The 132,850-nt window shown below is 42.5% G+C and overlaps 2 protein-coding genes across 3 annotated transcripts; one reads left to right on the plus strand and one right to left on the minus strand.

Annotated features, from left to right (window-relative positions):
• Nucleotides 1-8,653: 8,653 nt before the first annotated feature.
• ENPP2 (ectonucleotide pyrophosphatase/phosphodiesterase 2) lies at nucleotides 8,654-78,691 on the plus strand. The gene is made up of 26 exons (XM_058176516.1): nucleotides 8,654-8,805; nucleotides 9,715-9,820; nucleotides 19,861-20,016; nucleotides 21,227-21,352; nucleotides 25,132-25,192; nucleotides 26,912-27,009; nucleotides 28,022-28,101; nucleotides 28,780-28,899; nucleotides 32,344-32,399; nucleotides 34,276-34,341; nucleotides 37,207-37,279; nucleotides 43,073-43,225; nucleotides 47,149-47,257; nucleotides 48,542-48,667; nucleotides 49,421-49,452; nucleotides 50,573-50,700; nucleotides 52,054-52,141; nucleotides 52,908-52,995; nucleotides 54,922-55,094; nucleotides 57,272-57,320; nucleotides 59,414-59,550; nucleotides 62,262-62,397; nucleotides 64,582-64,659; nucleotides 72,351-72,483; nucleotides 74,447-74,603; nucleotides 78,347-78,691. The coding sequence occupies exons 1-26, from the start codon at nucleotides 8,728-8,730 to the stop codon at nucleotides 78,518-78,520; spliced, it is 2,781 nt and encodes a 926-aa protein (XP_058032499.1). The 5' UTR covers nucleotides 8,654-8,727; the 3' UTR covers nucleotides 78,521-78,691.
• A 16,715-nt stretch (nucleotides 78,692-95,406) lies between these two features.
• On the minus strand, nucleotides 95,407-114,757 carry CCN3 (cellular communication network factor 3). Of its 2 annotated transcripts, XM_058176441.1 has the most exons (5): nucleotides 114,445-114,757; nucleotides 114,127-114,349; nucleotides 111,736-111,984; nucleotides 97,223-97,431; nucleotides 95,412-96,063 (listed from the first exon to the last, which is right to left on the minus strand). In XM_058176441.1, the coding sequence occupies exons 1-5, from the start codon at nucleotides 114,571-114,573 to the stop codon at nucleotides 95,791-95,793; spliced, it is 1,083 nt and encodes a 360-aa protein (XP_058032424.1). In that variant the 5' UTR covers nucleotides 114,574-114,757; the 3' UTR covers nucleotides 95,412-95,790. The 2 variants fall into 2 exon arrangements, with proteins under 2 accessions (XP_058032425.1, XP_058032424.1); XM_058176442.1 differs by lacking the exon at nucleotides 111,736-111,984 and having other exon boundaries at nucleotides 95,407-96,063.
• Nucleotides 114,758-132,850: the final 18,093 nt, after the last annotated feature.

Genomic DNA, 132,850 nt, shown 5'->3' on the forward strand with positions numbered 1-132,850 from the left:
TTATTATTGAAGGATCTAAAAAAAAATGTTACTTTTTAAAATAGGTTTTGGCAAATGGCGGCTGTTGGTAAATATTCAGTGAAAAGTGTTTTCATCAGACTGGGAAAAAAAAGTGTCCACCACCTTAGTAAATAATTTGCCTGAGCAAATAAATTTTAACCCTCAGTTTGTAACCATAACTCTCTCCACTATGATAATCTACTCTGTAAATAGGACAGTTTATCAAAGGTAGTCTCTGTCTCCCTTTTCCCCCCAAAGATTATGAGAGTGATTGATCGAAGGCTGGAATTTTTGTTTCTACGTATCACGAGCTAACCAGGGGCCAACCGGACATTAAAATAAACGGCCTGTTTTCAAGGTCCTTTGAGTGATAACACTCTATCAGAATGGGAATTCAAAGGGAATTTTTCCTTACAGACAGGAGTGGGCTTCAAAAATTTTAGCAAGGGGTTCTCTGCCTGGTTGCTGGGTGAGAGTGGCCATGGTGGGCGTGGCCTAGTTGTCCTCCTGCACTATGTGTGGGGGGGGACATTTTTGCCCTTCCTCAGCTCCAGAGTCTTTCCTTGAGCCTCTGGGAGGACGAAAACAGCCTCCCCAGGCTCCAGAGGCCAGAAACAGGCCCATTTCTGGCCTTCCCGACCTTCTGGCAGGCACAATTTTCACCCTCCCTGAGCCTCCACGCGCACCCTGCATTTACCTGCATCCAAAACGGGCTGCGCGGGGACTCCTGGGAGGGGCAGGGCAGGGTAGGTGGGGCCAGCCGGGGGTGGTATTTGGGGGTTCTCCGAACTGCACAGAATCTTAGCTAGCGGTCCAAACCGCTACGAACCCCCAGCAGCCCACCCCTGCTTAGAGACCCTTTTGAATGAACAGAGACCAAGATCTGTAGTCCAGAAGCACAAAAGGTGACAACCAATACCTTAAATTAGGCTGAGAAGTCAACCTGTAACCATTATAGTTCCCAAACTAGAGGTGCTATGATATCCAGGAAAAAATGAAACATGCCCTTTCAGCCCCTGCATTCTGGACTAACTATAGCTACCAAAGTGCAGGGCATCCTTAATTTAAGACCGTAACTGGGACTGGAAATTCCATCGCTAAGTGAGGTGGCTGTTTATTTTATTTATTTAATTTCTATGATGCCCATCTCACCGTCTAAAGCAACTGTGAGCAGCTTACAGTGAAAGCTGTATGGTCCAACTTTCACATTCATACATTGCAACTGGGAAAACCATAGCCCTGACTATATGATAAAATAAAAATTATAATAAAAATTATGTGAGTTAAATACAGACTAAAGTGTAGGGGCTTGAGTGGTGCAGTAATTAAGTGACTCTTGCCCCATTTTACAGTGAAAGCCTAAATATCAAAGCAAATAAAAATTGTTGTTGTTAGTCGTGAAGTCATGTCCGACCCATCGTGACCCCATGGACAATTGTTCTGTCTCCTTCCCCACTTCAGACCCATGAGCTGGCCTTCAGCCAGTGGATTCACAGCTCTTATCAGTCCTGGCAGAGAAATCGCAGCTGCCTGCCAAAGTTCAAACAAATGACTCACGTAGCAAGACTTTCAGCTCTTTTCAAATGGTTCAGCTAGACTTTTGCTTCCCGTGGAGTGAGAGCAGTCCCAAAGCTCCTTATATATCCTGTGGGGTGGGGCTCCTGCCCCACCCTTCCTTTTGATGCTGCTGCCTCTCTAATCTTCTGAAGCGCGGGTCAAGCCAAGCTTGATTATTATTATTATCAGCTGGGTTTGAAGGCGTAGCCTGGGGAAGGGAGGAATCGGGATGATGGCCTCATTATGTCCTCCAACTGGTCTGGTTCTGGCTCCTGGAGCCGAGCCAAAGGAATCGCTGCTCCCAAGGTAAGCCTTACAAGCCCTTCCCCCTCACTTTCAGAGTCACTTTCGGGCATGGGGCCAGGTTCAGGGGCTGGAGTCACAACAACAATATTCCTCCAGGTCTTTCTGTCCTCTACCATCCCCTGGAGTCCATTTAAGCTCACGCCAACTGCTTCAGTGACTCCATCCAGCCACCTCATTCTCTGTCATCCGCTTCTTCCTTTGCCCTCAATCTTTCCCAGCATTAGGCTCTTCTCCAGTGAGTCCTTCCTTCTCATTAGGTGGCCAAAGTTGTTGTGTCTTGTCCGCTCTCACCGCAGCCGGGGTCTGCTTATCTGCTCCCGAACACGGAGGAATGTATGCCTCCCGGCCCCAGTTCTGGCTCCATGCCCAGACAAGCTGCAGAGGAGGGGGCACCTCCCGGTCCCAGCCCTGGCTCCATGCCCAAGCAGGCTGCAGAGGAGGGAGCATCCCCCGGCCCCAGCCCTGGCTCCATGCCCAGGCAAACGGAGCAGCTAGACCCCTCCCCCTCCTCCACAGCATGTGAGCCTAAGGAAAGTTTACTTCCAACAACAGCTGATTGGAGTGACCCTGGCATCAGAAGACTGGATAGGCGGAGGCAACAGAAGGAAGGGAGGGGCAGGCCTTAATGAGTGCTGAGTCATGGAGCCACACCCCATGGCCTATATAAAGGATCTGCTTTCTGGCAGTCTCTGAGTCAGGCAAAGTCGAACTTATCTTGCTGAAGTCACTTACTGGTCTCCTGCCTGCTCTGAGGACTTTGCTAGGACTTTGGGCAGAGCTGCAGAGGCAAGCCTGATTCGGATTTCCCTGACCCGGCCGTCAGCGGAGGAGTGGGACACGACAAAAGTATTTCAGTTTCATCTTCAGGATCTGGCCTTCTAAAGAGCAGTCAGGGTTGATCTCCTCTAGGACTGACCGGTTTGATTGCCTTGCAGTCCAAGGGACTCGCAGGAGTTTTCTCCAGCACCATAGTTCAAAGGCCTCAATTCTTTGGTGCTCAGCCTTTTTTATGGTCCAACTTTCACATTCATACATTGCAACTGGGAAAACCATAGCCCTGACTATATATGATAAAATAAAAATTATAATAAAAATTATGTGAGTTAAATACAGACTAAAGTGTAGGGGCTTGAGTGGTGCAGTAATTAAGTGACTCTTGCCCCATTTTACAACTCCTGCCATGGTTGTTAAATGAACCACCATGTTCATTAAGTGAAGCATGGAGTCATTAAGCAAATCTGGCTTTCCCAATTGGTTTTGCTTGTCAGAAGCTGGCTGGGAAGGCTATAAGTAGCAATCATGTGACCCTGGGATATTGCAACTCTCATAAATCTGTGCCAGTTCCCAAGGGCTCAAATTTGGATTAGTGGCTCTAGGGACTCTATGACAACCATAAATCACGTTTTTTCAGTGAAGTGATTGAAAGTCAAGGACTATCTCTAGCGTTTAGTTCATAATCAAGACTGCCTTCCAAAGTACTCGGAGGGGGAACAACTATCCAATTACAATACAATACAAAATATTTATGGGACCGCCTGCTGCTACCGAATACCTCTCACCGACCCGTGCGCTCTCACAGAGAGGGACTCCTCAGGGTGCCATCAGCTAGGCAGTGCCGTCTGGCGACACCCAGGGGAACGGCCTTTTCTGTGGGGGCTCCCACCCTCTGGAACGAACTCCCCCCAGGACTTCGTCAACTTCCGGACCTCCGAACCTTCCGTCGCGAGCTTAAAACACATCTATTCATCTGCGCAGGACTGGATTAGATTTTAAATTTATATTGGTTTTAATGGGTTTTATTATTTATATTGTTCTTTTAAAAATTCGGCCATGTAGAATAAGTTTTTTAACTGTTATTTTATTCTGTATTTATATGTACTTTTTTACTTGCCTGTGAACCGCCCTGAGTCCCTAGGGAGATAGGGCGGTATACAAATGTGATAAATAAATAAATAAATAAAATAAATAAATAAAATTCTTCATTTTCATCCCATGTGGCCTTGCAAATCAGACTGGTGCAGGTAGCAATCAAATGTTTTGTTGGTACAGATGTTGTCCTTGATACAGAGTTCAGGAGGAGCCAGCAATTTCTAAAAATGACATCTCTGAATAGCAAACCGAGCCTGGACAATGAAACCTGCACCTTATCACAAATGCTAAGGATTAGTTTTCATCTTAGATCGTGCATGCTTAGTTGGGTTCAAAGCAGACTCTCTTGAACTGATGGATGCTTCAATTAGCCATTACAGACTTAAATCAGTGGTGAAATTCAAATTTTTTTTACTAACGATTCTGTGGGTGTGGCTTGGTGGGCGTGGCAGGGAAAGGATACTGCAAAATCTCCATTTCCACCCCACTCCGGGGGAAGGATACTGCAAAATCCCTATTCCCTCCCAACTCCTGGGGTAAGGATACTGCAAAATCCCCATTCCCTCCCCACTCCTGGGGGAAGAATATTGCAAAATCTCCATTCCCACCCCACTTCAGGGGAAGGATATTGCAAAATCTCCATTCCCACCCCACTCCAGGGGAAGGGTATTGCAAAATCTCCATTCTCATCCCACTTCTGGGGCCAGCCAGAGGTGGTATTTGCCGGTTCTCTTGACCTACTCAAAATTTCCGCTACCGGTTCTCCAGAACCTGTCAGAACCTGCTGGATTTCACTCCTAACTTAAATCCTATTGATTGCAGTGAGGTATGGTTGCATCCAGACCCAATATAGATCCCTATATTATATATTGTTTTGACCTTCATGGATGAAAGTGAATATATGTGGCCCAGTATTAATGTTGCAGGATCCAGTGTGAGCCGGTCACCGGGATCAGAGGTTTTGTCTTCTGAGCTTTTGGGCTCATGCGGGAGCCCATTTTTAGAGATCTTCTCTCTTAGAGAAGGTCTTGTTTTGACCTTTTTCTCTCTTGACCAAATGTAAAGCATTCGGCACTACACGTTGAACACTTAGGGAACTCAGTCCAGGTCAGCATCACAGACCCCCATCCTTCTCCCAAGGTCTCATTAAGTGTTTCACTTCTCAGCACAAACAACACACGGGCCATGGTGGCTCAGGCTGTAAGAAGTCTGTTATTAAAACACAGCAGCCTGCAATTACTGCAGGTTCAAGCCCCACCAGGCCCAAGGTTGACTCAGCCTTCCATCCTTTATAAGGTAGGTAAAATGAGGACCCAGATTGTTGGGGGGGCAATAAGTTGACTTTGTAAATAGAATAGAATAGAATTTTATTGGCCAAGTGTGATTGGACACACAAGGAATTTGTCTTGGTGCATATGCTCTCAGTGTACATAAAAGAAAAGATACGTTCATCAAGGTACAACATTTACAACACAATTGATGATCAATATATCAATATAAATCATAAGGATTGCCAGCAACAAGTTATAGTCATACAGTCATAAGTGGAAGGAGATTGGTGATGGGAGCTATGAAACGATTAATAGTAGTGCAGATTCAGTAAATAGTCTGACAGTGTTGAGGGAATTATTTGTTTAGCAGAGTGATGGCCTTCGGGAAAAAACTGTTCTTGTGTCTAGTTGTTCTGGTGTGCAGTGCTCTATAGCGTCGTTAGAATGAGACTATTGCCTTACACACTGTAAGCCGCCCTGAGTCTTCGGAGAAGGGCAGGATATAAATGTAAAAAAAAACAAAAACATATTAACCTTCCAGCTGTGTACCTTACAGAGGTTACATTTCAAAACAGGGACCTGCAAACCGGAGATGAGGAACTACAACTCCCAGCAGCACCCACAGCTACCCCGCTCAGTGAGGAGAGACATTGGGAGTTGTATCTATGGAGATTCTCTGTCATTTTTTTCCCCACAAAAGGCAAAAGTTGCCTTTTGAAAAGAAAGCACTTTTGGGACATTAGGAGTTGTAGTTAAAGCTGCTGAAGCTTCTTGGATGAGAAGCGAAATATCTTCTTCTTCCTCTTCAAATAATAAACCATCCAGTTGCCTTGCTTGGGAAGATGGGGCGGGAGCACCTTTGAGTCAACTATGACCTGGATGACTGAGAATCTCCATATAGACATTGGGCATTGTAGTTCAGGGACCTTTGCAAGGTCTCAGATTCGACCTCCGGGTCTTGTTGTCCAGCCCTTGTGTCAAAAGTGGTGTGTCGCTTCCTTAATCGGAAGGCAGCTGTCTTGCAACAGAGAATACCAATGTGTGTGTTCCCACATCTGGAAGGAGGGCTCGGTGGAAGAGTTGGGCATTGTTGTTCTGCCTTCAAGCTTTTCTTCTTTGTGGAAGCTCCTCAGATACCAGAAGACGGCTATCTTGCAATAGCAATGGTGGTGTTACTTAGTTTGGTTAATGAAACATCAGCTAGACAACGAGCAAGCTTAGAGAGCACCAAGGATCCCTCAGGTTTTGATTATGGTTAATAGTATATGAATTGTCATTGAATTGCAAATATATGATTGATTTTTATGTTTGATGTAGAAGATATAAAAGAATATAAATATTAAATGGGAATAAAGGGGTTTAATATAAACAGGAGTAGAAAAGGGGTGGGGAAAGAGGGAAAAATTGATAAAAGACTAAAATTTAGGGTGAAGGATAAGATTAGATTTACAAAGAGAAATGACAGAAGGAAAATAAAAATGAAAGAAAATATATCGATGAAAGCATGTAGGGTAACCATTTGTCTGAAATGGTGTAGGGTTTCCTGCCTGGGCAGGGGGTTGGACTAGAAGACCTTCAAGGTCCCTTCCAACTCTGTTATTATTATTATTATTATTATTATTATTAGATGTGTTGGAGGAGAACTAAATTTGGTATGAACATATAACCTGGCCGATATTCTGTTCAGAAAAAAAAATGCATTGTATAGTTGTTTGTGTGTAAAAAATAAAAATAAAAACTTTACTAAAAAAGAAATGTCAGAATTAGGGTTAGGGTTAGAAAATGAGCAACCTCAGAGAGCACCAAGGACCCCTCAGGTCAACCCTGGGCTACAAATATTCTCCTTTGCTAGTAAGACTGCTATAAGGATAGAGCTGGAAGGGACCCTGGAGGTCTTCTAGTCCAGCCCCCCTCCTGCTCAAGCAGGAGACCCTATCCCGTTTCAGACCACCGGCTGCCCAGTCTTTTCTTAAAAGGCTATCCAGTCTTTTCTATCATATCCTGGTGGGTCCCCCTCGTTAAGCCCACCGCTTGCTGCCTCGCTCGCTCGCTCGCTCTCTCTCGCCCGCCTTTCATCGGCGCCCGAGGAAACCATCCTCCCGCCGCTCGGAGGCAGCGATGGGAGTGCGCGCGCACAGCCCCGGCGCCCTCTCTCGCCATCCCGCTTAACGTTGGCACGAAGGATGCGGACGATCATGGCATCGGGAGCCCCCGCCAGGCCAGCCCTTGGCGGCGCGGGCCGGACGGGAGCCCCGAAACGGGTGCGTGAGCGTCGGAGGGAGGTGTGGTGGTGGTGAGGGGCGCGCGAGTGGGCGGGCGGGCGGGCAAGCGATGCCTGCGGCTTTGGGGCCCTGGCGCGCTGCGATTTGTGTAGCGGGACGTGATGAAACCTCCCCCTGGACAAATCACGGGGAAGCGCTCGACCTCCCCAGGTGGGATTAGTTTGTAGCCGATAGCCTGTGCAAACACGAGCGCCGCGCTCAGTTTCCTGCCCCAAGGAGGCTCTTGCGGCCAGGCAGCGGGAGGAGGATGGCCAAGGCAAACGGGTTGCGGCTCTATCAGGTACGGCAGGAGCCCCCCTTGGGCTTCGGGCGGGCGAGAGCGCCGCTGCCCCAAGGAGACGGGATCGGGATCCCTCCGGAACCGCCCCGATGCGAGGCAAGAAATAGCGTCCCGATCCTAGAACTCCCAAGGCTGGTGGTGGTGTCGGATGAATGGTGTCCCCGCTTAGTGAGTGTGGTTTGGGGTTTTTTTGTTTTTTGTTTTACTCTTTCGGCAAGGAGACAGGATGACCTGTCGGGACAACTGTTGTCCTATGCTGCAATATCGTAGAAATGTCCTTAATAAAAAGGAAGGAAAGAAGGAAAAAAGAAGGAAAAAGAGAAAGAACGAAAAAAAAGGAAGGAAGGAAACAAAAAAGAAAGGAAAAAAGAAGGAAGGAAGGAAAGAGAACGAAAGAAAGAAAAAGAAGGAAAGGAAGGAAGGAAGGAAAAAAGAAGGAAAGACAGAAGGAAAATAAAAATGAGAGAAAATATATCGATGAAAGCACGTAGGGTAACCATTTGTCTGAAATGGTGTAGGGTTTCCTGCCTGGGCAGGGGGTTGGACTAGAAGACCTTCAAGGTCCCTTCCAACTCTGTTATTATTATTATTATTATTAGATGTGTTGGAGGAGAACTAAATTTGGTATGAAGATATAACCTGGCCGATATTCTGTTCAGAAAAAAAAAATGCATTGTATAGTTGTTTATGTGTAAAAAATAAAAATAAAAACTTTACTAAAAAAGAAATGTCAGAATTAGGGTTAGGGTTAGGGTTAGAAAATGAGCAACCTCAGAGAGCACCAAGGACCCCTCAGGTCAACCCTGGGCTACAAATATTCTCCTTTGCTAGTAAGACTGCTATAAGGATAGAGCTGGAAGGGACCCTGGAGGTCTTCTAGTCCAGCCCCCCTCCTGCTCAAGCAGGAGACCCTATCCCGTTTCAGACCACCGGCTGCCCAGTCTTTTCTTAAAAGGCTATCCAGTCTTTTCTATCATATCCTGGTGGGTCCCCCTCGTTAAGCCCACCGCTTGCTGCCTCGCTCGCTCGCTCTCTCTCTCTCGCCCGCCTTTCATCGGCGCCCGAGGAAACCATCCTCCCGCCGCTCGGAGGCAGCGATGGGAGTGCGCGCGCACAGCCCCGGCGCCCTCTCTCGCCATCCCGCTTAACGTTGGCACGAAGGATGCGGACGATCATGGCATCGGGAGCCCCCGCCAGGCCAGCCCTTGGCGGCGCGGGCCGGACGGGAGCCCCGAAACGGGTGCGTGAGCGTCGGAGGGAGGTGTGGTGGTGGTGGGTGGGGGGCGCGCGAGTGGGCGGGCGGGCGAGCGATGCCTGCGGCTTTGGGGCCCTGGCGCGCTGCGATTTGTGTAGCGGGACGTGATGAAACCTCCCCCTGGACAAATCACGGGGAAGCGCTCGACCTCCCCAGGTGGGATTAGTTTGTAGCCGATAGCCTGTGCAAACACGAGCGCCGCGCTCAGTTTCCTGCCCCAAGGAGGCTCTTGCGGCCAGGCAGCTGGAGGAGGATGGCCAAGGCAAACGGGTTGCGGCTCTATCAGGTACGGCAGGAGCCCCCCTTGGGCTTCGGGCGGGCGAGAGCGCCGCTGCCCCAAGGAGACGGGATCGGGATCCCTCCGGAACCGCCCCGATGCGAGGCAAGAAATAGCGTCCCGATCCTAGAACTCCCAAGGCTGGTGGTGGTGTGGGATGAATGGTGTCCCCGCTTAGTGAGTGTGGTTTGGGGTTTTTTTGTTTTTTGTTTTACTCTTTCGGCAAGGAGACAGGATGACCTGTCGGGACAACTGTTGTCCTATGCTGCAATATCGTAGAAATGTCCTTAATAAAAAGGAAGGAAAGAAGGAAAAAAGAAGGAAAAAGAGAAAGAAAGAAAAAAGAGGAAGGAAGGAAAGAAAAAAGAAAGGAAAAAAGAAGGAAGGAAGGAAAGAGAAAGAAAGAAAGAAAAAGAAGGAAAGAAAGGAAGGAAGGAAGAAAGAAAAAGGAAAGAAAGAAAGAAAAAGGAAGGAAGGAAAGGAAGAAAGGAAAGAAAGAAAAAGAAGGAAGGAAGGAGAAGATTTGCTTCATTTTATTAACTTCTCTCTTTCCCCCCCCCCTCTCTTTTCTCTCTCTCTGGCTTTCTCTCTTTCTTCTTCTTCTTCTTTCTCTCCAGGTAACCTCCTTGCTCAGTTTGGTTTTGGGCATGAACGTCTGTGCTGGATTTACAGCTCATCGTGTCAGAAGATCTGGTGAATTTGGGGAAGAGGGTCCCGACTCAGGTACAATGAGGATTAAAGGGTCTGTTTCTGCAGCCATTTCGTGGGGGGGAACAGTGGGGGGGGGTCCTAAAATGTACCTTTTTGTCATCTTTTTCTTTCCGACTGCCCCCCAAATATATCAAAGGTTGTGTGAAAAAGCTTGTGTTGGTTGACCTTCAGAATGTGCTTATAGGTAACCTATTTACTTCTCTCTGTAGGAGAAAGATTGAGTCAGACATATTCCGTTTATGTGCTGGGGGCTGAGGAGATGTCCGTGTGCTTGTGATCATATTTAACAGATCATATTTGGGGGGCAGGCTGTTCCCCCCATCCCTGAAATAATATGAGCAGTTCTTTTTCTGTTGGATTAGTCTGTTTCCAGGTAGAGATTTCTTGTGATCTGCTTGAAAGTCCTGTTGCTTCTGCAAAGTAGAAACGAGCAAATATGAAAAGAGAGGAAGGAGAGAGTTAGAAGGACAGAGAAAAAGCAGGTGTTTCATGTTGGAAGTTGTGGGCAGCAGATGTTCTCCAGCGTGCACATTTTCTTTAAAGTTGGTTTCCTTTCATTTCAAGGTGAACAAAATGCAGGCTAGCCAAGCCTGCTGCACTCCCTCCTATTTCCTTGTCAAAATGTGCATTCAACATCTCTCTGATCTGTTTAAAAAAAAAAAAAAACAGAAGAAGGGAAGATCTGCAGTATGCAATATAACTTGTAATTTGTCCATGGAGTGACCTTCTATCCTTTCTGATGGAAAGTGTGCTCCTTTAAATAGCTTTTATAATCATGATGGAGTTATTATTTACGCCTTATAAATAAATACATTCATTTGTCATGTATTTATTTACCATTTATCGCTGGTGTTTGCACACAAGAAGCAAATGCACATCCCTTCACAGAAGCCTGAAATTGCATAAATTTGGCACCAAGCAGTGCAATAGCGATGCTGCTCTTGAAAATATATACAGATGTAACTTGGGCACGCCAAAGGCTCGTTTCATCTGTCATCTTCCCTTCCAATACAGTAATGCTGTTCTGATGCCTTTAGAACTTTCCATTTCTTCCCTCTTATTTGGCCCTAATTTTGAAAGATATTTCTGTGAGCTTGGCTAAAACACTCTTGGCAACTTGTCTCTTTGGTCTAAGAAAGAATCTCGTGGCACATTTCTGTTTCTACCGATCAGCGGTTTTTAGATGTGTTGGTATTCCTGACTCATAGGGTAGTTTTTGCTCTGATACAAAAGGAAGAGGAGGAGTTGGCTTTAATACAATCTTCTTCAAGTTGGAGCCCTCCAGATGTGTTTGGCTTCCAGCTCTGGGTTGTTGTTTTTTTCTTTCTTCTTCTTCTTCCCCAAGACGGCATGGCTAAGGCTGCACTAGCTGGTGGGGAAGTGATCGCCCAAGGCTTCGAAAGAGGCACCAATTGGGGAAATTGAGTTAAAATTTTGGAAACAAAGCATTTTGTCTACGGAATTAGTAACAGAACAGAATAACAGGGTTGGAAGGGACCCTGGAGGTCTTCTAATCCAACCCCCTGGCTCAAGCAGAACACCCATTTCAGACAGTAGGTATTCCTAAGAATTGAGAGCATCAAAAATTTTCGGGGGAAATTTAAAAGCCAAGTCTGGCTTCGTTTGGAACAACTTCTGAAGGCGCTCCTGGTAATGCAGTACAAACAGCTTGATCGGCTAAATATCAGCTGTTGACGCTCCTTAAGGATAGATGGGAGGGACCTGCAAATATGCCCTGCTTATGCCGTAGTATCTATCCTCTTTGTTTACAGTGAACAAAGCCTGTTTCCATTGGAAAAGTTAAACCATAGCCAATTTGCTGGTTCTTTTATAATGATCACAATCTCCCTCCCTCCCTCCCTCCCTCCCTCTCTCTCTCTCTGTGTGTGTGTATGCATTGTCCTTGCCAAAGTTGTTTCTACTGTATCAAAGCAATGGAAACAGGATGTACAGAATGTGAGATCAGAAAGCCTTGCGCTCCTTATCACAAAATGGGAGAGCTTGGACAATTGTCTGAGGAAAAGAAGGGAGAGCTGTTACAGTATGCGGGATAAGTTAGGTTTAACTAGTAACAAATGCCAGATCAAAGGAGCCTGTCTCGGGCTTTGATAAGCACACATGATTCCTATTATTAGTAATGGTGGTTGCAGATGGAGCAATGTCTGGGAGAAAGAAAGCTGCCTGGATGTTTGAGGCACAGAGGCCTTTTGACATTCGCTGTGGAGTTTGGCTTGTATGGGAAAGTACTTTGCATTGCTTTTTGAACACGTTCTGCTGTCTGACCCAGCTGCTTTCTGAGTAACGTGGAAAATGTTTTCTCCATCTGTTGCTGGAGATCGCTTGCAATATCCTTGCAGGTGCTGGTGGCGGTACTTGCAAATTCCAAACATATGGCTGGATTGATTAAAACAGCCCAGCTACCATTAAGGAATTATAACGGGCTTGAAAGTCTCTTCCGTGCTGACTTCTGAACTAAAACTCCCTTTTTGGAGAGATGCTGCTTTTAGATAAGCGATGGCTGCATTCAGCAGTGGGTTTCACATTATGTTTCTATCGATTTGTCCTGCGTGCGCATGCTCGCTTCGTGCATGCGCACACCCGGTTCGCGCTTGTGCCTGCCTTCTGTGCATGCGCCCAGACTTCCGTGCATGTGCTTTGCTTGTGCGTGCACCTTCTGCGCATGTGCACGGCCTCAAAAACGTGTCTAAATAGGATGGCATAGAGCCTGGACAGGTGGGTGACCCCACCCACAATTTACGTACCGGTTTGGGTGAACCGGTCTGAACCAGTTGAATACCACCTGCTGCATTGAATCACTATGTTTAGGATCTAGAGTGGCCTACCTCTTAGCTCAGTGTAAACCATGTGGTTTAAAGCTTGCACAAAGTACACTTAAGTTAGCCCTCTTCTGGTTTTAATTTGCTTTTATCTAGCATTTATCTGACTGAGCAATAGCACTTAGTCTTATATAGTGCTTCACAGTGCTTTGCAGCCCTCTCTAAGTGATTTACAGAGTCAGCATATGGCCCCTGAACAATCTGGGTCCTCATTTTACCAACCTCAGAAGGATGGAAGGCTGAGTCAACCTTGAGCTGGTCAGAATCGAACTCTGGCAGTTGGTAGAATTAGCCTGCAATACTGCATTCTCACCACTGTGCCACCACGACTTAGCTTGGTACTCTCTGAACTTGGTTTTAACAGAATAACAGAGTTGGAAGCGACCTTGGAGGTCTTGTCCAATTACCTGCTCAGGCAGGAAACCCTACACCACTTCAGACAAATGGTTGTCCAATCTCTTCTTCTTGCAGACATTTTGTTACCCAAACTAGCTAACAACATCAGGACTAGTGAGAGAACACCAAGACCCCTCATTTCAATCCTGAGCTATAAATATTCTCTTTATTGATTTAACATAACATAACATCAGAGTTGGAAGGGACCTTGGAGGCCTTCTAGTCCAACCCCCTGCCCAGGCAGGAAACCCTACACCATCTCAGTCAGATGGTTATCCAACATTTTCTTAAAAATTTCCAGTGTTGGAGCATTCACAACTTCTGAAGGCAAGTCGTTCCACTTATTAATTGTTCTAACTGTCAGGAAATTTCTCCTTAGTTCTAAGTTGCTTCTTTCTTTGATCAGTTTCCACCCATTGCTTATTGTTCTACCCTTAGGTGCTTTGGTTAACAGCCCGACTCCCTCTTCTTTGTGGCAGCCCCTGAGATATTGGAACACAGCTATCATGTCTCCCCTAGTCCTTCTTTTTGTTAAACTAGACATACCCAGTTCCTGCAACCATTCTTCATATGTTTTATCTTCCAGTCCCCTAATCATCTTTGTTGCTCTTCTCTGCACTCTTTCTAGAGTCTCAACATCTTTTTTACATCGTGGCGACCAAAACTGGATGCAATATTTCAAGTGTGGCCTTACTAAGGCATTATAAAGTGGCACTAACACTTCACGTGATCTTGATTCTATCCCCTCTGTTTATGCAGCCCAGAACTGTGTTGGCTTTTTTAACAGCTGCTGCACACTGCTGGCTCATATCTAAATGGTTATCCACTAGGACTCCAAGATCCCTCTCACAGGTACTACTATTGAGCAAGGTACCACATATACGGTACTGGTGCATTTTGTTTTTTTGGCCTAAATGTAGAACCTTACTTTTTTCACTGTTGAATTTCATTTTGTTAGATAGTGCCCAATGTTCAAGTCTGTCAAGATCTTTCTGTAACTTGAGCCTATCTTCTGGAGTGTTGGCTATTCCTGCCAGCTTGGTGTCATCTGCAAATTTGATGAGTTCCCCATCTATCCCCTCGTCCAAGTCATTGATGAAGATGTTGAAGAGTACTGGGCCTAAAACAGAGCCTTGGGGTACTCCACTGCATACTTCCCTCCATGTGGATGTAGTTCCGTTGAGGACTACACGTTGAGTGCGGTTGGTCAGCCAGTTACGAATCCATCTGGTGGTGGTGCTGTCTAACCCACATTTTTCTACTTTATCTAGTAGTAGGTTATGGTCTACTTTATCAAATGCTTTACTGAAGTCCAAATCTTTATCTGACTCCTTTTAACCTGACCATGAAAAGAATAGCTTCAAGGGCGGGCCTCAAATATTTTAGCAAGGGGTTTTCTGCCAGGTTGCTGGGCGGGCATGGCCATGGTAGGCATGGTCTAATCGGTCTCCTGCACCACTGCGGGGGAGGGCGTTTTTGCCCTCCCTGGGCACCAGTGGCATTTCTCGAGCCTCCAGGAGGGCAAAAACCTCCTCCTCAGGCTCTGGAGGCCAGAAATGGGCCCATTTCCGGCCTTCCTGAACTTCCGGTAAGCCCGTTTTTCACCCTCCCTGAGCCTCCGTGTGTGCCCTGCACTTACCTGCATCCAAAATGGGCCGCGTGGGGACTCCTGGGGGGGGCGGGGTGGGGTGGGCGGGGCCAGCCAGGAGTGGGATTTGGGGGTGTTCCGAATTGCTAGAGGTTCTCCTGAACCCGTGCAAATCCCCAGCAGCCCACCCTTAAATAGCTTCCATTGTGACCGTTTTGAAGCATAACCTTAAGGCTTACATTAACAGAATAGCTTCTCTTACATTTGGGAAATAAATCCTTTAGCTGCTTGGAGATACTCTGCTCACTGCAACATTGTATCGCCATTACTGATACTGAAGCTTTGCTTAGCAATGTCATGTATTGTGTCCTTGATGCGTTTTTCTAAAACACGAGATAGAAACTGCTGATCCATACTTCTGAAAAGCCACAGCCCAGTTCTGTCCTTGATTTCCCTCTGTCCTCTTACAGGACACCATTACTCAGCAGTATTCCTATTATAAAGATTTGTGTGACATTACACAAGTTGCTTCCTATTCAAGCAGAGCAAATAGTTAACACACAATTATCTGAGGCGGGTGATTTGAGGAAGTCTCAATTCAAATCAAATCTTTATTACGGTCATAGAAAAGCACAGGAGAACAAGTCTGTTGTTACACAAGATTAAATTATTCTACTGGTTTATATATTCTCAAGCAGGATTCTTTCTCAATTTTTTTTTTAAATTGAGAAAACCGTGGATCGAATCCAGAACCTTCCACATGTTGGTGGCCTGTCATTAACTGGGGCCTCTCTTGCCATCCTTAGTACTGTCATTAAAAGTTTTTTTTTAATTAAATCACATCTACTGCCATGGATGAAATTAGAAAGAATAACAGAATAAACACAATTGAAACATTCTGCTTTTTGATAGAACATGAATATCTGGGGCTTATGTTTATGGTCTAGAGCAGGGGTCTCCAACCTTGGCAACTTTAAGCCTGGAGGACTTCAACTCCCAGAATTCCCCAGGAATTCTGGGAGTTGAAGTCCACCAGGCTTAAAGTTGCCAAGGTTGGAGACCCCTGCTCTAGAGCAGGGGTGTCAAACTAATTTCATTAAGGGCCGCATCAGAATTGTGTTGGCCAGTGGGCATGACTGGGATGAGCATGGCCAGGGTGGGCATGCCCAGCTTAACATCTTGCAGCCCTCAGCCAGTGAAAATAGAGCCCAGGAGGGCCATCAGCCGTCCTCTGGGCTCTGTTTTCAGCTGTGACAGCCTCCTGCAACCTTCTGCCAGTGAAAATGCCCTCGGCCTTCTGCCAGTGAACATGGAGCCAGGGAAGGCCATGCGTGCGGCCCTCCCGGGCTCCATTTTCACTGGCAGAGGGCTGCAGGAGGCTGTCGCAGCCAAAAATGGAGCTCAGGAGGGCTCTGTTTTCGCTAGCAGAGGCATCGCAGGCCAGTCCTTCACTATTTCCAGGGTGGGCCGCATGGGCCAGATCTAAACACCCCGTGGGCCAGATTCTGCCCAAGGGTTTTGAGTTTGACACCCCGGTCTAGAGTGCTGGAGCAGCTAAGAACCTTTCCATTATAAATGAGTTAATTAAAAAGAGTACATCATTTTTAATGGGAATGCTGTTGCCTGCTCTAGCTGTCTGGAATATGAAAACAAGTCCATATCAAGGATAGCAATTATTGTGTGAATCTTACAGAGTAAACAAAATTCATATGCTTTTCCTCAAAGTCACAGCTCTATTCCACTCCCATGTTATACCAGCTGCAAACAGCTGCTTTGATTTCATAGGTTTCCTAGAGTTCATGGATCCATGCAGGATAGACTAACCATCTCAATATCTTGAGAAGTACCAATAGAATGACAACCAATAGCATGAAAGACAAGTAATCTTGTCCTAGATTGTCCTTATGCATCTCTTGCAAACCCATTTTATTTAGGATTGTTTTTAAAAAAAATTAAGCAGGTGATAAAAAAAAAAGTTACCTCTGCTGAACCATGCTCAGTTGTAATGCATAGTTAGTGACCCCAGCATTTGGAGAACATATAAACATGGTTTGCATAAATCTTAGAAGCAATCTCCAAAGGAAACAAAAAGAAAATTGCATTCTTTCCATCATACAGTAACTTTTCCTCTCATATGGTAAATTTACCCTCCAGCAAATGGGAACTAAAAGATGCAGTTATTTTTTTTTCATGAAGTTGGTTTTTTAACCTGAACTTGAACACAAGCATAACATTCCATACAGGGTCAGAGTAAGCAGAATACTGTGTCTTATATTTTAAAAAGTGGAAAGCTCTTTAAATAACTCCTTTCCCTTCCCTTCCCTTCCCTTCCCTTTCCCTTCCCTTCCCTTCCCTTCCCTTTCCCTCCCATTCTCCCCTTTTTCTTATATACAGTATTACATGCATTTTAATTTCAAACAATTACATATGGAATTGTTCAGGCTGCTTGTGCCCCAACAATTGTCATAATGTCCCCAACTATAATTGCAGTCTGGAATAGTTCAAAGCAGAAAAACTTCAGTTGTGCAAACTTTGTAAACGAGTTAAGCTAAATAAAACAGGTAAACAAAACCCTGAGAGAGGCTACAAGAGAAAAAGCATTGTCATCGTATGAAAAGTTAATTTTGATAGATGAATATAGGAGAAACTAAGAGTCAATGAGAATTAAAGGCGTTCAATGGCTTCTAGTTTTTAGAATTATTTTTAAATGTGTTTTAGACTTTAATGAGGTGTTAAGCCTAACATATTCTCCCAAGCACTGGATTGCTTCCTTTGACTAAACTAATAGTTCTAGAATTGTTAAACGGCCCTTTTGAAAACAGATTAACTCTTAAAAAAACAAGTTTATAAACTGTGTCTTTATACTTGTTAAACGTAATCCTTCTGTCCTCATGAAACTCTTAGATTAAGCCAGAGCACATGGAAAAAATAAAACAATAAACCGTATCACCATAATATCTTTATTACAAGCAACCAAACATACTTTAATGTTTATTCCATCATTCCTGGGAAAGAGTTCAAATTTCACACTTTGGCTTCAGATGTTTGCTCTGGTATCAGAATAACGAGCATTTTATACTAAAGAAATAATAAAAAAGGCTACCGCAACTATTTAATATTAGAAAATAGCCTATGGTGAAGGCCAACGGTGGACAGAAGAAATCATCTATATTTTGCAGAACAATTAAGGAGTATACCCAAGATTTTTTTAAAAAAGCTTTTAAGTTGTGACACTGTAGGAAGTTAGCACCTACCCCTCTCCTAGGAAAATGAGATATTTTAGGAAATATTAAAAAGGCAAAATATTTACCCTAAAAGGGAGGCAGAAACTCACCCCCCCCACCCCACACACCTTTGTCAATGGGCCATTAAGGCCTGGGCCAGTCTATTCTATATGACAAAGATCTACCTCCTTCAGGCAGAGACTTAATAGGAATTGCCCTTTCATTACATCATCACCCAGCAAGAGTCAACCAAGTCTGGGACACAGACAGCCTACAAAGTTACCCCTGCATGGCCCGATGGGAGTCTGACAACCAATCAGAGCACAAGCTCAAATTCAAAGCCCAACAGAGGGCATAACACTCAGGCACTCTCAGCATCTCTTCCCTTTTCACCCAGGATCTCAAGCCATATGATCCTGTTCATCCTAACCCTAACCCTAACCCTGTTCATCAATAAACATTCTTTCCAAGCAACTTCCATGAATCCAGTGTCTTTTTCCCCACTTGGAACTGAACCCAGATGGACATTCTTCCAACAACGATTAGGCAAAGATATGGGTGTCTTTTTTCAAAAAGAGTGTGTTTTGTCCTTTAAGTGATTGCTTTTTGGATAGCATCCTATTTCTTTGCTGAATCCTTGGGAACAAAATGAAAAGGACTCTTAGAAGCTGATCCTTACATGTAAAGAAAGAACATACATAACCTTTAAAAGATGGCATCCAGTGCTCAATATGCCAGGGAAAAAGTACACCTACTTTAACTACATCCTTGGGAAAGTGTCTTCTGTCTCATCACAGTAGGGTCAGCCTATTTTCCAAAGCACCAGAACGCAAGATGAGAAACAATTAACTAAGGAGTTAATTGCCTAGCAGTGAGATCAATTAACCAGTGGAATGGCTTGCCTTCAGAAGTTGTCTGCAATAGTATAGAGTCTCCTGCTAGAGGGTTAGACTAGAAGACCTCCAAGGTCCCTTCCAATTCTATTATTCTACTAAAGAACGGAATAACAACTTGGAATCCTCTTCATGCCTCTTGCATGTCTCTTCATGCAAGCACAGATTTGCCCTTTGATTTTACTGAAGACCAGGGGCGAAATGCTCCCGGTTCAGACCGGATTGCCCGATCCAGTAGCGATGGTGGCGGGTGATTCGGAGAACCGGTAGCAAAAATCCCTGCCCCTGCCCCCATGCCTAGCTGAGCCACGGGATCATCAGAGGGTTGTTGTTTTTTTTTACTTTTAAAAACATTTTTTCTTCGGCCGAAAAAATGCTTTTAAAAGTAAAAAAAAAAAAGCCTCTCATGAACAGCTCAGCTGGGATCGCCAGAACCTTTTAAAAGCATTTTTTCTACAACCTCTTCTGCCGAAAAGTTTGTAGAAAAAATGCTTTTAAAAGTAAAAAAAAAAAAAAGTTGGCCATACCTACCCAGTCACATTACACTCCCCCCACCAAGCCATGGCCACAGAACCGGTAGTAACAAATTTTACATTTCACCACTGTATTTTAGAATCATCTTTAATAACCCAGCTTGATGTGAACCTTTCCTCCAAGGCACCTACTTTCTGTAACATTCTGTCCTGTCTTTTCTCCTCTTTAGGCCAAATAGTGTTCAGTTCAGTTCAGTTCTCTTTGACAGTCTACTTATTTTATATCCAAGGTCCACAGTCTTTAATTTGGAGAACTTTGGTCAAAATGTGGGTTTTTCATGCAATATGTGGAATGTTATTTTGGCACAGAATATATGCAGCTTTGATTTATGGCAGGTTAATCCAGGATAAGAAAAGAGATTGGAGAGATATATCTACTCTTTATTTGATGATTATTTTTTCCTTGCATCTATCTCTTAGCTCTCTTTACCATATACTTTGATTTTTCTTGGATGAAGCAGTTGAGCGGTTGAGCGGTTAACCTCCTTCAAATAACCTTTGATCAACCAATAATGACTTAACTTATGGTGTGGTATTTCTTTCTCTCTCTCTCTCTCTCTCTTTCTTTCTCTCATATTCAGTCTTATCAGATTCCCCCTGGATCAGTACTTATGGCTCCTGCAAAAACCGATGCTTTGAACTTGATGAAGCAGAGCCTCCGGTGTGCCGTTGTGACAACCTGTGCAAGAGCTATAGCAGCTGTTGTGTTGACTTTGATGAACTATGTTTAAAGACAGGTAGGGTGCAACTTAAGTTTCTGCTCCATAGAAAGAACAATGCTAATGAAAACTTATCATGACTGTTTTTATCAAGCAGTGTTTTTAACTTTGTTTGCCTGACTATTGGTCATTTTCAAAGAGCATTGGGGAGAGTGAAAACAGTGCAATCTGCAATCATTTTGGCTAGACATTGCTTGGTGAGCATGAAACACAAATGCGAAAGCATTTCAAACAAGATATTTATTGGGGAATAACCGTGGCTTGTTCACACATATTTTACAGAGGCTTAGGGATGGCCCGATCCATTTATAATCTTCCTCCACTGTCCAGTGTTCCATCCATTTTTCACACAGGAGAAGATCTGTATGAAAAGTAGAGTCATCACACTAAAAGTGTAGATGAGTTTGTGATACTCTTCCATCCTTTCCTTAAAAGAGATGTGGCTTAAATAGTTTTATAATATTGACTTGGAAGATTTATAGCAATCAGAGGTTTGGACACGTACTAAACTATTAAATCTGAAATGGATCCAATAAGTTTTCATTCTCGTTACTACCTTGCATCTAAACATGGATTTATTTACAGGCATGAATATTTAAACATTTGTCAAATTCAGCTATATTTTTAAGTATCTTGTGGATCGAATTTGTCAGACTTTTGTCATAGAAGAAGAAAAAAAAAGACAGAACTATTATAGGTAGTCCTCAATTTATGACCAAAGTTGAGCCCAACATTTCTGTTGGTCTTAAGTCACTTTTTTCAGTATCATTTGTAACTACGGACGGTCACTAAACAAATGGTTATAAGTTGAGGATTACCTATGCTCACTTTTCTTCTCATGTTACTTTTCATAGATGTTGGCTAGGTATCAAGCATGTTCAACCATAAATCACAGACTCTAAATCACATAATGGCTAGCTGCAATGTTTGAATGTGGGGTGTGTTTTTTTCCAAATGTGGAGAATCAGTCTGGTAACTGAACTGCAGTTTGGAGCGCTGTAAAGAAAATATTTCAGCCAAGAATTATTTATCTATAGTTGTGAGGAAAGGGTGGTATATTTCAATGTTATGATATTCTAAGGAAGTAAACTTGGTAGATCTTCTGCGCTACCATTTTAGAAGGTTCACAACAGCTTCTGGGAACGTATCAGATGATACTGAGTGATTCAGTTGCCTCAAAATATGCTGCTTTGTTTTTAAAACATTTCTGCCCTTGTCATGACATCAGCTGGCGGTTGGGAATGTACCAAAGAGCGCTGTGGAGAGACCAGGAATGAAGATCATGCCTGCCACTGTTCAGAAGACTGTTTAGCAAGAGGAGACTGCTGTAGTAACTATCAAGTGGTTTGCAAAGGTATTTCTTCCCTTTTTTTTTCTTCCTATATATCAAGAAGCGTTTTGAAGTGTTGTAGCTATTAGTTTGGCAAGAATGATCATCCCCACCGTTGTGCAAATGGAGACAAATCAGACAAATCCCTGATAAAACCTGTAATATGATAATCGTAACAATTCTTAATTTGTGCATGGCAGTGTGAATGCAGTAAAAAGATGCCAACTTCTCAAGGAGTCGCTGTGGATTTTACTCTGCTAGTTGTTGCCATCTATAGGGGGCGTTGCTCATCACTGTTTCAAGAGCTGTTGAGCCAGCACTGTCCAAAGACGTTTCTGCGGTCATGTGGCCAGCATGATGTCATGGAGTGCTGTTTCCTCCCCATCAAAGTGGTACCTATTCATCTAATCACATTTGTATGCTTTCAAACAGCTAGGTTGGCAGGAGCTGTGGCGAGGATGGGAGCTCACCCCATCACATGATGCACAGGTCTCGAACCTGGGCTGTCAGCTTTCTAGCTGAAAAGCCCAGCATCTTAACCACTGAGCCATTGCACTGCCCCAAGGAGTCTGTAGTATCAGATTTTTTGCCACCAAAATAGCTTTTCTACTGCTACTTATGGGTTAACTTCCTCAATCTTGGTTAAGTTATTTATTTTTTTTGCCAAGGGTCTTTGCTGGGAAATGAATGGAGTAGAGCAGTGATGGCTAACTTTTTCTGGACTGAGTGCCCGAAGTGCGTGCGCATGAACCCCCAAAATGCAATGCGCGCATGGCCCCTGTGCATGTACCCCACCCCTGCATGCATGCACCCTATATGTGCCCCCTCGCATGTGTGCGCAGCCCTGTGCATGTGTGCATGGCCCCACACATGTGCACATGCCCCCTGCACACATGCATCCCCCGCACATGCACGTAGGCCCCCCACATGCACTCTTGGCCGCCCTGCATGCATTGTCCTCCCCTGCATATGTGTGGCAGAGTCTCAATGACCAGCTGGCTGACGGGAAGCGTGCTCACATGCATGACAGAGCTGAACTGGGGTGACGGCTTGTGTGCCCATAGAGAGGGCGCTGCCTGCCACCTGTGCACACATGCCATACATTCGCCATTATAGGAGTAGAGGAAGGATTCCATAACTTAACCCTAACCAAAAGGAAAGTGAGTGGCTCCATGCAATTTTCATGGTGACATTTTCAGAAATGTCTAGGGCCAAGAGAAACTGACTGGCCCCGAACAACCTTACTGTCCACCCTACTGGCTTCCATGTCTAAACCAGGATTAGAACTTTTCCTAATCCAGCACTTTAACCAATGGACCAAACTGGCTCTTCATAAAAGTAATACATTATTTCAGAAGAAAATATGTACTATCTCTTCACTTGTTTCTCCTATTCAAGGGCCACATGAAAAAGCCTTCAAACATTACTCTTTAAACATTGCCGGACCATTTTAGTTGCTTGTTCTGCAAGCCAAGCTCTTTCATTTTGAAATAGTCAATGTTCTACTACTGAATATCTTTTGAACTTTATCTCTTAAAAAAAAAACCAGTTGTAAATGCATTTGTTTTTGTCTCTTACTTGAATCCAGAAAGGTGCCTTTTTCCTAACCCCACTAATTCAAATTTCTGTTCTGCATCCTCTATCAGTGCAAAAACGGACTTCTGTTGCTCAAAACAAAACATGGCTGTGGCTCCATAAAAGCTAGTCCACGACAGCTTGTGTCATAACAAATCTGTCAGTCTGTAAAATGCCACAAGGCCTTCTCTGTCTTTGCTGCAACCAACAAACATAGCTACCATTTCAAAAGTTGTTTCCACTGGTAATATTAACTTTGGGAGTTTGTTCTGCATTTGTGCTTGCTATTAAGTGGAGGGAGGTTGAGGATTTTATTTTCCGTAATTGACGTCATCAAGGGCCAAGTCTGCATCTTGCAACACTGTTCTCTTCAGGCAAGGTATTGGAAGCTGTAGCATTAAAAGGCAAGGATGAGAGGGACATCAGGACAGCTATTCTGCTTCCAGAATTTGCTTCAGAGTAGCATTAATAGTGTGAATGCATATGATACATACTGTATTTTTCGGAGTATAAGACACTCCGGAGTATCAGAGGCATCTTAGTTTTTGGGGAGGAAAATAGGAAAAAAAAATTCTGCCTCTGCCTACCAGGTATTCATCTGGCTAGTGTCCTTAGCCTGGTTAGCTTCAGCACATTAGTTCGCTGGTTGTGAGCGCGTGCATTGGGGCTTGTTGGGGCTGATTAGCAGCTTCATAAGCACAGCTGATCATTGGAGGGAGCTCCAGTGAGTAAAGCAGGCGAAGTGCGGAAGTGGTAAGACAAGGCAGCTGTTCCAGGTTGCCATTTTGGGATCCGCACCTCGTGTTTTCAGCCTCCAAATGCTCCATTTGAGAGGCATTCAAGGCTGCGGGGATCGCCAAAGCACATTGCTGCTGATCGCTGCCTGAAAAACGTGATGCACAGAGGCCAAAAACGGGAAGTGCAGAGGCCTAAAATGTGATGCGCAGAGACCGAAAATGTGATGCACAGAGACCGAAAATGTGATGCGTGGAGGCGGCGATTGGCAACGATGTGCTTTGGTGATCCCCGCAGCCTTGAACGCTTCTGAAATGGAGTGTTTGGAGGCTGAAAACACAGGGTGCGGAGCCCAAAAACACAAGCCATTGTCTGTGGCAATCTCTGCAGCCAGGAAGAGAATGTGCAGAGGCCGAAGGGTGGGAGCTGGGGCAGGGCTACATTCAGAGTATAAGATGCACCCAAATTTTCAGCCTCTTTTAGTGGGGAAAAAGTGCGTGTTATACTCCGAAAAATATGGCATATGCCTGCAGACCTTGTTCACAAAATACCTATTTTTTAAGCAGCTCAGATTACTCGAAATTGAAGCTTGGGCCCGAGAGCAAAATTAGAGTGAGCATACATTAGAGAGAAGCTCAGCTCACATATCTCACTAAGTCAGAAAAATTTTACCTCATGATTTATTGAACAGGGCAGGGTCACCTGACTTGCAGATGCACTAAATTACAATTCATAGGATTTAAGTAACTCCCAAGCCAACAGAGTACTTAACAAATACAACGTGTCTTCCTTCTAGACATATCTGCATAGTTTCCAAATTTGGGGGGATTTAAGGGCACCTTTGGATTTATAAAATCATGTTGTGGTAGCTCTCAAAAGACAGTGGTTGTGACAGCTAAGGCCAGCCAGAAGTCAGCCTTCTACCAAAAGGCAAAATAAGTATAGGAGAAGGACAGGTGAGCCCGAGGGCAGACTCAAGAGAGTAATCAGCCTGGAATCAAAATAGTCTATGTCCAATGGCGCTTGAAATCCATTAACTTTTATTTAGTACCAACTAGATATTTGAGTGTATAGGCATGAGCAGTAAAACATCTTAACTGGTGCTTAATGTGTGGTCTTGATTCTTTTTTTGCCTGACATTAACTATCAGACTGCAATTTTTTGGAATCCAGAAGCATCGCTAGAAATGCCAGCTTGATTTGAAACTGGCGCTTCACTTTTTCGCATGCTTATTTCCAATTTTTTTTTAAAAAATGAAAATAAACTTTGAAAATTAGGTAGGGAGGAAACTTGTAGCAAAACATTTGCTGGTATGTACATGGCCACCTCCAGATACCACACTGGGACTTGAGCCAATATAGGGAATGCAGAGGAAGTCCTGCTGTTGCAATCCAATGTCTGTTTACTTGAGAATAAATCTAGGCAATCATAATGCACAGGATAGAATTTAGTTGAACCTAACCCAACTTCACATTACATGTGTTTTCTTTTAGGAGACACTCCCTGGGTCATGGATGATTGTGAGGATATTCGGACTCCAGAATGTCCAGCAGGGTAAGTTCTTCTCTTTATTTACTTACTTGAAATTTAAAAAAAAAACTGTTTTGGCTTCCCCTTGTTGCCAGATTAGTTCTGTGTTGTGTGACTTCTTTAACATTGGAATTGCCTGATCCACAGAAATCAACATGCACTCGTATATGTGAATGTGAGAAGATAGAATAGAATAGAATAGAATTTTTAATTGGCCACATGTGATTGGACACACAAGGAATTTGTCTTGGTGCATATGCTGTCAGTGTACATAAAAGAAAAGATACGTTCATCAAGAATCATAAGGTACAACACTTAATGATAGTCATAGAGTACAAATAAGCAATCAGGAAACAATATCAATATAAATCGTAAGAATATAAGCAACAAAGTTACAGTCATAAGTGGAAGGAGATGGGTGATGGGAACGATGAGAAGATTAATAGTAGTGTAGACTTAGTAAATAGATTGACAGTGTTGAGGAAATTATTTGTTTAGCAGAGTGATGGCGTTCAGGAAAAAACTGTTCTTGTGTCTAGTTGTTCTGGTATGCAATGCTCTATAGCGTGGTTCTGAGGGTAGGAGTTGAAACAGTTTATGTCCAGATTGTGAGGGGTCTGTAAAGATAAGATGGAAAAGGAAGGAAATGGTTAGCAAGCCCAGGTGTGTTGCAAATGAAAAGAATCATTGGACTCCCCATTAAATTACATGAACAATGCAACATAGCTGCACAATGGAAAATTTCTTCTGGGTGCTCCTTAGGAAAATATCCTGTCTATTTGGGTCATATTCTTCAATACAGTTTGAAAGCAGAACCATTAAAATGCCATCCATTAAGTTTGCTGTGGTTCCACTTTAAATCTTTACTCTGTCCTAATAATCTCACATTAATACCCATTAAAGCAGAACTAACTGGAAATTATTTAGACAGACAGGTCAAGAAATGGAAATGATTATATGGTTATTGATTCTAATTGAGTCCATGTTTTCGGATGCATTTTTAACAAAATATTTTCAAGTCTTTTTTTTTAAATGCTGCATCAAGCATTCATCTTTGTGATTTATGGCACTACAAATGTTAACAGTGGTTTCCACAATTAAATAACGAAGCATCAGAATAAATGCAGGTTCAAATGAAAATTTTACTGGCGATGCTTTAAAAAATCTCTTTGAAAAAATATTGAGCTCTGAAAAGACATTTATCAAGTATCTCTCTCTTATTTCAAGAATTTTATGCATTTTTATTTCATTGTTATTCCAAAACGGCCCTTTCTAATCTGCTTCTAATAAGATCTAATATAGTCTAAGATCTGACGTCTTATAATTTTCAAGCTAGCCTCCCTGAGTTTTTCATTTGTTTTGCTTATTTTATAGTGCCTGTAACCTTCCCCACTTTTTGGGCAGTGTACAACATAAACAAATAGAAAACAGACAAAAGTAACAAAGAGGTAAATTCAAACGATTTCAAAAACAAAAATAGCCAGAGAAAGAAATAGCTTGAGGTTATGCAATAAAACACTCCTTGAATGAGATGAGAAAAATCTGCCCTAAATGATGGAATAAGTGATTTTAGAGTGTCCATAACCATTTTACATATTTCTTGGGGACGTGTATAGCATCTGTATCCCAGATGAAAATACCTAGGAACCTTTTAAAAACTTTTGCTAAATTGGATATTGCATTTGTTCTCTCTTGCATGCTCTTACTGCTCTACTGGTTTACTAAATTATTTTTATTCTTTAGTTTTCTTCACCCTCCGCTGATCATTTTCTCTGTGGATGGCTTCCGTGCATCATACATGAAGAAAGGTGAAAAAGTGATGCGCAATATTGAGAAGCTAAGTAAGTGGGCATGTTTGAACAATATAATATCTCAGAATGGTGAAGCTCTTGTCTGGCCATGACTTCTGCCAGACAAGAGCTTCTGCTGGTATTGTCTGAACTCATGCAATAAAAAGGATTAGGGGTCCATTAGTATTTGGATGGAAACAGAAATCATCATCATCATCCTCACAAAATACAAAGACCTGCAAGTAGAAATGGAAAGACTATAGCAAAAAAAACCACAAACATAGAACACATAGTGATGGAAGTCTGGGGTGCAATTCCTAAATATCTGCAGCATCACTTCAGCACCATCAACAAATTGACAAAATCAGTCAATTGCAAAAAGCAGCTTTATTTGGAACAGCTTATATTCTGTGACAATATCTTTAACACCATCAAGACTTGACATAACTGCCTATTCCAGCTCCTTGGCAAGGACTTGATAGGAGATTAAAAATGCCAAATCCAATCTAAATGTCTGGCTGGCTGTGTGACCAACTGAATGGAAGAAATGTTCTGTTTTGCATACACATCAGGTTAGCATAAGATGAATATTTATAACAGCCTTTCTTGAAAGGTGTTTACTGAGAAGTAAATTAATAGATAAAATTCTATATTCACAGACACAGACATAGGTAGGTAGGTAGATAGATAGATAGATAGATAGATAGATAGATAGATAGATAGATAGATAGATAGATAGATAGATAGATAATAAATGGATAGATGGATAATTGTGCATATATGTATGTATGTATATATGTATATATAAACAATCCAACTATAACTCAAATTTTTGCATGGTCTTGTTTACTTCTTGTGAAAAATGTCATAATTCGTGTTCTGTGGTTCAAAGCAAACGGCGTCCATAAAACTGAATTTGTCAACAGTTCAATGTGCTGTTGACATCTTGTTGAGGAATGCCATAAAAGCTTTCCTCTGTTCAAAGCAAATGTAATACAACCAGCTTTATAGTGTATCCAAATATGTCTATGAGAATGTGTTCAATGTCCCATATTGTTTTCAGGATCCTGTGGAACCCATGCCCCCTACATGAGACCTGTCTATCCAACCAAAACCTTCCCAAATTTGTACACTCTGGCAACTGTAAGTTTTCTTTTTCTTCGTGCATACATAAAATATATATTTAAAAATACTTCTTAAGTATTAGCATGGCTGGGACAGTAAGATTCTTGAATATCTTACCATTTTTCCTCTTTTGAACTGGAGGAAAAGAGCTCATTAATTTGAGGATGGCCATTTATATTCATGGGGCAGTGAAATAAGCAAGATTATGTAATCTAGGAAGAGTTGAGAAAAGACAAACTGTAATCATTGAAATATATCTCAATTTCTGGCTTAAAGTTGCTCCATAGTGGTACCTCCAAGTATAATGTATCTTCAGCTCCATCCTATTTATGCTCGTTGCTGATTATGGATCTGAAATCCCAAATCTGGAGGGTATAGTCTTGGGGAATTTTGTCCAAATGATCTTTAGAAGAGAATGTTTGTAGCTCAAGATTGAACTGAGGGGTCCTTGGTGCTTTCTGAGCTTGCTGGTTTTCATGTCCAGTAGCACTGATGATGTTACCTAGTTTGGTAATGAAATGCCTGCAAGAAAACAACCAAAGCTCAAGGAGCAGAACAGAATTATCTTTGTAAGTGGAAGCTTCAGTAGCAAGTTTAGTCACAAAATGAAGACAGCAATAATATAAAATAGATGTTATGAATTCTAGGTAATAAAATGTGATCTGATCTGATTAACTAATTTAATTTTGCTCAAAGGGACTGTACCCTGAATCTCATGGAATAATTGGAAATTCAATGTATGACCCTGTGTTTGATGCTATTTTTAACCTTCGAGGAAGAGAGAAATTCAATCATCGATGGTGGGGAGGTCAACCGGTAAGTATCAGTTTTATTTGACTTTGGTCCATTATGGTTAAAACTCATTGCTAGTTGATGTCACTCTTTTACATGCAATTCGTTTCAGTCAGTAGTTAATTCAGTCAATACTAATTTTCTCTCTTTATTTTGTCTTGGCCTTGCTCCTTTTTGAAGCACAGCAGCTATGTATATATCGTGGGTTATGTAAAACCTGTGAATGATTAAAGCAGCCATGTCTTACTCTAGACCAGGGGTCAGCAACTTGCGGCTCTGGAGCAGCATGTGGCTCTTTCACCCCTCTGCTGTGGCTCCCTGACACTCAAAATATGCATAACAACCGCCAATGTGCGACACTGTCTGGCACGCAATTTATTGAGGTTTTCAACCCCTGATAGGTCAACCATGGATAAATCCAAGAAAAGAAAAGTTTCAGACGAAAACAGAATGTTTAGTTCAACTACATATGCTAGTTTTGTGCCTGCTCAAAGAAATAGTCAGGTAGAGGAAGGGTTTTGTGGCTCCTGGTGTTTTCTTTTCTGTAGGAAAAAAGGTCCAAATGGCTCTTTGAGTGTTTAAGGTTGCAGACCCCTGCTCTAGATTTATGAAACTACTTTGAAAACCGTCCTTGACTATTCATTAAAGGCATTCATTAAAATAACACATTTGCAAAGGGCATTTGTGTGGAAACTCCAGGATTGTCTTCAACTGGATTTGTCAATTCTGGACAGACTAAGTAGGGAAGCTGCATATTGAACAGGATTTTTTTTTACCTCATTTGTTCATATTTTCCTCTTTTGAACTGGAGGAAAAGAGCTCATTAATTTGAGGATGGCCATTTATATTCATGGGGCAGTGAAATAAGCAAGATTATGTAATCTAGGAAGAGTTGAGAAAAGACAAACTGTAATCATTGAAATATATCTCAATTTCTGGCTTAAAGTTGCTCCATAGTGGTACCTCCAAGTATAATGTATCTTCAGCTCCATCCTATTTATGCTCGTTGCTGATTATGGATCTGAAATCCCAAATCTGGAGGGTATAGTCTTGGGGAATTTTGTCCAAATGATCTTTAGAAGAGAATGTTTGTAGCTCAAGATTGAACTGAGGGGTCCTTGGTGCTTTCTGAGCTTGCTGGTTTTCATGTCCAGTAGCACTGATGATGTTACCTAGTTTGGTAATGAAATGCCTGCAAGAAAACAACCAAAGCTCAAGGAGCAGAACAGAATTATCTTTGTAAGTGGAAGCTTCAGTAGCAAGTTTAGTCACAAAATGAAGACAGCAATAATATAAAATAGATGTTATGAATTCTAGGTAATAAAATGTGATCTGATCTGATTAACTAATTTAATTTTGCTCAAAGGGACTGTACCCTGAATCTCATGGAATAATTGGAAATTCAATGTATGACCCTGTGTTTGATGCTATTTTTAACCTTCGAGGAAGAGAGAAATTCAATCATCGATGGTGGGGAGGTCAACCGGTAAGTATCAGTTTTATTTGACTTTGGTCCATTATGGTTAAAACTCATTGCTAGTTGATGTCACTCTTTTACATGCAATTCGTTTCAGTCAGTAGTTAATTCAGTCAATACTAATTTTCTCTCTTTATTTTGTCTTGGCCTTGCTCCTTTTTGAAGCACAGCAGCTATGTATATATCGTGGGTTATGTAAAACCTGTGAATGATTAAAGCAGCCATGTCTTACTCTAGACCAGGGGTCAGCAACTTGCGGCTCTGGAGCAGCATGTGGCTCTTTCACCCCTCTGCTGTGGCTCCCTGACACTCAAAATATGCATAACAACCGCCAATGTGCGACACTGTCTGGCACGCAATTTATTGAGGTTTTCAACCCCTGATAGGTCAACCATGGATAAATCCAAGAAAAGAAAAGTTTCAGACGAAAACAGAATGTTTAGTTCAACTACATATGCTAGTTTTGTGCCTGCTCAAAGAAATAGTCAGGTAGAGGAAGGGTTTTTGGCTCCTGGTGTTTTCTTTTCTGTAGGAAAAAAGGTCCAAATGGCTCTTTGAGTGTTTAAGGTTGCAGACCCCTGCTCTAGATTTATGAAACTACTTTGAAAACCGTCCTTGACTATTCATTAAAGGCATTCATTAAAATAACACATTTGCAAAGGGCATTTGTGTGGAAACTCCAGGATTGTCTTCAACTGGATTTGTCAATTCTGGACAGACTAAGTAGGGAAGCTGCATATTGAACAGGATTTTTTTTTTTTTACCTCATTTGTTCATATTTTTTCCCTCTTTTTTTTTTTTAATTCACATTTATATCCCGCCCTTCTCCGAAGACTCAGGGCGGCTTACATTGTGTAAGGCAATAGTCTAATTCTATTTGTATATTTGACGGTAATCGTAATCGTAAATAATCTTATTCACACCGTTTAATAAGTAGATATTATTAATATTGTTAAGAAGCCTATTAATGGAGGGTCATTTCAGAGCGCCTCCTGAACAGGCTGTTTGAACATTAAGGAGCCATGTCCTTTGAAGAGGCAACAAGTTTTTTGCTTGTCAAGTGATGTGGGTGTGTGTCAGTGGTGGGATTCAAATTTTTTTACTACTGGTTCTGTGGGCGTGGCTTGGTGGGTGTGGCCAGGGTGTGTGACAGGCAGCACCTTTTTGCCTGGTGGCAAAAATGGGCTGCAGGGGGAGGGGGGATGTATCACCACCTCTTGCCCCATTTTGGGCCTAGGAGGCCTCCCTGAAGCCTCCTAGGAGTGGAAACAGGCTGCGGGGGGGAAGGGGACTCCTGGAAGGGGGACGGGAAGGGGCGGGGCCAGCCAGCAATTTAGCTACCAGTTCACCCGAACTGGCTGAATCCTATCATTGGTGTGTGCTTGTGTATTTATCCATAAAAGACATTTATCCAGTGTATATGAACTGGTACACCTAGAGGAAAAGAGCTCACTTGGAAAGATCAATAGATTACTACCAACCAAAAGAATCCCTTCAGATAATGATTGAAATGTATCTCTACCACTTGTTAAATATTGTTTAGACAGACATAATTATCCTATCCATAATTATGGATAGCCACTTTAGATAGCCTTACTCAAACTATTGTAGCCATTGTGTTCTTATTATTTTTCTATTCAATCAGGTCTTTTCAGTAAGGATCCTTACTTAGTACCTCTTACTAAGAGGATCCTCTGATCCTCTCAGATTGAGAATAACTTGAGACTGCTTAAGCTTCTTTTTATATATTATATGTAGCTTTATTCATGGGCTTTATGTTCTATTTCTCTTCTGAACTACTTGTTCTAAACCCTTCTAGGAATTTGATCAATGCTACATAAGTCTTAGATTTAAATGCTTACATTCTTAGGGGCGGTCCTAGAAACCAACATTTTAGTTAGTTTTTAAAAATGTTTTTATTGTAGGAAAGTTTGTCCTTACAACACAGGACATTTTGAGCCATTGTAATCTGATTATATTTTCCTCATTAGATATGGATTACTGCTGCTAAGCAAGGAGTGAAAGCTGGAACATTCTTTTGGTCAAAGTAAGTGTTGATTTTTAGATAGTGAAAATTTATACATAAAAGAATTTTAGTAACAAAGCTACAATCTTAAAGGCAGATATTTGGAACCAAATATTCTTACATGAATAGGGCTTAATTCTCAGAGTTGAAATGGATTTCCTTGGCTTACCTGTTAATGGCTTTTTCAGCACATTTCCCACTCTTTTCTTTCTTCGTTAGAAGAGATTAAATTATATTTAGAACGTGATCCTTTTGTTACTTCGTAATACCTAGTTACCTACATGCAGTGTTTTTCTGCAATGCTTAATTCAGCATTCTTTCAGAAATCAATTGACCGAGGGATGAGAATCAGTGATCTGCAGTGGTGGTTGGAGTGAGGTAGTTTGTTTTTCTACAAGTTTGTAAAAGTATAACTTCCATCATGAAAATGTTATGTGTGTCTTCTGGTTGTAAAGATATTATCCAGCCTTCACTTACAAGTACTTTTTCACAGTACCTAATTTAACATACTCTGCTGTATCAACCAATACAGTCAACCAGCATTAGTGGTCAAGAGGCTGATAGGAAGACATGAATAAAAGGAAGACATGAATACAGTAGTCCCCGACTTACAACTTATATCCAGAATTATGTTTGTAACTCATGCCGGTCGTTAAGTGGGACATCCCACGGCTAACCCAATTTTACGATATTTTGCGGTGGTCTTTAACCAAGTCACCATGATAGTTAACTGAATGCTGCAGTTGTTAAGCAAACCATTTTCTGCCATTGGCATTTTTTTTTTATCCAAAACCAGAAGTAAAGGCCCGTTTCGGGGAAAACGATAAATGGTGGTCACATGACTACAGGATGCTGCAAAGAGCCATAAATGGATGCTGGTTGGCAAGCACTCAATATGAGATCATGTGACCCCTCCCAAAGGGTTGGGGAGGCCATTGGACTACAAATCCAGGTTGTAAGTCTATTTTGTGGGGTTCTGTTATAATTTTGACTCCAGTCAAAGTCAAGGAGTACCTGTATGTAAAACAGCATCCTGCTGTTGTGGCATGTTACTTAGCCACCAATATGTCAGGCTGAAGGGAGTATCTAGCCACAATCCCAATTAGACATTGATAGTTTTATTTGCTGTGAATGTGTGTTATTTCTCCTTTTAATTTTTTTTATTTCATTTTGTCACAACAGTATACACAAACATTGTCATAAATAAAATAACATATCATGAAGAAAATATATATATATAAGTAAAAAAATATGCATCAGCTATATTAATTTGATATAATGAAGGGAACAATAGGACAGGAACGGTAGGCACTTTTGTGCTCTTATGCACGCCCCTTTTTTAATTGAAGCTATTATGCTGACAACTGATAAAACATCATAGGGAAACGAAGTTCAGTCGTTGAGCTGCATTTCATTTGCTGAACTGCACATTCTTAAGAAAATGCTTTCATTTAATTTTTCATGAATTTCCCACCACTTGGCTTGACTAGTTGACCCCAGTTTTAGCGTTTCTGGTCTCTCTTGATTAAAACAAAAATCCTATTCTTTTTTCAACACAACACTTTAATAATCCCATCAAACTTCAGACAGTAGAGAAGAAAGTTTGCCAACTAGCAGGGACTATGGACATCCTCATTTAATTTTCTGAAGAAAAGTAAGAGATCTCTTTAAGCTGAGCATTTAGTAACCATGATTCCTGGGATTTGGTGTTGAGGAAGCAATTCAGCTAAGCTGGTTTGTAATAGACAGACATTTCTGAGGTAAATGTGGCTTCAAGAAGAGTCACCACGTGAAGCTCATAAATGGAACACCTGATCTTAATGAAGAACTGTGTAAAACCATAAGAAACTAATAATCTAGCTGCGGTTTCATGCTTTTTCTCTCTGTTTTGATTTAGCGTGATCCCTTACGAGCGTAGAATATTAACCATACTGCAGTGGTTAACTATGGCAGACAATGAAAGGTTGGTCATTTCGCTGTCCCCTCCCTTACTTTCATAGCAATGAATGCAATGATTGTGTTATTGATACCCTTGGTAGAAATTGAACTTTGATCAGACATATTTGTTTGCTTGATGAGCTAATGGTGTATACATTGTACTGGGGAAATTTTAATTACATGGGTTAAAGCTGTTGATATATTGGTTTTCCGTTGTTCCTATTTAGAGTAATAATTCAAGAATTGGGCATATATCAAGATTTTTTTAATTGGGTAATTGAGAATACATGGCATCATAGTTTGCTCTGAGGGAGAATCCAAGAAGGAACAATTGTAGCCTTTTCCCATTTCTTAAAGATAATCATTGAATGTTTTCCCAAGAGCTTGCCTCTTTTGGCATACTTTCTAATGTTTTAATGAAGGTTACAAAATAGAACACTAAATTGTTTCACCACTGGAAAATATATGAGATGGCAACTTTCTCCTTCTTTGTTTTTTGTTTTTTTTCCATAAACAAGAGTGTATACAAGGTCAGAACCCCGCTTGAACTTGCTCTCCATTCTGCCACTATAACCCAGCTTTGCTTTATCCCAGCTAAGTGAAAGTGAAAGGGAAAGTCCAGAATGCTCCTGGGTGTTGGGAAACTACCATCCAGGCAAGAAGGAGGGATCAAGTGGGGAGATAGCCTAGAGCAGTGGTTCCCAACCTTTTCTTGTTTGAGGCACAACCTTTTCTTGTTTGAGGCACCCTTGGAAAGCCTTTCAAAAGTTCCCGGCACCCTTATAAGGAAATAGATATTTAAAATCTCCGTAGCTCAAAAGTTCCCGGCACCCTTATAAGGAAATAGATATTTAAAATCTCCGTAGCTCAAAAGTTCCCGGCACCCTCAAAAGATCTCACGGCACCCCTTAGTGCCGCGGCACACTGGTTGGGAACCACTGGCCTAGAGTCTTTGCTCAGCCACAAGAGACCTAAAATTCCATGGAACTTTATCTGTTTGTTCCCAGGGAAGGGCAAGAAACTAGGGAGTTTCTTGTATTATCTGCAGAATACAATAAAATAGTCAACCTTCCATAGAAGACCTGCATACTGCGTTGGTCAGAAGGAGGCCCCTGCAGCCCCCTCACATCTTGGACATGAATAGTTTCAATTCCTCCCTCGGGACAGCACTATAGAGCATTATATGCCAAAACAACTAGGCACAGGGACAGTTTTTCCCTTATGCCATCACTCTGCTGAACTCCTAATTCTCATGGTGCTGACTAATGTCTATTTATACTTACCCATGTAGTGTGGCTGTAGTATTATTATTTATCCTACTTATTACCATTTTTTACTCCACCCTTTTATTGGCATTATTATTATTATTCTATTGCTTTGCTTACACTGAGAGTTTCTGTTCCAGAGACAAATTCCGTGTGTGTCTAATCACAATTGGCCAAATAAAATATTCAACTCAATTTGAACCCATCACGTGTGGATCTGGTTACTTGCATCTAACACCTGAGGAGAAATTACGGTCAGAAACTTCTCTGGCTCTGGCTCAGCAGGTTAACAGGAGGCTTCTCCAAGCAAAGCCTGGAGCAAGTATTTAGTGGGCTCCAGCTTTGCATGTACAAACCTCACAGTTTATATCCTAAAAGTTATTAGAATTCTGCCAGGGCAGACTGATAGTAGAATCAGGATTTCCTAGAGCAGTGGTTCTCAACCTTTATTGTGCTGCGACCGCTTTAATACAATTCCCCACAATGTGGCGACCCCAACCATAAAATTATTTTCGTTTTGAATTTATTGTGCCTGAAGTCGTATTGGCTAGCGATCTAAACTGCTTGCGATTGCCTTGAGGATGGAGGCATTAAAGCGGAGACTCCTCCCCTATTAAGTTTATCGCACCTGAAGCCAGATTAGGCTAGCGATTGGGAGTGATTGCAGATGGCTTGAGAGGGAGACATCAGAGCAAAGACTTCTCTCTTTTTTAATTCATCGTGCCTGAAGCCGAATTTGGCTAGTGATTTGAAGAGCCTGCAGCTGGCTTGTGGAGTCAACCATTGGAGCACGATTCTTCGACTCGCAAGTATACTTCCCATATTTCTGATGGTCTTAGGCGACCCCTGGCAAATCGTCATTCAACTCCCAATGGGGTCCCGACCCACAGGTTGAGAACCGCTGTCCTAGAGCACCTGCTACAGTGAATATTGATCCAGTAGAGCAGGGGTGTCAAACTCAAGGTCTGCAAGCCGGGTCTGGCCCGTGGGATGCTTAGATCGGGCCTGTGAGGCTGCCCAAGAAACAGCGAAGGACCAGCCCACAGTGCCTCTGCCAGTAAAAACGGAGCTCCATTTTCACTGGCAGAGAGTTTCAGGAGGCCAGTCTCAGCTGAAAACGGAGCTCGGGAGCCTGTTTTCGCTGGTAAAGCACTCAGGCCACCACAGGTACCCCTGACATGAGTGACACTGAGCTGGCCACGCCCACCCTGGCCATGCTCCCGGCCCTCCAGATCAAACACCACCCTGATGCGGCCCTCAATGAAATTGAGTTTGATACTCCTGCAGTAGAGAGTGGCTGTGTCTTAAACACCGCCAGATCTCATAAACACTGTCAGACACTCTCAGAGTTATGCAAAACCAAGCAAGCTTATCCTCATGGTTTGAACTGTTATTGCTAATTTCCAGTCAGCAGGCTTTGTTTACCTTTGTTGCAAGTTTCCAGCAATATTTTACTGGATAGATTGATTTTTTTTATTTCTTCATCATCTCTAAATACAATGAAACCATTCATTTTATTCAGAGGGACGGGGTGAATGAATTTGTAATTTTAGAGGGTTGCAGTATTGGAAAATGAGAATTGCATGCTGAAATTGAAACTTGCTGACATCTGCCTTTCTTTTCAGGCCTTACGCTTATGCATTCTACTCCGACCAACCAGATATGGCTGGCCACAGATATGGTCCATTTAGTTCTGAGGTTAGTACAGTTCATCTTTGCCCATAAATGGAATGCAAATCTGGTGCTCCATTTTGGTTCTGGTTTTGCCATTTTCACATGAACATGAATCGCTAGTCCTGAGCCAAATAGTTTAAAGCTCGTTAATTGTTCACTTCTATAAGCCTCCAAAGGAAATAGGGCCTTCTGAAAACTATAGACACTACATTTATAGAAAGGACTAAACTGTTAATAGCATTGTCCATCTGTTTAAAATTTCAGGGACTGGCGAACTATGTCTGTGTATGTGTGGGTGTGTATGTGTATGTGTTGACAGGGTTAAGATTTTCATCAAAAACTCACAGGCCTACTCTTGGATATAATCAAGGTTGACTAGTTTTTTGTGTTTTTTTTAAAGCATTGTGGTGTGAAAGGAGTATTTTTTTCATGTTTTGTAATAATTCAGCAATTTCACGTAAATTGTTTATGCCATGTTTGCTTTCTGCACAATGTGCTAAGTCAAGAGGCTTATTTAACTGCATCCTTAGTAAATGATGTTGGCCACTTGGGTAGAAATAGGGAGAATAAGAGATAGGCTTCAAAGCAGTGCTTCTCAGCTTCAGCAACTTAAAGACAGGCGAAATTCAACTCCCAGAATTCTCCATGCTGACTGAAGTCCACCTATCTTAATGTAGCTGAAATTGAGAAATGTTGCTTTAAAGCAGGGTTCTCCAACCTTGGCAACTTTAAGACTTGTGGACTTCAATTCCCAGAATTCCTCAGCCAGCTGAGGAAATGAAGTCCACAAGTCTTAAAGTTGCCAAGGTTGGAGAACCCTGCTTTAAAGCATAGAAGGTGGAGAGAAGATTGAATGCTCATTAAATGGGCTGCCTGGAATCTCCCTCCAGTTAAAATCCATAGATGCAGCCAAACCACTTGAGCGACTGAGGTCCAATTATACATTATGTTGATCTTAGGCTTTGGCCTTGAAATCCAGGGCAGAGACCTAATTCACACTGACCTCTGGCACTGGCATTTGGGGCAAGGAATTCTCTGAAACTGTAATACTGTCTTCCTTTTCCTCTCTGTGAATCCAGGGCCAATGTGAAGTTTGAGGGGAAAAAACTTTTCCAAGTCCCAAGCACAGAGGTTAATTATTCCTGTTACCTCAAGTCCTAATAAAGACCTTGTTCCACAGGGAAGATCTACACAGTTAACCGTTGATCATAGACTCTGAAGGGAATATTCTCCCAGCCATATAAGAACTGCTTAAACAAACAGTTCTAACAGGGTTGGGAGAACATGGAAAGAATTGATCAGTGTTGGGTTGCGGCTCCAGGCTGAGATTGCTAAACCGGTGGATTCCTGCCACCATTGAAAACAATTTTATGCCTCTTCTGATGGGCCTATTAAAAGTTAATCAGAGTGTGGCAGGCGTTTTATCCACAGTTTCACTCTTGGATAAAGAAATGGCTTTTAAGAAGTCTATATCTGAGGACAAGGAGAGGATTGATTTCTTCAGCAACGCGACTCAAAAATCTTAACGCAATTATATTATTTAAATCCAAGTTTCCTGATTTTATTCCAAAACTGTTGAACACTTGCTGTACAACACCCTTCTTCAGATCTGCACTCTGCAGATGTATTGGATGTCAGCTTATACTCTTTCCTGGCCAATACGGTTATTGATAGCCCTTTAGGGATCTATCTCTTATATCTTTGGCTCTTGGGAATCCCCAGCTGGTTATTGCAACACTCGGTTCTGCTGCTCTCAGTATATTTTGGGAGTCCAGGACCAAAATAATAGTGCTAAATTTAGAGTGGAATTGGCTATAGGTCTCATTCTTACTGTTGTGTGAAAGAGTCCTCTTGCTATGGAGGTCATCTCCACCCTTTTCAAGTGTCTGCCTTAGAGGTGGGGACAGTAAATTCTCCTCCCAAGGTGCAGATTTCCAAAAACAAGTTTTGGCTTTTGCAACTATTTTATTTGGCAGTGAAGTCCAGCTGCAGTTTATCAAACCCTGCTTTGATTAGTCCCAAATTAGATTATTCCCTGCAATTGGTATAGTAGTGACTGAAGGTCAGCTGAGAATCAGAAGCAACATGGAATAGTTGCAATTATTTATTTGGGGTTCAGAGATAAAGGTACATATTTCCCCTCCCTGACTGAAATTTTCAGCCTTCAACTCATAAAACTGCTGTTTCCCTTGAGATGAAATGGAGAAGAGACATCTTCATCTCATATCACCATAGGTTTGGCTTCAAGTTTCTTTATGAGCCTTTAGAGAAGTTAGCCTTTCTGTAGAAATTGCACAGATGTTCTGATTTATATCTGGACGGGACTCTTTGAAAGAATATAAGGAACTGATACATAAATATATCAGGAAACTCTTAGAAGGAAGACCTAGAGCAGGGGTGTCAAACTCGTGGCCTGTTGGCTGGATGAGTCATGCGCTGGCCACGGCTATGCCCGGTTTAGCGAAAGGGGGGGGAAAGTCGCGATGCGTCATGTGACAATGCCGTGACGCTAAATTTAGAGCTGGAATTGTCTATAGACCTCATCCTCACTGTTGTGAAAGTATCCTCCTGATCTGGAGATCATCTCCATCCTTTTCAAGCATCAGTAATATTGGCATTTGACAATCAAAGACAATTCTTTCCTCTTTCCTAACCCTATTCAACCCATTTGTTTTGAGTTGGAATTAATCTTAGAAGTTAAGATACTTAATCAATAGTACTGGGAAACAAATTATAGAAGACTCCAACTCGCAATTCCTTAAAATAATGATTTCCATACCCATTTTGGGTTCATATAAATTGATTACGACCCCTAAAATCTCTCCTGATGTGAAAAATCCCTCGTAGTGTGAAAGCAAGCTAAAATAGCATCTATATTAGGTGAAAGCTATAATTATGAAAGATTTTACAATTTTCAATGTGTTTTTATATTTTTATTACTTTAGGAGTGTTGCTACTGTATAACTAAGCATGTTGTGAACTCATAGTGTAGTCATATCCTAGTTAAGATGATTTTTTTTACTGCATTATTAAAGAGGTGAGGATTATGAATAGCCAGAGGAAAATATACACAAGGCATTAAAACTCCATTTATAGGTTAAATGGACATTGCTTTTGCCAACCTAGCAGTTCGAAAGCATGTAAAAAATGCAAGTAGAAAAATAGGGACCACCTTTGGTGAAAAAGTAACAGTGTTCCGTGTGCCTTTGGTGTTTAGTTATGCTGGCCACATGACTATGGAGACGTCTTCGGACAGCACTGGCTCTTTGGTTTTGAAATGGAGATGAGCACTGCCCTCTAGAGTCAGGAACAACTAGCACATATGTGTGAGGGGAACCTTTACCTTTACCTTTATCTCTCCCTTAATACAGAAGGACTCTAGGTAGTTTTCCTAGAGGTGCTTTATTGCTAAACTGAAAGTGGAGGTTGATGAAGTAAGGAACTTCCAGACCCATTTTTGATCTGTCAACTTGCAAGTTCAACCAGTCAATTGATTAAGCAGTAATCTGTATGAACCCCCATCCTGGGCCGCAGGCCACTACTAAGCCAAGGCCTATTCGGAACTGGGCCATGTGAGCAGTAAGCCGGTATGTGCACCTTGTGCAACTCAACTTGTGTGAGTGACAGGCCACCTTGCACTCGTGCACAAGTTGAGCTGCGTGTGTGTGCATTGTGCGCCAGTCCACTGCTTGTGTAAGTTGAGCTGCGGGCGCACATGCAGGCCTACTTGTGGTGACTGGTTCCTCTTTCCTTGCCCCAGCTGGGCTGCCAAGCTGCAAAGTTGGGGACCGCTGTGGTAGCGACTGGATCCCAATAATTTGACATGCTTGATAGCTAAGGCACAAAGATCTTTGCTTGCTCTTCCTTTTTTTTTTTTAAGTGACTCAACCAGTGCTACAGTGACCTTAAAAATAATTTAAGATATCTAATCATGGTTATCTGGTCTCACATCTACTTTTTGTTTTTGTGTGTTTAGCCTGGTCACTTGGGAAAATCCTGTCTGACAAACATTGCACGTTCACCCATTATATCTTGATGTATAATGTCTTAGGTTGAGACATTTTGTTTCAAGTACAAGTATTTGGCTAGTTCTTTCAATTCTAGGTGTGTCGTCATCCTCGGCTTAGATTGATCTCATCCTTCCAATGTTAAAGCTAAGATTTGGCTGATTAATACAGATTTGGCTTTCTTCCTAGCTTTAATTTCTTTAGAAAGAGAAGCTATCCCTTTTGTGAATGTTTGTACCGATGCTGTTTACCATGATCAGTGACTTGGACAACATCCGTACGCTTAAGGACTGCTCGGCTGCTCTTCTAACATGCTACCCTGGAATGGGGGTTTCTTATTATTAGACCCACTTGATGGCATAAGTTAAAACTCTGGCTGCGCTTCTCTTGGAAAGAGTGAGTAAACTCTTGAGAATCCTTCCTCCATCTGCTGCTGCTTTCATCAAGGCTGCACGAAGCTTGAACTCTTTTCTTCTCTTCTTTTTCTTTTTTTCCTCTCCTGTTTTGTTTTTTTTTAAAGAAAACTGAAGCTGCTTTCTGGAGAGAGAGATAAATGGAACTGGATTAGCATTTCCTTTCCAACTGTTTGTGCAAGAGCAAAAGAAACAGCATGGCAGATGGTAATACTGGTTTTTTTAAAAAAATTATTATTATCTTCCAAGAACATGGCTCTGCGATTGGAACAGCAAAGATGGAGAATGGCTATGCAGATAGAAAGCAAATGGGCTTGTAAAATCCTTGCCAATTTTCAACTTTCCTTCTCTTCGCTTCTTTCTTTCTCCATTTTAAAAAAAAATAATAATAAACAAAAATAAACAAGCTGCACTATCTTCCTATATATGTTATCTTTCTCTGTTCGGGGAATCTGATCCTAAAAGTTGCCAAGAACTCTCATTGTAGCTGTCAATTGGAGTTGCATGCGAAGTCGCTTCTTTTTAAGATCAGTTCGAATAGCATCTGGCATCTCTGCACTGCTTGGGACTGCAGCTCTGTTGTTTCCAGACGATTTCTCCTCCTCTTAATACGTGGTTCATTCGTATCTTCCCCTCCCCTAGTTTTTTTTTAAAAGCCTTTCCTCACACGTCACAGCCCAATAATCGTGGAAAGCATCTGTAGCTAAATCTAATGGTATGCTATTCCCTAATCGTAAGGATATCCTATAACACAGGGAGCAAATTCAGGGTGTGTTTGCCCAATGTTTCCTCACCCCTCCCATTAAAGATCAAAATGAATGACAGGTCAATACTTAATGCCTTCCTCATTATCCAGTTAATAGCACCATGCCTTCTGGAGGTCTTTTAAAAACTGGGCATTCCTCCAGCTGTGTGGAATTGATAGTGACCGGGAATTCGACAATATAAAAATATTATATGAACAATTTTAATTTATTCTCTTCAGCACAAGAGAATTGGGATCTTACTGTTATTTAAATAGTGGTGCACTGACTAGTTAGTACGATTTAAAACATAAGTCTGTTGAGCATACAGTAACAGCAATGGTTCCTGCTACTGATGCTTTCTTTCTCTTGATAAACATGAAAAGAGTATCCCCCCCCCCAACAAACAAGCAAACAAACAAACAAACAAACCAGACATCCTCTTCAGAATGTTTCCTGCAGACCCCAGGACTATTAATCACAAATAATTAAATTCTTCTTTTCAACCTTGATCTTGACTTGACCATAGACCCAGTATTAAATGGTTTGAACCAAGAGTTTTGGTGTGCTGTGTCCTAGAGATGGCTAGCTTTTAACAATCTGATGTTGAGATGAGTTTTTTCTGAGTCCAAGCATCTCTCTCCGTCAGTACAGGAGAGTAGTTTTGCATCTCCTCTTACTCCATCTAAAAGACCTAAAAGAAAAATCAATCCTAAGAGGATTCTGAAAAGACGTGTTGCTCCTTCCAAGAGAAGACGAAAAGTACCTAGAATGGAACATTTGTCTGCGGAATCCCGTCGGAACAAAGTAAGTTTTCAAACCTGGTACACTGAGACTCTTAAACAACTTGGTTTTGGGTTTTTTTTGCTTTTTTGTTTTTGTTTTTGTTTTTTTGGTCTTCCCAACTTTGGGATGAACTTCTTCCAAATCGAACTTTCGGTGCAGCCATCTTGAAAGGCAACAACCACAGATTGCCATCAAGCAGTTGGGTTCATTTGATGTTTATCTTGTCCTTCTTCCCACTCTTCTTTGGGTAGCATCCTCCGTCTCTTGATGCAATCTTTAAATCCTTCTTAACTATTGTATTTAAATATCACAGGATTCAGGTGCAAAAATCCATTTAAACTGTTCCACCCACAGGTAGATAATATTGGATTAGCCTGTAGCATCGTGCTTATTTTCACCCTTACAGTTATTCCCCCCCCCCCAGCCAAAATGAATTTCTTGGAACTGATTATTTGGACCTCTGGAAAGTTCTATTTGTAAAACTTGCAATGGATTGAAGAAATTTGTGAATGCTCCAACACTGGAAGTTTTTAAGAAAAGATTGGACAACCATTTGTCTGAAATGGTATAGGGTTTCCTGCCTGAGAGTTGGACTAGAAAACCTCCAAGGTCACTTCCAACTCTGTTATTCTGTTAAATTTTGCCAAGTTACTCCTGTTCACAACATGACTTGACACCACTGGTTTCCTTTAGCAGGGGACATCAAATAAAGCCTCGATCATAAGAATTGGTCTGTGATCCTTTCTTATTTCATGACCGATAACTGTATGGTATCAAATTTTTGCAATGCTGGAGGATGCTTGAAACTTTTATGAATATTTTGAGGCAATGAATATCAGTAACTTCAAAGGAAATTTATCTGAGGCTGCTATCTATTTGAACAATTACGCTCAGTGATCACGTTGAATGAAAATACGATTGTAAGGAAGTCCTGTATCCTTAAGTTGCCTTCATTCTATATATAGAATGTTGTGTCTTGCCCGCTCTCACCGCAGCCGGGGCCTTCTTATTTGCTTCCGAACGCTGAGGAATGTCCTAATATGCCTCCCGGCCCCAGCCCTGGCTCCATGCCCAGACAGGCTGAGGAGGAGGAAGCACCTCCCGGCCCCAGCCCTGGCTGCATGCCCAGGCAAACGGAGCAACTAGACCCCTCCCCTCCCCCACAGCATGTGAGCCTGAGGGAGGTCAATTACCAACAGCTGCCGACTGGAGTGACCCTCGCTTCAGAAGAATTGATAGGCAGCGGCGTCAGAAGGAAGGGAGGGGCAGGCCTGGATAAGTGCTGAGTCACGGAGCCACACCCCATGGCCTATATAAAGGATCTGCTTTCTGGCATTCTCTGAGTCAGGCAAAGTCGAACATATCTTGCTGAAGTCACTTTCTGGTCTCCTGCCTGCTCTGAGGACTTTGCTAGGACTTTGGCAGAGCTGCAGAGGCACGCCTGATTCGGATTTCCCTGACCCGGCCGTCAGCGGAGGAGTGGGACACGACATAGAATCTGTATAGGACCGTGATGGCGAACCTATGGCACGGATGCCAGAAGTAGCACGCAGAGCCATCTCTCTGGGCATGCCAGCCGTTGCCCATTGCTCTTCTGGGTTCCGGTACACATATGCATATGCGCACCGGCCAGCTGGTCTTTTCATGTGCAGAAGCACTGCAAACCAGAAGAGTAGCTCCCTGGCACTCACGTGCGTGCTGGGAAGCTGAACTTCTGGTTTCCGGCACACGTATGCATGCCGACCAGCATGCATGTGTGCCAGAAACTGGAAGACCAGGTGACTGGTGTGCATGTGCATGCTGGAAACAGGAAGCTCAGCTTCCCGATGCGCATATGTGCACCAAGAAACTGTCCTTCCAGTTTCTAGTGCTCCCGCGCATGTGCACCAGAAAGGTGCTCTTCCTGTTTCTAGTGGTTCCCCCTGCCCACGCCAGTGCGCACTCCTGTTTCGGCACTCATTGCCAAAAAGGTTCGCCAACACTGGTATAGGACATGGATATGGTTTAAACATAGATTAAGAACATTTATTTATTTGATTTGATTTTTTTATTTGATTTGAACATGAAAGGTTGATCATGTGAACCTATAGCAATGGATTCAAGTTGATGTTTGAGTGTGAAATGTCTCTTCAGACTTTCGTGATGAGTTTGGACATAGGATGCAAATCAGAGGTGGGTTTCAGCAGGTTCTGACCAGTTCTGGAGAACCGGTAGTGAAAATTTTGAGTAGTTCGGAGAACTGGTAGTAAAAATTCTGTCTGGCCCCACCCCCATCTATTCTCCGCCTCCCGAGTCCCAGCTGATCGGGAGGAAATGAGGATTTTGCAGTAACCTTTCCCTGGAGTGGGAAGAGATTTTACAGTATCCTTCCCCTGCTACGCCCATCAAGCCATGCCATGCCCACCAAGCCCACAGAACCAGTAGTAAAAATTTTTTGAATCCCACCACTGATGCAAATGAGATGCTATCCTTTTTATCTTGGCAATACCGTAATAATAGCATCAAAGACAAATCTTCCCTTAAAACAAATAAATGAGAGCTACTGAAATCACTCAGTTGGGATTCAGGAGTGTGCCTTGTAATGAACATTGGAGTTCTCACATTGAAAGGGAAGAGAGAACGCAAAGAAACTTTTTCTGTGTCATGCTTTATATACAAATCATGTCAAGCCGCGTTCTTTCTTAAATAAAAGAATGCTAAACTTTTCTTTAAAAAATCATTCATTGAGTGAGGTCCATGAAACCTGCAGGATACATGGATTCCCATCTTATAGCAATAGCACTTAGACTTATATACAGCTTCACAGTGCTTTTACAGCCCTCTCTAAGCAGTTTACAGAGTTAGCATATTGCCCCAAACAATTTGGGTCCTCATTTATCCACCTTGGAAGGGTAGAAGGCTGAGTCAACCTTGAGCCTGGTGAGATTCGAACTGCCAAATTGCAGGCAGCCGGCAGGCAGGAGAAGTAGCTCGCAGTATTGCACTCTAACCACTGCGCCACTGTGGCTCATGAAACCTGCAAGATACATGGATTCCCATCTTCTAGCTTGTTAAAATAAATGTACTGTTAAAAATTAAGGTTGGAAAAATATTATCCCAAGAATTTTATGAACTAAACTGACCCATTGCTCTGTTTTAAAATGATCTTGGTCCTATGCTTGATTCTTTATTTTAGAATGTGGCTTCTAGAGATGAGTTTACGCTTTTAGGGATTAAAAAAGGGTTGAAGAACCATAGCTCTTCACAAATTTTAATTTTTTTAAGCATAAGTATAATATTCTTTAACACCAACATCAGAAGACTATGGGTGCACATTACAATATAACTCTAAGCCTGCTAGAATTTCTTCGAGTTTGCTTAACTCTTTAAGATGAATGATTTCTCATCTCATGAGTTAGAGTGTACAAGTACATTGTAGGTTTTGCAGAAAATCTTAATCTGCTCTTTATTTCAGATATTATTAGTAGTGATCATGCTGTTTTGAATATAAGAGACTCCAAATATGTTAATATTCTCATAATTCTCATAATAAGAATATAGCGAAAGAGAATAAATACTTGAAAGATAAAAACTATCATCATTTCTAGACTTCAGCTACTCAGTGGGACGAGTCAGAATGTCTCTGAAAACAGTTGCTAAAGAATAATGTAAATGAAGTTAGAAAGTTATCGAGTTTTTTCTTTTTCCCCCCCAAAAACTTCTGGTTAGCCATTTGAGAACCATAATTCTGGACTATATTGGTTATTTGGTGTAAAGCAGTGCTTCAGAGAGATTAATATAATATAATACAGTATAGTATAATTGATGTAATATAATTGTGGCAGTTTATGCAAACATACCATCAGATGAAAACTTAGGGAGATGATAGTGTAAAACTTGTAATGATAGTTAAAAAAAAAGAAGGTTAATTCTCCCTCTTTGTGTAAATATGTGTGTATATATAGATGTTAGGTCCACTAAGAGATATTGACAAGATCCTTGGCCAACTAATGGATGGACTAAAGCAGCTGAACTTACACCGATGTGCCAACATTATCTTCGTGGGTGATCATGGTAATTAAAAAAATGTTTTCCTTGGTTTTGATGTAGGAAAGTCTTCATTTCTACTGGACGGCACTTTATTAACCTGTTAAGTCTCTTCCCATAATCCCAAAAGCTTTAACCAAAAGCTTTCTACTATTGACCTCACCCCATTCCTAAGAGGACCATAAGGGGCGTGCATAAGAGCACAAACGTGCCTACCGTTCCTCTCCTATTGTTTTTCTTTTTTCTTCTTCTTATATATATATATATGCTTATACTTCCTTATATTTACTCATATATGTGTTTATATACTATATAATCTTTTTGTGTGATGCTTATATATATTGTTGTGACAAATAAAATAAATAAAATAAGTTGAATGTCTATGGAGATTTTCAGCCATCCGGGTCATGATTGTCCCAAAATTGCTTTTTCAAGAGGCAACTGGACTTTCTTTGTTTTTCCTTAAAGACATTTCTTTGAAGATGGATGAGAACGAAACTTATTCGAGGAAAAACAAAGAAAATCCAGTTGCCTCTGGAAAAAATACCTTTGAGACAATCATGCTGAACTGTATTTGAATTGTATTTAGATGTAGACATTATTATGTGCCAGCACACAGTATGGGATCATCCTAAAATAAGGTACAAAGGTTTTAGAACAGATTGATTGTGCATGGATTTCTGAACAGCTAATTCATAATGCAATTCTGTGATTTAAAAAAAAATTAAAAAATAGTTTTAGCTGGTTATAAAGAGGCTTGATGATCTCATGTAATTTTATTCTCTAATTCACATTGGCTAACTTGATAAGACTTCCCACTTGAAGTTCTTGGCAAAACTTCAGGGATTAGAACCCCTCTTCTTATTGCTACTTAGACTATATTTGTGAGAATACTTTAATCTTTGAAACTTAATCCAGTGCATTAATGTTTTGTAATTGCTGAAATGGCAGTCATTTTCAGCATCATTTAAATTTGTGGAAATTATTTCTGGGTTAAACTTGTTGTTTAGACTAATATATGCATCCCCTGATTCCATTTTAAAGAATTTTTTCCTCCGATTTCTCACCATTAAAAAAATATAGTTATTATAAATTTGTAAAATCTAAAGGATCACACTCTTCTAACAAGAAAGGAAGTATCTTGGGAGAACTCAAAAATACTTTTGGTTGTATTGAGTGTAGACCAAAAACATGGGCAATTTGTCTTTTAAAGCTGAAAGAGACCTAAACGTACCTCATTAATTAATATTTGAATAGCAAATGTCTACACATACTTTTTTCAATAATGCGATGGTGCTGCTTATTCTGTAGGAATGGAAGATGTTACTTGTGAAAGAACTGAATATTTGAGCAACTATCTGTCCAACGTGGATGACATAACATTGATACCTGGAACTCTAGGGCGTATTCGTGCCAAAGCTAATAGTAATGTTAAATGTAAGTTTACCTTTCTACATTCATCCTCTAGCTTGAAATAGGTCCATTTTCCTTGTCTTCCAACAGGTATGGCAGTGGGGAAAATATTCATAAAGGTGCATCCATCTTCAGAGAGACACAGTTACTGTTTAGAAAGACAATTGTTATTTTACCTGATTGATAAATTGGGTAAATTTACCTAATTGATAAGGCTGATTATTAAATAGAGCCAGATATTTGGGGAAAAAAACCTTGAGATCTAAAAGATTTTACTTCACAATGAATTAAATCCCGAGAACCATGAGCAAAGAGAAATTAGCTGGTGTATTTCTACGAATGTTTGCAGAAAAATTGTGCAGTGGGCCAAGTTTGCTAGCTGTGGTTTATCTTGAGATCTGAACTTAACTTTTTTACTATCGTGTTCCTCTTTGAGCCCTACAGTGATTCTTCTGTGAGAAGTATCTATAAACAAACTTGTAGTTTAGTTTAATGCAGCAGTAATGGGTTTCAAATCCTGACGCTACCAGTTCACTGTCGGTAGCGCACGGGCCCTTGTGCGCATGCGCAGAGCGTTTTTGATGATGTCTGGGTGGATGGACGGAGCCTCCCACCACTGCCACTACAGGTTGGCCCAAACGGGGGCGAACTGGGAGTAACCCACCATTGTAATGCTGCTAATTACATATGAACATTCATGTGTTGAAAACTTAGCTATTGGCATATTGTTGACTTTTCTTTCTCTTTCTGCTTGAAATCTCCTCATCCATGTAACAGTTGACCCCAAAGCCATTGTGGCCAATCTCACAGTAAGTATCTCCTTAGTACTCTTCTTCTTAGAGCACCTTTTTAAAATAGTTCTGAATAGTTGGGTTTATTAGTTAGGAGTGGTGCAGTGGCCTAGAGGTGTGGCTTTAAATGAAGATTAAGAGTGTTATCAGAGGAATTCTCATAAGTATAGACTCCATGGAGAAAGTTGTATAATGGTTGTGGTGGGTCTAACCATATTTTGCAGAAGTGGGCTGTAGCACTTCAGAATATCCACAAACATTAAACTGTTTAATTCCGAACATTTTCATTGGAGAGAGGGAAACTAAATTAAATGATGGGTAAAAGCTATTTTGGAGCTGCTTTCGGACAGAAGAGAATCTGATGCTAGGATAGATCAATAAATCATTTGGTCTTGATCACACCTGGGCTTTGTATGGCCCCGGGGCTACCTCCAGTCTTTTCTATATCCCTGCCTAACCCACATGAGGTCAATTGGAAATTATAAATCAAACGTAAACAAGTATATGTAATGCATGCGATAGAACTGCATTGCTTTTAATTTTTTTCTCAATTTACCTATGTGTGTGCATGCTTGCTTTCAGAACCCTGTTGGTTTGACCCTCTCCATAACAATTCCAGTTTCTCATTTTCTCTTGGGAAAATTAATTGCCCTCCACTGGTCTTGATTGATTGATTATGGACTGCCAAATCTATGTCAGCTCTTCAGGACCACATAGATAGATTTTTCTCCAGGTGACAGTCTTACAGCTGGTCTTACAATAGCTACAAAACGGGCTGTTTATCAGCGGTGGGTTCCATATATGCTTATCACCGGTTCACCCCGCGTGCTTCACACATGCGCCTTCTGCTCATTCACCCGGCCTTCCTTGCATGCGCTTTGCTAGCACATGCTCCTTCTGCACATGCGCCCGGCCTCAAAAATGTGGCTAAATAGGATGGCATTATGTCTGGGTGGGTGGGCGGGTGTGGGCGGGCGGGCCCACCCGCAGTCACCGCTACTGGTTCTCCTGAACCGGTACAAACCAGCTGAATGCCACCTCTCTGCTTATCCTCACTAAACAGGGATTTTTCCAGTTAGCAGGTAAATTGGCCAATATCTTGCGCAGCCCTTTTTTGAACATGCTCCCTTTGTTTCAGTGCAAGAAGCCAGACCAGCATTTCAAACCTTACCTGAAGCAACATCTACCCAAGCGTTTGCATTATGCAAACAACCGAAGAATTGAAGATATTCATTTGTTGGTGGAAAGAAGATGGCATGTAGCCAAGTAAGTATGAATTTTCTTGTCCTTTTGACTTGCTGTAGATCTCCCATTTAACCAAATATGACATCTGCAAACTCTCTTAACTGATTAGTTCAGTGTGATTTTGGGCCACTGTTAAGAAATCAGTTGTGATATGACATTTCTTCACCTAATCTGTATGGATTTAAAAAAAATATTTTGGTAAGTCTTTGGCTCAAAAACATAGCAAGAGCAACATGGCTTCCTTATTTCATAGTGTCTTCTGAGTTAAGCAGCTATAACATTCTAACATAATTTAGGTGACCAGACTTCCTACTATTCAAAGCGTCTTTATTTTACAAATGCATTTTTTAGGTAGTAGACAATAGACAATAGCTAACCTGGAGGCCAGATTTAGCCCGTAAACAGTATTTTCCAGCCATTAAAAGCTCACTAGATTTAATTTAAGATGTACTAAAAATTCTTATTTTTTAAGAAAAAAATTAACATTGTTTTTAGAATTTCTATGAGAGATTTTTTTTCACTTTAATGCACCTTTTATATAATGCTCCTATGATATGCTTATCAACTGACACTAATGCTCTGACAGGATAGTGGGGAATGGAAGGATTTATATCCCTGATGCAGACAGCTGGTCATTTGAATCAGAGGGTCCTTGAAGGACTTGGAGGTTTATCTGTGTCCTCAGGGTCACCTGAGTAGTGCTCGTGGTGTGGGAGTAGGAATGGATTTCCAGAAGAAAAATTGCAGACTACAGGAGCCATGAGCACTACTCAGGTGACCCTGAGGACACAGATAAACTTCCAAGTGCTTCAACGACCCTCTAAAAGGATGCAAATGACCAGCTGTCTGCAAGGAATATAAATCCTTCCATTCTCCACTATCCTGTCAGAGCTGAATAAGCTTCTTGGATGAGAAGCAAAACGTCTTCAAAAGAAAAAAACAAGAAAGTCCAGTTGCCTCCTGAAAAAGCACCTTTGGGACAACCATGACTTGGAAGACTGAGAATCTCTATAGACTTTTAACTGATACTAATCTTATGACGGAAGTTGATGGGTTGAAAAATGGGTTGAAACATGTGAGACATGCATCATGACGCAATGGCATTAATCACATACTTTCCAGCTGCTGAGATGCAGCTACATAGAGGCACAATTTGTACAATGGCATTACTGTGTGTGTTGTTATTTTTGTGTCATTGTGGCTTGCTGAGAATGCTGCTCTCCTCAACCACCATTTGGGAAAGAAAACAAAAGTTCCTTGTTTCTTTAGAGATTTGTGGATCATCTATATTTTCTTCGGTCCACTGGAAGTAGAACCTTAATGTTTATAGAAATTAACTGCTGGTATATTCAAGAATCTTCTTAATGTTTTTAGGAGGCCTGGAGATGTGTTTAAGAAAATAACCGGGAAGTGCTATTTTCATGGAGATCATGGCTATGACAACAAAATCAACAGCATGCAGGTAGGGGCAATAAACTACCTGGAGTAGTCAGCAAGTAGTATTGTTGGTACATGTAACTTACAGTAACTTAACAAATGTATATTTTAATTAGAAGGCTCATTTCTTGAGTCTTCTTACTGTATCGTGGTAGGGAGAAAATACCTTAAAGATTTGTTATTGCAGCTTATTTGATTCATCTTTGGATATTCCCGGTGGTTTATGCCGAAATGTTTTAGAATAATAAAATGTTTTATTATAGAAACCATAATAAAATATAAAAACGGGAAAAATATAAAACAGGGGGGGGGGACACCTCAAAACAAAAACAAAATACCAAAAACAAAAGCAAGACCACAAGAAGAAGAAGAAGAGAATTGTTTGTAACTCAGGGTTGAACTGTGGAGTCCTTGGTACTGTCTGAGCTTGGATGGTTTCTTGCAGATGTTTCATTACCAAACTAGTGGACCTATGATGCTACCTAGTTTGGTAATGAAACAGCTGCAAGAAAACAACCAAGCTCAGAGAGTACCAGGGACCCCACAGGAAGATCACAATTTATATTTCAAAAGAACTCTTGACACAAAATTGCTCTCTTGACACAGAATTGGGAACAGTGAGCTGATTCAGCAAACCTTGTAAAAAGAGAGCCAAAAAGCATGTTTTGAACATAAAAAAAAGGCCTAATCCCTGGAGGGTCCTTACTTTAGTCTTGATTTATTTTATTTCAGCAACAGAGAAGCTCACATAGGAGCTGACAACATTAATATTACTGTTTTTTCTCTCTTAGACAGTCTTTCTAGGCTATGGCCCTTCATTTAAATACAAGACAAAAGTACCTCCATTTGAAAACATTGAACTGTACAACCTTATGTGCGGTAAGTAATTTGAAAAGAAAATAAACAATATATTTGATTTTTTTTCCTCCCACAACTTTCATTTGGGCCAATATCTTATGATTCATTTACCTTCCTTCTGTAGCAAGGTACCTTAATGGAAGGACCAAATCCTAAATTTATTTTCTGTCTATGTAATCCTTGTTTAGTGACCATAATTATGGTCAGCAACTCTGTTTGTGAAGCGAAGCAATCCCTAAGTAAAACCGTGACTGTGCTGATGATCTTATTTCAGCTTTCTTTTGCTTTACAACCTGCAAATATTGTAAATTGGCTATTAACTGCCCTGAGTTCTTCGGGAGAAGGACGGTATTTTTTTTTTTTTGTTTACATTTATATCCCGCCCTTCTCCGAAGACTCAGGGCGGCTTACAGTGTATAAGGCAATAGTCTCATTCTATTTGTATATTTTTTACAAAGTCAACTTATTGCCCCCCCAACAATCTGGGTCCTATAATCTGGGTCCAATCTGGTATAAAAATTAAAATATTATTATTATTATTACTATTATTATTAATTCAAGGATTGCTTATAAAGTTCCTTTTTCATCTCTTTGTCACTTCAAACAATTGTTAAATAAAGCAATTGCTAAACAATAGCAATAGCACTTAGACTTGTATTCTGCTCCACAGTGCTTTACATCCCTGTCTGAGTGGTTTACAGAGTCAGCATATTGCCCCTCAACAATCTGTTCTAGGTCCTCATTTTGCCAATCTTGGAAGGATGGAAGGCTGAGTCAACCTTGAGCGGTGAGATTCAAACTGCTGGCAGTTGGCAGTCAGCAGAATTAGCCTGCAATTCAGGACTACCTGAAGCTTCTGAGAGGAATTGAAAATAACAAATTAAATGCAGAAAATAATTTCTGCATTAATCTGCAGACATTAATTTCTCCATGGGAGAAATGGGGTCAGTCCAGTAATTTGAAGTGTTAGCAAAACATACCAAATTGGACATAATGAGCCTTATTTCAACTGTAAATTTGATTCTTACAAACGGTTTCATATTTTGGATGTCAAGGCAGAGTATATCAAAACTCTTGGGAATGGTAGTAAATCTAAACCTCCCTTCAAACTTACCATTAGCCATTAGCTACTTAAAATTGTCCTAAATAGCAAGATGGGCAGTTAATTAATTAATTAATTAGAAAGAGAGAGAAAGAAAGAAAGCGAGAGAAAGAGAGAGAGAGAGAAAGAAAGAAAGAGAAAGAAAGAAAGAAAGAAAGAAAGAAAGAAAAAGAAAGAAAGAAAGAAAGAAAGAAAGAAAGAAAGAAAGAAAGAAAGAAAGAAAAAGAAAGAAAGAAAGAAAGAAAGAAAGAAAGAAAGTTTTCTGGTCTAGGAAAGTTTTACCATCCTACTGCTTCAAGAGCTTTGACTGCTGTGAACCACAGAGACCTATTGGACAAACTCGTTTATATAAAATTTAAATTCTCTGCAGGGATTCAGAGTTTAGATATGTTAGGCAACTTTGCCTACCCCAGTGCTTCTCAATTATTTTCTGTCATGCCCCCCCTAGGAAGAAGAAAACATTTTTTGCGCGCCCCCGCGCAACTTTCTTTCAGGCGTTTTTCTCCTTGAAAGGGAGGAGCTTGCGCAGTCACATGTACTGGCAGTCCCACACTAAAGATGGCTCCGACAGGCTCGTGTCACAAGGGTTTTGGACAGCCAATCAGATGCTCCCGTTGTTCTCTGATTGGATACAGAGACATAAACACGGGGCTTAGCTTGTTTGCCGAGGTCAAACGCGCCCCCCTTTACGGAGCCTCGCGCCCCCCCTGGGGGGCGCGCCCCACTATTTGAGAAGCACTGGCCTACCCTCACCTCATATTCCTGTATTAGTGTTAACATATGCATAAAATTCTCCACTCATAATACAGTATATATAACAGACTCTATTTTTAATCCTGTTCCAGATCTCCTTGGTTTGAAGCCTGCTCCCAATAATGGGACACATGGAAGCTTAAATCACCTCCTCCGGAGCAGTACCTACAGACCCATCATGCCGGAGGAAGTGGCAAGGCCACTCCATCCAGTAGCTACAACACCTTCATCGGACTACGATTTGGGATGCAGCTGTGATGATAAGGTAAACTTAAGATATTCGTTGGAAGCAGGAAGCTCAGAAGGGGATTGTTTCTAAACCAGCTAGAAAAAAATGAATTACATCGATCCAGAGCCCTGTTTCTCATCCTTTAAGACGTGTTCAGCTACCAGAATTGGAGAAAAATACCCATCTTTCCTTGCTGATAGTAAGAATGAAGCATCATTTGAACACAACACCAAATTCAAAGCTGGCCTCTGAATGAATGTTTCTTAAGAGCGCATTATCGCTGATTATATGGTCCAAAATGAAGATGATTTCTGTGGGGTCTTTGATTGTTTTCTTGCAGATGTTTCATTACCAAACTAGGTAATACCATCAGTGCTAAACAATAGTGGAGTTTGCTGTAGATAAAAAATACAAGTGGCTTGCCCTGTCAATGTTGGTGGAAATGTTCTTTGTGATTCCTTGATTAGGTTGTTTACGGATAGCTTGTTTGTCTATGTTAGTAGTTCCTTGATTGGAATATTGTGTACTTCTTGATTTTTGGTTTAGTATTAATCCTGCGGTTAATCTCTGCTTGTCTGGGTATTGATTGCTGGTAGTTTTGGTCTTTTTTTTTCTTTTTTTCTTTTTGTTTTGATTGGGCCTTTCGAAGGGCATGTAAATGTTGATCTCTGCCTAGGGGTGCATGAGCTGAATGAATGAACAGAATCTGACTGTGTAAGCTACAATGAAAATAAGTAGATGTTTGTATTCCTGAGGTAAGTGAGGTAACTGGTCAAGTGTCAGTATCCATCATATGATGTCAGCATGCTGTGGATTTCTACCTGCCAATTCTGGCATAAGCTATATCAGGAGTGCCAAACTCGCGGTCTGCAAGCCAGATGCATCATGTGCTGGTCCCGCCTCCACCCGGTTTAGCAAAGGGAAAAAAAGTCCTGATGCGTCACGTGATGACGCCTGATGACGCGAGTTTGACACCCCTGAGCTATATTATATGATGTACTTATCTGAATAGGGCATGATGGCTCAGTGATTAAAGATGCTGAGCTTGTCGGCTGGAAAGCTGACAGCCTGGGTTCGAGATCCAAGTGCCATGTAACGGGGCAAACTCCCATTCTTTGCCTCAGCTCCTGACTACCTAGCAGTTCTAAAGCATGCAAATGTGAGTACATAAATAGGTACCACCGGTGGAAAGGTAACAACGTTCCATGCACTTTTGGCATATAGCAGGGGTGTCAAACTGGTGGCCCACAGGCCAAATGCCTCACGCACAGGCTATGCCCACTCCAGCTCCATGAAGGGAAAAAAAGTCACATGACAACAACATGACACGGCAAGTTTGACACCCGTGGCATATAGCCATTCTGGTGACATGGTCTCAGAAAATGTTTTTGGACAATACTGGCTTCCTCGGCCAAGAATGGAGATGAGCACTGTGCCTTAGAGTCAGACATGACTGGGAGGGAGACCTTTCTCTTTGCTTACCTGAGTATGTATAGCTGGATTTTTTTATTTATTTATTTTATTTCTATAGTCGCCCATCTTAACAAGTGACTGAGTAGAGGATGCTGGTGAACCATTTCCAAAGCCATTCAACCCAAACTTCCTTGGAGAGGTTGTGTGAAATAGCATGAACCCTTCTCTGAATAGAGGGACCGAGTGGTCATGAAAACCCGTTTTGATCTGGTTGATTGCAGAAGTTAGGCCTCAGCTGGTCAAGCATGCCTTTCAGTTAAAAAAAAAAGTTACCAGTAACTCTTTTAATAAGGGCTCAGGGGCTAGGAGGTAGAGCTTGTCAATCGAAAGGTCGGCAGCTCAGCGGTTCGAATCCCTAGTGCTGCCGTGTAATGGTTGAGCTCCCGTTACTTGTCCCAGCTTCTGCCAAACCAGCAGTTTCAAAAGCACGTAAAAATGCAAGTAGAAAAAATAGGGACCACCTTTGGTGGGAAGGTAACAGCATTCCGTGCACCTTTGGCATTGAGTCATGCCAGCCACATGACCACGGAGACGTCTTCGGACAGCGCTGGCTCCTCGGCTTTGAAACGGAGATTGCCACCTAGAGTCGGCAATGACTAGCACGTATGTGTGAGGGGAACCTTTACCTTTACCTTAACTCTTTTAATGGGACCCAATTGGCTTCATCAGATAATAGAAATAAGATAATAAGATAAACTTTTCTTGTGTTTTTTTGTGTGTGTGTTTTTTGTTTTAAATAGAATAGGTTGGATGAACTGAGTCGACGTCCTTATAGCAAAGGAACAGAAGGTAAGGATCCAATAGAAAGTCCAATAAAAGACTGGTTATTGGCAATCATATTACTGGTGTGTGGGACTCGCTCTATAATTACGCATTCTAAATCATAATACAATCAATCTGATTTTTTTTTTCTAATTTGTGCATTTCATTGGTGTGATGAGGTTTTAAGAGCTTTGGTAGCTAACTTTTGATGAACGGAATTGCAAAAGCAATTGGATGGTTTCCAGCAACCTGTGCAAATACATTTAAATCAGTGAATTGCTTTTGCAGGTTAATCCAATAATAAACTAACTCCTCTTTTCAACCAGCTGTTCTAACTATACTTACCTATGAGCTCTTTTCCATCCTGTCTTCCCATCTCTTGTTGAATTAGCTCAAAATTGACTTGGTGCAAATTCAGTGAGAGATCCACTATGCAGTCTTTATATTAAAGCTGGGCCTAAATTAAGATGTTATAATTTAAGATATTATTCAACAGCGAGAACCTACACAGGAGGAGAAGGATTTTATACCAACGACCCTGAGAATGTATTACCTGAGGATGGATGCGTCCCGCCACCAGGTAATCTTACTTGACTTGGCTTCTTTTTACCTCGTACAATATCTTAAATTATCTCTAGCTTCGTTAATCTAAAGACTGCCTAGTTGATCTTTCTTTTATTTTCCATTTACCAAGGATCCTGTATCCCATTCTGAAGAAAAAGCAGGTTTGGATTGTCCGAGTTCAAAAATGTGGAAATAGAGAATTCTTCCTCCCAGCAAGTTTTGGTGGAATGTGTCTAGCTGTTCTGGGTGTGATATGACTCATTTCTGTCAGTCCCCAAGAACCAAGAACAACATGTAAAGTTACTTCTGAGTAGTTTATTGTTGTTCGCCTACAGACAGAATCTTGACAGACTAAAGCAACTATCTGCATAACTATAGATAGATTCTGTGAACTGCTAGGGAGTGACCATCTTAGCTCTCTTCCTGCCTATCAGACATTCCAGGGTCCATGCTTTTCTGACCTCTAGGAGGTAACCCTGCCCTCATCAGACTCCAAACTATGTTCCACCACACTTACCAACAAAGCGAGGAGAACCGTGGCTTAGAGGTTAATACATCTACCTAATATGCAATATGGGGCTGAAAGGCAAAAACAGAAGCAGTATGCTCCTTCCCATAATTGGGTAGACCAGGTTGCCCTGATAGACAGGTCCCACCGGAGAAAAAACACATGATCCACCACAATTTCACATGTTTGCAGACTATAAACTGCTTCATATGTCACTCAAACATCAGTTACTTTCTTCTCCCCCCTTTTTTGCATTTTTACATCGATCGATTCTATTGTTTAGTTATATACTGCTGCTATCCACCTGCATTTATAGCAGTTATCATTAGTTAAAAGTCAAAAAAGAGAAAGACTATGCTTGATGGTATTCTCTGACAAAAGAATTCTTGGAAACTTCAATGTTTGCATGATAGTTTTTAAATGCTCAGTTCATAAAACTTGCCTCTATATAAATGTTAGATATACTTTTTTTCTCTTAAGAAAAAAAGTATATTTAACTCCTTTTCTCTTCCGCATCCCTGCTTCCGTCATTTTCTTAATGTTTATAATATTATGTAGATTTGGACACAAGTTATTTTTTATATTCTGTTATGAAAGTCACTAGTGGTTGACTCTAATTCTTTCTCATGGTTACCAATCTGAACTGCAGAAGCCTAGACAACCACAAGATGGAACCAAAGAGGCTCTTTGCAGCTCTTTGTCACCATCTAGTGGTTATGTAAATCTTGGCTGCGTTCAATACTCCTACTCTAGTAACGAACCCGTACTTCTTGTTGAATAACATTAAAAAGTCTCAAACTTTTGAATTTAAATCTAAATTTTAAAGGTAATTTAGTGAAAGCACGTCATCAGACTGATGGAGACTAAAGACTTCCCCATTTATTTTTACTTTCTGTAAATCTTTCTGCATTAAATCATCTTTGTGGTACAGTGTGGTGCAGGGAAAGAGCACACGGACCGGTTTTTATTGTAGAGTTTTGTAAAATGGCTTTGATAAAATTGCGTGTTGAAGCTTCATTGTTTCTCTCCTGTTACCTTTAATTTACAGAAAAGCATCTCCTTTATGGCCGCCCAGCGGTTCTTTTTCGTATAAAGTACAGCCTCTTGCATCATCATGACTTTGAAAGTGGCTACAGCGAAACATTCCAGATGCCTCTGTGGACATCTTACACTATTTCAAAACAGGTCAGTAAAATTGCCTTCTCTGTTTCAGTAGCAGGGGAGGAAGTGTTGGTAGCATCCTCAGCTTATCCAGCCTCTGTCCAGCACAGTCATCTTTCAATATATGTTGTTTGCAGCCATATATATTTGAGGAATGAGGAAGTGGGTTGAGTGAACCAGTAATTGTTAAGATGATAGACTAGGACTGGGGAGACCCTGGTCCAAGTCCATCTTGAGCCACTCACTCAAGATGGACTTGGACCAGCAACAGTCAAGAGGTTGTTTTGAACCGATCACTCTGCTTCACAAGGGAATTGTTTTTGAGAAAAATTGAAGGAGGGAGTTATTTTCCCTTTAACTCCTGGAAAGTAAAGGTTTTATATCTATCTATCTATCTATCTATCTATCTATCTATCTATCTATCTATCTATCTATCTATCTATCTATCTATCTATCTATCTATCTATCTATCTATCTATCTAAAAAGGATGATAGAGGACAGGAAGGAAGGCCTGGAGGAACATTGTCCATGGGGTCACGATGGGTCAGACATGACTTCGCAACTAACAACAAAAATATATATTTGCTTTAGTTTTTTTTTTTAATTTGCATTTATATCCCGCCCTTCTCCGAAGACTCAGGGCGGCTTACACTATGTCAAGCAATAGTCTTCATCCATTTGTATATTATATACAAAGTCAACTTATTGCCCCCAACAATCTGGGTCCTCATTTTATCTACGTTATAAAGGATGGAAGGCTGAGTCAACCTTGGGCCTGGTGGGGCTTGAACCTGCAGTAATTGCAAGCAGCTGCTGTTAATAACAGACTGTCTTATCAATCTGAGCCACAGAGGCCCAATTAGTTCAAATAGTTCAAATTAGTTCAAATTAGTTCAAATAGTTCAAATTAGTTCAAATAGTTCAAATTAGTTCAAATAGTTCAATTCAATGTGACCAGAATAAAAATTTAAACATCAAAGTAAAATAAAACAGAATAAGACATATACATGCATTGCAAATAATAGTGGAATCATTGAGGGGTGGCCAAAATCAGACAGTACAACAGAATTTAGCTACGTTCAGAAAACTGTTATCATGCTGATCTGATAGTAACATGAGTACATAGAAGAGATCAGAATTTTCTCGGTATTTTGTCGAGTTAGGAGTTATTATATGAGTTTGTAAGTCCTTATAGACCAGGGCTGTCAAACTCGCGGGCCAGTGCTGGCCACTCCCACACCCAGTTTAGCGAAGGGAAAAAAAGTCACAAAATGTGATGTGATTATGCCATGACAACGCAAGTTGGACATCCCTATTATAGATGATGCAGTATAATGGGATTTGAGCTGTGATTTCAATGGCCCCTTTGCCACAGGTAGTCTTTGTTTATTTATTTTATTTATTTATTTATTAAATTTTTATACCACCCTTCTCCCGAAGGACTCAGGGCGGTGTACAGCCAAAATAAAACACAATATATATACAATTAAAATCAAAATTTAAAATAAAGCATATTATAAAAAGGTCACATTTTTAATGTTTAAAAATTTAAATTTAAAATTTAAAACATTTAAAACCCCACAACAATAAAACCCAGTTTAAAATGTTAAAAAACCATTATGCCAGTCCCGCTTGAATAAATAAGTATGTTTTTAGCTCACGGCGAAAGGTCCGAAGATCAGGCACTTGGCGTAGGCCAGGGGGAAGTTCATTCCAGAGCGTCGATGCTCCCACAGAGAAGGCCCTACCCCTGGAGGCCGCCAGCCGACATTGTTTGGCGGACGGCACCCTGAGGAGACCCTCTCTGTGAGAGCGTACCGGTCGGTGGGAGGCATAAGGTAACAGCAGGCGGTCTCGTAAGTACCCGGGTCCTAAGCCACGGACGGTTTACCAACCGTCTTGTTTAGTGACACTCAAATTTATAATGATTGGGGGCAAAAAGCACCACTTGCAGTCAATCATGTGATTACCACTTGTGAGCTTCACAACTAACTTCCAATAAGCAGATTTCATGTAGAATGTGGAAGTAAAATAGCAAGATGTAGTCAAGTGATGTCTCTCTTAACAACTGCAGTGAGTCACTTAATGACATACCGTATTTTTCAGAGTATAAGGCGCACCTTAGTTTTTGGGGAGGAAAATAAGAAAAATGCTGATTGGCAGGTGGATTGGCCTCCCTGAATACCCCCAATCAGCTGTTCTCAGAGGTGAATTTTAGCAACAGATTCCTTGGTTGTGAGCTCTGTGCTTTGCTTTTTTTTTTCCTTTTTTTTTTCTGCCTCTGAAACTCCATTTCAGAAAAAACATTTTTCTGCCTCTGAAAGCCTCCAAAACAGTACTTCAGAAAAAAAGCCTCTGAAGCTGTGTTTGGGAGCTTCTTTTCTGAAGCTCTGATTGGGGGCTTCTTTTCTGAAGCTTCACTTCTAATGCTTTTTTCAGTCTCTGAAACCTCTGTTTGAGAAGCTGGCCAGGGCTACATTCGGAGTATAAGACCCACCCAGATTTTCATCCTCTTTTTTGGAGGGGAAAGGTGCATCTTATACTTTGAAAAATACGGTAAGCAGAAGAGATGTTGTAACCTTAATGACCATGGTGCTTAGTGATAGATTTCCCAGTCCCAATTGTGATTGTTAAGTGAAGACTACCAGTATAAAATACAAGTGTACTAGATGAACACCAAAAGAAAAATACATTATTTCATATGTCACCTGTCTACCTTCTCCTTTTGATGCAGGCAGAGACGTCTGGTGTCCCAGACCAGGTGATGAATTGCGTAAGACCTGATTTGCGCATTTCTCCAAGCAACAGTCAGAGTTGTACAGCATACAGAGTGGATAGACAAATGTCTTACGGATTCCTATTTCCTCCCCGTAAGCCGATGTGGGATGCCTGTCAGTTTTAATATTTCTGGGGTTGGCATAAATATCAAAGATAAAGAGAAATATCAAATCGGGAGCCAAGCCGCAAGCTCGGAGGACAACCCTCTGCCTAAATCTCCAACCCGAGCTACAAATGTCCTCCACAATTTCTAAAAAAATCGAGCTGCCAATGCAAAATAGACGTTGAACACAAAGAGAGCGTGTTCCTTTTGGTTGCACTGTTTCTGAGACTTCGAGAGGAATCCCCCTAATTCCATCTTTCCTTGGAGCAAAGAGGCAGGAAGTGGCTTCAGCCCAGTGTTGTGACCCAGGCTCAAGTAGGTAGTAATAAACTTAGTCCGTGGAAAAACAAACTTTATTCGAACAGCTGGGAATTACTTCACTCCCAGCGTCGTTCAACTCAAAAGTAAAACAAATGCCTCCCAACACAAATTCCTCAGTTATCTCACAAACCTTGGTTCAATTAGGTAAACTGCCAAAGGCCCTTCCTGGCAAACGTCCAGAAGTCACAAAAACAAAGACGTAGACGAAGCAGAACACGAAGCTACAACGTTGTTTTCTGGCAAAGCTCAAACGCCGGTGCTGGTCTGTTTTAAGCCTTATGGGAGGGGCCAATCATCTCTTGGCCCTACTCCTGAGTTGTCCTCTCTGCTTGAGCTGCTCTTGCCTTCTGGCAGCTCTTCTCATGTGTGCATTAGGAACAGGCTCTTCCTATTCCTCTGCCTCACTACTATCAGGCTCTGGAGGCTCTGGAGTCCACACTTCAATTTTCAATGGCCCTGACCTCACCTCAGCCTTGTTACTGTCTGACTCCGTTGCCAGCTCCGTAGGCTGCTGACGGACCACAACATCCAGATGGTTTCTTCACATATGCTGAAAACCTCTTATCAATGATGATAAGGGATCTGGAGGCAAAACCATTATGATGAACAATTGAGGGAATTAAGAATGTCTAGTCTAGCAGAGAATAGAACCAGAGGTGATATGACAGCAGTCTTCTAACACTTGAGGGGCTGTCAAAGAGAAGAGGGGGTCAGCCTATTCTCCAAAGCACCAGAGGGCAGGATAAGAAGTGGAAGATCCTTAAAGAGAGATCCAACCTAGAACTAAGGAGAAATGTCCTGAGATAATAATTAAGCCAGAAGTTTTCAGGAAGAGACTGCTCAGCCATTTCTCCAGAATGGTATAAGGTCTCCTGCTTGAACAGGGCATTAGACTAGATACAGCATTCACCAATTGGTGGTCTGTGGACCACTGGTGGTCCACAAGAAAATGTTGGTGGCCTGCAGAAAAATTATTTGCATGGTTTAAATTGCATTAAATCAGGAGTCCTCAAACGATGGCCTCTGGGCCGGATTCATGCAATGAACATTTGTGTTGCTGCAGAGAGTCTCCCCCTTCAGGGTCTTTTTGTGTGGGTTTGAGGGGGGCAGACATTCCAACTCAGGGTCTGCTTCAGCCTCGTGGTGCGGGGCTTTGGGCAAAGGCTGGAGGGAAGCACTGCTGGTGGCAAAGAGCCAGAGAGCCTTGTTCCAGTGGGACTGAATCATGGCCTGGAATTGGCTGACCATGTCAGCCCGCTGAGCCTCCAAGCGCTGGTACTTGGCCTTGCACTCCCGCAGGTCTTCCGTCTGCTTGGAAAGCCTATGCTCCGAGTCCTCAGTGAGGTGCTTCTGCTGAGCCTCTTTCTCAGCCAAATCCAATTTGAACTGAGCCAGCTGTTTTGCCAACTCTTTCTCTTGGTGGCTGCTTAGCTGCAACAACTGCTTCCTGTTAGGGCCCTAAGGAGCTCGGGCAAGCAGGCAAGGAGTGGCTGAGAGGGGAAGGGCAAGAGGAGGTCGGTGAGGCACCCTTTGACGTGAGTGACATTGATTGGCCACGCCCACTCAGTCACATGGCCACCTAGCCACGCCGACCCAGCCAGTCATTAGTCAGATCATATTAAAATTATGAATTTAGTGGGCCCTGAGGTCCGAAAGTTTGGTGACCCCTAGTCTAGAAGACCTCCAAGCGCTCTTCCAATCCAATTATTTTATGTTCTTCTAAGAATACAATCTCCACCAGTTCTTGGTTACTATCTAGAACTAGTCTTTGCATGAACCCTGAAGTTTACCAGTAAAATTAATTCTGGCATGCCATAAAAACATCTTTTATTTTATTTTTTTTAATTTTCAGAACTCAGTTCCTCGGTAGAAACAAAATATGATGCTTTCCTAATAACAAATGTCATTCCCATGTATCCTGCTTTCAAAAGTAAGTACATGGTTTTTGAATCTTTGAGGTAGAAGGGTGTACAAATGTTGATGAATAAATAAAAATAGTTTTAAATTTTGCTTTGGAGAACCCAAATACTCACTTTATACCTTGATGAAAGTTGAATTAGATTGAAAAAAATTAGTACAATTGCGGAGGCTGTGGCCTACGTGGAGGAACACAAAGCCCTCCTGGATTTAGATGACCCAGGAATTGAAGAAGGGGAGGTTATAGACCATGGGGCGGAGGCGGCTGCCGCTGTTGCGGCCCTGGAGTTGGGTCAGGCTGAACCCAGAGTTCTGAGATCCAAAACTAGGAAGTGACAAAGATATTTGGTATTGTGTTGGTTTTCCTTATTCTCTTTCGTATGATATTCTGATTATTCTTGACCCTTCCTTATTGTGTAAGATTGAAACTTAGCTACTTCGTATCACCTGCTTGCCATATGGCTGTTGTATGTGTTTAAAATTTTGAGTAAAATTCTTATCATGTATAAGAAAAATGAAAATTTACCATACCTGATATGTATTTGCATAAATTTTTTTTTGACCAATAAAAACTTTTTATAATAATAAAAAAAAAAAAAAAAAAAAAAAAGAAAGTTGAATTAGATTATTTTCAAGCAACAATGGAATCACAGAACGTGATAGCTAGCCAAACTAATATTCTATTAGAATATTTTAAACAGCTGGATGGGGAGGGTCTTTTTTAGCTTGGTCAGAAACATAGAATATTCTAGAACAGTGAGGGCGAATCTTTTAGGCACCGAGTGCCAAAAAGGTTGCATGGAAATGTCGTGCATGCTCCAGAAAAGGCAAACTTCAGAGTTCTAGTGCACATGCACACCGAACGATCAGCTGGCGAGAGAGCATGCGCAGGCCAGTTTTCTGCACTGCCGCCCACACGCGCGAAGGGATCATGCTCGGGAAAAGCCGAACTTCTGGGTTCTGGAGTGCATGCGCACCCGACAGTCAGCTGGCAGGTGCACATGTGTACAAAAGACAGCTGATTGTCTCACGCACATGCACGCCAGAAACCCGGAAGACAAACAGGCAAGGCTGTGCATCCCAGGCAACATGGCTTCGCATGCCACTTTGGGCACGCACGAATGCCATAGGTTCGCCATTACAGTTCTAGAAGCTTTGGTTTCAAGCTCTTTAGGGGTTTAAAAATCATAATCGGCATTTTGAATTGCAGACATGGGCAAAGCGCAGTTGGAATAACAGTGCCATTTGATGTGCTGGTCTTTTAAAGTTAGTTGAACTCTAGATACTCTACTTGGAGTCATATAGAGCTTCTGAAGAACAGTCCCATGTGGAACAGCTTCCAAACAAGAGATGAGAGGTAGTTTGGTGTAGTTGTTAAGGTATCAGGCCAGAAACTGGAAATTTTGAATTCTAGTCTTAGGCACAAAGCCAACTTTGTGGCTTAGGGCCTGGGTACTTACGGGACCGCCTGCTGTTACCACATGCCTCCCACCGACCCGTACGCTCTCACAGAGAGGGACTTCTCAGGGTGCCGTCCGCCAAACAATGTTGGCTGGCGGCCCCCGGGGGCCCCCTGGGGCTCCCACACTTTGGAACGAGCTTCCCCCAGGCTTACGTCAAATACCTGACCTTCGGACTTTCCGCCGCGAACTGAAGACATACCTTTTTATTCGCGCGGGGCTGGCTTAAATTTTTTAAATTTTAAATTTTAAATTATATAAATTTTATTGATTTTAAATTTTCTACTAATTTTATACCTTGATGAAAGTTGAATTAGATTGAAAAAATTAGTACAATTGCGGAGGCTGTGGCCTACGTGGAGGAACACAAAGCCCTCCTGGATTTAGATGACCCAGGAATTGAAGAAGGGGAGGTTATAGACCATGGGGCGGAGGCGGCTGCCGCTGTTGCGGCCCTGGAGTTGGGTCAGGCTGAACCCAGAGTTCTGAGATCCAAAACTAGGAAGTGACAAAGATATTTGGTATTGTGTTGGTTTTTCTTATTCTCTTTCGTATGATATTCTGATTATTTTTGACCCTTCCTTATTGTGTAAGATTGAAACTTAGCTACTTCGTATCACCTGCTTGCCATATGGCTGTTGTATGTGTTTAAAATTTTGAGTAAAATTCTTATCATGTATAAGAAAAATGAAAATTTACCATACCTGATATGTATTTGCATAAATTTTTTTTTGACCAATAAAAACTTTTTATAATAATAAAAAAAAAAAAAAAAGAAAGTTGAATTAGATTATTTTCAAGCAACAATGGAATCACAGAACGTGATAGCTAGCCAAACTAATATTCTATTAGAATATTTTAAACAGCTGGATGGGGAGGGTCTTTTTTAGCTTGGTCAGAAACATAGAATATTCTAGAACAGTGAGGGCGAATCTTTTAGGCACCGAGTGCCAAAAAGGTTGCATGGAAATGTGCATGCTCCAGAAAAGGCAAACTTCAGAGTTCTAGTGCACATGCACACCGAACGATCAGCTGGCGAGAGAGCATGCGCAGGCCAGTTTTCTGCACTGCCGCCCACACGCGCGAAGGGATCATGCTCGGGAAAAGCCGAACTTCTGGGTTCTGGAGTGCATGCGCACCCGACAGTCAGCTGGCAGGTGCACATGTGTACAAAAGACAGCTGATTGTCTCACGCACATGCACGCCAGAAACCCGGAAGACAAACAGGCAAGGCTGTGCATCCCAGGCAACATGGCTTCGCATGCCACTTTGGGCACGCACGAATGCCATAGGTTCGCCATTACAGTTCTAGAAGCTTTGGTTTCAAGCTCTTTAGGGGTTTAAAAATCATAATCGGCATTTTGAATTGCAGACATGGGCAAAGCGCAGTTGGAATAACAGTGCCATTTGATGTGCTGGTCTTTTAAAGTTAGTTGAACTCTAGATACTCTACTTGGAGTCATATAGAGCTTCTGAAGAACAGTCCCATGTGGAACAGCTTCCAAACAAGAGATGAGAGGTAGTTTGGTGTAGTTGTTAAGGTATCAGGCCAGAAACTGGAAATTTTGAATTCTAGTCTTAGGCACAAAGCCAACTTTGTGGCTTAGGGCCTGGGTACTTACGGGACCGCCTGCTGTTACCACATGCCTCCCACCGACCCGTACGCTCTCACAGAGAGGGACTTCTCAGGGTGCCGTCCGCCAAACAATGTTGGCTGGCGGCCCCCGGGGGCCCCCTGGGGCTCCCACACTTTGGAACGAGCTTCCCCCAGGCTTACGTCAAATACCTGACCTTCGGACTTTCCGCCGCGAACTGAAGACATACCTTTTTATTCGCGCGGGGCTGGCTTAAATTTTTTAAATTTTAAATTTTAAATTATATAAATTTTATTGATTTTAAATTTTCTACTAATTTTAAATGGGGTTTGGTTTTATAAATTTTAAAGTTCTAGGCTAATTAGAATAAGTTTTTTAACTTGCATTTTAAATTGTATATTGTGGTGTTTGTATTTTATTGTTGCCTGTACACCGCCCTGAGTCCTTCGGGAGAAGGGCGGTATAAAAATCAAATAAATAAATAAATAAATAAAAACTGGGTGACTTTGGGCCAGTCAGTTCCTCTTAGCCCTAAGAATGAGGCAATGGCAAACCACTTCCAAAGAAATTTGCCAAGAAAACTGCAGGAGCCATGTACTGCAGGCTATTTCTAGTGACTGCTGGCTACCGGCAGTTGGGCAGTTCGATTCTCAATGGCTCAAGGTTGACTCAGCCTTCCATCCTTCTGAGGTTGGTAAAATGAGCCCCCAAATTGTTGGGGGCAATATGGTGACTTTGTAAACTGCTTAGAGAGGACTATAAAGCACTGGGAAACAGTATATAAGTCTAAGTGCTGTTGCTATTTGTCCAGGCAGTTCTCTGAAAATTAGCTAGTTGTTCTTGGTGGTTAAGGTGCCATGCTAGAAAGCAGGAGGCTGTGAGTTCAAGTTCTACCTTAGCCATGAAAGCCAGCTGGCTGACTTTGGGCCAGTCACTCTCTTTCTCAGCTCAATCCACCTTACATGGTTGTTGTTGGGAGAGAAATAGGAGGAGGAAAGAGTATTGTGTGTGTCAACCTCCTTGAGTTTTTTGTAAGAATAATAAAGGCAAAATATAATAAATAAATAAATTGGACACATTGGAGGGAAACACCCCACCCCCGCCCCCAAGATAATAAGGGCCCAGAGTCACTCTGGAAGATCAAGGAGATACAGAAATGGTCACAGCTGGGTGTCTGTTGCTTCTATCCAGTCTTCAGTAACAAATTGAGTGCCTTCAATTATACCTGCCCTAAATCTGTTGCTCCACTTTGGGAGGCGGTTTCGAAGTATCTATAGCAGGATTACTAGATTCTGTTAACAGCTTTGTTCCTTATGCCACCCGTCTTGTAAATTCTCAGGATTCTTTTTTTTTTTTGCCATGTATACGTATATATTCGAACTAAACCAGTGATGTCAAACTCAAGGCCCGCAATGTGGTCAGATCTGCCCGCAGGCCTGGTCTTGGTGTACCCAATGCAAAGATGAAAGATCAGGCCAACGTAGCTTCGGCCTGGTCTACCCAGTGCAAAGAGGAAACATGCCAGCAGTTTGGGGAGTGGTGTCAAGCTGGCCACGCCCATTAAGTTGGCCCTGCCCCCCACTGCTTCCCGAAGTCAACCACAGCCCTGATGCAGAACTCAATGAAATTGAGTTTGACACCCCTAATCTAGACTGTGATGTTTCTCTGTGTTGTGTGTGTGTATGTGTGCATAATGGTTATCTTTTGAGATCCGAATACAACTATCAAAATTTTATTTTAATATATGCTGATTACTGTACATTTAAAGTGACAGTAAAGTCTCTCCTCTCCTCTCCTCGCCTCGCCTCGCCTCGCCTCACCTGTCCTCTCCTACCTCCTCGCTTCCCCACTCCTCTCCTCTCCTCTCTCTCTCCTCTCCTCTCTCTCCTCTCCTACCTCTCCTCCTCCCCTCCCCTCCCTTCTCCTCTCCTCTCTTCTCCTATTCATCATTGTGAAATTCCTTAAAATATGGGGAGGATGAAAAGCACCATCTACCTAACTTAAATGCCTGAATTTATAATCACAAAGAGACGCCAGTGGCATCATTGTTAGTATAGGTAGTGCCATAAGGAAAACAATGCTAGTCGAGCTCATCTTCTTTTGTAGGAGAAGAACAATGTGATGTTTGTCCAGTTCGCACAGCAGTACCAGCCACTGAAGGGCTCTTATTTCTTTTGTTCGTGCTTCTCTGTTTGTTGGGAGTAAATCCCTATCTTTAATATTAGGCCTAATTTAGAATGCATAGCTCATATTCTGATAGTCAGTTAAAATATTAATTTTTTCACCTTTGAATCCTACTAACATGCAGTTTAGATGCCCTTGCTTTCTTCCCACCTTCCCTTCTTTTTCTTTGTCTTTCCTCTTTCCCTTTCTCCTTTCCTGTCCCTTCTTGGATGTTCAAATGCCGAAGCGGAAACATTTCTCCTTTTGTTTTGTTTCGCTTTTAGTTTATTTTGCTAGCCCTCTGCCAGTAAAAACGGAGCCTGTTTTCGACCTGGACGGCTTCCTGCAGCCCTCTGCCAGCACTGTTTTCAGCCTGGACAAGCTCCTGCAGCCCTCTGCCAGCACAAAGGGAGTCCCCACACCCCGGGCTCCGTTTTCACTGCAGAGGGCTGCAGGAGGCTGTCCAGGCTGAAAACGCAGCTGACAGAGAGCCACACGCGGCCCTCCCAAGCTCCATTTTCACTGGCAGAGGCACCGCAGGCTGGTCCTTCACCGTTTCCATGGCTGCCCCGCGGGCCAGAATTGAGCAGCCCGTGGGCCAGATCCAGCTTGCGGGCTTTGAGTTTGACACCCCTGACTTAGAAGGTGGATGCCCAAAGGATTGAATAAATGACCCAATTCTTACAAGATGTTGACCATTTGACTTTTAAATGGCTCCTTTAGTGTTCTGTGGATGGGTCCTGATTATTGCGTTCTTAGGAATGAACTGATGTTTTTACTACACCTTGTGCTCACCTACCGAGACAACATTTGTGCTATATGAGCATGCTCTGCAAATTTTCATATTTCCCGACATCTAGTTTATAGATAGTCTTTGGATTTATGGCCAGTTGTTTAGTGGCCCTTCAAAGTTACAACAGATTCCCTCTGAAAGCTATCATGACCCAGTTCCAAAATTCTGACAGCCATCATCAACCCTGTGATCACATGACTGCATTTTGGACATTAAGCAACTGGCCCTGCACCTATAACCATTTGCAGCATCCGGCGGTCACGTAATCATGATTACTATTTTTTTTGCCCCCAAAAACCCAATCTTTACTTCTGGTTTTTGGCAACAAAATGCCCTATAGCAAACAATGGATGCACTTAAGAACTGTGACGTTTGCTTAACGACTGCTGCAAAAAAGGTCATAAAATTGGATCAGTTATGTAATGACGCAGTTTACAACTGTTACAACTATAATGGGCAAGCTCCACTACGGTCGTAAGTCAAGGATTGCCAATAAAGTCCCATGATGACTTGCTTTACAAACACACCAACTTACAGTAAAAATTCTGGTCTCAACTGTGAATCGAGGATTATCTGTAACAGAGTTTGTCCTTCATTCTATCCTAAAGGTGCTTTTCAAAAGGCAGCTGGACTTCCTTGGGTTTTTTTCCTTGAAAACGTTCGCTTCTCATCTAAGAAGCTTCTTCTCAAAAAGTATTGAAGAAGCTTCATGAATGAGAAGCGGTTCGCGGGAAAACCCCAAAAAAGCCCATCTGCCTTTTGAAAAGCACCTTTGGGGCAACAATGACCTTGAGAATCTCCATAGACATTCCGTCCTTCATTCTATCTTTGACAGAAGCTGGAGTCCTCGTTTTAATTCTAGCTACTTGATGGACTTTAGCTTCTTTCCATTCTGTAAGTGGAGACACAAATGACATGCTCTTGATTAAACATTGTCATCTGATAGGACTTGGGAAGTGAACCTTCCTCTGTCCGAGTCAGTGGTGAAATCCAAATTTTTTACTACCGGTTCTGTAGTGGGCATGGCTTGGTGGGCATGGCAAGGAGAAGGATACTGCAAAATCTCCATTCCCACCCCACTCCTGGGGGAAGGATATTGAAAACTCTCCATTCTCACCCCATTCTGTGGCCAGCCAGAGGTGGTATTTGCCGGTTCTCTGAACTACTCAAAATTTCTGCTACCGGTTCTCCAGAACCTGTCAGAACCTGCTGGATTTCACCCCTGGGCTGAGTGTCTGTCCTCTGGGAAAGCATCCCACCCCACTGCAGAGATCCCTATGATCCCTACCCTGACCTCATTGAAATGGTCTTGAAGGCATGGTGGTCTTGCTAGGTGGGTGGCAGGCCTTTTATGGACTATGTATATTAGGATGAATGTTTTATTGGACTTCCAGATGTTTGTTTTTGGTTTTCTTCCACAATGTTTTTATTGGTGTATGCTGCCTGGCATTCTTATGGCGTTATGGTGTTGGGGGGCGTGGGTGGGTTATAAATCTAATAAAATAAAATTGTGGCCTTATTACTAGTATTTCTATGTCCTTCTGCAGAACATCTCTGAGTGGCAACGTAAGGACTTTATGCAGAGAATAGTGCTTTCTGTTGTGATATAATGCTTATATATAATGCTTTCACTGGTGATTTTTAGGATAATCTTGCCTGCTTTTTTTTTTTTTTTTTTTTTGTACATCTACAGAGGTTTGGAATTATTTCCAGAGGATTTTGGTGAAGAGATACGCCATTGAACGGAATGGAGTCAATGTGATTAGCGGACCAATCTTTGATTATGACTTCGATGGTTTGCATGATACCCCAGACAAAATCAAACTGTAAGGATCCACTACTATTAAGCAAACATACATAAAATAAAAATGAACAATCAGGAAAGAGAAAATAAGTATATAAACAACAGCAAACACAGAAGGACAAGAAGCGACGGATGGGAACTAATCAAGGGGAGAAGCAACCTAGAACTGAGGAGAATTTGAAATGTCTTTGAATATTAGTAATTTGGATTGGTAGCGTTGGTTTGAGCTCCGAGCTTGGCGATTTGGTTGTAAATGTTTCGCCTACCCCCCCATTCGAAGTAACATATTCAGCGTGCTTTGGATTGATCCAAAGAATTGCTTTGGATTGATCCAAAATGCACTGAAGATGTCTCCTTTAATGGGGACGAAACATTTGCAACCAAATCGCCAAGCTTGGACCTCAAACCAATCACATAAGGAGAATTTTCCTGTCAGTTAGAACAATTAATCAGTGGAACGGCTTGCCTTCAGAAATTGTGGCTGAGCCAACACTGGAAGTTTTTAGGAAGAGATTGTCTGAAATGGTATAGAGTTTCCTTCCTGAGCAAGGGGTTGGACTAGAAGACCTCCAAGATCCCTTCCAACTCTGTTACTCTGTTAGAAAGAGAGAAATAAAGCAAAGAACCTGTAATTAGAACTATATCCCAAGTTCACCTGATTGTTATTCATTTATTTATTAAGAAAATTTATATAATCATCCAACTCACACTTGGATGATTTTGGGTGGCTTACGAAATTTTTAAAAATCCACTATATAGCAATCATTAAAAACTCCCACCCCACTTCCCATGAGGAAAATAACATTTTCAAAGTTCACCCAGCCTATTCAAGAATTATTTTTTCAAAAGGGAGAAATAATGTGTCATTTTCTGATTAACAGTACATATACTTTTCTCAAAATTGGCTAAATCAGGCATGTTTTAAATCCAGTCTTTTATATCTGGAATTACTGGCATTGGAAACAAGTTTTAACACAACCCAGATCTCTCATCTATTTGGCCCAACCTTGTGAGTACCAACTGGCAACTCCTCTCATGAGTTGTAAGCCATGCTACAGAAGGTTTGGCTAGGAGACTGCAATTTTTTTTGTATCTGTTCCTAAATCCTGTGATTTATTCAGCAAAGTTGCTGGAATTTGGCTAAATTCCCTCAAATCCTCAAACCAAGCCTTTTGGTAGGGTGGATAAATGAATCCAAAATCATTCTGCTTGATTTACCTGCCACTATAGAAAGGATATTGAAGTATTTTCTTACGATAGTTGGCTGTTAATATTTTACTTTTTTTTTCCTTGTAAAAATTTAAAAAGAAAGAAAGAAACCTTTATAGAGATTGAAGAGTAATTCATGCAGTGATGGGGCTATTTTGTCCCTCTCATTATGATCTTCTAGGTAAGGATTTATTTTGTCCAAAAGAGAGTTGAAATAATTGATTTCAGGGGTGTCCAAACTTGACTATTTTAAAATTTGCAGACTTCAACTCCCAAAATTCCCCAGGCAGCAATGCATTGCTCCCTGGAGAATTCTGATAGTCGAAATCCACAAGTCTTAAAGCATTTATTTATTTATTTATTTTGTCAATCATATATAAGATAACAGGTAAAAGTATAAACATAATTTGGATACGTGAAAAGAGTAAGTAAAAGAGGAACATTAGGACTGGGACGGTAGGCACGCAGGTGCACTTATGCACGCCCCTTACAGACCTCTTAGGAATGGGGTGAGGTCAACAGTAGACAGTTTAAGCTTAAAGTTTTGTGGGTTTGGGGAAGAAACTACAGAGTCAGTTAGTGCATTCCAGGCATTGACCTATTTTCTGCAATCAAGTTTGGCGCAGTTTACCTTGAGTTTGGATACCCAAGTTTGGATAACCCCTCATTGATTTAAAACTAATAAATCGATGGTAGATCATTTTCTCAGAACCTGTGCTGCCTTCAACTCCCTTAAGACACATTTGTAAAAAGATGAAAAATCTTTTATCTTCTAGGTATGTGGAAGGAAGTTCGATCCCAGTTCCAACTCACTACTACAGCATCATCACGAGTTGTTTAGACTTCACTCAGCCTGCTGACAAGTGTGATGGGCCTCTCTCAGTTCTGGCATATATTTTCCCTCATAGGCCTGACAATGATGAAAGCTGCAATGTAAGTTCCGACTTATTCCCGTTGACTTGTGCTTGGCACCGAAGTGCCAACATCTGACTCAATGTCTTCAGAAAGTTTTTTTGAACCATGTTAAAACAGTTGCAGGATTAAAACCAGTCCCAAAGGTGATGGAAAAGGAGCAGGATATCAAGATGGTGGCTGCTACATAAGAGAACCTATTCAAAAGGATTGGTTGATGCTCTCCTGACTTTTTTTGACAGCCCACCGATGGCCAAATCTGGCCTTAGGTTTTGCCTTAGTAAACACAAGTAGTAGCCTGACTTGAACTACAGATTAACAATGTCCACTGCATATAAAGAAAATCAATATAAAATGTTTTATAGATGGCATGTGCCTCTTGAAAAACTGGCAAAAATGTTTAAAGATAAATCAGCCAAACGTTGGAAATGTCATCAGTTACCAGGATCTTATTATCATATGTGGTGGGCATGCTAAGAAGCTAAAAATTATTGGAATAAAATAAAGGTATGGTTAGAAGAAATGACTCAGCAACACACTGATTTAAAACAGGAGCTGTTCTTATCGGGCATCCTTCCAGAGAAAATCAGTAAAGAAAATATCTATTTGATTATACATGTAATAAAAGCAGCAAGAATTGTTTTTGCACAAAACTGGAAAACAGAGAAAATACCTCTGGAAGGAGAAGTTATTAAAAAAAATCTTAGATTGTGCAGAAATGAATAGATTAACTTTGATGATTAAAGAAAGAGAGGATTCAGAATATTTTAAGATATGGGATCAATTTTACCATTGGTTAGAAAAAAGATATAGATAAACAATTGATAGTTATGTAAGAAAATGGTATAATTAGAATATCGTACTTGTGAAAAAATTGTAATAGATTAAATTGAAATGAAGAAAGAAAATATATAGTAGTAGCCTGACTAGCCTGACTAGGTGGCTAAGACACTGAGCTTGTTGATCAGAAAGATCAGCAGTTTGGCGGTTCGAATCCCTAGTACAGGTCTCTTGCGTGAGCAGGGGGTTGGACTAGATGACCTCCAAGGTCCCTTCCAACTCTGTTGCTGTTACAAGTACAGGAAGATCAGAAGAACCCTATCTAACAAAATGAAATTCAGTAGTAGGAAAAAATAAGGTTATACAGAGAAGCAAGAAAAACCAAATTCACAGGTACAGAATAGGTGGTACCTTGTTCAATAGTAGTAACTGTGAGAGGGATCTTGGAGTCCTAGTGGACAACAACTTAAATATGAGTCAGCAGCGTGCACCAGCTGCCAAAAAAGCCAACACAGTTCTAGGCTGCCTAAACAGAGGGATAGAATCAAGATCACCTGAAGTGTTAATACCACTTTATAATTTCCTTGGTAAGGCCACACTTGGAATACTGCATCCAGTTTTGGTGGCTACAATATAAAAAAAAAATGTGGAGACTCTAGAAAGAGTGCAGAAAAGAGCAACAAAGATGATTAGGGGACTGGAAGCTTAAACATACGAAGAATGGTTGCAGAATTGGTTATTGCCTTGTATAACAATGGAATGATCTCAATTGTGGTTGTAAATCAAGAACTATCTGTAATTAGTAAACCAGTGACTATTGATAAGTATAAAATATAATGTAGATTTTTTCTTTTTTCTTTATTACTTCGTATTTTTATACTTTTGGGGGCTGTCCCTTTTTAGACAGGAACTGGGCATGTCTAGTTTAATGAAAAGAAGACATGATAGCAGTGTTCCAATATCTCAGGGGCTGCCACAAAGAAGAGGGAGTCAAGCTGTTCTCCAAACACCTGACGGTAGAACAAGAAGCAATGGGTGGAAACTGTCAATAGCAGCGTTCCCCAAGGCAGCATTCTTGGACCAACACTCTTCATATTATACATTAATGATCTCTGTGACCATATTATAAGTAATTGTGTTCTCTTCGCTGACGACGTCAAACTATTTAACACTACCAACAAGACAGCTACCCTTCAAAAAGACCTTGACTTTGTGTCAGAATGGTCAAAAACTTGGCAACTCCAAATCTCAACCAGCAAATGCTCTGTCTTACACATTGGAAAAAAGAATCTGAACATTAAACACAAGCTCGATGGATATTACCTTGCAGATGATCCCCACCCCGTTAAAGACCTTGGAGTTTTCTTATCAAATGATTAAGTGCCAAAGCCCACTGCAACTACATCTCAAAAAGGCTTTAAGAGTTGTAAACCTAATCTTTTGTAGCTTCTTCTCCAGAAACACTACACTACTAACCAGAGCATATAAAACATTTGCCAGACCAATTCTTGAATACAGCTCGCCTGTCTGGAGCCCATACCTCATTTCGGATATTAATTCAATTGAGCGTGTCCAGAAATATTTTACAAGAAGAGTTCTCCACTCCTCTAATTACAGCAAAATACCTTATGCCACCAGACTTGAAATCCTGGGTTTAGAAAATTTAGAACTCCACCGCCTTCGACATGACTTGAGTCTAACGCATAGAATCATCTGTTACAATGTCCTTCCTGTTGAAGACTACTTCAGCTTCAGTCACAACAATACTCGAGCACACAATAGATTTAAGCTTAATGTGAACAGCTCCAATCTTGATTGCAGAAAATATGACTTAAGTAACAGAGTTGTTAATGCCTGGAATGCACTACCAGACTCTGTGGTCTCTTCCCAAAATCCCCAAAGCGTCAATCAAAACCTGTCTACTATCAACCTCACCCAGGGGTGAAATCTAAAAATTTCCCTACTGGTTTTGTGGGCGTGGCTTAATTGGTGTGTGTGGCTTGGTGGTCAGGTGACTGAATGGGCATGGTCAATAATAATAAATAATAAAAATAATAAAGTATACAAAACTTGGGAGGCACCCGTCTACCTTCTTTAAAAATAGAGGCCCCGGTCTACCAATTGCCTTTTACTGAGAGGCACCCGTCTACCAAGTGCCTTTTTTTGGCAGGCACCGGTCTACCTTCTTTAAAAATAGAGGCACTGGTCTACTAGCTGCCTACAGTGCTGATCAGCCGTAGTGCGGACCTTTGAAGTGCCTCGGCAGTCATTTAAGGCCATTTGCAGATATTTCATCACCGAGCACCTCAGGGACAGAGAAGAGGAACAGCACTACCTGCTCCCATCGCTACTGGATCGCATGATCCGGTCCGAACCGGGAGGATTTCACCCCTGACCTCACCCCATTCCTAAGAGGTCTATAAGGGGCGTGCATAAGAGCACCAACGTGCCTACTGTTCCTGTCCTAATGTTCCCTTTGATTGTATCCAAATTTCATACTTTTATTACATACTTTTATTACATACTTATATATGTAAGTGCTTATGCTTATATATATGCTTATATATCTTATGCTTATATATACTATTGTGACAAAATAAATAAAATAAATAAATAAATAAAAATAAACTAATCAAGGAGAGAAGCAATCTAGAACTAAGAAGAAATTTCCTGACAGTTAGAACAATTAATCAGTGGAACAACTTGCCTCCAGAAGTCGTGAATGTTCCAACACTGGAAGTTTTTAAGAAGAGGTTGGATAACCACTTGTCTGAAGTGGTGTAGGGTTTCCTGCCTAAGTAGGGGGTTGGACTTAAAGACCTCTAAGGTCCCTTCCAACTCTGTTGTTCTATTCTATTCTATTCTATTCATTTTTTCATTTTTTAAAACTTTTTTTAAAGTTTAAACTTACTATTGTTGTTCATTGTGTCTGTTAAGAATATTATTATTATTATTTTTAAAAGGTTATTTTTTTCCCCTTCCAGAATTCTTCTGAAGATGAATCCCGGTGGGTCGAAGAGCTCTTGAAAATGCACACAGCAAGAGTACGGGATATTGAACAAATTACCGGCTTAGACTTCTATCGGAAGACCAGTCGAAGTTACTCAGAAATCCTTTCTTTAAAAACATACCTGCATACATTTGAAAGTGAAATTTAACTTTCTCTTAAAACTCAGCCCACCCATCCTCTCATGAAGTGCTGTATATTTTTATATTATATTTATTAATTTGAAACAGGACATTAAAATTATTAGTGTATTTTTAATCTTGCAACAAATCTTAAAAATATTAAATCGGTGTCTGTTGTGTATTGAATCTTTAATGTAAAACATATGTTTTTGGTGTTTTTTTTTAAAAGAGCTCCTGATGTGCAGCAACTTAAAAGAGTCTCTTGATTCAAAGCTTCTTAAAACAGTATAGAAGAATCACTTACTTCGGTGGAGGAAATGTAACTTTTATTGCATTCCCTTATGCCATGCGCTTTTTTTTTTAGTCCTGTATTGTGTATTATACATGTAAAATGACAATGATTGTTAACTATGTGATAGACATATTTAAGCTTCATAGAGAATAGAAACTTAAATATAATAAAACCACACATTTAGGGTTTTTTTTATTTGGTGTTCCTTTCACAATGGCAAACTATTTTTCCCCTTGTTTTCAGGCTAATCCTTCCTATACAAGCATCGTATAATTTACTGAATGACTCTCAAAGTACCATATTTTTTGGATTATAAGATGCACCTAAATTTACAGGAGGAAAACAAGAAAAAAAGTAGTTTTTGACCTCCACATGTCAGATTTTTGCCCCCTCAGGCCCCAGGAAGCACTCTGCAGTGCTCCACACCGCCTGTTTTCACCAAAAATGCAGCCATTTTTGGCCTCCCAAGCCCTCCGTGTGTCGCGTTTTTACCCTCCCAGGCCGCCAGAAGCACTCTTCAGTGCTCCGCATGGCCCGTTTTCACCAAAAATGCACCCGTTTTTGGCCTGTAGTGTGCTTCTGGGGGCCTGGGAGGGTGAAAACGCGACACGCGGAGGGCTTGGGAAGCCAAAAATGCCCTTATTTGGTCTATAATTTGTATATTGAATTGTTTTAATCTGGCTGTACACCGCCCTGAGTCCTTCGGGAGAAGGGTGGTATAAAAATCTAAATAAAAAATAAAAAATAATAAAATAAGACGCACCTAAATTTTCACCCACTTTTAGGGGGCGGAAAGGTGCATCTTATACTCCAAAAATACAGTATACTGATGTTTAAATCTAGGAGGCTGAATATAAGTAGTCACCAATTTACAAGCGTAATTGAGCCTGGAATTACAGTTATAAGTCTTGTTGGTTGTTAAGCAAGTCACATGATCAATTTTATGACTTTTTTTTTTTTTGCAGTGGTCATTAAAAGAACCCATTATGCCCAATAGGTGGTGGTTTTTTTTGCTAGAACTGGGAAGGAAATGCCCGTTTCTAGCAAGAAATGGCAAAAATTGCCATCACGTGACCACAGGGCCCTGCAAATGCAGACAGATTGTCAAGGGCAGGGGTCTCCAACATTGGCAACTTTACAGCACTTGGCATGTGCTAGCTGAGGAATTCTGGGAGTTGAAGTCCACAAGTCGTGAAGTTGCCAAGGTTGGAGACCCCTGGTCAATGGCACAAAAAATGTAATCACATGATGGGAGGTGGCCATCGTAATTTCAAAACCATGTTCTAAGTAGCTCTAGAGAGGGTCATTTCAACTTCAAAAGAGTGCAAGTTGAATACTGCTTGTATCTATATGAAGAAGTGCTTTTGACAGCTTCCGATACCTCCACCCATCCCCCATTCTTGTCGAGAGCATCATTTCTTTAAGGTGATTCCGGACCAACAGATGTTATCGCTGTCGCCTGTCAGGGCTCCTTAACTTCTGATTTCACTATATGGAATGGGTGGAGCCTAAGGATGAAAAAGGCAGAGCTACAAGGCCTCAATCCTTTGGAATGTGGCTCTCGCTCAGAAAAGCAATTTTTTTTTCCCCAACCGGGCAGTTTGACCTGGTGGGATTTTGCCTGTTTTGCATCATTTTGCCAATTGTGGTCCTTGGCACCACCAGCCTCCCCAGACTTTTAAATAAACCCTGTGTTTCTAAATGTTTGCTCGCCCTTGTTTTGTCGCACCACCTGAACTATGCCTCGGATGGGCATGGGGAACTAGAGCAATTCAAGAATCCTCCCTCACGTGCAATGCTCCAGCTGGAGGTTTTTATTAAAAAGTCTTAACATTTTCAAAGAAACTTTGGCAATCTGAAGTTGTACGAACATTTATTTCCTAAAGCAAGAATTTCAAGGAAGATCCTAGCAAAAGGTTGCAGTTGAGTTCCTAAGAGGGAAACTGCAAGAGTCTAGCAATAGCAATAGCACTTAGACTTGTATACCGCTTCACAGTGCTTTACAGCCCTCTCTAAGTGGTTTACAGAGTCAGCATCTTGCCCCTGGGTCCTCATTTTATCCACCTCGGAAGGATGGAAGGCTGATGAGCCTGGTGAGATTTGAACTGCCAAATTGCAGTCAGTCAGCAGATGTAGCCTGCAGTACTGCACTCTAACTACTGTACCACCGTGTCTAACCCTTCTAAGGATTCTGCAGAAATGACTTTGAAAACTTTCCTGTTGAAGGCTCAGGCCGATTTTTTAAAAATATATTTTAACAGAATACTTTTAAGCAAAAGCTCTGTAGCGAGACTTTGCCTTAGGTTGCTCCTCAAACTTCTCTTTTGTGTGAGAAATTGTGTGACCTTCTGATGCCCATCTTAGTTCCAGATGATGGTCGATGGCAAATTCACTCCGTCTTTCTTAGTCTTCATTCCCCAACAGACAGGCAAAATTTTACAAATCTTTGACCCCACTTGGTCCATGCTTTTGGCTACCATTATATGCCCTTCAGTTTCTTTTGGTTGAAATATGTTTTATGCAAAATTAAGATGTTTTTGGTTGATCCTTTTTTAGCTGAAATCTATTTTTATGCAAAATTAAGATGTTTGTGGTTGATCCTTTCCTAACCTGATTGGTATCTTGACTGCCCAATTGTGAGAATGATTAATTTTGTAAGATGTCTGTGTTCCAATTGTTGCTCATTATGGGTGACTTCAAACAGCATATTTAACATAGGATAGTTCATGGCTAATAATTGCCTTCACACAACATGCCGGGCCCTTTTTGTGAAGTAATTTGTTATGTGAATTCAAGCCATTTACTTGGTTGGTTGGTTGGTTAGTTGGGTGGGGGGAGGAGGTGTCAGTGTATTATGCAGAGCCAGAAAATGGGTTAATTCGCTAAGAAAATTAAGGGCACTGTGTAAATATATTTTCTTGAGTTAGTGCTGGACTTAGTTAAAAAAACATATTAATTCAATATTTAACATATTAAAAAAGGATTCAACATCCAGCACAAATAAAAACTCTTTCTAATCTAGCTGTGTGTATATTAATGCAGAATTTTCCATAAATATGTCAGCAGCTTATGCTATTCCAAGCTAGTTGTAAAATCCCTGTGAGTGTTTTTTAAAAAAAAGGAAAAGTCTTAATTAGTATTTGCGTTTGTCAGACTAAGTAGTTTTGACTAATGAATAAATAATAAAATTGTTTATTTTTGCTTTATCTTTGAGAATTAAAGAAGCATCATGGCTGTTTTTCCAGTTTTATTCACAACAACGAGTTAAGTTGGGCTGTCAGAGGATACAACTAATCTAAAGTCACTTAGTATATATCTATGGTTGAGAGTGAATTTGAATCAAAAATTTTATGGCCCTTTCCACTTACCCAGTCCTGCTACATTTACACTGGCCCTTTCCACTTATCCAAATATTCCATGGTAATTCCTGATGAGGTAGGAGTCAGAATATAAAATGAGAGCAAACTCCACTTCCTTCTAGCACTGATGATGTTACCTAGTTGGGTAACGAAACATCTCCAAGCAAACAACCAAGCTCAGAGAGCATCAGATCCTACAGTTCAACCCTGAGCTACAAATATTCTATTCTCACTACGCTATCCGTCCTCCCCAATTTTTGGCCACCCATACAAGCACTAGTTGTAGTTTGCCCATCTTCAAGGGCAGGCCGGCATTTTTAATACACTACAGTAATCTAGTGTGCATGTCCTAAAGGCATGAATAAATATATTTATTTATTCAACAACTTCTCCTACATCCACTGAAATCTCTTATCTTTGCCAGGCCTTTTTCCTCAAGTCTAAACTTAAACCTTAGTGCAGTGATAGTCAGCCTGGTCCCTACCGCCCACTAGTGGGCATTCCAGCATTCATGGTGGGCGGTAGGGGTTTTGTCCGATACTGAAGCACTTCCCTTTTTTTTAATTTAATTGACTTTTTAAAAAAAATTTCATAACATTATTTAAAAACATTTTCATTAGGTTTTCATAAAATTCCCCGTGACAATTTAAATTTCTGAAAATATACTATTTGTATCGCCCGTGCATAAGTTTAGTTCACGTTATGTATGTGAAACTAAATGGCACTATAGTGAGACTGCAAACAAAAGAGCCTCATCCCAGAATAGCTCACACATCTCCCCCCACACCACCCAGCTGTAACAGACAAGCAGAGCTGGTAGCCGGTGTCCTCCCCCCCCCAACCACTCCACGATGCACGAGAAGCATGTGCAGACAACGATACACGGCGCATTACTGTGGAACTGGTGGGCGGTTAGAAAATTTTACTACTAACAGAGAAAGGTTGACTACCCCTGCCTTAGCGTATGAAATTTAGAGTCGCTGAGTTACAACTTTATTTCCTAGGAAAAGTTATAATAGTCCCAGCAATGGGTTTTTGAGAACATAAGGCTTCTGCTCAGTGGTGAAATCCAATTTTTTTTTACTACCGGTTATGTGGGTGTGGCTTGGTGGGCGTGGTGTGGTGTGGTTTGGTGGGCGTGGCAGGGGAAGGATACTGAAAAATCTCCATTCCCACTCCACTCCAGGCGAAGGATATTGCAAAATCTCCATTCCCATCCCACTCTGGGGCCAGCCAGAGATGGTATTTGCCAGTTCTCTGAACTGCTCAAAATTTCCACTACTGGTTCTCCAGAACCTGTCAGAACCTGCTGGATTTCACCCCTGCTTCTGCTCCTATAGGCAGCATGGCCTGTCCCCAATGAGGGATGTCTGCAGTTATATTATCAGCTTCTTCTATTATTTTATTATATGATTTACTGCACGAATCAAGAAGAGGGCCGTGAAAATATTTGCAGATCACTCGCATCCTGGACATAAACTGTTTCAACCCCTACCCTCAAAACGACGCTATAGAGCACTGCACACCAGAACAACTAGACACAAGAACAGTTTTTTCCCGAAGGCCATCACTCTGCTAAACAAATAATTCCATCAACACTGTCAGACTATTTACTGAATCTGCACTACTATTAATCGTTTCATAGTTCCCATCACCAATCTCTTTCCACTTATGACTGTATGACTATAACTTGTTGCTGGCAATCCTTATGATTTATATTGATATATTGACCATCAATTGTGTTGTAAATGTCGTACCTTGATGAACGTATCTTTTCTTTTATGTACACTGAGAGCATATGCACCAAGACAAATTCCTTGTGTGTCCAATCACACTTGGCCAATAAAATTCTATTCTATTCTATTCTATTCTATTCTATTCTATTCTATTCTATTCTATTCTATTATAGTGCAAATATTCTCAATCCTTGAGAATATGGAGTGGACTGTCTAAGGTTTATTAAACCTTGGCTGGCCACTGTTCCGGAGAGAGTAATTCTCACAAACAGGACTGGAAGTGCTGCTGACGGTGCCAGCAGCAGCAGCTATGCTCCACTTTGAAGACTAGCACAGATCCCCGTTTTCAAAGCCCGTCTGTCTCTTCACGGTCTTGGCACGGCCTCCAGTCGCTTGCTCACCCACTACCCTGTCTCAGCCTTGCTCTAAAAATAATGCTGATGGATTTTCCAGAAGCAGCCTTGCCTAGGTCTGAAAACAGCTTTTGATCTTCAGAAGTTAAATCTCCGGCTTTCCCTTGGCGGAACAGACATCAATTATGGGGCTTTTGTACACAGGCCATCTGGAAAAATAATGGTACATGGCTGCAGTTTGGCTCGGCTGGCTGGACAATGGCTTTCTTCTTCTTCTTCTTCTTCTTCTTCTTCTTCTTCTTCTTCTTCTTCTTCTTCTTCTTCTTCTTCTTCTTCTTCTTCTTCTTCTTCTTCTTCTTCTTCTTCTTCTTCTTCTTCTTCTTCTTCTCCTTCTCCTCCTCCTCCTCCTCCTCCTCCTCCTCCTCCTCCTCCTCCTTCTCCTTCTTCTTCTTCTTCTTCTAACTGTTCACAGGTGGTCAGTTGGATTTATTAATCGATCGCTCAGAAGAAGTTGAAGGCAGCGAGAATGTGGGGGGGAAGAAGTTGTACCTCTTTAAGATGATTTAAGATGAAAGAGCTGCTGGGAAGGAGACTTCTGCAAAATTAGATTGCTGTTTCCATTTAGAGACAAAAGAGATAGCGTGGCCAGTTCTGGAGCAATTAATCTTCTTGAAACAGTCAGATGGGTAGTTCCTTCCAATTTCTGCTGCATGAGTTTTCGGATACCAAGTTCCATATTTCATGGAATATATGGGACGTTTTTCCCATGTCTCACGTAGGACAGAAGTTCAGAACCTGTAATCCTATATCTCCTGGGTACAGGGCCCTGCAGGGAACTGCAAAATTTGCTATGGAATTGTAATTTTTAATAGGAGAGAATCTGAGTTTTGTTATGCCAGAGCCAGCATGCTTTGCAAATGATCTGGAAAAAGGACTGTGGGATGTTCATGAGCACCACATCTTATTGTTGCTCATTAAAGCAGCCCAATCTTCTCCAGGCTTCTGTCTAAGACATTGCTGCCTTAAGAACTCCACCCATTAAAGTTAATGTGACACTTAAAGCTGCTACTTCCTTGCTAAGGGTTACCGTCGTAGCTGGGAAGATTCATACTTAAGATGTTGCCTGCTTTTCTCCCCCTTTCTCCTGGACACTCACAGTGTCACTATTGTAATTGGGATTAATTTAGATCAGGGAAGTAGTAAATGAAGGACATCTTTCCCATTGCATTATTGTTCCATTTGGATCTAAAGTCCTCTGAGATGCACTCAAGAGAAAACAAAGAGAGCACAGGTATTATTATTATTATTTATTTGATTTTTATACCGCCCTTCTCCCGAAGGACTCAGGGCGGTGTACAGGCAAAAATAAAACAGATAATACAATATACAATTTAAAAAGCAGATTAAAAAACTTATTTTAAAATTAGCCTGATAGGTTAAAATATACTAGACTAAAAAAACCCATTTAAAATTAATTAATAAAAATTTAAAATTTAAAATTAATAAAATTCAATTCAAGCCAGCCCCGCGCGAATGAAAAGATGTGTCTTCAGTTCGCGACGGAAAGTCCGAAGGTCAGGTATTTGGCGTAAACCCAGGGGAAGCTCGTTCCAGAGTGTGGGAGCCCCCACAGGTAGTCCTTCACTTAGTGACTGTTCAAAGTTATGACGTACCTACCTCTCCATGGATACTTAGGATCCAGTTCTGAAGTTTCAATGCCCCCCCTGCAGTCACCTGACCACATTTCAGGTGCTCAGCAAGACACCTGCATTGATGGTCATTTGCAAGATCCCACGGTCATATAACTGTTTCAGGAGTCTTTTTTCTTTTACAGAAACCAGCATTTGCTTCCAGTTTTGGGCAAAAGAAAAATAACCATAGCAACAATTGGTTTGCTTAACCATCATCACAAAAAAGTTCATGAAATCAGGTTGATCATGTGGGTGCCCTGCTTCATGACTTTCATGACTTATGACCATAATGGGCTGACTCCATTACTGTTGTAAGTCAAGGGCCGTGATAGCTCAGGCTGGTAAGAAGCCTGTTATTAGAACACAGCAGCCTGCAATTACTGCAGGTTCAAGCCCGGCCCAAGGTTGACTCAGCCTTCCATCCTTTATAAGGTAGGTAAAATGAGGACCCAGATTGTTGGGGGGGCAATAAGTTGACTTTGTAAATATACAAATAGAATGAGACTATTGCCTTATACACTGTAAGCCGCCCTGAGTCTTCGGAGAAGGGCGGGATATAAATGTAATTAAAAAAAAAAAAGGACTACCACCTACATTCTGTAATTCTCTATGAAGTCTTCCCACTCACTGAATCTGTGCAGCATACTTTGCCACTGTTTCTAGGCAGAGTGATTCTCTTAGATTCCCTTTGGCCACCTAATTCTCAGCGTTCCAAGTAATGCAACCAAAGAAAATAGAACTCTGAGGCAGGTAGATTCCTCAAGGAATGATTTATTGGATACTTCATATTGGCACAACTGGTGAAAACTGAAGGTTCCCGCAGTTTTCACCTAATAAAAGTTCCCTCTTCTCCCAAGTCATCAGTCACATTTTCCAATTGAGGTGCTGGCCAGTTGCTTGATTACTTCACTCCTCCTCAGCCACCTGTTGAAATGTCCTTGGTTCCCACAGGAAAACTATTTGTTTTGACTACAAACCCCCAGATAGCTGTTTCTCCCCCTCCCTGTCCCTTCTTCTCTCTGTGGCAACCCTGAAGCCTCCAAGATAGCCTCAGGCAGGTTCACTTCAGGATTGACACTAGCACCATCATAGTTATTGGCAACGCTCCAGCCTTACCTCCTTTTGCATCACAAATCTACCCATGTGTAATCTGTGATTAGAAAAACAAGTCCATGCACAGTCCTCTATTAATAAAAGAGTGGTCAGTCTTGCAATTAAAGGAGACTAGGACTCTGCAACTACAGGTAGTCCTCGACTTACAACAGGGATCGTTCGAAGTTACAATGGCCCCGAAAACAGTGAGTTATGATCATTTTCACATTTACGATCTTTGTGGCATCCCCAGGATCACGTGATCAAAATTCACATGCTTGGCAACTGGTTCATTTTTATGATCTTTGCTGTGTCCCAGTGCAATAGCAATAGCACTTAGACTTATAAACCAATTCACAGTGCTTTACAGCCCTCTCTAAGCAGATAACAGAGTTAGCACATTGCCCCCAACAATCTGGGTCCTCATTTTAGCCACCTCGGAAGGACGGGAGGCTGAGTCGATCTTGATCCTGGTGAGATTCGAACTGCCAAATTGCAGTCAGATGCCAATCAGCAGTAGCAGCCTGCAGTACTGCACTCTAACCACTGTGCCACTGCGGCTCACCTTTTGCTACCTGACAAGCGATATCAAGGGGGAAACCAGATTCACCTAACTACGAGATTACTAACGTATCAGCTGCAGTGATTTACTTAACAACTTAGGCAAGAAATCGTAAAATGGGGCAAAACTCACCTAACAAATGTCTCACTTAGCAACATAAATTATGGCCATAAGTTGAGGACTACCTGTACTCCTAACCTGCAACTGCAGTTCTCAGTTCGGGCACAGGTAAATCTCAGGGAAAAGGCCACAGCTAATCTGCCGAACGCTCGGATTGCCTTTAGAGGGTCCTAGTTTCAATGAACAAGTCCACAAGGAGAATAACCGCAGAGTGGAATGGAATTTATCAAGGGAAGACAAAATGAGAGAGGCTCATGAATGTGTTCCATGAGGTTGTGTGCTCATATACAAAAAGATAATTCGAGTTAGCTGCTGATTTGTCAACCAAGGCTGAGTGCCTACATTTTCCTGAGTAAGCAGAGTCTGCAGGAACAATATAAGGCAGCTAGGAACAGTATCCCTGAGTAAGAAAAACAGCTAACACAAATAGGAATTTGCTCAGGTAGTTTGTTAAAAGAGTTTTCCCTGTAATGAAAAATATATACCTGACTAACCTGAAACTAAGAGAAGAAAAATAAACAAATCTTATTGATGGTACTGCAGGAATTTAAAACCCACCCCTCTCCTAGGAATATGAAATATTTTAGGAAATATTAAAAGGGCAGAATATTTCCCCTAAAAGGAAGGCAGAAACTCACCCCCCCTCCTTTGTCAATGGGCCATTAAGATCTGGGCCAGTCTATTCTACACAACAAAGGTCTCCCTCCTTTGGGCAGAGCCATTTAACTGCCCTTCATTGCATCACCCAAAAAGATTCAACCAAACTTAGCACACAGACAACCTACAGAGCTAGCCATGACCTCTGACAGCAACCAATCAGGATACTCTTCCTGTGCCCCAGGAAATTCAAAGCCAGAGAGGGTATAAAACCCAGCGACGCTCAGCATCTCTTCCCTTTTTTCACCCAAGATCTCCAAGGCATGTGATCCTGTTCATCAATAAACCTTCTTTCCAAGCAACTTCCATGAATCCAGTGTCTTTTTCCCCACTTGGAACTGAACCCAGAAGGATATTTCTTCCAACAGTACCTTAAGAAACAAAAGTAGAGCTGAAAAATCCCAAAGGTGCTTTTCAAGGATTTTCTGGTTTTTCTTTGAAGGCGTTTCATTTCTCATCCAAGAAGCTTCTTCAGCTCTGACTGGATGGTGGGGAATGGAAGGATTTATACTCCTTGCAGACATCAGGACATCTGCATTCTTTTAGCGGATCGTTAAGGTCACCTGGAGGCAGAGTCATCTGAGTGATGCAAATTGGTGTGGAGCCTTCTTGGAACTGTTGAAAGGGCTGTGTTGTAGATTGGAGATAGATGAAGCTTCTTCAGAGCTGAAGAAGCTTCTTGGATGAGAAGCAAAATGACAACCATGACCTGGATGACTGAGAATCTCCATAGACATATAGGGTTGAAAAGACAGGATTCTGCAGAAGTGATCTGCAATGCTTGTGACGTTGCATTCCTCCTGCAGAACAAACTATATATTTGCAAGCAAGTTCAACCTTTTAGAAAAAGTCAAAGATGAAGCAACGAATAGCTACACTTCAGTTATTCTTGGTCAGATAAACTACCTCTAAAGATTGGCATTTTCCTTTGCACTTAAGACATCTTCCCTATTTAAAATCTGCTTTATGAAATAAGCATCTAAAAAAGAAAACGGGAACAATAAAATTCAGTGGAACAAGAAACTGTGGACTTCAAGGAAATTATCTATAGATGCCCTGGTGCCCAGAAGCACCATGTCCATAATCTCGGATACAAAATTTTACACAGCAGATTGTGCGTAGGATTCTAAGTGTCAAGTTTTCTATTTAAAACCAAGGTAGAAAAGAGGGAGCTGTTAGAAAACCACTCAGTGCCTAAAATAAAGTTTCCTTTGGACTAATCTTCCTTTCTCCTGGTCTGTAAAAACCATGACTGAAATCATAGGAGATTTACCTAAATTGTGGAGACTATATTCACTCATGCCTTCAAAAGTTATGAGTTATCATTTTCACTGTTGTCCTTGGTCATGCTGGCTGGAACAAAACTCAAAATAACCTTAGGGGTTGCATTCAGTTGGGGCAACCTGGTGAGGTCTACTTCTAAGCTTCCCATCCAAGCATTAAGCAGGTCTGATTGGATAGAGAGGATCATTGGTTTGAAAGAGGGTAAAAGACACTATCTGTGTTAAAATTAAACAGCTCTCTCTCAACAGAAGGCGAGGAATATGACACTACTTATCTCCTGTTTGCAACATAGTCCTTTCACAGTTCCAAAAAGGTTCCACACCTATTTGCACTCTGATTCAGGTGACCCAGAGTAGCCAGATAAATCACTTTGTGTGTTGTGGCCCACCAGTGGCCAGAAGATCTGGCAGCAGATTCAGACAGTGAGGAGGTTGGGGGGGAACATGGGCCAGTCCTGGATTCTGGGGAAGGCTCTGATGAGGGCTCTGCGTCAGAGGCAGAGATGGGGCCAGGGCTGTCTGACAGTTGTCAGCTGCCTTTGGAGTCAGACATCAGTGAGGCAGATGAACAGCTGGAGCTTGTTCCCAGTGTGCACATGCGCAGAGTTGCCGGATTAAGGGAACAGCTAAAGAACAAGGGTCGAGTTGGGAGTACGGCCACAGGTGGACAATGAATGGCCCATTTCAGAGGGAACAAAAGAGGAGCGAAAGGGGAGTGGAGTTTGCAGGAGACAATTAGTTCATTACTGCATTCTTGCCAAGTATTGCGGCATCTGAAAGATATTGGCCTGGCCACTCTCCAAGCCTGATAAAGGTCGGTAATTGTGAACTATCTTGAAAAACTGTGGGAGAAGAAAGATTTTGCTGGAGAGGAATTCACTGTAAATTAAATAAAAGGTTTTTTTTGTCAGGACAAGGATTCTGCTTCGTGGTTTGGGGAAGCCTAAGTCAGAACATTGTAGCCTCAACAGATCTCAGAGCAGATGATTTCAAAGGAGTATCTATCCCCCAATCATTCAGTCAGAACTGAGGAAGCTTCTTGGATAAAAAGAAAATGTCTCCCTCAAGAAAAAAAACCACACACACACAGCCCAATTGCCTTTTGAAAAGCACCTTTGAGACAACTATGTCCTGGATGACTGAGAATCTCCATAGACCCTACTTTTCAAGTCTGAATAAGGTCTGTCGGGTGCTGCCATCTGCTGAAATAAAGGAGAGTTCCCTGCTATAAATGCTAGCATGAATTGGAAGAAAAGACTCATAAGGTACTCAAGAACTAATGGGAGGGATGCCAAAGCTCAAAATACCATTCCAAAAACTCCATAAAAATTGACCCTTCCTTTTATGATTAAAAGGAAAATTATTCAGTATGTGGAAAATAATCATGTTAATTCAACTTGGAGTGTTTCTGAACCGGCTCTGCCTGCTTCTCTATTGTGGCTCCATCTGTTTGGTGTATGATTGAAGGTGACAACCTTCAAAAGACAAGGGTTATACAGCAGTAGATTTGTTGAAGGCCTTTGGTTAATTTTTTCGCGCCCTTCCTTGATCATCTAGAACAGGAGTGTCAAACTTAAGGCCCGGGGGGCCAGATTCGGTCCGTGGGGTGCTTAGATCTGGACCGCGGTCCTGCCCTGGAAACAGCGAAGGACCAGCTTGCGGTGCCTTTGCCAGCGAAAACAAAGCTTGGGAGCCCTCTGGAAGAGCGCTTAGGCCGCCACAGGTGCCCCTGACATGGGTGACATTGAGCTGCCCCCCCATCCACCCCCCCCAAGGTCAAACGCAACCCTAATGCAGCCCTCACTGAAATCAAGTTTGAGACCCCTGGTCTAGAATCTAGCCTAGATTAAGGGTTAGCAATAAAGCAGGTGCACCACCAGTAGATGGCAGTCACTGTCCTCCAAAATAAAGAAAGCAAAATGTATGTATACCTATTTTGCAAAAAAGTTTTTTAAAAAATCCTCTTTTTGGTCTAAATATGAAATTGTGGAAGTTGGCTGCATTCTCAAATGTAACTCTCAGGATTTGGAACATTTTAAATTTCTTTGCAAGGTTGCATAATCACACTATAAAATTATCTGGTACAATGTCCTGCCTGTCAATGACTACTTCAGCTTCAACCACAACAATACACCAGCTAAATAATCAATACAAACTCAAGGTAAACCACTCCAAACTCAATTGCAGAAAATGTGACTTCAGCAACAGAGTCGTCGATGCCTGGAATGCACTACTTGACTCTGTGGTTTCTTTCCCAACCCCCCCAAACTTTAACCTTAGACTATCCACTGTTGACCTCACCCCATTCCTAAGAGGTCTGTAAGGGGCATGCGTAAGCGCACCAGCGTGTCTACCGTCCCTGATCTACTGTCCCCATTTATTCATATCCATCCCATGTATTCATAATTACATCTATACTTATATCTGTTCTCTAATACAGGGGTCTCCAACCTTAGTAACTTTAAGGCTTGTGGACTTCAACCCCCAGAGTTCCTCAGCCAGCTTTCCTGGCTGAGAAACTCTGGGAGTTGAAGTCCACAAACCTTAAAGTTACTAAGGTTGGAGACCCCCTGCTCTAATACATGCTTGATGAAATAAATAAATAAATAAATAAATAAATAAATAAAATAAACTATCAGAAACACTTGTAGACTGTAAGGCAGAATATTCTAGACTTAATAACACAGTTATAGGATTCATTCCTAACTTTATTTGTAGCATATAATCCCAAATAAAATATTCTTTTAACCTGCTTTATAGCTCAAGAAGGGTGGAACTTTCTCCTGGCCAGTTGCTTTATATCTTCTGTTGAGAGGTTTTCTTTAGCAATACCAATGTTTACAGGGGGAAAAAGGGGGTTATACAATGTGTGCTTTCTATTTACATTTGCTGTTTCTAAAAAAGCACAGCTGGTCTTTGATCGACAGTATACAAACTGAATACTAAGCCTGACTGTAGAAAATTGAGTGTCAACCCATCAAGATAACTGAAATATCTTGGGTTTATTAAACTCGACCTTCCAATGACCTCTTGGCGGTCTCCATATTTACAACTTTATCTTCACCCTTGTACAAGGCAAGTTCAGTATGTTGTCTTTGTGGTGTCTCCAAAAGATGCATAATTCTCTGCAGCATTTAAAGAAAACTTAGAACCATACGGATGGCTGGAAGGGACCTTGGAGGTCTTCTAGTTCAATCTCCTGCCCAGGGCAGGAGACCTTATACCAGTGATGGCTAACCTTTTCTGGACCGAATGTCCAAAGCATGCTCGCGTGCCCGAACTCCCAAAATGCAATGCATGTGTGGGCCCCTTGCATGCGCATATGCCACCCGCATGTGCCACACCTCCGTGCATGCACGCATGGTCCCCTGCATGCGCCCCACCTCCTGTGCATGTGCTCCCCACTACCCTCACCCCAAACATGCATGGGTTCCCCCCGCACATGCCCCCCCGTGGCAGAGACCTGAAAACCAGCTGACTGGTGGGAGATGCGCCCGCATGCACAGTAGAGCTGAAATGGGGCGACGGCTCACGTGCCATCATATCAGAGAGGGCACTGCATGCCACCTCCGGCATGTGTGTCATAGGTTTGCCATCACAGCCTGGACATAATGGACAAATGGATGTCCAAACTTTTCTTGAAAATCCCTACATGGGATGGAGCACCTACAACTCTGAGAAGAAAGCTGTTCCATTTGTGAATTGCTCTCATTGCCAGCAAATTTCTCCTTAGTTCCAGGTAGGATCTCTAACAAGCTTCATATGTTGCTTCTTGTCCTGCCCTCAGATGCTTTGTAGAGTAAGACAACCCTCTCTTCTCTGTGACAGCCCCTCAAGCAGTCAAAACTTTTAACTAGTCAGGGTAGTTAAAGGCCCCCCTTACTGCAATGGTGTATTTTCCACACACCTGTTGTGACCTAGGCCCAAGTAGTTATTACTAGACACAATCAGTCCTAAACAAACATATTTTATTAGAACAGCTGAGAATTACTTCATTCTCAGCTTAGTCCAAATTAAGTCCAAAACAAAGTCCTTCAGAAAAAGTCCTTTGGCCTTATCTCAAACCTTTGTCCTCTTTGGCACCAAAGGCTTTTCTTGGCAAGAACCCCACAAAGTTCAGAAACAAGAAATGACGGCTAGAAACAATTGTAGCAATGTTGCTTTCCTACAAAGAACCCAAGAGCCATTGCTGCTCTTTTTAAGCCTTATGGGAGGGGCCAATCATCTCCTGGCCTTACTCCCAAGTCGTCCTTTTTGCTTCAGCTGCCCTTGCCTCCTGGCAGCTCTTCTCATGCGTGCACTACGAACAGGATCCTCCTGTTCCTCTGCCTCTCTGCTGTCTGCCTCTGGAGGCTCTGAAGTCCGCACATCGCTTCCAGATGGCCCTGGCCCCATCTCTGCCTCCGATGCAGAGCCCTCGTCCGAGCCGACGACTCCAGAACTGACCCATTGTCCTCCCCAGCCTGCTCACTGTCCAACTCCGCTGCCAGCTTCGCAGGCTGCTGGCGGACCACAACACCTTAGCTAACTGATTAACAAAATGTTCATCTATTTCCTCGGCTTGATTGGGTGGCAATCTATAGGAATGTCATTTCTTTTTCCTCCAATATTTACCCAAATCATTCAAGAGGGCTTTCATCTCTGGTATTACATATTGTTGTAGAGGTGTAGTGACTTCTTACATACAATAGCTCTTCCTTTTTTGTTGGGTCTGTTTCTTTTGAACTATTTATATCCTTCCATAGAAAAAATATTGGTTGAATTCCAAGGAGGGATTAAATAATTGCAGACCTTAAAATCTACCACTGGTAATAAAAACATTCCCAGTTGCTGAAGACATGTCCCTCCCCCAACTTAGATGGTGCCATATTTGTGCATTTGGGGAAGAAAAGTCCACGCATCTTTAGGCACCAGGTTGGGGAGGTTTGCTTCTGGGACCATTTGCCAAAATCAAGACTTAGCATCTGCTGAAGCTAAGACGAGACAAAGAAGAAAACACAGACTTCAGGAAAAGCTTGGCAAAAGAAGGGACAAAAATAGAGGGGAATGTTTTAATTTGTGGGAGAAAAATGAGCAAAGGATTTTGCACTCAGTATGTTTTTGTGGGTGACACAAGTAACACTTTTCTTGTTGGTAGTGAGGATTTCAACTCTGATATGCCCAATTCCTGGCTGTAATAAACATCAAGCAAGAAAACATACAATAGTGGCCAAAATTGTGGAAACCTTTTGGGGAAAGTGTATTTTCTAAAACTAGCTAATAATGCCATTTTTTGTTTTTGGAGTAGAACCATAAAATTATATATCAGTGGAAAGGTAATTTAATCAAGAATGTAATGCAATAACTTTTATGAAGGATTTGCTCTTAGAATAGCAGTTACAGTATGAAGAAGAAAAGTGCAACACGTAGAAAAAACAAGATATACAAAAATTAATACCATAGAAAAAACGAGATATACAAAAATTATCGCCATGTTAATACTTAGTTGGGTAACCTTTAGCATGAATGACGGCCTTACAGCGTCTTCCAATGGAGTGAATGTCTTTTAGTTCTGCAGTTGTTATAATGTGAAACCAAGGCTGAATGATTGCTTCTATTAACTGGGTTTTATTGCTGGGTTTCTTCTGACTAACAAGTTTCTTTAGTCAGCTCCCTAGATTTTCAATTGGGTTATTGAAGGCCATTCCAGCAGTGGAATAGGATTATCTTGAAACTCCAAAAAAAAAAAAAAAAAAAAAAAAAAGGTGGTGTTATTAGCCATCAAACCTCAAAGATACACTTTTCCCAAAAGGTTTCCACAATTTTGGCCACTACTGTTCTAGATTACAAGCATCTTGCCACCCATTAAGTTCAAACAATTAGCCCAGGGAATGTGATTTATGACAGGGTCAGACATGTAGCCAAGAAAGGAGAAACTGCTAAGAAAGAAACGTTGCACGCTTCCCAAGTGACAATATTTTAATGAGGCAATGTTGTTTGAAGCAAAAAAAAAAATTCCACAGGAACTGAACTGGGTTATCTAGAAATCAAATGATAGACAGACGGGATTTGGGAATCAAAGCGTCTGACCCTTCCACCCTCCCCCGAAAGAGAGAAGATACATGTTACATTAAAGCATCAGAAGGCCAGTCTGGTGATTTTTGGAGCGGCTCATTCAACTGAGCTTTCGCACAAAAGCATTGCTATTCTGAGGACAATTCTTGTGACACACACAGCTAATAATGGACATCACCGGATGTTGGATGGTGTTGCCTTGAGGGCAACGGAATTCCACCTGGATTGTTTTTGTCGTGTGTGGCGTGCAGCACCGTCCATCGTTGCAGATGCCACAGTAACGGGGTTTATACACCTGGATGCTCGTGCAGTTCTGGTACTCCAGATGGACAGCTGTGGGAGACTTTATAGTTCGGAGGCATTTTTTCCCCTTCTAGAAGGAACAGAACATTAATTAGGTGGACATTACATTCAATTTGATGCAACATAGCCGTGATACATTAAGATGGAATGGGTATCATTTCTCTACCATCACTCTGCTAAACAAATAATTCCCTCAACACTGTCAAACTATTTACTAAGTCTGCACTACCATTAATCTTCTCATCGTTCCCATCACCCATCTCCTCCCACTTATGACTGTATGACTGTAACTTTGTTGCTGGTATCCTTATGATTTATATTGATATTGTTTCCTGGTTGCTAATTTGTAGCCTATGACTATCATTAAGTGTTGTAAGTGTTGTGCCTTGATGAAGGTATCTTGTCTTTTAGGTACACTGAGAGCATATGCACCAAGACAAATTCCTTGTGTGTCCAATCACACTTGGCCAACAAAATATTCTATTCTATTCTATTCTATTCTATTCTATTCTATTCTATTCTATTCTATTCTATTCTATTCTATTCTATTCTATTCTTAATCTTCTCATCATTCCCATCTCCTTCCACTTATGGCTGTATGACTAACTTTGTTGCCTGTATCCTTACGATTTATATTGATATTGTTTCCTGATTGCTTATTTGTACCCTGTGACTATCATTAAGTCTTGTACCTTAGGATTCTTGATGAACGTATCTTCTCTTTTATGTACACTGAGAGCGTATGCACCAAAGACAAATTCCTTGTGTGTCCAATCACACTTGGCCAATAAAAAATTCTATTCTATTCTATTCTATTCTATTCTATTCTATTCTATTCTATTCTATTCTATTCTATTCTATTCTATTCTATTCTATTCTATTCTATTCTATTCTATTCTATTTATATTGATTTATATTGATATTGTTTCCTGATTGCTTATTTGTACCCTGTGACTATCATTAAGTCTTGTACCTTAGGATTCTTGATGAAGGTATCTTCTCTTTTATGTACACTGAGAGCGTATGCACCAAAGACAAATTCCTTGTGTGTCCAATCACACTTGATTGGTTGAAATAACTGAAATAAGGAACTTAATAACCCCATCTCAACCTTTACCTCTACCTCCAAACCAAAGTTCTACGTGCTCTTCTCTCCAAAATTAATACAGATCGATCAGCACCATCACTTGAACCATCACTGGTTCAAGTGATGGCACTGTAAGCCATACCTTATCAGGTGGTGGACTCTTTTCGCAGGGCCGCACTTCACATAGCCTCATCTCTTTCACCATCTCACACATGGGGTTCTTGTTGGTGACTCTGGTGGAGGCTCCCATGCCACAGCTGGTGGAACATGCGCTCCATTCCGTTGTCTGCTCAATGCAGTTAGAACTGGAGTCAGAACCTTCAGCCCCCAAGGTAGCTTCCTGCCTGAATCCTGAAGGCAAAGTTGCCACAATGAACTGCTCAGTTGCCCACACTTTCTCACATAGTAAAAGATTAAGATGTTAACTCCAAACTGGAAAGGATATACCGTATTTTTCGGAGTATAAGACACACCTTAGTTTTTGGGGAGGAAAATAAGAAAAAAGCTGATTGGCAGATGGATCGGCCTCCCGGAATATCCCCAATCAGCTGTTCCCAGAGGTGAATTTTAACAACAGGTTCCTTGGTTGTGAGCTCTGTGCCTTGCTTTTTTTTCTGCATCTGAAACTTCTGAAACTCCATTTCAGAAAAAACTTTTTTTTCTGCCTCTGAAAGCCTCCAAAAGGAGATTCAGAAAAAAAGCCTCTGAAGCTCTGTTTGGGGCTTTTTTTCTGAAGCTCTGTTTGGGGGCTTCTTTTCTGAAGCTTTGTTTCTGATGCTTTTTTCAGCCTCCGTTTGAGAAACTGGGCAGGGCTACATTTGGAGTATAAGATGCACCTGATTATCAGCCTTTTTTTGGGGGAAAAAAGGTGCATCTTATACTCCAAAAAATACAGTAGTTGGCTATCAGTGCATGGCTCAATCACGTCCTGCAGGCTACAAAATACTTTTATCACCCTGTAATCCCTTTGCTTAGGGTGGAGTTGGAGCTCTAAATGGAGCTGAGCGTTTACAGGCCGGATGCCCTTCCTGATCCCTATGCGGAGTTCACAGCAGATATTTTCTCTTTGTGCCCTAATAGAGAAACATCTGTCGCTGCCTAGCATTGAATTTTCAACCTTCCTAGTGGAGGCTACTAAAGATTATAACTTTTGCAAAAAAAATCTAAACAAATTCAGCCATAAGGGCCACACCAGGAAACATATTATACAGGTCCTGCTGCACATTAATTGCATTGTAGTTTCAATTCATTTCTGTGTCTAATTTAAGTTGCTTGTTGTGGTCCGTCAGCAGCCTATGGTGCTGGTGGTGGAATCGGATCGTGATGAGGCGGAGGCAAGGCCAGGGCCATCGAGAAATGAGGTGTGGACTCCAGATCCTCCAGGGCCTGAGAGTAGTGAGAGTGAGGTGTGGACTCCAGAGCCTCCAGAGGCCGAGAGTAGCAAGGAGGAGGAGGGACTGGGAGAGCCTGTCCCTAATGCCTGAATGAGAAGAGCTGCCAAGAGGCAGGAGCATCTGAGAGGTCACCTTGTGGGTAGGGCCAAGAGATAATTGGCCCCTCCCATAAGGTTTAAAAGGAGACCGGCATCGGTGTCTCAGTTTGCCGGAAAACAACGTTGGAGCTGCGCTCATCCCATTCTCTGCTCTGGATGTTTCTCCGAGAAGACCTTGGCAGTTCTCCATTCTCTGCTCGAGACGCTTATCTGCAAAGGACTTTGGCAATTATCTAAATTGGACCAGGTTGGAAATAATGACAGACTGTTTTGTGTGAGAATCCTTTGCTTTCTTCTGAGTTTCACGACGCTGGGAATGGGTCAATTCCCAGCTGCTTGAATAAAGTTTATTTTCATTAAGGACTGCGTTTGTTGCTACCTGCTTGAGTCTGGGTCACAACATTGCTGTTGTTTCTAAAATTCTAGGACTGTGATGGTGAACCTATGGCACGCATGCCAGAGGTGGCACGCAGAGCCCTCCCTGTGGGCACACACGCCGTCACCTGCTGGTCTTCTGGTTTCTGGTGCATGCATGCACACCAGCCAGTTGGTCTTCATGTGCACCGGAGCACCGGAAACCCGAAGACCAGCTGGCTGGTGCGTTGGTCTTTGGGTTTCCGACGCTCTGGCACGTGTGTGCACACATGTTCCGGTTTGGACACTCGGTGCCAAAAAGGTTTGCCATCACTGTTCTAGGATATCTGAAATGCCATCTTCTTCCAACATGGCCCAATCTATAACTACTACGTACAGGTGCTCCTTGGCTTAAGACCACAGTTGGGAATAGAACTTCCATCACTAAGCAATGTGGTCGTTAAGTGCTCACTGCTGTGACCTTTTTGCCATGGTTGTTAAGCAAATCATGCAGTTTGTTATGCAAACCCAGCTTCCCCCATTGAGTTTGTCAGAAGCTCCCATGGAAGTTTGCAAACGGCGATCATGGGGTTCCAGGATGCTACAACTGTCCTGATTACATGCTGGTTGCCAGTGCCCAGATTTGAGTGCATGGATGCTGCAACCATTGTAACTCTGGTGGCTCAGGCTGGTAAGACAGTCTGTTATAAACACAGCTGCTTGCAATCACTGCAGGTTCAAGTCCCACCAGGCCCAAGGTTGACTCAGCCTTCCATCCTTTATAAGGTAGGTAAAATGAGGACCCAGATTGTTGGGGGCAATAAGTTGACTTTGTATATAATATACAAATGGATGAAGACTATTGCTAACATAGTGTAAACCGCCCTGAGTCTTCGGAGAAGGGCGGGATATAAATGCAAATAAAAAAAAAACTGTGAAGACCCATCATAAGTCACTTTTTCAGTGGTGTCGTAACTTCAAACAGTCGCTAAACAAATGGTTATCAGTGGAGGACTACCTAATAAGTCACCATCAAAAGACTTTAGGTGGATGAAGATGATAAAATAAAAATTTACTGCAGAGAATAACCTAAGTAGGGAAATAGAAACATTGCATTTAGTTTCCAGATGTTATGTTATTCCTCCTCTGAATGTTTATTGATGTAAGGGTTGACAACTAATTTCTCTTTCTCAAGGTATTTATTGTCTTCTTTTCTGTATACCACATTGATTTAATATTTGTTTAGTATGCTGCCTTGGGTAGCTTACGATCAAGAGGAAGTCTATAAATATTTCCATATGAGTAAACTGTAATTTAAAAAAAAAGATTTTCAAAAAACTACCTATTTTGTAATATAGCAAGGATCACCTTGAGGTCCCAAATCTATACTCAAGACAGATTTATATTCAATCTAATATAGACATTGAGGTTTGAAGGGCTGCATTTCTCTAATAGGCTAAACTTAATTTTATATAAAGATAGTTCTTGACTTATGACCACAACGGATTTTTGTGAATCATTGCAATTGTTAAGTTAGTAACACAGTTGTTAAGTGTATCTCGCTTCCCCATTGACTTTGCTCGTCAGAAGGTCACAAAAGGGGATAGCATGACCTTGGGACACAGCAACCGTCATAACTATGAGTCAATTGCTAAATATCTGAACCTTGACCATGGAGGATGCTGCCACAGTCATAAGTGTGAAAAATGGTCATAAGTCACTTTTTTTAGTGCCGTGGTAACTTCTAATGGTTACTAAATTAACTGTTGTAAGCCAAGGACTACCTGTATATGGTAACATTAGCTACTTACAAAATTTCATAGCAATTTATAATTAATACCCGAAATTAAAGGAAAAAAAATCAAAAATAATAACAGCACACATGAAAACATCACGTCAAATATATATACAGGACCAAATAAACAATAATCTAACAAAATAAAAGCAGCAATTAAAATTCATAGCAGTATTGTTATTCTACGTTTCGGGAGAATAAACATGACTTCGTCTTAAGAAAGGCCTTATGTGGTAGAATCCAACAGCTAGACTGCTCCTCGTCACTGTTTTCTTAGCTAGGAAAATAAATATTTTCAGATTTTAGGGCTATGACTGGACCTTCAAAAATCTAAGCGCTGTTCTCAGAGCCCCTTCAATATCAACCACTAAAGTGCAATTTTTCATGACAGAGAAAGGAGAAATTTGGGGGGAGCAACCACACTGAATGTAACTCAATTCTCAATTACATTTCAATCCAATGATCAACACCCCTCCCCTCCTTATTGTTCAACTGTGGCCCAGGGCTCGTCTCTCCAGGAGCTACAGATTCACTATGTTGGTTTTCAAGTTTCTCCACACAATCTTAAGAATTAAAAGCTTCGAGGCATCAATTTTCATGTTCCATAAATATCTTCTGTTGGTTCATTGTAGTTGTCAAAAGATACCCAGGATCCTTAAGATCAGCTTTACTCAGTGGGGTTCTCTAGAATTCTAAACTTCTACAAGAGGTTGCGAGAGAGAACTTCTACAATCATAATCCGTGAGAGATTATGATTGGGGATAAAAAAAACAACCTTTGTAAACTTTGCCTGCTGAAATGGTGGGAATTTTTATGCATGATGACTCAAGTTGCCAGCCTGCTGTTTTGCTGTTGCTGTAAACATTGTAAAACATGGGTAGTCAACCTTTTTATACCTACCGCCCACTTTTGTATCTCTGTTAGTAGTAACATTTTCTAACCACCCACCGGTTCCACAGTAATGCACCGTGTATTGTCGTCCGTGCATGCCTCTTGTGCATCGTGGATTGGGTTGGGGGGGCACTGGTTACCAGCTCTGCTTGTCTGGGTGGTGTGGGGGGAGATGCGCAAGCTATTCTGGGATGAGGCTCTTTTGTTTGCGGTCGCACTATAGCGCCATTTAGTTTCACTTACGTAACGTGAACTAAACTTATGTGCGGGCGATACAAATAGTATATTTTCAGAAATTTAAATTGTCATGGGGAATTTTATGAAAACCTAATGAAAATGTTTTTAAATAATGCTATGAAATTTTTTTAAAAAGTCAATTAAATTAAAAAAAAGGAAAGTGCTTCAGTATGGGACAAAACCCCTACCGCCCACCATGAAAGCTGGAACGCCCACTAGTGGGCGGTAGGGACCAGGTTGACTACCACTGTTGTAAAACATGGATTGTGCCGGCTTAAAGAGAATCATATGGTGGAGCTTGTATGCAATTTCCCCCCCAAAAAATTTTTTATGCAGGGGTTCATTGGTGGTCACAGTAATTGAAAACACCATATAGGATATTCACGGTATGAAATTAATGAAATCTCCCTCCCTGTTCTGTTTCCCTTCCCCCAATACTCCCAGCAAAGAGTCCGTCAGAGGCCTTCCTTTTTTTTCCCCTTTTATTTACATAGATACATGTCCTGGCCACGTCTACCCACGGGCCTGCCAAGTTTCTGGAGATAACGAGGAAATTATAGATAAGGCCAGAATTACTCACGAATATATTCTTTCCTCCATTGAAATAGTTAGCTCGCCAATTCATTAGCTCGCGCCAACTCATTACTTTGTCCAAGACAAAAACCAGGAAGTCCCGCCCCCTATTTATAGTCTCTGCAGATGCCACTGCATGACAATTATGACTTGGCTTTGTCCCAACTCTTCCGCTGCTGCGCACGGCGATTACGTCTACGTGACCTTGCATCGCTCCAAAACTGTCCTTGGGGCGTTGCCAAACCAGAAGGAGGCTCCATGGAATCAGGCTGTGCCGGCCCCTCCCCATCCCTTTGAGTGGGTGCCAGGGAGGGAAAGGGCTCAAGAGAAGCAGGGCTGGCCAGGTCTTCTCCCTCACTTTCTGAATCATCCGAGTCCAGGAGTCCGGGTCCAGGAACCTGGGTCACAACACTATCCCTCACCGCAGGGCCCTTCCCCCGGGGCTGACGATCGGGATGCGGTCGAGCTGGGTTCTGCTCATGGAAGGCCTGCACCAGGTCAGGGGCATGACCGTCGGAGGCATCTACCCAGGAGAAATCAGTCCCGTATCCCTTCCACGCGATCAAATATTGGAAACGACCCTTCAGCCAGCGGGAGTCTCGTACGCTGTGGACTTCGTATTCCTCCGATCCGTCCTCGGCGACAGTGACGGGTGCTGTTGGGCACCGAAGGGGACTCGGTGTGGCCTCAGGAACCAGAAGGGACCGGTGAAAAACGGGGTGGATCCGCATGGATCGTGGCAGGGTCAGTCGGTAGGCTACCGGGTTGATGACTGCCTCGACAGGAACGGGCCGATGAATCGGTGGTCCAACTTCTTTACCGGGCGGTCGGACGGGAGGTGTTTGGTGAGAGCCACACCGGTCTCCAACTGCCAGCGGGGCGTTGCCCGTCGGGAGCGGTCGGCGGACGTTTGTAATCCTCCTTTGCCCGATTCAGCTGCTGGCGTACCAACTGTTGGACCGCATGCAATTCCGTCAGGAAGGTCTGCGTTCGGGAACAGGAGAGTCCGGTGGTGCCAGAGGAAGAGCGCGGATGGTACCCCACATTGGCAAAGAACGGGTCATCTGAGTAGAGGTGTGCTGAGAGTTGTTAAAAGCAAACTCCGCTAGGGACAGGTAGTCGGCCCAGTTGTCCTGTTGCTGGTTGATGAAGCAACGGAGATACTGTTCCAGTATACCGATGACCTTCTCTGTACCCCCGTCGGTCTCCGGATGGTGCGATGACGACAGACATACCTGCACCTCCAACGCGGCCATCAGGCTCTTCCAGAAGCGGGCTGTGAACTGAACTCAGCGGTCCGAAACCACCCTGTCCGGTAGACCATGGAGGCGGAAGATGTGCTGCAGAAAGAGACGGGCGTTTTGCGGCTGTGGGCAGTCCGCGGCATGGGATGAAGTGTGCCATCTTGGTGAGCATGTCCACCACCACCAGCACCGTGGTGAACCCAGAGGACGGCGGCAGGTCTGTCAGGAAATCCATAGAGATCGCCCCCCAGGGTCTGTCGGGTGTCGGCAAGGGTTGGAGGAGCCCGGCAGGGGCCCCCGTGGCGGTCTTGGCTTGCCGGCACGGTACGCAGGATGTCACGTAGGCATGTATATCATGCCGCACTCGGGGCCACCAAAAGGTCCGTGTCACCAGGTGGAGGTCTTGAAGAACCCAAAATGTCCTGCTGCAGGGTTGTCGTGGCACTGGGTCATGACGAGGGCTCGGAGTGGTCCTGTGGGTACATATAATCGCCCAAACTTGAGTAAGTCCTCCTCCAAGGCCCAACGAGACGTGGGGCCCACCTTCGCTCTCCTTTGCTGCGACCAGGCGTCCTGGCGCTGCGCCTCTCGCACCTGGGCCCGCAAGTCCACTGGCTCCCGTGCTGCGGCCAAGGCTTCTGCCGGCAGCACTGTCCGTGGAGGAAGGGGGCCCTTGGCGCAGAGGTACTCTGGCTTGGGACAGGGCATCCGCCCTCCGGTTGTGACCGCTGGGAATGTAGGTCACGCGGAAGTTGAACCGGGCAAAACAACGACCACGGATCTGCCGCTGGTTCAACTTCCGAGCTGTGGTGAGGTGCTCGAGATTCCGATGGTCCGTTCGGACCTCCACCTGATGTCGGGCCCTCCAGATGGTGTCGCCAAGCCTCGAATGCAGCCTTGATAGCCAGCAACTCTTTTCCCAGATAGTGTAGTTGCGCTCGGAAGGTTGAGTTTCCGGGAGTAGTAAGCGCAGGAAAAGTGTGCCACCATTCGTCGGAGCCTGTAGCAGCACCGCTCCCAGAGCCACATTGGACGCGTCTGTTTCCACCACAAAAGGCGGGCGGGTCGGGATGCCTCAGGACGGGTTCCGTGACGAAGGCTTTCTTGAGGGCTGTGAATGCTTCTTGCTGCGGGGGACCCCACCGGAATGCAACCTTCTTCCTGAGGAGCTGGGTAAGTGGAGCTGTCAGTGTGGCGAAGCCGGGATGAAGGTCCGTAGTAGTTGGCGAAGCCCAGTAGGCGCTGAACATCCTTCACCCGACGAGGGCTTCCCAGCTACACAAAGCTTCTACTTTACATGGGTCCATGGCTATGCCCTCGGGCGAGATGATATGCCGAGGAATTCTATGGAAGTCCGGAAGAAGACGCATTTCTCAGCCGCATTGAGTTGTTGCTCCATAGCGTTGCAGAACCAGACTGGCGTGTCGAAGGTGGCTTTCCCTGGACCGGGAGTAAATCAGGATGTCGTCGAGGTAGATAACCACGAACCGATCCAACATGTCTCGAACACGCTGCTCATGAAGTGCTGAAAAGCGGCGGGAGCATTGGTCAACCCAAATGGCATGACAGTGTATTCGTAGTGTCCGTATCGGGTGCGAATGCCGTCTTCCATTTCTCCTTCGTATCCGCACCAGGTTGTAGGCCCCGGAGATCGAGCTTGGTGAAGATCGTGGCCTCCGCAACCTTTCCAGTAGCTCCGGGATGAGCGGCAGGGGTAGCGATTCCGCACCGTAATGGCGTTTAGCCGGCGGTAATCACAGCATAGGCGCAAGTCCCTGTCTTCTTCTTCACAAAGAGGACCGGGGCCGAGAGGGACTTTGAAGGCGGATGAACCCTCGGGCCAGGTTTTTGTCCAGGAAGTCCCTGAGGCGGCCAACTCGGGCTCCGACATGGAATACAGGCGTCCCACAGGCAGTGGTGCGTTGGGCAGAAGGTCCACGGGCAATCGTAGGGCCGATGCGGGTAGTCGGTCCGCCTCCTTCTCGCTGAACACGTCGGCGAAGTCCGTCAGCTCAGGAGGCAAGGTGATGGCAGCGGTGGGGCGTTCTGGCGGCACAGGTGTGGCGGATGTGATCGACGCACTGCAGACTCGGGAAAGAGATGGCGTTCGCGACCAGGCCACCTGAGGATCGTGGGTCCGAAGCCAGGCCATCCCAAGGACCAAGGAAAATGAAGGTCCGCCGTGACATAAAACTGGATCGCCTCCTCATGGTCCCCAATAGCCAGGCGCAAAGGCTGGGTGGCAAATTTAATGGGGCCGGACACCAGTTCTCGCCCATCAATTGTCTCTACCGCATCGGAGGGTCCACCGGAACCACGGGGACCGCAAACTGGGTCACAAAGGCCTGGTCCATAAAGTTTGTTGTGGCCCCTGAGTCCACCAGCGCATGCGCCTGGAGCCCGTCCGACTGGTTCCCCAACCATATCCGTGTGTCCAGAATCAGATGCCGAGGGGGCCCAGAGTCTACTTCCGCAGCGTCCAGTGGGGGCTTAGTACGTGCCCGACCTAGGGTTTCCCCGAGGTCGGGCCTGCTCCGTTTCCCGATTGGTCACGCTGTGATTCGGGGACCGGCGTGCGTGCCCCACTTCGCTTTCTGGGGCAAGAAGCGGCGAAGTGGCCGGGCTCCCCACAGTACAGGCACAATCCCCCTTGGCGCCTCCGGTTCCGCTCCTGGGCTGTCAGGCGAGGTCTGGGCGCTCCCCACTCCATGGGCTCTCCCCCAGCGGTTCCAAAACGTGGGGCGACCCTGGGTGCTGGGGGTGCAGGAAGTGGGGGTGCAGATGTCGACGGAGGGTCCCGGGGGGTGCGACGGGACGGTCGCCGTTGCAGACGGGCATCGAGGCGGAGACAAAGGGGCACCAAGTTGTCGAGGGTCCGCGGCGCCTCCACGCGGGCCAGCTCGTCTTGCAATTCCTCTGAGAGTCCCTCCTGGAACGCTGGCCCACCAGCGCTGCATCATTCCAGTCAGAGTCCTGGCACAAAAGACGAAATTCGCGATGTACTCCTGCAGGGGCGTTTCCCTTGACGGAGTTCCTTAAGGCGCCTGGTTGCCGTCAGCATTCGAACGGGTCCTCATACATGGTGCGAGGTGCTGCCAAAACGCTGTTGGTCCGCCAGCAGGGGCTGTCCTGGAGCAAGAGGCGTGGCCCATCGAGCAGCCGAGCCGGAAAGAAGGTTAATCACGAAGGCCACCTTAGCCCGGTCGTCTGGGAAATCCTCTGGCCTCATAGCCATGTAGAGCTGGCACTGTCCCAAGAAGGTCGGGAACATCTCAGGCTGCCCAGAAAACTTATCCGCACGGTTATCGGGCACTTGCGGCGAGGAGGAGGTGGGAGGATGGGGGCTGCAGGCACATTCCTGGCAGCAAGTTGGCCTGCCAAGTGAGCCACTTGCTGCTGGAGCTGTTGATTAGCTGCTTGTAGCTGCTCTAACTGCTGCTGTACCTGCTGCTGATCCATCTTTGGTGGAAGATGTTTTAGTCAGGTCTTGGACAAAATGTTCTGTTTCCTTCCCCAATACTCCCAGCAAAGAGTCCGTCAGAGGCCTTCCTTTTTTCCTTTTATTTACATAGATACATGTCCTGGCCACGTCTACCCACGGGCCTGCCAAGTTTCTGGAGATAACGAGGAAATTATAGATAAGGCCAGAATTACTCACGAATATATTCTTCCTCCATTGAAATAGTTAGCTCGCCAATTCATTAGCTCGCCAACTCATTACTTTGTCCAAGACAAAAAACCAGGAAGTCCCGCCTCCTATTTATAGTCTCTGCAGATGTCACTGCATGACAATTATGACTTGGCTTTGTCCCAACTCTTCCGCTGCTGCGCACGGCGATTACGTCTACGTGACCTTGCATCGCTCCAAAACTGTTCTTGGGGCGTTGCCAAATCAGAAGGAGGCTCCATGGAATCAGGCTGTGCCGGCCCCTCCCCATCCCTTTGAGTGGGTGCCAGGGAGGGAAAGGGCTCAAGAGAAGCAGGGCTGGCCAGGTCTTCTCCCTCACTTTCTGAATCATCCGAGTCCAGGAGTCCGGGTCCAGGAACCTGGGTCACAACACTCCCTATGAATTGCATACATGAGGACATGACATAATATCTCTTTTCCTTGAGAGCTTAATGGAAGGCGGGCAGCGTATAATATTCTGACAGTGCAACTGACACAGTGCAATTGACACAATGCCTCCCATAGTTATAAATTACCTTTGTGGTTGAGTACCTTGATGTTATTCAATGTTTTATACCAGTAAAAGAGAATACATGGAGGTAATTTATACAAGCTAATTCACAAAAATGGCCCTGAATGTTATGTGAAGGTAATTATTAGCCATGAACTGTCCTGCGTTAAATACGGGTAGTCCTTGACTTACAACAATTCATTTAGTGACCGTTCGAAGTGACGACACTGAAAAAAGTGACTTATGATCATTTTTCACACTTATGACCTTTGCAGCAGGGGTCACATGATATACATTTGGATGCTTGACCACTGACTCACATTTATGACTTGTTGCAGTGCCATGGGATCCCCCTTTGCGACCTTCTGACAAGCAAAATCAATGCGGAAACAAGGTTCATTTAACAACCGTATTACTAATTCAACAACTGCAGTGCTTCACTTAACAAACGTGGTGAGAAAAGTCATAAAGTGGGGCAAAACTCAAGAAACTTTTCACTCACAACTTTGGGCTCAGTTGTGGTCATAAGTTGAGGACTACCGGCATTTTTGGCTCAGGGTTGAAATGATGGGTCCTTGGTGCTCTCTGAGTTTAGAACCTTCGTTTATTTTCTGTTTCTGGCCTTCGGCTGTTATAAAATTGGAATGTATCTTCATGTGTACCATATCTGACTGTTTTGTATCGATAGCCATAGAGCAATTTCATTAAATGCTTATTTTTTTAAGGTGTCTTTTGAGTCAGTCTTGACCTCCTGTGATTTTTTTTTTTTTTACATTTATATCCCGCCCTTCTCCGAAGACTCAGGGCGGCTTACAGTGTGTAAGGCAATAGTCTCATTCTATTTGTATATTTACAAAGTCAACTTATTGCCCCCCCAACAATCTGGCTCCTCATTTTACCTACCTTATAAAGGATGGAAGGCTGAGTCAACCTTGGACCTGGTGGGACTAGAACCTGCAGTAATTGCAGGCAGCTGTGTTTTAATAACAGGCTTCTTACAGCCTGAGCCACACCGCGGTGATTGACTGAGCTGTAGTTTCCTTAGGGAAATTTCAGAAGTGGTTTGCCATTATCTTATTTCTAGGGCTGAGTGGGAGGGACTGGCCCAAAAAACCATCCATGCTGAAGGAGACATGGTCTCTCAGTTTTTAGCCTAGTCCCCTAACCTCTATACGAAACTGCCTCTAATGTCATTCCTTATTACAGGACATTGGAGGGGAGAAAAAAGCTTTTAAGTTAAGGCTTTCCCACAAAACTAGATTTCACATGAACCTTATGCTATGAGATCGAAACTGGAAGTTTTATGACTGGCAGAATCTGGTGGCACGGAACCAAAAATGAATCGTGGTCTTGGATGACTAATCCCGCATGGCTTTTAAGCATTCTATTTAACCTTAGGGCCATCTTAAGAACGGGACGTTTGATTTAAGGTTGTTTTGCCATGCTGAGAAAGAAGCCAACATAAGCAAGATTTCTTCAGTCTGCCATACCATGCATAGTGACTTTTCCAATACAGTCCAGACAGGCACAACCATTTTAAGGTTGAAGGCCTTACTTGGTCCTTGAATAATGTGCCAAGCAGTGTACTCTACAAAATAATTTAAGGCCAGGACAAAGAAATGTGAATCACCAGAAGAAAAAAAAAACACTTAATGTGATTGGGTATTAAATGCAAGTAACAGGGAACAAAGTCATTTTCAATTAACTTAAATACAGCTAGTCCTTGACTTATGACCACAACTGATCACAACGTTCCTAGTTGCTAAGCAAGACAGTTAAGTGAGTTTTGCCTTATTTTATTGCCACAGTTCTTAAGTGAATCACTGCAGTTGTTAAATTAGCACAGGTAGTCCTCGACTTACGACCAGAATTGAGGCCAACATTTCTGTTGCTATGCGGGACATTTTTTAAGTGGATTTTGCTCCATTTTACAACCTTTCTTGTCACATTTATTAAGTAAATTGCTGCAGTTGTTACTTTAGTAACAAGGACGTTAAGTGAATCTGGCATCCCCATTGACTTTGCTTGTCAAAAGGTCGCAAAAGGGAATCACGTGACCCCAGGCCACGGCAACCGTCATAAATGTGAATCACTTGCCAAGCGTCTGAATTTTGATCACATGACCATGGGGATTCTGCAATGGTCTTAGGTGTGAAAACTGGTCATAAGACATTTTTTTTTCCAGTAAAGTTATAAGTTTGAACAGTCACTAAACAAACTGTTGTTAATTGGAGGACTACCTGTCATACAGTTAAGTGAATTTGGTTTCCCCATTGACTCTGCTTGTCAGAAGGTCCCAAAAAGGGATCCCCTGAATCCAGGAAACTTTAAGTGACATAAATATAAGCCAATTGCCAAAAGTCTGAATTTTGATCAATGTACCCCGTCCCCCCGTGCATGCGCGTGTGACACCCCCCCCCCGCGCTTCCTCCGCTTTTGGCATGTGATAGTGCGATGGCAGGGTGGGTATGGTAGGCCCATTTTTCACCCTCCCCAGGCTCCAGAGGCTTTCTTGAAGCCTGGGGAAAGCCAAAAGAGCCTTCCCCACCCTCCTGGAGGCCCTCCAGAGGCCAGAAACAGCCTGTTTTCCAACTTCCGGTGGGCCTGGAAGGCTCCAAAATCAGTTGGCCAGCGCACACATGCATGCTGGATTGAGGTAGGGCAACGCTCGCGTGCCCATAGATATGGCTCCACGTGCCACCTATGGTTCGCCATCACGGTCCTAGGGCTTCCACATCCATTCTACTCTTTGATCTTAAAAAGTAAAATGGATGTGGAAGTCCTTGGACTGTGATGCAAGGAATTAAGCCAGGGGTGTCTAACTCCAGGCCCGTGGGCCGGATGTGGCCCGCAGGGTCCTTAAATCTGGCCTGCAGGGCCACCCTGGGAACAGCGAAAGACCGCCCCATGGTTCTGCTGCCAGCAAAAATGCGGCCCTCCTGAGCGCCGTTTTCACTGGCAAAGATTCACAGGAGGTCGTCCCAGCCAAAAACGGAGATTGAGAGCCCATTTTCACTGGCAGAGGCACCACAGGCCACCAAAGGTGCCCCTGACACGAGTGACGTCAAGTTGCCACGCCCACCCTGGCCACACCCACCCGGTTCTCTCTGAGGTCAAACACAACCCTGATGTGGCCCTCCATGAAATTGAGTTTGACACCCTGAATTAAGCTCTCCTCCTCTTAATTTCTTCTGTAAGAGATCCGAGTTCTGTAACACTACATGAAACAAAATCAAATGCACCGAGACAGAAAGGTATTTCTTATCTGCCATAAATTACCAAGAATTGTGTCCCTCCATGACTAGCACTGGTAAGTCACAACTGGTCTTGCAGAGTCGCAAGAGCATAGTAAATACTTCCGAAGTAGCTAAGACACTACTGTAAAGTCTTTACACCAGGGGTGAACTCCAGCAGGTTCTGGAGCAGGGGTCTCCAACCTTGGTCCCTTTAAGACTTGGACTAAGGTTGGAGACCCCTGTTCTGGAGAACCAGTAGCGGAAATTTTGAACAGTTCGGAGAACTGGCAAATATCACTTCTGGCTGGCCCCAGAGTGGGTTGGGAATAGAGATTTTGCAGTATCCTTCCCCCAGGTGTGGGGAGGAAATGGAGATTTTGTAGTATCCTTCCCCCAGGAGTGGGGAGGGAATGGAAGTTTTGCAGTATCCTTCCCTCAGGAGTGGGGTGGGAATGGAGATTTTGCACTATCCTTCCCCCAGGAGTAGGGTGGGAATGGGGATTTTGCAATATCCTGTCCCGAAGGGGTGGGGAGGGAATGGAGATGTTGCAGTATCCTTCCCCTGCCACACCCACCAAGCCACACCACGCCCACCAAGCCACGCCCACAGAACCAATAGTAAAAAAATGTGGATTTCTACCACTGCTTTACACACCTTCCATTGCAAAGTCTGAGGTGTCCTCCATTTTAAGATCACATGACCACTGTTCACAGCATTCCTTGGGAACTTCAACTTTCCTTGGGAAGGGGCATTCGGGACCAGGAAGCAACAAATCAACATTGCAGAGGGGCACACAGCTGATCTGTCCATCCCTGCAGGTACAGTGGTATTTACAATTGGGCTGGAAGGTCTCCCCGCTTCGATAAATAATCCCATCAAAAACACAGTTGTCTCCTTCAAGGTCTGGAGCAGAAGAAAAATAAATAAATCAAGCTATGTATGAATCTAGCTTGTTGGAATTCTCAGGTCATATCAATACCAAGAGCAGAGAAGAAAACCAGCATGAAAAAGATCTTAAATCTAGCAAAAAGATGGAGTTCAAGCTGATTTCATGCACATCCATACAGCATTCTCGGTACCAATGTAGGCATTACCTTCTTGATTTATGGAGAGTCTCAGTCATCCAGGTTATGGTTGTTCCAAAGGTGCTTTTTTTCAAGAGCCAACTGGACTTTCTGGTTTTTCGTTGAAAATGTTTCGCTTCTCATTTGAGAAGCTTCTTCAGCGCTCACGGAAGAATTTCTCCACCATCCAGTCAGAGCTGAAGAAACTTCTTGGATGAGAAACAAAACTTCTTCAAAGAAAAAACCAGAAAGTCCAGTTGCCTCTTGAAAAAGCACCTTTGGGATGCCTTCTTGATTGTTATTTGGATTCTCAATCTACCCCAGAATTCACTGACAGTCTCCCATCCAAAGAGTAACCAGACCTTACCCTACTTAGCTACTGTTCCCAGGCAAGCTTTTTTTAGTTGGTTTTTTTTTAATTTTGAGATAGATCAGAAGCCCCCAGCCTTTATTAGGTAAAAGAGAGCACAAACAACCATCCACCAAAACATAGATCAACCCTCTGTGGCTCAGGCTGCTAATGCAGTCTGTTATTAACAGCAGCTGCCTGCAATTACTGCAGGTTCTAGTCCCACCAGGCCCAAGGTTGACTCAGCCTTCCATCCTTTATAAGGTAGGTAAAATGAGGACCCAGATTGTTGGGGGCAATAAGTTGACTTTGTATATAAATATACAAATAGGATGAAGACTATTGCTAACATAGTGTAAGCCGCCCTGAGTCTTCGGAGAAGGGCAAGATATAAATGCAAATTAAAAAAAAATACCCAAGTTAAAATAATGGCTACATTCAACGACAGTACTGAATTAACTCACATTCATAGCCAAACCAAAATGTGGCTTAATTCAAAGTCAAATATACTTTTCCCTCCTTATGTTACATTAAAAATTAAAATGGGGAGAGGGTACACAACTGAGAATTTCAGTTCAGGCCAGGAATTGCAAATCGTCTATCCTTCTTACAAGTCTTTCAAGCAGCAGTTAGCTGCTATGGCAGCGTTTCTCACCTTGGCAACTCTCAGATTCCTGGACTTCAATTCCCAGAATTCTTTAAAGCTGACTGGGGAATTCTGGGAGTTGGAGTTCAAACCCTTTAAAAGCTGCCAAGCTTGAGACACACTGGGGAAAAACAGGGCACATTTTTTGTCTTTAAAGAATGGGGATCATGGGCAGCATAAGGAGTGGGGATCAAGGGAAGTTCCAGAGTGCTTCCTTGGGAAATCTTGTGGATCTCAGAATCTTCTTCTCCCAAACTGAGCCCTTTCCTTCTATTTCTATTTCTTTTTTCAATCTTCCCATTTCCATTTCCAATTTCCATTTCTATCTCTATTTCCATTTCTTCTTTCTATTTCTCAAGTCACAACCCACCTATGAAAGTGAGCCACCCATTAGGAAGATCCTGCAGAACAGGGGTTTTTAACCTTGGCCGCTTGAAGCTTGGCAGACTTCAACTCCCAGAATTCCCCAGCCAGCATCTATGGAAGTGAACCACCCATCAGGAAGATCCCTCATAACAGGGTTCTCCAACCTTGGCCACTTGAAGCCTGACGGACTACAACTCCCAGAATTCCCCAGCCAGCATCTATGGAAGTGAACCACCCATCAGGAAGATCCCTCAGAACAGGGGTCTCCAACCTTGGCCACTTGAAGCCTGACGGACTACAACTCCCAGAATTCCCCAGCCAGCATCTATGGAAGTGAACCACCCATCAGGAAGATCCCTCATAACAGGGTCTCAACCTTGGCCACTTGAGCCTGACGGACTACAACTCCCAGAATTCCCCAGCCAGCAAAGCTGGCTAGGGAATTCTGGGAGTTGAAGTCCGTCAGGCTTCAAGTTGCCAAGGTTGGAGACCCCGCCTCAGAAGATTCCTCTCCCTCCGAGAGACAGCACCTCTCGGGCCCGGAGCGACAGGAAAGCCCCGTCCAAGAAGAGGCCGAAAGTGCCTGCGGGAGAGAGAGCGAACGAGCGAACACCATTTACCCATACAGACGCCCAAGCCGGCTTCCCTTCCAGCCCCGCGGTCGCAATACAAGCCGGCGCTCTCATCGCAGGGCGTCGCTTCGGAGCAGTTCTCCCCGCGTTGCCGTGCGCAAGTCAGACAGCAGGAACAACCGTCTAAGACGGGCGGCACGCCGGGCGCGCAGGAGGGCGGCTCGGCGGGGCACTCGCACGGCAGGCGGCACCGGCGCTCTGGGCTGCGATCCTGCAAAGAGCAAAAGAGCGAGAAAGCGGCGTCAGCGGAGCCACACACCCACCCCGTTTCCCGCAGCCGCGCCACTCCGACGCGCAAAGGCAAACCTCGGCCAGGATCCCCGGGGAGAGGAGGAGGAGGAGGAGGAGGATGCTCGTCGCTTGGGAGCCGGAGAGGCAGCCGTGCCGCAGCATAGGCAGCCGTTCCCGCCCCGCGTCTCCTTGCGCCTTCCCCATCGCGGTGGATGCGCCCTCGCTAAGCGTGCAAGCCCCACTCGGGAGCCCGTTTATACCCGGCGCCTCCACGATCCGCCCCCCGCCGGTTGGATGCGCGGCGGCCGCGGCGGAGCCAATGGCGGTCCGCGGTGTCGTGTTCAGCGCCGGCCCGAACAGGTGGCGTCGGGGAAAGTTGTTTCGAGGATCCACAGAGGCCTTCAAACTTGGCCGCTTTAAGAGGTGTGGACTTCAACTCCCAGAATTCTCCAGCCAGCTTTGCTGGCTGGAGAATTCTGGGAGTTGAAGTCCACACCTCTTAAAGCGGCCAAGTTTGAGGACCCCTGTAACCGAACAGAATCCAAGTAGTCCTCGACTTACAACGGTTCATTTTAGACCTCGACATAAACTGTTCATTTGACCAGCACTGACAAAAGTGACTTAGGACTGTGAAACGTATTTGAATATTAGTAGCTCGGCTTGGTGGTTGTTTTTAGTTGCGAAGTCATGTCCGACCCATTGCGACCCCATGGATAACATTCCTCCAGGCCTTCCTGTCCTCTACCATCCTGTGGAGTCCATTTAAGCCAGGGATGTCCAAACTTGGCCCCTTGATGAGTGGTGGACTTCAACTCCCAGAATTCCCCAGCCCACAATGTGCTCATATTTATAGCTCATGCTGGCTGGGGAATTCTGGGAGTTGAAGTCCACCATTCTTCAAGGCGCCATGTTTGGACACCCCTGATTTAAGCTCACGCCGACTGCTTCAGTAACGCCGTCCAGCCACCTGTCTTCCTCTTCTTCTTTTGCCCTCAATCGTTCTCAGCATTCGGCTCTTCTCCAGTGAGTCCTTCCTTCTCATTAGGTGGCCAAAGTATTTGAGTTTCATCTTCAGGATCTGGCCTTCTAAAGAGCAGTCAGGGTTGATCTCCTCTAGGACTGCCCGGTTTGATCACCTTGCAGTCCAAGGGACTTGCAGGAATCTTCTCCAGCACCAGAGTTCAAAGCAGTGGTGGGTTTCAAATTTTTTTACTACCGGTTCTGTGGGCGTGGCTTGGTGGGCGTGGCAGGAGAAGTATACTGCAAAATCCTCATTTCCTCCCAATCAGCTGGGATTCGAGAGGCAGAGAATAGGTGGGGGCGTGGCCAGTCAGAATTTTTACAACCGGTTCTCCGAACTACTCAAAATTTCCGCTACCGGTTCTCCAGAACCGGTCAGAACCTGTTGAAACCCACCTCTGGTTCAAAGGCCTCAATTCTTTGGTGCTCAGCCTTCCTTATGGTCCAACTTTCACAGCCAGGGTTGGTAGTTGGGCTTAATTTGGTCTGGCACAATTCAAAGCACACTGACGATGTCTCCTAGTATGGTGACCCAACGTTTGCAACCAAATTGCCAAAGCAAAAGCCCAACATACAACCATTTCTCACACTTAGGACCTCTGCAAGCATCCCCTTGGTCACGTGATGATAATTCGGAAGCCTGACAACTGACTTGTACTTGTGACGGTGGCAGTGTCCCCGGGGTCACGGGATTCCCTTAGGCGAGTTTCTGATAAACAATGGGGAAGCCGAATTCACTTAACGATATGGTGACTTGCTTAACAACTGCAGAGATTCATTTAACGAATGTGGCAAGACAAGTTGTAAAATGGGGCGAAACTCACTTAGCCAATGTCTCACTTATCAACAGAAATGTTGGGCTCAGTTGTGGTTGTAAGTCGAGGATTACTTATAACAAAGCTGGAAGGGATTTTGGAGGTTTTCTAGTCCAAGCCCCTGCTCAGGTAGCAAACCCTCTATCATTTCAGACAAATGCTTGTCCAATCTCTTTTTAAAAATTTCCAGTATTGGAGCATTCATAACTTCTGGAGGCAAGTTGTTCCACTGATTAATTGTTCTAACTGTCAGGAAATTTCTTCTTAGTTCTAGGTTGCTTCTCTCCTTGATTAGTTTTCATCTGTTACTTCTTGTCTTTCTGTGTTTGCTGTTGCTTGTATATCTATTTTCTTTTCTCTTTAGTGATTATTCATTTTTATTTTATGCATGCTTTTTTAATAGTAGTGGATCCTTACAGTTTTTGTAATTTGGGTCTGGGGTGTCATGAAAATGTTCAAACATTCAAAGTCAGAGTAAAAGATTGACTCATTTTATTTATTTTTATTTATTTTGTTTCATCAAGCATGTATTTTATGACAGATACAGGTGCAAACATAATTATAAATACATGAAAAGGATACGAATAAAAGAAAACATTAGGACAGGGACGGTAGGCACGCTGGTGCGCTTATGCACGCCCCATATTTATTTTATTTATTTATTTATTTTGTCACAACAATATATGTAGGTATCATACAAAAAGATTATATAGTATATAAACACATAAATGAGTAAATATAAGGAGGTATAAGCATATATATATATAGGAAGAAGAAAAGAAAAACAATAGGACAGGAACGGTAGGCACGTTTGTGCGCTTATGCACGCCCCTTATGTTCCTCTTAGGAATGGGGTGAGGTCAACAGTGGAAAGTTTTTGGTTAAAGCTTTTAGGGTTAGGGTTAGGGTTAGGTTAGTTCCGTTCAATGGTGGATCTCTTCACCAAAACCCTCTGGAAATAATTCCAGACCTCTGTAGATGTAGAAGAAACTTTGGGGGAAGATGTGTAATGCTTGAGAGACGATGGGATTAGGGGTGTCCACAGTGATGGAATTCAAATTTTTTACTACCCGTTCTGTGGGTGTGACGGGAAGGATACTGCAAAATCTCCATTGCCACCCCATTCTGGGGCCAGCCAAAGGTGGTATTTACTGGTTATCCGAACTACTCAAAATTTCTGCTACCAGTTCTCCAGAACCTGTCAGAACCTGCTGGATTTCACCCCTGGGGTGTCCATCTACTTGTGGCTCCAAGAAGAGGTGATTGGGACATCTGATGATCCCAAAGGGCAAACTGGCAGGTGTATGACTTTGCTAATCTGGTAACCCGCTAATCTCTGGTCAGTTAATTGGTGGCTGGGGCACTGTGGGAACTCGGTGCCAGTGGTTATAGGTAGTCCTCAACCTACGACCACAAATTCCTGTTGCTAAGTGAGACATTTGTTAAGTGAGTTTTGTCCTGTTTTATGACCTTTCTTGGCACATTTGTTAAGGGAATCACCACAGTTGTTAAGTTAGTCACATGGTTGTTAAGGGAATCTGGTTTTCCCATTGGCTTTGCTTGTCAGAAGGTCACAAAAGGGGATCCCATGACCCCGGGACACTTCAACCGTCATAAATATGAGTCATTTACCAAACAGCTGAATTTTGACCACGTGACCGTGGAGATGCTACAATGCTTGTGAGTGTGAAAAACAGTGACATTAAGTCTCTTTTTCCGTGCTGCTGTAATTTTGAACGGTCACTAAATGAACTGTTGTAAGTCGAGGACTACCTGTATTTAATAATAGATTTTAAAATGATTAATAAAAGGAAGTGATATATATTTGTTTCCTGCAGATTAGTAACGATATAATTGATTTTATTAATAGGGGAAGGGTATCATATAAATTCATATAGTACCATTTTAGGGGTGTCCGACACCACAAAGTTTGAGAATGCTTGTGCTAAGCTTCAGTCAGATGCAGCATATTATAGTTGGGTTGACATAGAATTCCAAGTTCAAACCCAAGAAACGTAAAAACATAGAAAACTGACACAGAGAAAGAAGCCACATTATGAATTAGCATGCAGGATAAGCATTTAACAGATTAACAGAATTGGGAGGGACCTTCTAGGTTATCTAGTGCAACCCCCTACAAAGCCCTACACCATTTCTGACAGATGGCAGTCCAGTCATTTGTGAAAGCTTCCAGTGATGAAGCTCCCACAACTGTTGTGGTCTGCCAGCAGCCTGCGGAGCTGGCAACGGAGTCGGACAGTGAGGAGGCTGGGGAGGAACATGGGCCAGTCCTGGAGTCTGGGGAAGGCCCGGGCGAGGGCTCTGCGTCGGAGACAGAGATGGGACCAGGGCCATCTGGGAGTGATGCGCGGACTCTGGAGCCCCCAGAGCAAGGGTGAAATCCAAAATTTTTCCCTACTGGTTCTGTGGGCGTGGCAGGGGAAGGATATTGCAAAATTTCCATTCCCACTCCACTCCAGGGGAAGGATATGGCAAAATCTCCATACTCTCCCCTCCTGGGGGAAGGATATTGCAAATTCACCATTCCTACCCCACTATGGGTCCAGCCAAAGTGGTATTTGCCGGTTCTCCAAACTACTCAAAATTTCCACTACTAGTTCTCCAGAACCTGTCAGAACCTGCTGGATTTCACCCCGCCCCAGAGTCGGACAGCAGAGAGGCAGAGGAACAGGGGGAGCCTGTTCCTAGTGCACGCATGTGCAGAGTTGCCAGAAGGCAAGAACAGCTAAAGCAAAAGGGACAACTCAGGAATAAGGCCAGGAGATGATTGGCCCCTCCCATAAGGCTTAAAAGAGAAACAAAGACACTTGGGCCTTTTTGCAGGAAAGCAACGTTGCTAACTCTGTTTCCAGTCGGCGTCTCTTGTTTGTTTCTGGACTTCGTGGGGCTTTGCCAAGTAAGGCCTTTAGCAGGGTGTCAAAGAAGATAAAGGTTGGTGATTATCCCGAAGGACTTTTTCTGAAGGACTTGTTTTGCAACTAATTGGGAGTCAGCTGGGAATGAACGTATTTCTCAGTTGTTCCAATAAAATAGGTTTATTTGGGACTAATTGTGTCTTGTAATGACTCAGTAAGCCTATACCACAACAACAATTGTTGAAGGCAAGAGATTCGGTTGAATCTCTCCTTGATCAGTTTCCATCCATTATTCCTTGTCTGGCCCTCAGGTGCCTTGGAACATAGCTTGACCTCCTCCTTTCTGAGGCAGCCCCTCAAACACTGCTATCATGTCTCCCCTGGTCCTTCTCTTCACTAGACTAGCCATGCCCAGTTCCTGCAACGTTCATTGTATGTTTTAGCCTCCAGTCCCCTAAGCATCCTGGTAGCTCTTCTCTGCACTCTTTCTAGCCTGGTGACCAAAACTGGATGCAGTATTTTAGGTATGGTCTTACTAAGGCTTTATTGAGTGGTATTAGTACCTCACTTGATCTTGATTGTATCCCTCTGTTAATGCAATTTAGGATTGCATTGGCTTTTTTGGATGCTGCTGCACACAGCTCATATTTAATTGGTTGTCCTCTAAGTTCCCTCTCACTGTTAATGCTATTAAGCCTGTACTTTTGGTTTTTCTTGCCTAAGTGTAAGACTTTACTTTTCTCTATATTCAATTTCATTTTGTTAGATAGGGCCCAGTGTTCATGTCTGTCAATATCCATCTGGATTTTGAGCCTATCATCTAGGGCAGTGATGACTAACCTTTTCCAAACTGAGTGCCCAAGGCACGCGCTCATGCGCGAAATGTGTGCACATGCACCCAAACCCCCAAAATGAAATGTACGCATGCCCCCCCGCATGTGCACGCATACCTCACCCCATGCATGTGCACGTTCCTCCCTATGCACCCCGCCTCTGCGCATGCATGTATGGCCCTCTGAATGCATCCTGTCCCCCACGCATGCGTGTATGGCCCCTCCCATGTGTCCCATCCCCCGCTCATGCGTGGCAGAGACCCGAAGACCAGCTGGCTGGCAGGAGCCGTGTGCGCATGTACAGACGAGCTGAGTTGATGTGCCCACAGAGAGGGCATTGCGTGCAAGCGTGCCATAGGTTCACCATCACTGATCTAGGGTGTTGGCTATTCCTGCCAGCTTAGTATCAATGCCTGGCTGCTTTGGCTGATAAACCATTGGTTTATGGCTAGATTCAACTAGTCCTGGTTAAGAAAGCAATGAAGTAGTACAAAAGCAGAGAAGAGCAACAAAGATGATTAGGGACTGGAGGCTAAAACGTATGAAGAATGGTTGCAGGAACTGGGTATATCTAGTTTAATAAAAAGAAGGACAAGGGGAGACATGATAGCTGTGTTCCAATATCTCAGGGGTTGCCACAAAGAAGAGGGAGTCAAACTATTCTCCAAAGCACCTGAGGGTAGAACAAAAAGCAATGGGTGGAAACTAATCAAGGAGAGATGCAACTTAGAACTAAGGAGGAATTTCCTGACAGTTAGAACAATTAATAAGTGGAACAACTTGCCTGCAGAAGTTGTGAATGCTCCAACACTGGAAATTTTTAAGAAAATGTTGGATAACTATCTGTCTGAGATGGTGTAGGGTTTTCCTGCCCTGGCAGGGGGTTGGACTAGAAGGCCTCCAAGGTCCCTTCCAACTCTGTTGTTATTATTATTATTAAATATGAACCTGTTTTTGTCTAGGTTTGGACAACATGCTGAAGTAAAATATGGTTGCTTGGTGACTATCCTGCAAACCAGCGCAATTGGATTTATTTTGTCAACCATGGATCTGTTATAAACAAACTAGCTTAATATATGATTACTATTTGTGACTTAGCTCAGTGTAGGAAACATGCCTCCTTCTCTCATTTTAGTTTCTATCGTGCAAACGTTGGAGATAAAGTGGAGGATGCTATAATCTTTCAACAAAATTTGATAGGCATTCCACCAGAATTTCAATTGCCAATTCATTTCCCTACCTTTCATCCAGCGCAGTTAAAGTGATCTTGCAAGAATCCCTGATGATTACAAACATCAGAAAAACAAATACCTTCTCCTTCAATAGCTGCTTTCTTCTTGTAATGAAAAATGGCACCAGGACCCACTGATGAGGACTTGCAAAATGCTTTTCATTTCCTGATCTTCTTTAAAGATTGATGGGGAAGAAAAGTAGAAACTCCAGAATGGCTGATTAGATGCCTTGTAAATTCAAGGCATGCCATGACTTTGTACTATCTGAACATTCAGAAATGAACAGCTATGTTCTTGAACTGTTTCCAGCCATAACTTGTGAACTTGTGGAGATGAATCAGGCTGGGCCAAAGGATTAGAGAGTACAATGTGTATATCCTGGTTTAGGAAATTTCTTGAACTCTGAAATATATTGCTTAGTGCCCAAAATAAATATTTCAGCTCTTTACAAACCTTCTTCTTCTGGAGAAGAAACGAGCTGGCCTTCTAAATTGGCCCTGTGGTACAGCTGGAACAAACTGGAGCTGAACACTCTTAAAATTGTAGTGATTATAATAGATTTTAGAAGAAGGTCTCCTATTCTACCACCTCTGACAATATTAGGCAATGCAGTATCAACGGTAGAGACCGTAACATGTTTATGTTCTATTATCTCCAAGGACTTGAAATGGATAACAAACATTAGAACCATCACTGAAAAGGAAGAATGTTCTTCCTGTGTCAACTCAGAAAACTCAGTTTGCCCAAGGAACTGCTGATACAGTTCTACAGAGGAAGTATTTAACCTGTCATTTGCCCCTCAGTAATTGTCTGGTTTACACGGTGGCTAAGAAGCTGAGCTTGTCGATCAGAAGGTCGGCACTTCAGTGGTTCGAATCCCTAGGGCCGCGTAACGGGGTGAGCTTCCATTATTTGTCCCAGCTTCTGCCAACCTAGCAGTTCGAAAGCACGTAAAAAATTCAAGTAGAGAACTTAATAACAGCCGCAAGACTTTTGATTGCTCAATATTGGAAGAAAGAAGAATTACCTACAATTGAAGAATGGACACTCAAAGTATCAAATCTGGCAGAAATGGCTAAAATCTCTGCTTATTTGAAAGACTATACACAAGAAAAATATATTTTAGAATGGAAAATGTGGATTGATTATATTCAAAATAAGTATCAGATAAAAAAATATCGAATAGCATATGAGTAAATTTAGGAAATATTTTGTATTAGATATATTTCTGAAGGAGAGGGGAATTGAGAGTGTGATTAAGTGTGGAGTGGATAGAGATTATAATTTAGGAATTATTTTGGATTATGATTGTTAGTTTTGATACCCTGCATTTTGTTCTGGGAAGTCGGGGTGGGGGTGGGGGTAAGGGGAGGGAACTGGGGGGTTTGAGGTAGAGATGGAGTGATGGTTAATGTACAGGGATTATTGAAGAATTAATGTAGGGTCGGGTCTGCCCAGTTACCATTTTAGAACGGTGGGGAGGGAGAAAAGAGAGAGTAGGAGGTAGGAAAGAGGAGAAGAGGAAGGAAGAGGGGTAGAAGAGGGAGAAGGAGTGGAGGGTGGAGGGAGGAGAGGATGTAGATAAGAGAAGGAGAGGAAGGTTTGGAAAGAAGGTAGAAGAAGGTAGAAGAGGGAAGAGAGTTAAAAAGGGGGATGGTGACTGGGCGAGCCCGACTAATTGTATATAATTGTACATTGGATGAATTATTTGATATGATTGTAAAAATAAAACTTTTTAATAAAAAAAATAAAAATAAAATTCAAGTAGAAAAATAGGGAGCACTTTGGTGGGAAGATAACAGTGCTCCGTGCGCCTTCGGCATTTAGTTATGCCAGCCACATGACCACAGAGAATGTCTTCAGATAGCGCTGGCTCTTTGGCTTAGAAATGGAGATGAGCACTGCCCCTAGAGCCAGAAACGACTAGCACGCATGTGCGGGGGAACTTTTACCTTTAACTGTCTGGTTTGACACATCAACCAAACTGGTCAGGTACAGATTTCAAAAGATAGTTACGGCTGCAGAAAAAAAAAAATTGCAACCAGCCTGCCTTCCATTGAGGATCTATATACTGCATGAACCAGAAAGAGGACTGAGAAAATATCTACAGACTCCTCACATCCTGGACATAAACCAGAAAATACTAAAGGTAAAAATTACAGGAGAAGATCTTACATCTTATAAGTGAATGGAGCAGAATAATTTAACACTGGAGGATATTTAGGAAGACTGGACACAGAAGTTAATTTTAAGAATGTCATCATAGACAACTGGGTTTAAAAGATAGTATGGAAGAAGAAAAAGTTCTACTTGACAATAATGAGACTGATCTGAAAGTGGATTTTAAAAAAAGATGGACTATAACACCAATATGAAAAATATATATTACAGAAGCTATACAAATGAAACTGGAGATATCTTAATAATTAAAAGGGACATATAAATAAGAAACCAAAGGAATAATCTGGATAATAGTTCTGTATTGGATTTTACAAGAGTCTTGTTAAAGTTTTAAAGGGCCTCTGGTGGCTCAACAGACTAATGCAGTCTGTTATTAACAGCAGCTGCTTGCAATTACTTCAGGTTCAAGTCCCACCAGGCCCAAGGTTGACTCAGCCTTCCATCCTTTATAAGGTAGGTAAAATGAGGACCCAGATTGTTGGGGGCAATAAGTTGACTTTGTATATAATATACAAATGGATGAAGACTATTGCTTGACATAGTGTAAGCCGCCCTGAGTCTTCAGAGAAGGGTGGGATATAAATGCAAATAAAAAAATAAAAATAAAATAAAAATAAAAATAAAGACGAGACAAAGAAAAATGGAAAATAAATCAGAGTCCAGGACATTATTTGAAGGTGTTAAACATCAAGACTGTTAAAAGTAAAGGGAGGAATATAAAGTTGGTTTATTTGATCAAGGTTAAAACAGATATCTTATTATCTCTGGTAACACTTAATGGACTTTTAATGGATTTCCACCATTTTGCTAAGGAATGTTGGGACGTGACCCTGGTGTGATTTGGAGTCACAAGTGAGATGGGCAACTGCAGAACAGGAGTTGCCTAATTTGTTTTGAAGTTTGGAGAGATTTTTGTTGTTGGAAATTCTTGATAGTGGTCATCTCACCACTCTTTCCCCTCTCTAGATTCTTCTACATTGGTCAAGAAAGGTGGAACAGATAGGAGTGGTTGGTAGGGGAAAAGAGGGATGCTAATCATTTAGAAAAAATGTGCCCAAAATTTGGTTCAGTTAACTGTGGAATTTAAGATGCCTTTGCATCTTTGGGTCTCCAATTTTTAATAAAAAATACTATGGTTTGCAAAAAGTCATCCTGGCTGTCTTTTCTGTTGTTTTTACCTAACCTTTGTTGACTGTAAATCAAGACTATGCGAACCACCACATTTGGGCAGAAATATTAAGGAAAGGGAGGAATTGAAAGGCAGGCAAGCATCGTTTTGGTTTTGATAGGAACAAAGGACTATTTCTGGAATGTATTGTTATGCCAAGACCAACAGTCTTCTGTAAAAATAGCTCTGGGCACATGTAGGTCTTCGCTGCATATTTCACTTTAACTTCACATGCTTAATTTGGAGCTTAACTGTGGATGCCATTTTACATTTTATGCTATAAAAATGTCTTATGAATTGATAGAATGTCACAGTTTTGTTTTGGGCAAAGCATGTTCTTATCAGAGAGTGGGGTGGGAATGAATGGGGAGGGATGGGAATCTTATTTGTGTGGCATTCTTTCAGAAATACCTTATGTTTCTTCCTAAAAGAGATAGATGGACCTTGGATGGTTTTAAAATAATTGAAGATGAAGGAATGCTTCTTTAAGTCCAAGGCTGGCCTGGGGAATTTCAATCTGCCATGTCTGGGCATGGATTTGGGGCCTGCTCTGGAGTTCATGGGTGGGGAAGAATGGGCTCCAAGTCAACAAGACTAAGCAATTGTAGGTTCTGAGGACTTCCCGAGCTGGATATTTTCCATCTTTTGTGTCTGAATGAAGTTGCATTCCCCCATAAAGAGCTGGTGCAAATTTGGAGGGTCCTCCTCAACTTGTCAATGAAGATGTTTGTGTAGGTTCACACTGGGCAACAATTGCACCCAGTGCTAAACCGGAAGGCTTTTTCCTCGCCTTTAGTCACCTCCCGGTTGGATGGAAACTTTGGAACATGAAGAAACCCCCCCAAATCACAGCACTTACACCTCTAGAGATGGACAGGTGGGTCTATCATCTAAGAGCAACATAATAGTATATTATTCCTTCTTATCCAGAGAATCAGCAATATCTTATTTTGGTGTGACATATCAGAGTGATGTGCAAGACAAAGGAGCAGATGAAATCAACATGTCCCTCTTCTCTCTTACTTGTCTCATTTTCTAGTTACCAGCTACTGAAGTGACGGTGTAACTACAAATAATTATGCAATTTCAAGCAGAGTAAGGATTGATATCTCTGTGCTTGTTTTCCTTTTATTTGCTTTCCCTTTAATATGGTTTCAGTTGCATCTTCATTTAGACTCAACAACATTTGTTTTCATTGAGCTGAATGTACACAGTATAGATAGTCCTTGACTTACAAGAGTAATTGAGCCTGGAATTATGGTCATAAGTGGTGCCCATCCTTAAACAGGTCATCACATGACCGACCTGATATTACATTTTTTTTTCCGGTAGTGATCATTAATTAACAAATTTTGCAGAAAAAAAATTGATTGTATACTGAATGCAGAAGCCATTTAGAGTCTTCAAAATTAATATAGACACTTTGAACTGTGTAGGAAGGAGAACTATGGCAGCATCTGGAGGTTCCCAGGTTGAGAAACGCTTGAGAAACTTGCTCATGGACAGGAATCAAAATATCCCTTTGATATTGTTTTGCTGTTTGTGCCGCATGTACACAATCCTTCATCAAAGCAGTTCCTTTCATATTGACTTCCACAAGAAGATGAGTGAAGGTGACTGAAATAGCAAATAATATGTTGCTCATCAAAAATGTTTTCTTTCACCTTAAATGCATGTCAGGATACCTTTTGTACACCCAAGTTGGGCCCAGATGTTGTATTCTGCTCTAGTATTTAGGAGTTGACCCTTTAAATAAATATTCCTTCCACATACCAAAGGGATAAGCACATAATATCAGATTGAATTAAAGTCTCTTATTATCTCTTCTCCACCCTTCTTAGTTATTTGAATCACTAGCTTAACAGTTAAAATAATCGCATAGGTTCAGAATTTCTCTTGAGAAAAATGAGCCATCCTCTGAGGCTTTTTTCCTTTCTCTGTCTCTCATTCTCTCACAGACAGAGGAAAAGATTGTCCAAAACAAACATAAAGAATAAACCCATTTTCCCCCCTAAATATACAAGTTCATAAAGAAGGTCCCAAGATCAATATCCAGTAGATGGGAACCAAAATACCAAAAGTATTGCTAATTGGTATTTTGTAGGATGATTAGCATAGTAGAGAATGCTAGTGTCAGACCTGCCCCAGTCTGATCCCTTAGGGAAGAAAAACCCTCGACTCCATTTGGCTGAAGTAAAAGGCACTTTTACTAAGAGATACTTCACCGAATTCAGGTCAAGTCAGGTGGAATCTGAGTTCCCATGCAAAAAGACAAAAATTATTCCCTTCAGTCCCATTCCTTTCCCCATGACCAGTCCAAACCCAACCAATGCAATGCCATGCCGCCTGGATGTTATAGGAACTTTGAAGTGTTTCAGCTAATAAATTTTCCCCATCCAGGGCACAAACTGGTCGCACGGTGATCTGCTTTTTTTCAGCTGTCATCCCCTCTGCCAAATTCCTATACAAGAATGCATACAGGTTTATTGCTGCCCATTGGATTTCCCCCTCATGCCTCCCCCTCCCCTGTCTTTTGATGGCAGGATGTCAGCGCAGTGCCAAGCCAAAGATGGTGGCTCTGATAGCTAGCTTGGATGGACAAGCCAACCTGGTTCATCTAGTGCCAATCCATGTTATGACTTTGTTGGTTTAGGCATAATGTCTGAACCCAATTTATTGGAGCTAAGTTAAGATGGTGAGCAAATTATGGCTTACTGTAATGTATAAATTCAAAGAATGCTTTCATAGCACAACAAGTGACCTTATAATAAAATTCCTGTATACATCATCCTGATTAATATCAAGGGGTTTCCCTCTCTTACTTGCCCTAATTATGACATAAAGATGGCCTGGGAAATGCTCTTGTCTGGCAAGTCCTCATGAAGTTGGAGCTATTTCTTGCTTAAAAATCGTATGTGTGTTTCTCTTCATTTTGGTTGTTCTCTGTTTCGTTCTTTGAAGTTGTAGCTCTTATTCTTGTCAAGGTCGAACAGCTTATTGACAAAGCCGTCCCTTCAGTTCTCACCAGTCTTTTCACTGCCATAAAAAGATTTTCAACAATAGCCAGAGTTCTTGTAATTTCCTCTTCCACCTTTAGGTGTCACTTTGCAATCTACAATTCTAATCCACAATTAGCAAAAGTATCCATTTTGTTTCCTTTACTTAGAGCCGCGCCTTGTTTTATTTTATTTTATTTTTTGTTTTTTCCAGTTAGACCCATTTAAAGTCCAATAGATTTAAGTTTAAAATTTATTTAGTTCCAGTCCATAGAGAAAAAAGAAAATCAGAGATATTCCACCAAATTACAGTTTTAAATCCTCGATTTTCCCTTTTTCCCTTTTTGTAATCTTTAATCAATTTTAAAAGCTTCCAAGTTATCCGAATTCCTGGCTTTAATTAAAGGTTCTGCTTTTTCCCCCTTTTTGTTTGAGGGATCTGTACTTCAATTTCAAAATTCAAGTTTCTGTTTCTTTGGGTATTGCTTCCATTTCTTTTGTTCTATTGTATTAAGAGTCCTTGTCAATTTAGCCGCTATTCCAGAGTTTTTAATTTTTTTTTTGGCAAATATCAGTTTTAAAATAGTCCTCCGTGAGTTGGTGTTCACTCACCCGGCTTCAATATTTTGTCCAATTCACCGCTTCAACACTCCAGCACAGTCTTATGCGGCTGTCCCGACTTTGGCAGCTTGTAATGGCTGCATGTCCTCATCGCTAGGTCAAAGGCTAAAAGGCCGGTGCTGCAGGGAATTTGCAACTTCCCTGTTTGCTCTGGTGGGTCCTTCTTTATTCGCTGTCCCTGCAGGACAGCTAATTCTCTCCCGTCCATTGCGAACCCCATAACGATGGGGATATCAGCGCTCCTCCCAGAGCTCCCGGGTTTCAACTGTCTCGTCGCGACGCTGGCCATGCCTCTTTCGGAGTTGAGATTTTAATTAGCTCTGAGAATTCCTGGAGGAACACCGCATCTATTACCCTGTCTGAATAGATCTCCCGGGACCATCCTCCGGCAACTGAAGTTTCTGCTACAGTTTATATATTTTGTCATATTTAGAAGCGGTCTGTTCCAGATAAAACCAGCTATGTACATTTCGCAAACATAATATCAACATTTTTAAATTTCCATTCAATCATATCCAGCTCTTGGAGACTGCCTGAACAAAACTGCCTGCAATTTTCTTGACAAGGTTTTTCAGAAGTGATTTGCCATTGCCGCCTTCCTAAGCCCAAGTGAAAGTGACTGGCCCAGGTCACCCAATTGGCTGTGTGTGTAAAATGGGATTAGAGTTCCAGGTCACCTCGTTTCTAGCCTGGTGCCTTAATTACCACATAAAACTGGCTCTAATATTAGCATTAAAATCTAGCAATTGTACAAATATCCATAAACCCATGAAATTGGATTTATCAAATCTGTATATAATATCCATGAGTTACTTACGGAGCTCCAAACAGCATTCATAGAGCCAGAATTGTAATGGGGGAAAACAAAGCTACCATAGATAAGTTCTGGGCTTTAGAAGATCTTTTAAGGGGAAAACCAGCACGATGGTCTGTCAGCTTTTTCAGCTTCTCATTCCAATTGCAATTTTTGGGAATTTTTATAGTCAACCAAATTCACTATGAGGTAAGGAGACAGATGGGTGTGTGCAACTAATTTAGTTTGCTTCCCTTTAGTAGTATGGAGGGGAGATAAACATTTTGCTGTTGTTGTTGAAAGACCAATGGCAATTTAGAACAGGACAGTAATTTTCCCTCATTTTTTTCCCTGTTCTCTAGAAGACAATTTCAGATCTTCTTGTTTTGAGGATTTGAGGTTTGCTGTTTTATCTGGTTTTAAATGTCTTGGAAACCATCCAAAGTGATTTTGAATTGGGCAGACATAGAAATGGAAGAAATAAATAGGCAAAAGAGGTTGTAGAAAAAATGCTTTTAAAGGGTTCTAACTATCCCAACTGAGTTGCCTGATCGCCAGAACCTTTTAAAATCATTTTTTTACAACCTCTTCAGCTGAAGAGGTTGCAGAAAACATGCTTTTAAAGGATTCTGACGATCCCAACTGAGCTGCGCGATCATCAGAGGCTTTTTTAAAAACCTTTTAAAAGCGTTTTTTTGACTGAGGAAAAAAAATGCTTTTAAAAGTAAAAAAAAACACAACCCTCTGATGATTGCACGGCTCAGCTGGGCATGGGGGGGGGAGGGATTTTTGCTACTGGTTCTCCAAACCACCCGCCGCCATCGCTACCGGATCACGCGATCCGGTCCGAACCAGGAGCATTTCACTCCTGTCCTGAGGGCCATATCTTAATCCCATCACCCTGGAGCTGAAGTGGGAGAGGGGGTGAGTGTTGAATATGCAAGTAGGAGTGAGTCTTTCAAGCGTTAGTGGCTGACAGGATGGGCAGCTCCCGATAAAAGGAGCTGCAGCCTCGGGTAGTCCTCAGTTCGTAGTTATTTTGTTGTTTTTCCCTGTTGCCTGGAATAAACGGTTTTTTTACTTCACTATGATCGTCCTGCCTCTCTTTTCGTGTCCTGGCTTAACAGAGGGAGCTGCGGGAAGCTGCTTTGCCTTTAAAAACATGTTTCTCCTTTTCTCATCCAGGGAAATATAATATTTTGCCTTTTTAATATTTCCCAGAATATTTCATTCTTGTAAGAGAGGGGTGGGTGCTAACTTACTACAGTAGGAAGAGAGAGGTCTTTCTAAGTGGTTTACAGCAGGGGTCTCCAACCTTGGTCCCTTTAAGACTTGTGGACTTCAACTCCAAGAGTCCCTCAGCCAGCAAAGCTGGCTGAGAAACTCTGGGAGTTGAAGTCCACAAGTCTTAAAGGGACTAAGGTTGGAGACCCCTGGTTTACAGAGTCAGCATATTGCCCCCAACAATCTGGGTCCTCATTTTACCCACCTCGGAAGGCTGGAAAGCTGAGTCAACCTGTTGCCCAAATCCAGTTTCTCTGTCAGTCCAAATGTTCAGATTGGATTGATTCCAAAGTCTGATTAGAGTTCGGACCCAAAAGGCTTCACTTTATGCACAACTGGATTAAATGTGATCATTATATCATATGAAACTAATACAATGGGATTTCTGAAGCCTCCTATTATCCATTAACTGTTGTATAAACGACGAGAGAGGAATTTTAAACAAGGTTGTTCTAAACTGGGACTGTATGAAACAAAGAAGATTTAAGACTTAATTCTGGCATAATACAGGATTAGATTTAAGGATGCCATGATTCTATAATTTCTAATATCTTTTTATGGGACCAGAAGAGTTCCAGCCATTCCACAAGCATAAGGCTTAGCAGCACCAGCTGCCATGATAAATAGCTCATGCAAAGGAAAACAGTCTTTTAATTTCAAAAAATGAAAAGAAAAGCACGTTCCTTAGCTGATTGTTGATACAACTTGGCTAGTCAATCTTGTCCGTCAATCAGAAATCAGAAATTCTGATAAAGAGCCAATATTGTGCCTGGACAATATAAAATAATCGAATAATGGAAGGGACCTTGGAGGTCTTCTAGTCCAACCCCCTCCCCTCCCTTCCCCTCCCTCCCCTCCTGCTTCTCCAGTAGACCTGATTTCCAGTTGTACCTGCTAAATTCCTAAATGTTAGGGAGGCGAAGTCGACAAAGGAATCGGCCTCAGGCTTCTCAATGAAAATATTTTAATGTTCTGGCGAGCCACGCGTAACTAGAAACTATTTTAAAGAAAAGATGATCCAATCCAAACATGGATTATACCGTATATAAAACCCGATCGCTTCAACGGGCCTCTCCCGGTGACCCCTCCCTATTGATTCAAGGAATATTTCATACATATTATGAGTCTGCAGAAGCTAATCCATAAGGGCTGTTTTAATAAAAAAAATCGCTTTACATCAGCATGGTGTTGATTGCTTAGTCATACCAACTTGTGGATTCGTGAAAACATCACAGGCTACACGGTTGCATTTTTGGACTAACGTACAGCTCAGGGGTGAAATCTAAAATTTTTCCCTACCGGTTCTGTGAGCGTGGCTTGGTGGGTGTGGCAGGGGAAGGAGACTGTGAAATCTCCATTCCCACCCCACTCCAGGGGAGAATACTGCAAAATCTCCATTCCCTCCCTACTCCAGGGGAAGGATATTGCAAAATCCCCATTCCCACCCCACTCTGGGGCCAGCCAGAGATGGTATTTGCTGGTTCTCTGAACTACTCAAAATTTCAGCTACCGGTTCTCCAGAACCTGTCAGAACCTGCTGGATTTCACACCTGGTACAACTCCTTTCAATGCAGCTAGTCCTCAACTTTCAACAGTTCATTTAGTGACCGTTCAAAATTATGACGGCACTGAAAAAGAGACACCGCTGTTTTTCACATGGACAAGAATTGTAGCGTCTCCATGGTCACGTGATCAAAATCCAGCTGTTTGGCAACTGACTCATATTTATGACGGTTGCAGTGTCCCGAGGTCATGTGATCCCCTTTTGCGACCTTCCGACAAGCAAAGTCAGTGGGGAAACCAGATTCCCTTAACAACCATGCAACTAACTGAACAACTGCAGTGATTCCCTTAACAACTGTGGCAAGCAAGGTTGTAAAATGGGACAACACTCACTTAACAAATGTCTCACTTAGGAACAAGAATTTTGAGCTCAATTGTGGTCGTAAAGTGAGTTAGGACCGTTTTTCACACTTACGACAGTTGCAGCATCTCCATCGTCAGGTGATCAAAATTCAGATGGTTGGCAACTGGTTCATATTTATGACGGCAAGCAAAGTCAATGGGGAAGCCGGATTCACTTACCAACTGTGTTACTAACTTAACTGCTGCAGTTAACAACTGTGGCAAGAAAGGTCCTAAAATGGGGCAAAATTCACCTAGAAACTGTCTCGCTTAGCAACAGAAATGGGCTCAATGGTGGTCTTAAGACGAGGACTACCTGTAGTCTTTTTGTGAGATGACTAGGGTGCATTCCTATATATTTGCCTATATATACAGTAAATGTCTCATTTGAAAGTACACCATTGGCTGGAATTCTTGTGTTGAAACTCTAAGCTATTTCCCAAGCAATCTTGCTAATCCAAGTTCTGAGAGGATTAACCACTTAACATAACATAACATAACATAACATAACATAACAGCAGAGTTGGAAGGGACCTTGGAGGCCTTCTAGTCCAACCCCCTGCCCAGGAAGGAAACCCTACACCATCTCAGTCAGATGGTTATCCAACATTTTCTTAAAAATTTCCAGTGTTGGAGCATTCACAACTTCTGAAGGCAAGTCGTTCCACTTATTAATTGTTCTAACTGTCAGGAAATTTCTCCTTAGTTCTAAATTGCTTCTTTCTTTGATCAGTTTCCACCCATTGCTTCTTGTTCT

This window comes from Ahaetulla prasina, chromosome 3 (assembly GCF_028640845.1).
Source record: "Ahaetulla prasina isolate Xishuangbanna chromosome 3, ASM2864084v1, whole genome shotgun sequence".
NCBI classification, from domain to species: Eukaryota; Metazoa; Chordata; class Lepidosauria; order Squamata; family Colubridae; genus Ahaetulla; species Ahaetulla prasina.

What these genes read in the sequence shown, in the direction of transcription:
- CCN3 (XM_058176441.1), bottom strand. Translation starts at nt 114,573, where the DNA reads ATGGGGAAGGCGCAAGGAGACGCGGGGCGGGAACGGCTGCCTATGCTG. An exon ending in CGGCTTGGGCGTCTGTATGG is followed by an intron (nt 111,985 to 114,126) that starts GTAAATGGTGTT and finishes CTTCTGCTCCAG; the next exon opens with ACCTTGAAGGAGACAACTGT. An exon ending in AGAGTCCACCACCTGATAAG is followed by an intron (nt 96,064 to 97,222) that starts GTATGGCTTACA and finishes TGTTCCTTCTAG; the next exon opens with AAGGGGAAAAAATGCCTCCG.
- ENPP2 (XM_058176516.1), top strand. Translation starts at nt 8,728, where the DNA reads ATGCGGACGATCATGGCATCGGGAGCCCCCGCCAGGCCAGCCCTTGGC. An exon ending in ACTGTACAACCTTATGTGCG is followed by an intron (nt 52,996 to 54,921) that starts GTAAGTAATTTG and finishes ATCCTGTTCCAG; the next exon opens with ATCTCCTTGGTTTGAAGCCT. An exon ending in GATGCAGCTGTGATGATAAG is followed by an intron (nt 55,095 to 57,271) that starts GTAAACTTAAGA and finishes TGTTTTAAATAG; the next exon opens with AATAGGTTGGATGAACTGAG.